Source organism: Choloepus didactylus, chromosome 8, assembly GCF_015220235.1.
Source record: "Choloepus didactylus isolate mChoDid1 chromosome 8, mChoDid1.pri, whole genome shotgun sequence".
Lineage (NCBI taxonomy): Eukaryota > Metazoa > Chordata > Mammalia > Pilosa > Megalonychidae > Choloepus > Choloepus didactylus.
In genome coordinates, this window is record NC_051314.1 from 9,944,267 (window position 1) to 10,088,445 (window position 144,179).

Here is a 144,179-nt window from a genome sequence, read left to right on the forward strand (position 1 = left end):
GGGGTGTGGGCGCGACTCCTAAGGCCGAGCGCGTGGAAGCAGTCTCCGCCTTGGTTCTGCCCCTCCACGGACCCCAACGACAAGAACACCGGCGAGGTTTGCAAGCGTAAGCTGGAGAAGGCACGCGAGCTCCCGCGCATGCGCGGCCACCAACGGGGTGGGGGCGGGGCCATAGGTACGGCCCCGCGAGACCTGGGGAAAAAGAGCGGCGCGTGCTGCAGGTTGTGGGCGGGGCTTGCCCGGGGCGGGGCCTGTTCGTCGTGTGCAGCTCCGCCCCCTCGGCCGTCGTCGATCTTCGGGAGGCGGTAACTGCTTCTCGGCCCTTCCCGGTTGGCGGGACCCGCTGCACCCCGGTTCTGTGGTGACGATGGGCGACCCCAGCAAGCAGGACATCCTGACCATCTTCAGGCGCCTCCGCTCGGTGCCCACCAACAAGGTAACGGCCGCCGAGCGGGTTGGGGCCTCCTGGGCATCCCTGCCGGACCCCGCGGGCGGCCCCTGCGGGCGCCGGCGGCCGCGGAGGAGGAGCCGGCCCGGCCTGTGACACGTCGCACTGTCGGGCCGCAGCGGCCTGGGCCTGGCCTGGGTCCGGCCGGCGTGCCGTTCCCCGGCCTCGGGAAGGGAGAGGGGGCGTGGGGCGTGGGGCGCGGGCCCCCGGCCCCGGGGCAGGGTCGGACTCCTAGGGCTCTGAGGGGGCGAGCGGCAGACACCTGTGGGTTCCTGTCACCCGGCGGGGGAGCTTAGGGAGAGGTTTGTTTTGGGAGGCGGAGGAGGGGAGCGGTGAACACAAGAGGTCCTGAGAGGGCTGGGGGGCGAGCACTTAGGAGCTCGTGAGATGGCGGGGATGCATACACGGGGCTCCTGAGAGGGGCCAGAGCCCCGGGGGACCCCAAAGAGGGCAGGGAGCCTGCACGGGGGCTCCTGGGAGGGAGCTGGATCCCCGGGGGGCCCAGAGAGGGCAGGGAGCCTGCACGGGGGCTCCTGAGAGGGCGCCAGAGCCCCGGGGGACCCCAAAGATGGTAGGGGAGCCTGCACGGAGGCTCTTGGGAGGGGGCCGGAGCCCCCGAGGGCCCTGTGACCCAACTGGGAAGGATGCATCGGCTGCCTGTGGTCCCAGCCTTCCCCCCCAGCATCAGAAATTCCAGTTGGTAGCCCTGGGTGCTTGGAAGGCTTGGCTCGCCCCCTCCCCACCCTCCAGATCACCCAGTTCCTCAGGGGCGCCTGTTGGAGCCTGGTGGGTTCCCTCGGCCTGACGTGGCAGCCTCAGTTTTCCTGTCTAAAAAAGCTGCCATGGCTTCCAGCTTTTTTCCACTTTTGCTAGGAAAGCCCACCATGAACTGTTTCCCTTTTCTCTGGGTAGGTCTCTTTGGAAATTGGAGTTTTCTTTTTTGTGTCTTCAGAGGCTCTTCCCTTCTACAAATTTTACAACTTTTGGCAACTGGCTGGTGTTGTGATGATGCATTGGCCCAGGTGACACCCTCGGCTGAGTGTCACAGGCCTGAGTGGAGCCCCGAAAGTGCAAAGGGCTGCCCTGTCAGCCTGGACTCTCCTCACCTGTCCCTGCCAGGGGTTCTGTGTGTCCCCGGGTCTCAGGGCCTTTACCTCGCCCCCACGCTCACCTCCAGAGGGAGCAGCTGTTAACCAGCTGTGTGAGCATTGTCCTCAGCCTTGAAATGATGGCATGGAAAGTTCCTGAGTTTTACAAAATGTGGTTGCTTTTGTTTGTTTTAAGTCCTGATGGTGGAGGGGTGCCCGTATTTTTACAGCCTAAAAGGAGTGAGGAAGGAAACAGTTTATTGGGGGTGATGTAGAAAGTCAGGAGGAGAACGGCTCTAGTACTACATTTCTTGGTATTTTCTAGATTTTCACATTTAGATTTCATCATTTATAAAAAGAGGTTACTTTATAACTAGACAAGATTAGAATCTGCAGTTTGCAGTGTGGAAGCTGGATTTTTTGTTTGTTTGCTGTTTCTCAGAAACAGAGCAACAGGTATTTGAATTTCTCAAAGGGAATGTGTCCTCTTTTAAATACGAAATCAGTGTCTTTGAAGGAACACTTGTGGGTTTGCTTGTAAATTGCTATCCAGATTCTGCCACTTTCTAGCTACGTCAGCCTTGGGCAGGTTACCACTCTGTATCTTATGTTCCTGATCTGAAAATGGTGGCATGAGCTGGACCTGACTCAAAGGGTATTGTGAGGATTTGATGAGGTAGGTGATCCAAGAAAAGCTCTTGGAGCAGTTCCTGCTCATACTAGTCTTCAATAAACGCCAGCCATGTTTTGTTATTAATTTTTTATTATGAAGAACATCTATGAAAAATTTTATATTCTATAATGGGATTAATAAAAGCATTGAGCAAAAAAAAATTTTCTGTAATGTTCCACAGTAATATGCTGTATATTTCTTGATTAAAGTGTTTTATTTGGTAATTGGTATGAAGCCATTTTCTGTACAAAGATGGAATCTAGTTTTAATGTTGTTAAAGAGTCAAATAACCATAAGCATTTTAAAAATTGGGTTTAAAAAACAGGAAAAGTAGTTAAAGGATAACAACTTGGTTTAATTTTTGACTAGCATCCAGTTTCCTCCTTTTGTGTATGGGGAATATTCTCTCTGGATCAAAAGTTTTAAGTGTCAGTTTCTTATTGAAATCCTTTCTTGTTACTATCCTGTTCCTTACTTTTACATAGATTTCTTGGTTATTCCCTCAATAAATATTCATTGAACTCCTACAGTGTGCCGGGAACCTTGCAAAGCATTGAGGATACATTGATGAATGAAAACATGTGTCTCCTGCCTTCAGGGAGCTTATAGTCTAGTGGATGAAGGCTAAAGGACTGCATGGCAGTGTGTTTTCTGCTAATGAAGTAGACTCTCGAAGCAAACTACCCGGGATCCAGTCCCAGTGCTGCCACTTCTTAGTTGGGTTACTTAACTTCACAATTCCTTACTTTTCTTTAAAATGGGGATTAGGACTGCGATATAATTTGTGGGGCTCAATGCAAAATGAAAATGCCAGACCCTCATTGAAAAATTATTGAGAATTTCAAGATGCGACAGCAGAGCACTAAGTGAATTCTGGACCCTTCTGAGGGCAGGGACCTGCCTGGGTTGTATGCACAGCCAGGAAGCTGGTCCTGATGAGAGTGATCATAGAACCTTCTTTTATAGGGCCGCTGTGAAGGCCAAAGTGGTTAAAGTGCAAGAAGAGTGCCTGCCCTAGGGTAAACATTCAATACTAGCTGCTATTATTGCTATGAAAATTCTTACTTTCATCATTGGTCAAAACAAATTGTCAGTCAAGAAATATTTATTTTTTATCATGATAATAGCTTATAATCAGCTTCATTTATAGAAAACTGTGGTTCACCTTTGATTTGAGACTGTATATAAAAAACAAAGTACAGTCCCTGCTCTCAAAGCACAGTCTCCCACCTCAACAGGACAATCCAGGCAGTTATTTGTGAGAGCCAGACTTACATTTCTAGCAGCCTTCTGATCTCAAATTCCACAGGTCCAAATCTGACCACATTAGCTCTCCCACCCTTACACACTGCCCTGCCCCCTGTGTGTCCATTTAGTGACCGCTCAAGTGACACACAGCTTCTGCATCATGGAGCTACATTCTAGCTATTCCTCGTAGTTGGTTGGTCAGGAGAATGCTGAGGCCACCCTGTTAGAAACCTCACTGCTCTTTTCTCGTGGCCGGCCTTGCCACCACCTCAGAAGCGATTCTCAAACTTGCCTGCTCTGGGCTGTGAACACCAAATCTCTGCTGTCACCTCTAATCACATGGCCATTTCCCACAGGCTCTTTTGCCCCTTTTGTCTTTTTAGACCCTATTCTTGAATTCCTGAATGACTCCTTGACCCCGTCTAGAAAACTTTTTGTATCCTGTTCTTGCTTACTGAGGTACCACCTTATAACTAACTTTCTTGTCCACTAGACGGTTGACTCCATGAGGGCAGGCTCTATCTGAATCATGTTGTCCAATGCCTGGCTCAGCACCAGGTAAACTCCTTGATAGATGGTAAGTGCATGAACACTGTCAGTTGACCGAGTGAGTCAGGGAATAGGAATGGCCTCTTGCAGAGGATCAGGGCCCCTAGGCAGGGCCACTGCATTTGGTGTGTCTTGGAAGAGGGTTCCTTACTCTAAGGGCTGTTCCCACAGGTGTTTCAGTTTCCAGGTCTGTCTCTCCCACTGCACAGTGGGCTCCTCAGAGTCAGAGACCAGAGCGTGGCCTGGTAGAGAAGAGGGGCTTAGCAAGGGTCTGTGGGATCAGTGATAGTATCTGGTTTATACTCCAGCACCTGTCACGCTGCCTGACATCCAGCAGGCGATCAGTAAACATTGAAGTGAGTCCACTGGCACCTTCCATGTTCTTTGCCCCCACCCCCTGCCACTGTTCTTGCATGTTAAATGTGAGCCTGTCATGGTGAAGGCCTTTGGAAAATCCACTCATGTTTTTTCTCTTGTTTTGCCTTCAAAAAGCCAGAAGCCAGATCTTTCTAGATGATAATAGTTTGGACAACCTTCACATGGGTGGCTCTGCCTATAAAGTGCATTAACAGTGCATTTTTCATGTTAAACTTCAATTACTTAAACTCTTCCCTATCCTTCTAAATTAATTTTCCAATGTTGGACTGGAGTCTTTTCCCCCTTAAGCTATGCATTACTTGAGGCTTTTCACCAACACTTTATGATGTCTAGTATACAGTATTTCTACTTCCCACATCTTTGCTGTGCACAGTCACCTTGCCCTCCCTCCCAGAACCTGAGAAAAAGATGGTCATACTAACAGGTGAACTGTACAAGATGTCTGTGTGTTTTGTGTAGCTTCAGAGTTAGATTGAAATTGCCAGGCACAGATTTAGTCTTATCATTTTGTTTACACATTGGGGAAAAATATTCAGTTTATTAAATGTAACTGCACCCAAGTTTTGCCAAACTGGAAACCTGGATCGTTTTTGTTTACTGACTTTTTTTTTTTTGATTCATTTTGTCGAGATACATTCACATGCCATGCAGTCATGCAGAGCAAAGTGTACATTCAATTGTTCTCTGTGTACTGACTTTTTAATTCTAGTTTTCATAACCTGGAGATCAGACTGTTGCTTTCACATGATGTATGTAGTGTCTCATGACCTGAGCTTGCTTTGTTTTATAGTATCTGTACTCCTTGTATTTATTAAGAGCTATTTTGTAAACAGAAGATGTATTGCTCTGTTGAAAACACAATAAAAAAAACAGCACACACACACACACACACACACACACACACACACAAATAAAGTGCATTAACATATATATATATTTTCTAATCTGGAAAAAAAAATTCTCCTGTTAGTGGAATTTTCACTATTCTATAGTAAATTTAATTAATACTAAATATAAATTTCAATGACAAGCACTGTATGTTTTAAAGTACTTTTATGCTCCTGTTGTCAGATGAGTAATGTTTGACTTTAATCAGTGTCAAAAGGGCTAGTGATAATTTTCAAGCTAGTAATACATTTTGTAAGTTAGTCATTTGATTAACTAATATATACAGAGTGTCTGCTATGAGTAAGACACTATTTTTCAGGCTCTATGGGAGATACAAAAATATATAAATCTATCCAGTAAGCAGTTATTGAGCGGTTACCAGGAAAGCAAAGTGGATGGGAAAGGTCCGCAGCCTCTCAGGAGTGCCCGTGGCCCCTCGGTGGGAGAGGGAGCACATTGTTTGGTAATGAGCTGTGTGTCTGCAAGTTATAAAAGTGGCCTGGACAGAGAGGAGAGGACTGAGGTGGGAAGGACACAGCATTTCATAAGGGAACATCTCTTTGTATTGATTATCTGTTGCCGTGTATCAGAGTACCCCCAAACTTTGCATTTTGAGCCAACAAGCATTTATTATCTCAAACAGGCTGAGGGTCGGGAATCTGGGGGAGGCCTCGCTGGACGGTTCTGGCTCAGGGTCTCTCACGAGGTTGCATTCAGGCTGTCGGCCGGGGCTGCCGCCATCTGAAGGCTGGAGGGTCTGCTCGCGTGGTGGTCCTCAGGCCTCGGTTGCTGGCTACTTGGGCCTCTCCACAGAGCTGCTGAGTGTCCTCAAGTCATGACCACCCATTTCCCCTAGAGGTAGTGATCAAGGGAGGGAGAGAGAGGAAGCCAGTGTCTTTTATAAGCTAATCTCAAAGTGACACAGGGCCCTTCTGCCTTACTCTGTTGGTGAGCGAAGGATGAACAGCAAGCGGCAGGGACCATGGGGGCCATCTCCCCTGGCTGGGGGGAGGAGGAGGCCACTCGCCCACCGTCTGGTGTGGAGCCGCTGTCCAGGGTAGCCAGGCAGGCCTGGGGCATCCCAGCAGGGGGAGAACCCTGGCTGGCAGCAGCTAGCATCATTTACTTGACTAGTAGGCTCTCTGCTGATACTACAAGGATAAGTCAGGTTGAGATGATATACTAGCCTAAGATCCCTTCACTATGCATTCTAATAAAAGAAATGGAAATTTGAGGGCTTTTTTCCTTATCTAGGTGAGATATTTTCTAATAACCAGAGTTTAAACTAAAGTTTAAGCAGCTTTTAAGCTAAGTTCTTGTATCCCATGGGGTGGCTCATTTGGCTAATATAAATTAATTAATGATTTTTTTTTTCAGGTATGTTTTGACTGTGGTGCCAAAAATCCCACCTGGGCCAGCATAACCTACGGGGTGTTCCTTTGCATTGACTGCTCGGGGTCGCACCGATCACTTGGTGTTCACTTGAGTTTCATCCGGTAAGTGACTTTTTCCTCACTGGGGGGGATGCATGTGATTACATTGTTATGTGGTCTCCTTGCTCTTTTTTATTTTGCTTTGACAGTGCGCATTATGGAGTTTTAAATTTTACGTAATTAAGAAAACTGGGAAATTGAATTATTTTCTGTTCAGTTACTAGTATATAGAGATTTGGGTCAGAGACATGAGGCTGTGATGTTCAAGAAAAAAGGTTGGCATGGACTTTTTGAGACTGTATTTCCTTTACCTTTATCTTCTAATACTTTAGAAGTGCAAAGAAATCTTCCTAGGACACATTCATGGCAGAAGGAAATTCATCTACCGTGGGTCTGTCCTATCCCTGTCCAGGGTAACAGGCAGGATGCCCTCATTATAGCAGGGTTTCACTGTCAGCATAATCCTGTAGCTCTGGCTCCTAAGGACACTAATCACAAAGCCTGAGTAATAATTTTTAAATAAATTTTAGCAGCAATTTCATGTGAGGGTCTTTCTTCTCTTTTTTTTTTTTTTTTTTTTTTATCATCATTTTATTAAGATATATTCACATACCACGCAGTCATACAAAACAAATTGTACTTTCGATTGTTTACAGTACCATTACATAGTTGTACATTCATCACCTAAATCAATCCCTGACACCTTCATTAGCACACACACAAAAATAACAAGAATAATAATTAGAGTGAAAAAGAGCAATTGAAGTAAAAAAGAACACTGGGTACCTTTGTCTGTTTGTTTGCTTCCCCTACTTTTCTACACATCCATCCATAAACTAGACAAAGTGGAGTTTGGTCCTTATGGCATTCCCAATCCCACTGTCACCCCTCATAAGCTACATTTTTATACAACTGTCTTCGAGATTCATGGGTTCTGGGTTGTAGTTTAATAGTTTCAGGTATCCACCACCAGCTACCCCAATTCTTTAGAACCTAAAAAAGGTTGTCTAAAGTGTGCGTAAGAGTGCCCACCAGAGTGATCTCTCGGCTCGTTTTGGAATCTCTCTGCCACTGAAGCTTATTTCATTTCCTTTCACATCCCCCTTTTGGTCAAGAAGATGTTCTCCATCCCACGATGCCGGGTCTACATTCCTCCCCGGGAGTCATATTCCACGTTGCCAGGGAGATTCACTTCCCTGGGTGTCTGATCCCACGTAGGGGGGAGGGCAGTGATTTCACCTTTCAAGTTGGCTTAGCCAGAGAGAGAGGGCCACATCTGAGCAACAAAGAGGCATTCAGGAGGAGACTCTTAGGCACAACTACAGGGAGGCCTAGCCTCTCCTTTGCAGCAACCGTCTTCCCAAGGGTAAAACTTATGGTAGAGGGCTCAACCCATCAAACCACCAGTCCCCTATGTCTGTGGTCATGTTAGCAACCATGGAGGTGGGGTAGGCGAATACCCCTGCATTCTCCACAGGCTCCTCAAGGGGGCACTACATCTTTTTTTTTTTTTTTTTCCTTGTTTGTCTTTTTTCTTTTTTTTTTTTTTTTTAACTTTCCCTTCTTTTTTAAATCAACTGTATGAAAAAAAAAAGTTAAAAAGAAAACAAACATACAATAAAAGAACATTTCAAAGAGACCATAACAAGGGAGTAAGAAAAAGACAACTAACCTAAGATAACTGCTTAACTTCCAACATGTTCCTACTTTACCCCAGGAAAGTTACATAATATAGCAACATTTCAGTGACCTTGTTCCTACTACATCCATCAGAAATTAACAGACCATAGTCATTTCTGGGCATCCCCAGAACGTTAAATAGCTTATCTGTTCTTCTTGGATTATTGTTCCCCCTTCCTTAATTGCTCTCTACTGCTAGTTCCCCTACATTCTACATTATAAACCATTTGTTTTACATTTTTCAAAGTTCACATTAGTGGTAGCATATAATATTTCTCTTTTTGTGCCTGGCTTATTTCGCTCAGCATTATGTCTTCAAGGTTCATCCATGTTGTCATATGTTTCACCAGATCGTTCCTTCTTAACTGCCGCGTAGTATTCCATCGTGTGTATACACCACATTTTATTTATCCACTCATCTGTTGAAGGACATTTGGGTTGTTTCCATCTCTTGGCAATTGTGAATAATGCTGCTATGAACATTGGCGTGCAGATATCTGTTCGTGTCACTGCTTTCCGATCTTCCGGGTATATACCGAGAAGTGCAATCGCTGGATCGAATGGTAGCTCTATATCTAGTTTTCTAAGGAACTGCCAGACTGACTTCCAGAGTGGCTGAACCATTATACAGTCCCACCAACAATGAATAAGAGTTCCAATTTCTCCACATCCCCTCCAGCATTTGTAGTTTCCTGTTTGTTTAATGGCAGCCATTCTAACCGGTGTTAGATGGTATCTCATTGTGGTCTTAATTTGCATCTCTCTAATAGCTAGTGAAGCTGAACATTTTTTCATGTGTTTCTTGGCCATTTGTATTTCCTCTTCAGAGAACTGTCTTTTCATATCTTTTGCCCATTTTATAATTGGGCTGTCTGTACTATTGTCATTGAGTTGTAGGATTTCTTTGTATATGCAAGATATCAGTCTTTTGTCAGATACATGGTTTCCAAAAATTTTTTCCCATTAAGTTGGTTGCCTCTTTACCTTTTTGAGAAATTCCTTTGAGGTGCAGAAACTTCTAAGCTTGAGGAGTTCCCATTTATCTATTTTCTCTTTTGTTGCTTGTGCTTTGGGTGTAAAGTCTAGGAAGTGGCCTCCTAATACAAGGTCTTGAAGATGTTTTCCTACATTATCTTCTAGGAGTTTTATGGTACTTTCTTTTATATTGAGATCTTTGGTCCATTTTGAGTTAATTTTTGTGTAGGGGGTGAGGTAGGGGTCCTCTTTCATTCTTTTGGATATGGATATCCAACTCTCCCAGCCCCATTTGTTGAAAAGACCATTATGGCTCAGTTCGGTGACTTTGGGGGCCTTATCAAAGATCAGTCGGCCATAGATCTGAGGGTCTATCTCTGAATTCTCAATTCGATTCCATTGATCTATATGTCTATCTTTGTGCCAGTACCATGCTGTTTTGGCAACTGTGGCTTTATAATAAGCTTCAAAGTCAGGGAGTGTAAGTCCTCCCACTTCGTTTTTCTTTTTTAGAGTGTCTTTAGCAATTCGAGGCATCTTCCCTTTCCAAATAAATTTGATAACTAGCTTTTCCAAGTCTGCAAAGTAGGTTGTTGGAATTTTGATTGGGATTGCATTGAATCTGTAGATGAGTTTGGGTAGAATTGACATCTTAATGACATTTAGCCTTCCTATCCATGAACATGGAATATTTTTCCATCTTTTAAGGTCCCCTTCTATTTCTTTTAGTAGAGTTATGTAGTTTTCTTTGTATAGGTCTTTTACATCTTTGGTTAAGTTTATTCCTAGGTACTTGATTTTTTTAGTTGCTATTGAAAATGGTATCTTTTTCTTGAGTGTCTCTTCAGTTTGTTCATTTCTAGCATATAGAAACGTTACTGACTTATGTGCATTAATCTTGTATCCTGCTACTTTGCTAAATTTGTTTATTAGCTCTAGTAGGTGTATCGTCGATTTCTCAGGGTTTTCTAGATATAAGATCATATCATCTGCAAACAATGACAGTTTTACTTCTTCTTTTCCAATTTGGATGCCTTTTATTTCTTTGTCTTGCCGGATTGCCCTGGCTAGCACTTCCAGCACAATGTTGAATAACAGTGGTGACAGCGGGCATCCTTGTCTTGTTCCTGATCTTAGAGGGAAGGCTTTCAGTCTCTCACCATTGAGTACTATGCTGGCTGTGGGTTTTTCATATATGCTCTTTATCATGTTGAGGAAGTTTCCTTCAATTCCTACCTTTTGAAGTGTTTTTATCAAAAAGGGATGTTGGATTTTGTCAAATGCTTTTTCAGCATCTATTGAGATGATCAATTGATTTTTCCCTTTCGAGTTTTTAATGTGTTGTAATACATTGATTGTTTTTCTTATGTTGAACCATCCTTGCATGCCTGGAATGAACCCCACTTGGTCATGGTGTATGATTTTTTTAATGTGTCTTTGGATTCGATTTGCAAGTATTTTGTTGAGGATTTTTGCATCTATATTCATTAGGGAGATTGGCCGGTAGTTTTCCTTTTTTGTAGCATCTTTGCCTGGTTTTGGTATTAGATTGATGTTAGCTTCATAAAATGAGTTAGGTAGTGTTCCATTTTTTTCAATGTTTTGAAAGAGTTTGAGTAAGATTGGTGTCAGTTCTTTCTGGAAAGTTTGGTAGAATTCCCCTGTGAAGCCATCTGGCCCTGGGCATTTATTTGTGGGAAGATTTTTGATGACTGATTGGATCTCTTTGCTTGTGATGGGTTGGTTGAGGTCTTCTATTTCTTCTCTGGTCAGTCTAGGTTGTTCATATGTTTCCAGGAAATTGTCCATTTCTTCTACATTATCCAGTTTGTTGCCATACAGTTGTTCATAATATCCTCTTATAATTTTTTTAATTTCTTCAGGATCTGCAGTTATGTTACCTTTTTCATTCATTATTTTGTTTATATGGGTCTTCTCTCTTTTTGATTTTGTCAGTCTAGCTAGGGGCTTGTCAATCTTGTTGATCTTCTCAAAGAACCAACTTTTGGTGATATTTATCCTTTCTATTGTCTTTTTGTTCTCTATGTCATTTATTTCTGCTTTAATCCTTGTTATTTCTTTTCTTGTACTTGGTTTAGGATTGGTTTGCTGTTCATTTTCTAGCTTCTTCAGTTGATCCATTAGTTCTTTGATTTTGGCTCTTTCTTCCTTTTTAATATATGCGTTTAGTGCTATAAATTTCCCCCTTAGCACTGCTTTTGCTGCATCCCATAGGTTTTGGTATGTTGTGTTCTCATTTTCATTCGTCTCTACATATTTAGCAATTTCTCTTGCTATTTCTTCTTTAACCCACTGATTGTTTAGGAGTGTGTTGTTTAACCTCCAGGTATTTGTGAATTTTCTAAGTCTCTGATGGTTATTGACTTCTAATTGTATTCCATTGTGGTCAGAGAATGTGCTTTGAATAATTTCAATCTTTTTAAATTTATTGAGGCTTGTTTTATGTCCCAGCATATGATCTATTCTGGAGAAAGTTCCGTGAGCACTAGAAAAGTATGTGTATCCTGGTGATTTGGGATGTAATGTCCTGTAGATGTCTGTTAAATCTAATTCATTTATCAGATTGTTTAGGTTTTCAATTTCCTTATTGGTCTTCTGTCTGGTTGATCTATCTATAGGAGAGAGTGATGTGTTGAAGTCTCCCACAATTATTGTGGAAACATCAATTGCTTCCTTTAGTTTTGCCAGTGTTTCTCTCATGTATTTTGTGGCACCTTGACTGGGTGCATAGACATTTACGATTGTTATTTCTTCTTGCTGAATTGCCCCTTTTATTAGTATGTAGTGGCCTTCTTTGTCTCTCAAAACATCCCTGCATTTGAAGTCTATTTTATCTGAGATTAATATTGCTACACCTGCTTTCTTTTAGCTGTAGCTTGCATGAAATATTTTTTTCCATCCTTTCACTTTCAGTTTCTTTGTGTCCCTGTGTCTAAGATGAGTCTCTTGTATGCAACATATTGATGGTTCATTTTTTTTGATCCATTCTGCGAATCTATATCTTTTAATTGGGGAGTTTAATCCATTTACATTCAACGTTAAAACCGTGAAGGCATTTCTTGAATCGGCCATCTTATCCTTTGGATTATGTTTGCCATATTTTTCCCTCTCTCTATTAATATCCTTTATTGTACCCATACCGAATCTCTTTAGTACTGAACCTTTCTCCAGGTCTCTCTGTCCTGTCTTTGTTTCTCTGTCTGTAGGGCTCCCTTGAGTATCTCCAGTAGGGCAGGTCTCTTGTTAGCAAATTCTCTCAGCATTTCTTTGTCTGTGAAAAATTTAAGCTCTCCCTCAAATTTGAAGGAGAGCTTTGCTGGATAAAGTATTCTTGGCTGGAAATTCCTCTCACTCAGAATTTTAAATATATCGTGCCACTGCCTTCTTGCCTCCATGGTGGCTGCTGAGTAGTCACTACTTAGTCTTATGCTGTTTCCTTTGTATGTGGTGAATTGCTTTTCTCTTGCTGCTTTCAGAACTTGCTCCTTCTCTTCTGTGTTTGACAGTGTGATCAGTATATGTCTCGGAGTGGGTTTTTTTGGATTTATTCTATTCGGAGTTCGCTGAGCATTTATGATTTGTGTATTTATGTTGTTTAGAAGATTTGGGAAGTTTTCCCCAACAATTTCTTTGAATACTCTTCCTAGACCTTTACCCTTTTCTTCCCCTTCTGGGACACCAATGAGTCTTATATTCGGACGTTTCATATTATCTATCATATCCCTGAGGTCCATTTCGAGTTTTTCAATTTTTTTCCCCATTCTTTCTTTTATGCTTTCATTTTCCATTCTGTCATCTTCCAGGTCACTGATTCGTTGTTCAACTTCCTCTAGTCTTGTACTATGAGTGTCCAGAATCTTTTTAATTTGGTCAACAGTTTCTTTAATTTCCATAAGATCATCCATTTTTTTGTTTAGTCTTGCAATGTCTTCTTTATGCTCTTCTAGGGTCTTCTTGATTTCCTTCATATCCCGTACTAGGGTCTCATTGTTCATCTTTAGTTCTTTGAGTAGCTGCTCTAGGTGGTGTGTCTCTTCTGGTCTTTTGATTTGGGTGCTTGGGCTTGGGTTATCCATATCGTCTGGTTTTTTCATATGCTTTATAATTTTCTGTTGTTTTTGGCCTCGTGGCATTTGCTGAACTTGATAGGGTTCTTTTAGGGTTTGTAGACCAGTTGAAGTCCTTATCTCTAATTTATCAGATCTACAGCTTCATGGAGTACACTTTCTCTAACTAACCAGCAGGTGGCGTCCACGAGCCACCTGTTCTCCACAAGCCCGATCTCCCCTGCTTAGCCTTTTTGGTGAGTGGGGGAGTGAGTCTTGTGGGGCCCAATTGGTGTACCAAGCTTGCGTGTGTAGTTGGTGTTGCCTGCCCTGTATGTGGGGCGTGTTTCTGGGCAGTCGGGGAGAGGGGGTGGCCCTAACAATCAAATCTCCCTGATGATCCTAGAGTTTTAAAGCTGCTGCAATAGTCTAATCCTTCAGTTCAGTCCTGCCACAGTTTGTCTCTGCCACTGACCCACAAGTCTTTGGTATTGGCGTATGGCTCCTGAGACTTGCAAGTGGGCCCCTCTTCCAGGCTGTGCACCCCGGGTCCTCTGTTGAGGGATGACTGTGCTATGTCACAGGTGAGTGCCGTCCCCCCAGGGCAGTTCTGGGCTGCTGGGCTGTGTTGGGAGGCTCCCAGTCTGCTCAAATGATGGCTGAATGGGGCTTTGTTAATTCACACTGCTCCCCCTTCCCAGCTCTGGGACATTCAGCTGAGGTTGCAGGGAAGGCTAATGTCCACGCCCAGTTTTGTGGTGTGTGCCTGTTATTTGAAGCACTTCCGTCACACTGGGTTGTCTGGGGCAGCTCTGGGCTATGGGGCTGGCGATGGGCAGGAGTGTTTCCTGTCCACCAGGATGGTGGCTGTGAGCGGACACCCCCCTTTTCTTGGGAAGTTGTGTTGTTTAGTGAATTTTCTCAGCCACTGGAATATTGCCTTTTGTCTCAGAGCTCTCTTAGTTCTGCTCTTGACTTGACGTGCCCAAATTTCAATTCTTTGAAGCTTTCTGTATTGAGCTTCTTAGAGTAATTGTTTTAGAAAAAGCAAAAAGGATTTAAAAAAAAAAAACAAAAAAAAAAAAACGGCCCTCCTCAGAGATCTAATGGGTTATTGAAATGCTAATAGACAAAGCAACCAGGGCCATTAAGGAAAGGTGCACAGGGCAGAGAGATCAGCTTTGCTTCGGGATTTGCATATGCGCCTCAAGTCCTGATCTCCGCCCTTCCCCTTTCTGTGTTCACCAGAACTCGAAAAATCCTCTGCTTTTATTTTGGAGTTTTTCGTGTTGTTTTTTTTCTATGTCTGTCTCCTCTCTGCTGGGCTGGCTGCTCTCAGAGTCTCTGGTGTCTGGTCTCAGTCTATCTATGGTTGGAGTTTGAATCAGTAGAATGAGTTTCCTATAAGAGCAGCCACTGCAATTCTCCCTTCTCCTTCCCGGAGCTGACAGCCCCTCCTCCCCCGGGACTGAGCCTGGCAGGGAGGGGCGCGGGTCCCCTGGCCGCAAAAACTTACAGATTTCGCTGATCTCAGCAGTTCCACGTTTTCATGAGTGTTGTATGAAGTATGCCCAAAGACGGATTGCTCTGTGGTGTCCAGTCCACGCAGTTCCTGGCTTTTTACCTACTTTCCTGGAGGAGTAACTAAAACATACAGCTCACCAGTCTGCCATCTTGCCCCGCCTCTCCTTTCTTCTCTTTTTATCTTAAGACTTGGGCTACCATGGGTTCCTTCTGGCAAATAAACCGTCTCCTCCTTCTGGCTCTGGGGCAGTAGCCTATATCCCTCTGGGCAGACACAGCACCACAGGCCAGTGGGAAGGGGGCAGTGCCTTTGTGTGAAGTCAAAGAAATTGAAATAATAAAAAGTAATGGAAGGAGCCCCTGCCAAGATGAGGGCTTGCATGCGGAGCAAGGCCTGGATTTCAGCACCCCTGGGGCCCTTGCCTGCACACTAGCCAGCAGCTGCAGCTCAGCCCTCCAGGGTTGCCACTCACCTGTTTCCCTGCCACCTCTGTCCAGGGAAGGAACCAGCCAGGCAGGCTCTGTGGAGCTGTGGCCAGCAAATGTGTTTTATGTTATGACCTAAGGAATCTTGATATAACATGGTTACTATAAAAGCACATTTGCTCCTATAGAATAAAATCTTTTATAATTTATAATGACATTTTGTATGACCACACAAAAGCTATGGAGTTATAATTACACAATTTTTTTTAATATGTTACCTTTTTAAAAGAACTTTTCTGATGCAGAGTTCTTTTTTCAGAAATGACTTTGTAAAAGCACGATGCACTAAACATTTATATTCTTTTTTTCTTTTCTTTTTTCTTAGGCTTTGGTCCCAGAATGTTTTGAAACAGTTTCCTATCCTTGTCTGCTTTCTAAATGTTAAGGAATTTAGTTGCCAGAGCAAGTTTATTTTTAATGCACTTTTTTTTCCGGATCAGTCATTACTAGTTAACAACAGGTAGGGAAAGTACTCTGCCCAGAGCCGATGAAAGCCAAATTCAAGCAATATATAACTTAGTTCTCTTCCTTTCTCTCTCTCTCATTTTCTTTCCCTCTTCCCTCCCATTAAAATCGTTTTCCTTACCACAAAAGCATACTGCCAGTTTAAGCCATTCCAGGAAATTAAGTGGTTTTCTGGCATGTCCCATGCAGAGGGCAGGACTGGCCCCGAGGCTGATGAGGCTGGGCATCAGGGTGTGCTTGGTGTTACTGCAGACTTAATCACCAGCCTTTAAAAGTCAGATAAATATAAATGTGTGAATCACAATGCTTGTAAATTGCAAAATCACTGCATAACCAGAGGCAGTACTCTAGGATCTGCTCAAGAAAAAGTCAAGGATGAGAAGGGTACTCAGTATGGAATTTTCTTGGGTGGGAAGGAGGTATGTGACTCCTTAAACATTTTTTTGTTGATTTTTTTTTTTTAAATTACAAACACTAGCTCATTGGAAACAAATCCAAGCATTTGCAAAGTGTATAAGTAAAAAAGTGAGTCCCTCCTCTGGAATCCCCTCTTTACTCACCTTCATTTCACCTACCCCCCACATGCATATGTAGCTCCATTTCCCAGGAAAAATCACAGTTAGCAGTTTGACATGGATGGTATGTTTATTTAAATGGAGTTTATTTATTTTTTAAGTAGGATTTCGTGTTGGTGATTTCACAAAGGAAAAAATAATAAGCTATGTCTTTTGGCAGCCGAAAAATGGAAGTGAGGTTAGGAGTCTATGGGAGGTTACTGCCAGAGTGGACATAATTAACTGGCCTCTGCCTCCACCATCTCACAGTGCTCGAAACATGTGACCTTCATTTCTGTGATGTCCCTGTCTCAGGGTTTCTTCTCTCTCTCGAGTTCTTCTCAAGTTCACCTTCCTGGTTGTTTCTTCTCAAGTTCCCCTTTAAGTATTTCATGAGCTTGTTGAAGGTGAGTGGGGTCTAGTCCCTGCGTTGTTATGCTGGGCTAGGGGATAGGGACAGGCTTAACTATGCACATAAGTGAGTAGATAGACTGCAAAGTGCTGCATGAGAGGTGGAAGCAAAGCACTGTGGGAGTCCCATGTCTACTTCTGGTTGGAAAGTTAAGCAAAGTTTAAAGGAAGAGGTGATATCTCCAATGAACTTCAAAGGTTTGGTGAGACTTTGATAATGGAGATGGAGCAGGGAAAATGGAAGTCAGCATTCCAGACTTTAGCAAAAGGTAGAGAGGCAGGAAAAAATGAAATGCTTAGTAGCTAGTTTTTATATGCATGGGGAAATGATGAGAAATAGGGTTCAAAGGGGAAGATTCATGTGACATTGTGGAGGGTCTCAACTGCCAGGCTGGGAGCTTGTATTTAAGTCTTCAGGCCCTTGAGGGGTGATGTCCATGGAAAGGCTGACATGAGCCTGGGCACGGAGCACCCCAAAAAGAGTCAAAAGGCAGTGCCATGCAGAGCTTAGGAGTGAGGACATGGAGCCTGGCTGCAGGGGCATCCCTTGCGAGCTCTGGGCTCGTCACTTACCTCTCTGCATCCTAGTTTCTTTCTCTTGGGAATGCGGATGCTGATACTAGTGCTCACTGGGTAGGGTCTTGGGAGGAGTGAGTGACTTAATTCATAAGAAACCTGGCCCCTGGTGAGCACCCAGCAGATGTTGACAGTGATCAGACCTGCATCATCTGGGTGCTTGCTCAGTGCACACAAGGGAAGAACTTTTTATGCTGTTAGGGATAAAGGCAATATTTTCATAACCTTATATTAAACAGTCAACAAATTTTAAAGAAACAAATGGCTGCCTGGAAACCATTCCTAGGCTTGTCTATGAGTAAAAGTCGAGGTTAAGTGTAGTATGGTTGACTACGTTTTGAAATTTTGATTACATGAAAACTTTCTGATTTCCCAAATTCCTAAGCTTTACTTAAATGTGCTAATTACAAAGAAATATGGACTGTGGCTGTTGTTGTAGCTAATCCATGCACTTTTTAAGGAAGGTATGTCTTGACTCATATAGGATTATAGAGGCTTCTCCTTTACCTAATTGGTTAACAGGAAATATTTTATTAAAGTGTTAGTGACACTTATGCTTCTAATTTTCCTTACTTTCTCTACTTAACTTTTTAAAATTCCTATTGTAGACTCTTACCTTTCACACATCTCTTAATCTAAATTGAAGATAAGAAATTTCCTAGTGAGTCATCTCCTCGTGTAGTGAGTCATCTCCTCAGGTAGGAATGGACCCTAATGAGCAATCCAAGTTTCTTCTTAAGATTGACTGTACTGTATACGGGACATGCGGTTTTCAGAGTCCATTATCCTCAGAACCTTTTATTTTGAAATCCCAATGTTAAGACAGAAAGCATTGCTGTGTCAGCCCTTCAAGAACAGTTAGCTCTTACCTTTATTTCTGAGAAATATATATAGAAATATTTGGCACTATTTTTTTAAAAGATAGTTTAGAAACAAAAGTTGTAAGGCAGATTAACAGATCTGAGTACTTACAGCTTGAATTTTAGGACATACTTTAATTCAGTCCATATTGTACCCATTATGTGTCAGGCCCCGTGCTAGAAGCTTGAGAGATAGTCCCTGTCCTCAGAGCTTACCACTTAGTGGGGGAGAGAGAGGGATCAGTAATAATACGAGACAGTGTGACAGCGTTGCTGTGGTGATGGCGGTGGTGAAGAGAATTTTAGCCAGCACTGATGTGGGCCTTACCACGAACCCGACGGCGTACCAAGCCCTTTTCGCACATGAGATTACTTAATTTCTACAAGAACAATTATCTTCCCTCTACAGATGAGCAAAGTAAGGCACAGACCGTTTAAGTACTCCCCAAGGTTGAATAGCTAGTAAGAGGCAGAGTTGAGTTTTACACTTTCTCAGTCTATCTCCAGAGACTAGGCTCTGAACTGCTACCCTGTTACAGAGAGGGAGGGGGTGGCACACAGCTCACCATGGGGGATTGATGAAAAAGCAGTGCCCAAGGAAGGATTTCACAGCAATTAATTATTTGCTCAATGGGAGATAGAGAATCATCTTTCTTGGTAATCAGAAATTCCAAGTTCTAAAGAAGGTTCTGTTTGTTTTTGTTTCTGTCTTTGTCTTTGGAAAATCTGTTTCTTATAAAGTGCAATTTTGTGTTTAATTTTTATATGTCACTGTGTAGTAGATTTGCCATTATATATTAGTGTTATTATTAATCTTAAGGTAGCTGCTGGCTTCAAAATAACTTCTTAACCTTTACTAAGGTTGAACATTATCACTAGACATAGAAATTAGTAAACGCAAAAGGAAAATTTTTTGGTGGATCTGAAGCCTCTTTTCCTCTCTTTCTACTTTGCCCATTTTGTAAAGGTATTCTGCCAATACCCATTCTGAAATGTCCACATTCCCTTACAGGTTAATCTGGGGCAAGCTGTTATTGAGGAACAGGATAGTCGTGTTTTCTGCACCTATTTACAGTCACTATAAAGACTTCTAACTCTGTTACGCTGGTCAGATCTTGCTTTACAGTGATCACTTGGTGAAGTTTTATAGTATTGCCCTTCCCTTGCCCCCGTTTGAGCTTAGACTGGAGATTAGTAGAAAAACAGGTGTGGTGGGGGCAGGTGGCACTTGGAGTTTTCGGGGGCATGAAATCCTGAGTTTTCCCCCTCCCTGTTGGTGGCAGTGTTAGGGTAGGTCCCTCCCACCTAAGGATAAGAGTATGAGCATCCTCCAGGCTCCTGTTAGGGCTCAGACTAGACTAGTGGATGGCTGACCCAAAGAAATCCACACAGTACAATTATTTGGGTAGAGACACATTGCCGAATTTGAGATCATAACCCACCAAGAATGAGAGGCAAAGAGTCAGGAATCATTCCACCAGCCCCACTAAGCTTGCCCTGCCCCTGTGCCCAAGTGGAGATGGCTGACTAGAGTTGGTGCAGCCAAAGTGTTGCTGGCCTGGACTGCCATGGCCCGCCTTGGCCATGCAGGGAGGAGAGCAGGCTCTCAGGGTCATCAGAGCCTTAGCTTTTGGGAAAGATGGGAGGAGCCAGGAGCTGCTCACACCAACCGTCACCCGCTGTAGAGTCTTAGTGTCCTGGAAGCCTGTGCACTGTTTGTATAAACTTAGAATTCTTTAGGGTCCTGAAGATCAAGGAAATCTTGTTCTCAAAAAGTTCAGTGGTTTCCTTCTGGAGAAGAAAATATTAACATTTAAGACTATTCTTTCCCTTTAGATCTACAGAATTGGATTCTAACTGGTCTTGGTTTCAGTTGCGATGCATGCAAGTTGGAGGAAATACTAATGCAGTAAGTTCATCTCAGACTTGTCATTTTCCTTCTTGTATAAATATTTGTTATGCTAGTAAAAAAAAGTTCAATATTTTTATGTAATAGTTGGTTTTTTAAATGTAAATAATTTATAGCCCAGGAATTGTACAGAGTTGGCATGGGAGGTCCTGTGGTATAACAGAAAGAACATGATGGGCTTTTGGAGTTGGACAGACTTGATTGACTTTTTTATTCAAAAATTTATTAAATACCTAGCAAACAAGAAGTTTTGGTCTAGGTGCTGGGTATATGGTGTCAATGAGACAAACAAGATCTCCTCTCTTAGAGGCAGAGGCAGTCAGAAAGTAATTAAAGAAGTAAATAGACAAGAAAATAACACATGTTGATAAGTACTTTGAAGAAAATAAAACCTGATGCAATGAAATAGAGGAACCGGGAGGCTTCTTTATTACAGTAGTTTTTTAACATCTGAGGATGACTTTGTACTTAGAATGGAATGCTTATAGCTGCTTTTATTTGAATTAATATTTATTTTATTAAACCTGTAAATCAGATCTTCAAATACAATATACAGATCTCCTAAATTAATTTATAAACTTAGTAATTTTTATACTAAAATTAGTTTTTTTAATGTTCAGTTAATTTATAAACTTAACAGAGCAGAATCTCTTAATCCTATTTACAAACCTAATTAAGGATCCTTGGACGTTTTAAACTTCAGCTGCAAATTCAATACATCTGATTTTCTCAAACCTTTCAAATGTGAGACTGGAAGACTTATAAATCAATCCAGCAAATTCTTCCTAAGCACTTACACCTTATTTATAATCCCAAAATGTTATAGATTGAGTAAGTGGGACTCCCTTAAATGTGCCATTAAACATCCAAAGTATAAGAAATCAGATTTGTATATATTTCAGATAAAAATTATAAGGCTAGCATCAATTAAATATTTAAAGTTAAAACCATGAGTCTAAAATACTAGTTTCCAAAATACCAGATTCCCTTCTTAGATGAGTATTTCTCAACCTTTTTTCATTATTGCCCCCTAAGCAGAAAAATTAAATTTTAATTTTAATTAATTAAATTATTTTCAATTTCAACTTAATTTAATTTCTCCCTGAGAAGAGAAATACTGAGAAATATGGTTTTGTTGAGTAGGGGTGAGCTTCGGAGGGCACAACCATTGTAATATTTAGATTTCTCACCTTCCAAGAAACAAGTTTTGCCCCCATTAAGAGCATGCCTTAGGACTGTACAACAGAGTGAATCCTATTGTAAATGGTAGATTATAGTTCATAGTACAATAATTTAAAATGTTCCCCCACGAGTTGTAATGAATGTACCACATTAAAGCAAGGTGTTAATAATATGGTGGTATATGGGAACTCTATTTTATACATGATTTTTCTGTAAACCTGTATCTTCTCTGTTTAAAAAAAAAAAAAAGAATGCATGCATGCTTAGATGTTTCAGGCATCTTATTAGCATCTACATCCATTATCATAACTTAGAACTGTGGGTTTAAAATTGAGCTATCATATCTAAACCTTCCCAGGTTTGCCGAGTCCCCCAACCAACAATGAGAGCAGCCAGAGAAGGTGGGGCAGTGGCGTAGGGGAGGGTCAGTGGGCCAAGGAGTGGAGAGTGCAGGCTTGGGGCCAGCCTGCATGAACTTGAATCCCAGCTCTGCCCCTCACTCTCTGTGTGACCTCGGGCAAGTTGTCGAGCCTCTTTGGGCTTTTATTTCCCCTCTATGAAGTGGAGGGAGTCATAGTGACTTTCTTTGGTGTTGCCGTGTGGATTTCATGAGATGGCGCCCCCAAAGAACTTGGTACAGGATCTGGTGCAAGTGGTTGTTCAAGACATATTAGTCCTCTATTAATCCAGTTAAGTTAATAACTTAACTGGGTTAATAAAAGGATCACTTGTACAGGTTTAGAGGATCTGCTTTAGTTACGGTGTAATTTCTGTAATGCAGGTCTGTACATGGATCCTTATGAGGTGCTTGAAAACAGTTTCTTCTAATTATTTGAAACACTTGCTTTGTCATCTTACCCATGTGAGGGCTCTGTTAATGGAGACATAGTGTTGAACAAAGAGTATAGCTCCTAACTAATTTGTCAAAAATTCTAATTTCATGGACTCCAAATTGAAATTGATTACTAATGAATTAAAAGTCTTCCTCAGTGGAAAACCTCCACAAAATAACTTTCAGAATGGCGGAGATGATCTTTTTTTTTTTTTTTTTTAATTTGCTTTTCTTGAACTCTGCTTTGCTTTATTTATTTATTTTTTTCATCTTCATTTTATTGAGAGATATTCACATACCACGCAGTCATACAAAACAAATCATACTTTCAATTGTTTACAGTACCTTTACAGTACCATTACATAGTGGTACATTCATCACCCAAATCAATCCCTGACACCTTCATTAGCACAACACAAAAATAACAAGAATAATAATTAGAGTGAAAAAGAGCAATTGAAGTAAAAAAGAACACTGGGTACCTTTGTCTGTTTGTTTCCTTCCCCTATTTTTCTACTCATCCAGCCATAAACTAGACAAAACTAGACATAAACTCATCCAGACATAAACTAGAGTGTGGTCCTTATGGCTTTCCCAATCCCATTGTCACCCCTCATAAGCTACATTTTTATACAACTGTCTTCGAGATTCATGGGTTCTGGGTTGTAGTTTGATAGTTTCAGGTATCCACCACCAGCTACCCCAATTCTTTAGAACCTAAAAAGGGTTGTCTAAAGTGTGCATAAGAGTGCCCACCAGAGTGACCTCTCGGCTCCTTTTGGAATCTCTCTGCCACTGAAGCTTATTTCATTTCCTTTCACATCCCCCTTTTGGTCAAGAAGATGTTCTCCGTCCCACGATGCCAGGTCTACATTCCTCCCCGGGAGTCGTATTCCACGTTGCCAGGGAGATTCACTCCCCTGGGTGTCTGATCCCACGTAGTGGGGAGGGCAGTGATTTCACCTTTCAAGTTGGCTTAGCTAGAGAGACAGGGCCACATCTGAGCAACAAAGAGGCATTCGGGAGGAGGCTCTTAGGCACAACCATAGGGAGGCCTAGCCTCTCCTTTGCAGCAACCGTCTTCCCAAGGGTAAAACCTGTGGTAGAGGGCTCAACCCATCAAACCACCAGTCCCCTATGTCTGTGGTCATGTTAGCAACCATGGAGGTGGGGTAGGCGAATACCCCTGCATGGAGATGATCTTTTGAAGAAATGAAGGGCCAATTATTGCATTTTGTAATTCAAGTCTCATATCCATTTTACCAAAATACTATTGTTACATCTGTGGAGAGAATTCCCTTTTTTGCCAGGAAAAAAATGTATGTTAAAACTTTTCATGGTATTTGAATCCTGTTGGTTTTCACTGGTGTTTGCTGTCACCATGGTAAGTTTAATGCAGTGCTGCTGGTAACCAATGCTCTTTCCTCCTGCAGTCTTCCTTTTTCCATCAACATGGGTGTACCACCAATGACACGAATGCCAAGTACAATAGCCGTGCAGCCCAGCTTTACAGGGAGAGAGTCAAGTCTCTTGCATCCCAGGCCACACGAAAGCACGGCACTGATGTAAGTCACTGGAGTTGGATTATCTCATTCTGATAAATGTTTCTATCCATAGGGAAAGTAGTAACAGTAAAGCCTTCTGCCTGGATTCTCTTATAAGGAAGGAGTGTACTTTGGAATTTGTACTCAGATATGAAATACTTGATCTGTGCTTTTCAGAAACAGTTTGTGGATCTGATTTCCTCAAGGTTTGGAAGCAAAAGTTACCGGATTGATACATCATTAAAATGTGCCCATTGGCCCTCTGTAGGCATATTCCTGATTTTATAATAACAGAAAGTCCTAATCTTTAACAAACAGCTCTCTGGAAGGGAAGTGAAGAATATTAAATAATGCTGAGCTTGGTATTTTAAAATTGCTTTGTATCTGTGTTCTAGCTGTGGCTTGATAGTTGTGTGGTTCCTCCTTTGTCCCCTCCACCAAAAGACGAAGATTTTTTTGCCTCTCATGTTTCTCCTGAGGTATGTATTATGCCTTACATAATTTTGGAGTGGGCTGACACTGTTGTAAAGGGTATATATTTAAAATGTGTCAGTCAGGATTCAGGATACAGGCTAAGCTGCTGTAACAAACAAACCCAAAATATAGCCATTTAAACAAGATAGAAATTACTATCTGTGATGGTTAGGTTCATGTGTCAACTTGTCCAGGTTATAGGACCCAGCTGTCTGGTCAAGCAAACACTGGCCTAACAATTGCTGTGAGGACGTTTGTGGCTGGTTAATAAACCATCAGGCTGGTTTATTAAATCATCAGTCAATTGACTGCAGCTGTGACTGATGACTCACCAAAGGCGTGTCTTCCATAATGAGAGAATGCAATTGGTTGGATTTAATCCAATTAATCAGTTGAAGCTTATAAGCGAGACAGAGGACCTTCACTTCTTCCTTTGGATTCAGGTGAATCCAAATTGAGGGACATTCTACAGAATTCTTGACTGGGACCCTTTAACAGTTTCAAGGTCATGACAAAGACTGAGAAACTGTCACCGACCAGAAGAGACTAAGGAGACATGAGGACAAGATGCAGTGTGGCTTCCTAGGTGGGATCCGGGAACACAGCAAGGATGTCAGTGGAAGAACTGGTGAAATCTGAATCAAATCTGGAGAGTAGTTAGGAGTGTTGCACCTAAAGGTGATTTCTTAGTTTGGACAGATGTGCCATGGTATGGGAACGTTAGGGAGAGCTGGGTCAAGGGACACAGCAACTGCTGTACTATCTTTGCAATTTTTCTGTCAATCTTGAGGTATTCCAAAATAAAAGTTGTATTAAAAAAGGAGAAGTAAGAAATGTGAGCCATTGAAACAGAGATTTAAGAATACGCATGCTGAAAGCAGTGACACCAGATATCTGCACACCAATGTTCATAGCAGCAATATTCACAATTGCCAAGAGATGGAAACAACCCAAATGTCCTTCAGCAGATGAGTGGGTAAACAAAATATGGTATGTACATACCACGGAATACTACACGGCAGTAAGAAAGATGTCATGAAACATATGACAACATAGATGAATCTGGAAGGCATAATGTTGAGCGAAATAAGCCAGGCACAAAAAAAGAAATATGTTACCACTAATATGAACACTGAAAAATGTAAAATAAATGGTTTATAATGTAGAATATAGAGGACCCAGCGATAGATAGCAAATAGTGAAGGGGGAATGATAACCTAATAACATAAGTTATCGTGGATAAATGTAATGTCCTGGGAATGCTCAGGAATGACTAAGGTTTGTTAATTTCTGGTGGGTATGGTAGGAAGACGTTCACAGAAATGTAGTTATCTTAGGTTATCTGTTTTTCTTATTCCTTTGTTGGGTTATAGTCTGTATGTTTTCTTGGGGTAGAATAGGAACATCTTGGAAGTAATGTAGTTATTTTGGGTTATTTGTTTTTTATTATTCCTTTGTTTTGGTTTTGTTTGAAATTTTTTTTTTAATTGGCTGTTTTTCTTTTTAATTTTTTGATAAAGTTAATTTTTAAAAAATGAAAAAAATATGCAGAGCACCCCTGAGGAACTGGGAGAAAATGAAAAAAAAGAATATGCATGTTTTAATGTCATCTTTCCTTCCCACTAATCCAGGTCCTCCGAAGGTGACTATTTTAGTTGTTAGGTTTTTTTCCTGCTCTGAATTGTTTTTTTAGCATGGTTTTCTTGCTTTGTCTGCTAATGACTCTTCTCATCTCACCTCAGGTGAGTGGCACAGCAGGGGCATCAGCACAACCAGAATCGTTTTTAACGCCAAAGGCTGTGGAAACCACACCAGAAAATACTGAAGGTGAGTCTTTAAAACTGTCAGTTGATGCTAGTCTGTGGTTCAATGGCACACTATGAAACAATTAAAAACCAAGATGTAGAACATATATTAACAAGGAAAGACATCCATGATACAGTATAAAGTGGGGTAAAAATTTACTGACCATGGAATATGACCTCATTTTTGTTAAAATAAAAACAAAACAAAACGAAAACATACACCCAGAAAACATTCAGCAAGGAACACATAAACTTGTTAACTGGAGGAGGAAATTACTAAGGATTTTCACTTTCTTCCTGATAAAATGATTGGATTTTTATAACGATTATGTTACTTTTATAATCATAAATCAAGATTTTGATTAAAACTGTGTTCTATAAATAGTTGATACCAATGATTCACCTTATAGGGTTTTTGTAGGATTATATTTATTGTAAATACACTTATATTTATTGCTTATGTTTTAAAAAATCACTTATATGAACAACATGAATCAAGAAGTGAATAAATTGAACATTTCTGTTTTGAAAAGTACTTTAAAGTCAAAACATAATAAACTGGGGAAAAATGTTAAACTGGGAGATGTGATTTGCAATCTGTGATTTTTTTCACATTTCATTTTTTATGCTTATGACCTTAGATGGGTGCAAATAAGACTTTTGCTAACCTCTAACTGGACTTTAGGTTTCTGATTTCTTAGAATTATACCACCCTGCAGCCACACTGACCTGTCTTTCCTTCCTTTTTGCTTGGAGTGGGAAGCTCTCCCCTGATCTTCCCGTGGCTGCCCCCTTATTTGAGTCTCAGCTCCAAATCATCTCTGAGAGCTTTGTGCAGCCACCTGAGCTAAAGCAGCCCTCCTGGCCATAATCTCGCTTACTTCTTTTGTCTGCTTCCTAGCACAACACACACAACTTCTGGAGGTTATTGGAGATAATCTGTTTTCTTGTTCTCTGTTTGTCCCCTCCACTGGACTGTGAGCAACTTGAGGCAGAGATTCTTTTTTTAAGAAAAGGAATCTCCATAAAGGAAGAAGAGAATTCTTAACATTCTTCTAACAAAGAGAAATAGTGGGTTATGTATCTTCTAAAAGTGCAGATGATAATTTGAATATTGTTTCCTTACAATCGGCATAAAAGGCTTTTTGAGATTGAGGGTTACATGCCACAGGTGATGCATTTAACCTTTCAAGTCCAGATGTTTCAGTTTGTTTTACTAACAGAAACCTAAGGTAACTAAATACAGAACAAGATTTTATTCTTACTGATATATTTCAATCTACATCCTTAACTGAGGAGTTCTTCCTAAAAGGTTTTATTGTTTAGAATTGCATCTCCTTTTGCACCTGCAACAGTACTTTGCTCTTTCTCCATCCAGAATTTTTCTTAAGCAGCTGCTGAACAGGGAGACCAGCTGTCTCAAGGATTTTCCCCGGATTTCATTTATTAGTATTGGGTGACAAGGTACAGTCTTGAGTAAACTTAAGGATTACAAAATGAAAAGGAGAAAGCAAAAAAAGAATTTTAACAAGTACAAATGGGGCATGAAGTTCTTTGTTCTTGTTCATTGCTGATTCTCCAGGGCCCAGGGCAGCTCCAGGCCCATAGTGGGTAATCCCTAAGCTCCTTTTCTAGAAGTTCTCCATGTCCATGCATCCTGCTTTGCCTGTTTAAATGCCTTACCTGAAGTTTATCTTTTAAAAATGAAACAAGTGAATTTTCTCTAAACCATCTGCCATTATTGGCCTGCTACTATTCTAGTAACATCATTATTGAGATGTAATTCATATACCATAAAAGTCACCCATTTAAAGTATACAGTTCAGCAGTTTTTATTATATTTACAAAGTTGTGCCACCATCACCAATATCTAATTCTGGAGCATTTTCAACATCCCCAAATGAAACCCCATACCCATTAGTAGTCAGTCCCATCCTCGTCTGTCCCCAACCCCTGGCAATTTACTAATCTGCTTTTTGTCTCTATGGGTTTGCCTGTTCTGGACATTTCATATGAATGGGATCATACAGTATGTGGTGTCTTGTGACTGGCTTCTTGTGCTGAGCTTGTTTCCAAGACTCATCTATCTTGTAGTATGTGTTAGCTACCTCATTCCTTTTGATGACTGAATAATAGTCTGTTGTATGGATATACCACATTTTGTTTATCCGTTCTTCAATTGATGGATTTGGGGTGTTTCTACTTTTTGGATATTATGAAAAATGCATCTATGAACAGGTATACAAGTTTTTGTGCAGATGTATATTTTAATTTGTGTTGGGTATATTCCTAGAAGTAGGATTACCAGGTCATTTGGTTACTCTACTTAACTTTTTGAAGAACTGCCAGACCATTTTCCACAGTGGTTACATCATTTTCTAAACTCTCCAGCAATGTATTAGGATTCCAATTACTCCACATCCTCACCAACACTGGTTGTTGTCTGTCTTTTTTATTATAGCCAGCCTAGTGAACGTGAAATAGTATCTCGTTGTTTTGATTTGCGTTTCCATAATGACTAAAGATGTTGAGTGTTTTTCATGTGCTTATAGCCATTTGTATGTGTCGTGCATGCACATGCTTGTGTGTGTTTTTGGAGAAATGTCTAGTCAAAACCTTTGCCCATTTTTTATTGGGTTGTTTTTTTATTGTTGAGTTGTAAGAGTTGTTTATGTCTTCTGGATATGAGTCCCTTGTGAGAGATATGATTTGGAAATATTTTCTCGCATTCTGTGGATTGTCTTTTCACTTACTTGTCCTTTGAAGTACAAACATTTTCAATTTTTATAAAGTTCAGTCTATTTTTTTTCTTTAATTGCTCATGTTTTTATCATCATATATATCTAAGAAACATTCCCTAATCAAAGGTCATAAAGATTTACATATAGATTTTCTTCTAAGAGTTTTATAGTTTTAGCTCTTATGTTTAAGTCTCTGACTTATTTTACTGTTTGTGTATGGTGTGAAGTAGGGTTCAACTTCACTCTTTAGAATTTGGATATCCATCTGTTCTGGCACCTTGTTTAAAAGACGCTTCTTTCCCAATTGAATTGTCTTGGCACGCTTATCCAAAATTAGTTAACCATAAATGTAAGGTTTGTTTCTGGATTCTCAAGTCTATTCCATTGATCTTTGTGTCTATCCTTATGCCATTGCCATACATCTTTATTACCATACTTTATATAACTGTTCTGGGTCACTTGCATGTCCCGTGTGAATTTTAGAACCAGGCTGTCAATTTCTACAAAGAAAGACAGGTGGGTTTTGATAGCATTGAGTTGAATATGGAGATCAATTTGGGGAGCATTGCCATCTTAACAATATTTAGTCTTCCAATTCATAAACGTGAATTATCTTTCCATATATTTAGGTCTCTTTAATTTCTCTGTACAATGTTTTGTAGTTTTCTTTGTAGAAATCTTGAACTTCTTTTGTTAAATTGATTACTAAGTATTTTATTCTTTTTAATGCTATTCTATAAATTCAATCAGTTTCTTAATTTCAATTTTGTATTATTTACTGCTAGTTTATAAAATACAATTGATTTTTAAATATCTAATATCCTGCAACCTTACTGAATTAGTTTATTAATCTAGTAGGTTTTTTTAAGTGGATTACTTATGTTGTTCTATATACAGATGATGTCATCCTGAACAGAGATAGTTTTACTTTTTCCTTTCTGGTCTATATGCCTTCTGTTTCTTCTTCTTGCCTTATTGCCCTGGAAGAACCCAACAAATGATGCACAATACCTATATGCTGAAAACTACAAAATGCTGCTGTGAGAAATTAAAGAAGAGTTAGATAAATGGTTAAAGAAGAGTTAGATAAATGGACAGATAAACCTTGTTCATGGGTCAAAGACTCAATATTGTTAACAGTCAGTTCTTCCCAAATTTATCTATAGATTCAGAGCAATACCAATCAAAATACCAGCATGATTTTTTGTAGAAATTGACAAACGATTCTGAAATTCAAATGGAAATTCAAAGACCGAGAATAAAAGTGAAAGAAAGTGAAGAACAAAGCTGGAAGAGTGACTACCTCATTTCAAGATGTAACATAAAGGTACAGAAATCAAAACTGTGGTATTCTTATCAATAGGTCAACCGAATAGTATAGGCAGTCCAGAGAGACACTCACATATATATGGACAACTGGTTTTTTTAAATACCATTTTATTGAGGTATATTCACATACCCTACACTCATTCACAGTGTACAGTTATTCACAGTACCATCATATATGGACAACTGATTTTTGACAGAAGTAAAAAGGTAGTTCAGTGGTAAAATGGTCGTCTTTTCGAGAAATGTCATTGGCACAATTGGATATCCAGACTCATAAAAAAAAAGAGCCTTGACTCATATCCTTATGTTTTATCTTGACCCATACCTTATGCTTTATCTAACGTGAACTCAAAATGGATCACAGAGCTACATGTAAAATTTGAAAATACAAAACTTCTATATGGAATCATAAGAGGAAATTTTTATAAACTGGGGTCAAGCAAAGATTTCTTGGGCAGGACACTAAAAGCCCAATCCATAAAAAATGAATTGATAAATTGGACTTCAACAAAATTAAAAACTGCTGCTCTTTGAAAGATACAGTTAAGAGAGTGAAAAGAGAAGACACAGACTGAAAAAAATATTTGCAAAGCATTTCGTTAGCAAGGACTTGTGTCTGAAATATATAAAGAACTCTTACATCTGAACAATGAGAAGACAGACAACCCAATTAAAAATGGGCAAAAGATTTGAACATGCTATTGGGGTTTGAATTGTGTCCCCAAAAAAAGTCATGTTCAGGACCCAAGCGCCGGTCCTGTGGGTGTGAACCCATTTGTAAATGGGGCCTTTGAAGGTGTTATTGGTTAAGGTGCACCCAAACTGAATGAGGGGAGTCCCAATCCAATATGGCTGGAGTCCTTTTAAGCCAAGGAAATTGGACACAGGAAGCTACAGGAAGTGGCCAGAAGCTGGAAGTCAAGGGAACCCAGAAGAGAAAAGAGGAGACGCCACCATGTGCATTGCCATGTGACAGAAAAGCCAAAGATCGCTGGCCCAAGGAAGATACTGACCCCAGAGGAAGCAAGCCTTCTAGCCTTCTAGCCTCTGAAACCGTGAGCCAGTGAATTCCTGTTGGTAAGCCAACTCATTGTATGGTATTTGTTTTAGCAGCTGAGAAACTGAAACAGATTCTTTTCAACTGAAGATATACGAATGACCAATAAGCACATGAAAATATGCTCACAGGGAGTCACAAAGTAAAACCCCTATGAGATAACTGCACTCTCATAAAAATGGCTAAAATTAAAAAGACTTATAATACCATGTGTTGGTAAAGATATGGAGCAACTGGAAGCTTCTTACTTTGCTGGGCGGGGAGAGAGTATAGCATGGTACAACCACTCTGGAAAACAGTGTGGCAGCTTCTTATAAAGTTAAATATACACTTATATTAGGATCCAGCAATTCTACACATACGTATTTACTGAGAGAAATGAAAACCTATGTCCAAAAAAGAGCTTGCTCACAAACGTTCATAGTGGCTTTACTCCTAAGAGCCCCAAACTGGAAACACTTGAAATGTTTATTAACAGCGACTGGATAAACAAACTATAGTGTATTCAAACACTGGAACTCTAATTAACAGTGAAAAGAAATGAATACTGATACATACAACATGATTGAATCTCAAAAACATTATGCTCTATAAAAGAAGCCAAACAAAAGAGCACCTACTGTATGAATTTATTTAGATTAAATTATACTATCAGTAAAATTAATCTATAGTGGCAGAGCAGACCACTGGTTGCTTAGACTCTGGGTTGGGGTGGGGAGGATTGACTGCAAAGGGGAATGAGAGGATTTATGGGGGTAATGGAAAACTCTATATCTTGATTAGTTTTACAGTTATATATGTTTTTCAAAATTCATTATACTATATGGGTGCTTTTTATTATATGTAAACTATACCTTAATAAATTCTAATTTTAAAGTAACATGCAACTTTTAAAAATGTATTTTTTAAGGAAGGCTAAATAGTCTTCCTCACCAGGATCATTTTTTTAGGTAAACTAGAAAATAGGGCATATTTCCTGGCAACTGAAAATTGAGGTTTCTGTCAGTGATATAATTGGTGTTAGAATTTCCAGATATTAACATATATTGGGTATGTGGTACACATATGTACTAGATATCTCAGAATAAGTTACTTCAAAACACTGTCTTAAAGTAGAATTCCAAATGATATTTATTAGGGAAATAACTAATATTTTTATTCTACAAAGCAACTAGATAAAAAAATACTTCTATTTTAATGGACTTTTTATTTAATTAAAAAAATTTTGATGAATAAAATAGCATATGTTACCAAAAAGAAAGATGATCACTGATGATATTGGATATTGGATAAGATATATAGTATTACATATTCAAAAGCAAGTGTGATGAGTATGTTTTCTGCGTTGATATCAATATTTTTAACTTTCAGGTAGACAAGAAAAAGGACCAAGTGTGGAAGACCTTAATGTACCAACAAAGGCTGCTTTAGGTAATATGCAAAAAACCCTGTATTTTGATTTAGAATGAGTTTTATTAAGAAAAAAATGAGACATGTCTTTGCATTTTGCCTAGGTATCTTATGATTTATAGAGTAATATGGCACCATGACTAAATCAACTGAGACTTTATTAAACAAAACAGTACTGTTCTATTTTAGACAACTGGATGAGTATAAAATGCAGCAGCCTATCACCTACCTGAGATTGCTGTTGATGCTTTTGATTTGCTGGTTTATGTTCTCAGCTTAAGAAGGGGTCAGAGCATTTGTTCCTCATTTCTCTTTACTCAAGGACTCAACATTTTCTTCTTTTTCTGATTTTATAATTAGTGAACTTTAATTTTTACTATCAGGGAATTATAATTTGAAACTGGTGTATAGTACCTTGTATTTGTTGAAGAGCACCTGCTTTGGTGAAAAATAACTGAACTCTTGGGAATGTGCCTGATATTCTTATCACATATTAGACTTGTAGGAGATGGGGAACACGTTACATGACCGCGGCAATACAAATCTAAGAGGAAGTAATGGAAAGAAAATTTTCCACGGCTATCTTTTCACACTTGAAATGTAGTGGTGTTATTCTCTCATGAGGGCTAAAGATTTTAATCTTTTGTTGTTTATGATTTTATGCTGCATTTTCCTATTAAAACACATCCTCTTCTTTGTGAGAAAAAATACATGATTTTATTTTTACTAGGTCTCTTAAACATAATTCTAAAAACAGAACATAAAATCTATTATCTAAATTTACCCAGAAAATAATTTTTAAGAAACATCTTCTAAAAACATTATATATTTTTGGTAACTACTACTAAAATAATAGAATGCTTTGTATTTCTTATTGGTTAATATAATAAAAGCTGAATATAGGTCAAGGTAGAAAGCATACCACTAACTGCTTTAGTTGTACACATAATAACTGGCTAACTTTATATTTTAAAATAATTTTTAAAGTTTTTGAAGAGTGGAGTTTAACTGGAGAGTTTATTCTATAATAGATTTTTTTAAAATGCTCCTGACAAAGGCAGTGGATGGTGCAAGCTCAGGTGTCCCACCTTGCTCTTTTGGATCATTTATTTCCCTTTAGTATGGTGTTCAAAAAATATGCACTCTCTTAGTTTGGATTCTACCTGGAATTATAGTTCAAGAGTATCTGAGTATTCCATTTCGATGAAGCTCTGTTAATCTAAAATGCGCCCATATCCTTAAGTCTTCTAGATGACAAACTAAGTGGAAAATGTTATGGTCTCTTAAATAATAATGTATCTTAGGTTATTAAAAAACACACTAAAATTGAATGATTATGATTTCTATTGATCTGACTTTTTAATTTTTATTTTTTGACAGAGGTTTCCTCTATCATAAAAAAGAAACCAAATCAAGCTAAAAAAGGAGTGAGTATTGTAAATATCTGGTATATCCGCTCTGAAATAGCTTGTACACTCAAGAAGCCAACTTTGTCATTTTAGTTTTATTTATTTTTATTTTTTATTTTGAGCCATATGATAGTAAATGTGGCTTTTGATAGAATATGTTTTGTTCGGTGAGGTAAATGTTATACTTAGTGAATATTTTCTAGACTGCGTGTTTAATATTTCTTCAGTCTATGGCAAAATACAAAAAAAATTTAGTGAGGTCTCCTGGGAGATTTTGTTATGTTTGTGTCCCTGTAAGCAGTGGCGTCCCGTGCAGCTCGGAGGGCAGCCGTCTGGTGGGCTTTCAGACACGGGTGCATTGAAGGGCACTGACTTTGGAGGCAGGGCCAGGGCTTGAATCAGGCTTTGCAGCTCACTGTCTGTGTGGTCGTGGCCAAGTCACTTAACTTGCCTGAGCGTCAGTTTCCTCATCTGTAAACTGGGGAATAATAATAAGACCGACTACACAGAGCTGCGAGGCCTAAGAAAGAGAACAAATGTAAAGCACTTGTTACAGCGCCCGGCACATCATAGACCTTGGTAAGTGGTGGCTGTGTTGAAGTCTTCGGACAATCTGGGTAGAATTTAATCTTGAATATCTTCTAGCTCGGGACCAAAAAAGGAGGTTTGGGAGCCCAGAAACTGACGAATAAATGCTTTAATGAAATTGAGAAACAAGCACAAGCTGTAGATAAAATGAAGGAGCAGGAAGACCTGGCCAGGGCGGTGCCTAAGGAAGAATCAATGTAAGTTTAATTTAGTTACAGTAATATATTCTTAGTTAATAAGTCCATTAATTAAGCAACTCTGAGATTTGCTTTTCAAATGCCAGCGATTTTTAAGTGGAGGAGGTAATGCAGAATTTAGTTTCATAAAAACTAATATCACATTGTCATGCAGAATGGATTGGAAAGGAAAGAGACTAGTGGCAAGGAAGCGCAGTGACGATTTCTGGTTGGAGTTGTGAGGGCAGGACCCATGAAAAGATGCTTGTTCTAGTTTGCTAATGCTGCTGGAATGGAAAACACTGGAAATGGATTGGGTTTTATAAAAGGGGGTTTATTTGGTTACACAGTTACAGTCTTAAGGCCATAAAGTGTCCATCAATAAAGTGTACCTTCACCAGAGGATGATCAATGGCGTCCAGAAAACCTCTGTTAGCTGGGAAGGCAGGTGGCTGGCATCTGCTCTAAGTTCTGGTTCCAGAATGACTTTCTCCCAGGACGTTCCTCTCTAGGCCACAGCTCCTCTTCAAAATGTCACTCTTGGTTACTCTTGGGGCATTGTCCTCTCTTAGCTTTTCCGGAGCAAGAGTCTGCTTTCAACAACCATCTTCAAATGGTCTCTCATCTGCAGCTACTCTCTCTCAGCTTCTTCAAAGTGTCCCTCTTGGCTGTAGCTCCTCTTCAAAATGTTGCTCTCAGCTGCACTGCGTTCCTTCTGTTTGCCAGCTCATTTATATGGCTCCAGTGATTTAATTTAGACCCACCCTGAATGAATGGGGTAACACCTCCATGGAAATTATCCCATCAGAGTTACCACCTACAGTTGGGTGGGTCACATCTCCATGGAAACACTCAAAGAATTCCAATCTAATCAGCACTAAAATGTCTGCTCCACAAGATTGCATCAAAGAATATGGCTTTTTCTCTGGGACATAATACATTCAAACTGGCACAGTGCTCACCCTCATTAGTCATTAGGGACATGCAAATCAAGACTGCCTTGAATACTGCTGCACAGCCACAGGGGTGGCTGTAATCAAAAGGCAGATAATAGCAAGTGTTAGTGAATGTAGAGAAATTGGAACCCTTGTACTTTGCTGGTGGGAATGTAAAACAATGCAACCACCGTGAAAATAGTTCAGCAATTCTTCAAAAACTCAAAGCATAGAGTTACCGTATGACCAAGCAATTCCAGCCCTAAGTATATATACGCAACAGATGTTAAAACATACATCTGCACAAAAACTTGAACATGAATGCTCAGAGCAGCATTATTCGTAATGGCCCCAAAGTAGAACCAACCCAAATATCCATCAACTGGTAAATGGGTAAGCAAAATGTGATATATCCATACAACAGACTATTATTCCATTGAAAGGAATGAGGTACTGATTCCTCATTGCAACATGGATGAACCTTGAAAAATTCATGCTCAGCAAAAGAAGCCAGTCACAAAAGACCATGTATCTTATGATCCTATATATATGAGATGTCCAGAATAGACTTGGCAGAAAGAAGAGGGAGAGAGGAGAATTCAAGAGAAAGAAGAAGAGGGAATTATGATGTCCATCCTGGGGAACATGCCTGGATTGGAGAAGTTGGAATGATAATGTGGAGCACCTTGAAGTCAGGCTGTGGTCCTCATTTTATCTGAGATGCAGAAAGAGCTCCTTAAGGAGTGACATGGTGAAGGGGGTGTTTTGGGGAAAAGTGGGTTTGGTAGTAATATCTAGGACAGAAAGAAGTAGGGAAGAAATGGAAGACAGGAGGCCAATTGAGAGACCAATTTTAAGTAGTCATTTAAAGCTCTTGAGAGGTTTTTATTTGGGTTGAAAACAGAACAGAAATATAGCAATCTGGAAACTGTGTGAGTGGGTAAAAAGGTCAAAAGGAGAGGAAAAAGGAAGGCAAATGTGACAGAAAGGAAAGGTGGCTTGGATTCCTGTTTTTCATATGTGTTTACTTTGTTTATGTGGCTTTTTTTTTTTTTTTTTTTTTTGTACTTTTAGCTTTGAGTTACTATAAACTATAAATGAAGAAAATAATATCTATTTTATGGGGTTGTTTTGAGGATTAGCTTAATTAATGCTCATTAACTTGCATCCAATAACCCCTGTAATTTCTCAGTATTCATTATAGAATAATGAATATATATAAAAATTATAAAATAAGCCCTGATAATTTGAAATTGATAGATATTTCTTATTGTCATTCAACTCTTGGAAGATAGGAGGCAGCACCAAACTGTATTTAGGTTAAATATTTTAAATTCTTTATATAAAACTTACTTTGCATTTTCACAGACTTCATTTCAATTTCTCTTATTAGATTAGATTTTGACCCTGGAAAAGGGGGAAGGTTAAATTAGAGTGTTTAGATAGCTTCTCTTGGTGTTTGGGAGTGGGCTCTATCCAGATTGATTATGCTTGGGTTGGCAGTGGTGATGGTGGGGGTAATCTGTAGGTAACCAGTTACCTTGGGGTTTTCTGAGGGAATGTGTAAGATCAGGTGCCTGATCAGAACAAAAGAGATGGAATATGGAAATCAGCAGCTCCTTCCTAAGGGTGAGGTGGATGGAGAAGCATAGAAACATGAAGATGAGCATATTAATATTAATATCAATATCAATATTAGAATTAACACCAGCCTTCACTATACCTTTCATTAGAAGCTGTTTAATACATCGTAAAGGCAAAGATGCAGATCATGAGATTTTTAGGAATTTGATTTGGGAACTCACCTTGGCACCTTTCATGCCACTGTTTGAGTCACTGTCAACTGCTTCTCAGACCATTGCAGCTCAGTGTCACCAGTGCTGTGTCGGCTATGAGAAACTGCATGTTTTTTATTCTTAAGTCGTGACAACTTAGTTCTTCTGCAAGTTAATTTTTTAAATGTTTTTAATGGCTGTAAATAAAGTTATTTCGGCTGGGTAAACTGCCAGGAGCAGCATTGTTTATTGAACTATCAGACTGTGAAACTAATCCCACCATGCAGTGCCCTGATCTTGCCTTCTGGCAGTTTCTCAGCCATCCTTGGAGGTGGTCTGTGTGCATCAGTTGGCAGGAAGAGCAGGAAGAGGCAGAGCTGCTGCCTGATTTCTGACAGATGCACCGGGATGTTCCCGTTTGATCTCAGCATCCTGCAGGCCCCACCTCGAGCCTGTACAGGGAAGAGGCTCCTACTGTTTTCAGAAATGTAATGTTCTGGCTTCTTAATTCCATTAGTGCTTGCCGAGTTGTGGTACAGGAAGGCTGAATGTTGAAATGCATGCTCTTAATGAGTGATGGACCCAGTCGCAGGTCAGGTGTCCTGAGAAGTAAAGCTTTGCCATCTCATGTCTTTCTAATAGACCTTATTCATTCCCATCCATTTGTCTGCAGAAGAATCTGTTGCTACCGTCATATCTATTTGTGGTTAGGAACAGATTTATCACTTCCTCCACAAATTATACTTGAAAGAATATTATTTATTTGCTGAGGAATAAAATGAGTATATTGCTATAACCTATTCTATAGGAATAATAGTAAAGAAAATAAACTGCCAGATTAAAACAGACCAGAGAAATCATGCTTGACTCTTTAAAGGAAAGAAACAGAAAACAAGATTGTATTTTCCCAGTAAGAAGTCATTTCCTATTACTACATAGAAATTTAATTATATTAATGTGGAATTTATGCAGTTCCTTTCTTATGAGGAATTTATGGCATTTTACATAATTTTTTAAAATGAATGATGACTTAGAAATACTTATAAATTAGGTATATCACTTTTCAGGGCCCTGAAATTTTGTAGCAATTCTGTGAATATGATGTAGTCCCACTGTTGTTGCTAATATAGGCATAGTTTTCTTTATAAAAAATAAAATGTGTATTGTATTTTTAGAAATATGAACTAAGGACGATTTTTTATATATCTCTTTACCCCTTTGGTGCATTATTCGTAGTGAATATTTGATAAATAGATGATTGGTAGCTGGCTGGTAGTGCTGAAGAAACTGTTGGCTGATGAATGACTAGCCTAGTTTAAATGCTCTCAGAAGTCTGATTACATAAAGAGACTCTACGGAAACTTCTTTTGCAATTAAGTTATCCCTCCCTAATTTATCTATTTGTGAAGTTTGTATATATTATCTCAAATCAGAGCAAACCAGGGACTAAATTCGCACTTTTGATGTGTAATGTGACAATGTAATAACATATTAATGCAAGTAAGAAATCTTGCTTTTTACTACCTTATATAGAGAGAATTTAGGTATATAATACATTATTATATAATAAAAGATAATATAAACTATTATTATATGAAAATAAGAAATATAAACTAAACTGGAACAATAATGTAAACTCAGCAGCAACCAAAAGGTGCCTGTAAAAACATTCAGATTTTCTTGAGTGTCTACTCTAAACAGACCAGTAGGGGAAAAATGCCAGCTTTTATTCATAATTGTTAATTATGGAAAGAAGCACAAAGCTAAAAATACAAACTTAATGTATTTAGTTTTGCTTAATATCTTGATTTAAGAACACAGGGTTAAAGCTAATCAAGGAACATTTGGTTTCCCTCACAGTGTTTCATCATTACGATTAGCCTATAAAGATCTAGAAATTCAAATGAAGAAAGATGATAAGATGAACATTAGTGGCAAAAAAAAAGTTGAATCTGAGAGACTTGGCATGGGATTTGGAAACTGCAGAAGGTATGTGAGACTGTGTGTTCTTGGAGTTCAGATAGACACTAGTTTGCTAATCATGAATGTATTTTCCTTGGACTGTATTAATTTCAACTTTAGAAGTATTTTCTTATTTTCCTTCCCTTCTTTACCTGTTTTGCTTTACTGTAGTATTTAAGGTAGTGTGAAAAATCCCAAACTCGGTTCTCAGAAGAAAGGAAACAGGCCTGGCCCATCATGCAGCACACACTGGAGTGAATGCCACAAACATGTCTGATATATGTTGACTGTGTTTTGCATAATCAGTTACAGCCCTCACAAAAGTTTAATATTTTTGGAGGTTTATACCAAAAACTAGGATTATTTTTATTGCTTGTGTTTTAACTCCACTAATAAATTTATTTTTGTTCGGATTATAGATTAACACATGATTCTCCGGTGAAAACAAAAGTCTATATGAGCTAAATAATGTCATTTTTTTCTGTTTTATTCTCTGTTTTCTTAAGTGGTATTTCACATTCAGTGACTTCAGACATGCAAACCATAGAACAGGAAACACCCATTGTGGCAAAACCAAGAAAAAAGTACACTGATGAAGATGATTCGTATTTCACTTCTAGCTCAAGGTAATCTATTAAAAATCATTAACAAAGTGTCATTTTGAAAAGCAGTGCCTGGTATGGACTTATTAGTTTATTTGCATTAGGAGCAAGCACAACTCAATTTACTTCATTGTTTTAAAAGCTTGGGCTAGAGCCAAGGCTGTCCTTTAGACTAAAAGTTGGTGAAATATTTATAAATAGACAATGTTTGCTGATATCAAAGTGCTTGATAATACAAGCAGCAACCAAATAGTTAAAATTTGAAGTAGTGTTTATCTGAAATGTGAAATTGGAGAATTATGCAAAATCTCGAAGGTATAAGTTGGGTAGTCTTGTTTTGATATCAGCTAGCAGTTGGAATGTTTTACAGCTGTGTCTTAGGGCTTCAGAAGATTCTTTTGGTCCAATCAGCAGGAGAGAGTATGAAACTCTATTAGTGTGTATATATTTAGTAGTGCCAAACTATTGCACTTGAGGGGATGTGGCGATGAGGTCTGGGTCCCCATCCTTCAGCATCCTCGGTCTAGCTGAGACGAGATTCATAACTCTGGTGTGAAGCAGACCATGGAGAGTGCTCTGGCTCAGGTTCAGGCAACCAGCAGGGCAAGGAAAACGAGTTGCAACTAGAATTAACCTACTTTGTGAGGTTCTTCCAAGAACCTGACCAATACTGGGAGAGACCTGCTAAAAAGGCACCAACTAAATCTGAGATTCTGGAGGTGAGCATCAGCCGAGAAGCAGAGGGGTAGGCCCAGGAGCCAGATGGCCCAGGTGTGACCTTGGACAGGTTATTTAACCTTGGCGCTGTAGCTTCCTCATATAGAACTTAGGGATGCCAACAGTACCTACCTCATGGGGTCATTGGAAGAGTTAGATGAGTTAATACTAATGGATTGTTTGGAATAGTGCTTGGCTATTATTATTGTTATGTTTAGCTGCTATTATAATATAGAAACTCAGTTCAAGGGACTATGTGGCTCAACCTAAATGTTTAATTACTATTGTTACTACTAGATGTTTCAGTAACCACATGAAGTGACCTTTAGGTTAGGAGTTCATGAAAACCGAATGTCAGTAAGAGGTAGTGCTTACCGGTGGGCTCCGTCACTTATTTCTCAGAGGGCATTGGAATTCTCTGCCAGTTATACAGTCTCAAATCATTTTCTTAAAAGATGTAAATATATGTTAACTATTAACCAGAATCTAATTTTGAAATTATATATTTTCCTGTCAACGTTCATAGATAAGGAATTGTATAAAAAGAAATATACTTTAAAAATCCTCTAAGCATTGCTCCAGATTATTTAAAGTCCATGTATTTTACACCCCCCCCCCAAAAAAAAAAATTTAGTAGTGTAATGGTGTTCCAATTCAGTACTTTCAGGAACTGGATGATTTTATATTTGCCTGTCTTGAATAACCTGTATAATACACCAAATTTTACTTTATTTTGAGGTTATACCCCAATTTTTCCTTTTAAGAATTTTTAAAGAAAATACATTTCATACAGGATAAAATTAAATTTGTTATTTGATTTGCAAGCTGCATGCACATCAGATTATTTCAAATATAGCTGTTAAATGGGGAATGAGGTGGGGTTGAAGGAAACTCCTAGGGATATGGGTTCCCATTTGCCTGCTTGGCTTTTCCACACCTTGTTGGCTACTTCACTGCTCATTAGCAACCCCTAATAAGGTAGCTAATGGTACAGGAAGGAAAAGACAATAAATTTCAAGTTAAATCATACTGTTGCTTAGTAACAGGGTTGAAAAGAGAAACAGCACAAAGGAGGAGGTCCCCCATTGAGGGCCCTGAGAAACTTCAAGACAGGCATAACCAGCTCTGGGTCATGAGACAGGCAGACACACAGACGTCTGTGGGGCTTTATCTGCCTTTTAGGGACCTCAGGAATCCTTTAGGCTTCTCTTCCTTCAAAGGATTAGTCAAAAGAATAAGTCCTAAAGGTCTCTATTGCTGTGAACCAGTTACTTATGATTTGAAACCTGGGAGCAGATGGCAATTTCCTATAGACCACACTTATTAGATTTCCTGCCAGAGAGACCTCAGTGCACTGTTTATCATGGCCTGCAGGCTGTCAGTTTTCTCTTCCTCCTCGGTGAGGTAACTGCTGTTAGTAGAACAAGGGCACTGTTAGGCAATTTGGCACTAAGGTAAAGTAAACATGGATTCTGAAAGCAAGCTGATGAGTTCCATGAAGAGCTCTTATTGCTTCCAAATTATTCATTAGCCCATTAGAACTTGAATATTATGAATTATGAAAGAGCATTTGCTGTTTCTATTAAAAATAAGATCAACCATATCCTTGATTTTTGTTTTGTCTCAAATTCCGTTATTTCCAGGATATAAACAATGTAATTATGTATTGAGTACAAAATAATGAAACTAGAAAATTTGCTCAGCCTTAAAAAATCAGTGTGGCCTGAAATGGAATAGAATTGTCTATAGCTATAATAGTCAGATGCAGAGTGATAGTAGGGTGCTCTTTGAAGGGATTTTAAGAGATGTTTTCAGGGTTGGGAGGGCAAAAATAAAAGCATTGAGAACTGGACTCTAGAATTCAAAACATTAAAAAGTCAATAAAGGTTTGGAAGTTGAGGAGGGCTGTTGTGTTTCTTCTGGGGGGGGGGGGTAGGGGCAAGTGGGCCAAGGCTGTTAGTCAGTCATCTCTACCCAGTCCTTCCAAGGGGTGGCTAGAGGCCTAGCTGGGCATCTGTCTGTCCCCCAGCCAATTTCTGGGCACCTCCTGCATTGTGTAGGAGTGCAGATAGCCCCTCGCGGTGGGCAAATCTAGGAAGAGACATTCCCCTCCCCGGGTGCATGGAATGCTGTATAGTCAGTGGGATCTAAGCAGAACAGCTTTCTCTCTCCTGATTTTTTAATGGTTCAAACATTTAAAAAGAACCCAATGCCTCTACATTCTCAAGAAGTACTTTGGCATATATCAATGCAGAAGGTTATTTCCTTGGCATGATGCTAAATCTGCAAAATCCCAAATCCCACAATCTGAGTTGTAAAGAACCTTGAAGGTCTGGCCACCACCCTGCCATGCTTGTACTCCGCTTTGTACCCTTTCAGGTGGCCATCCAGCCTCTGCTTGCACTCTTCCTGCAGTGGAACATTCTTCCTTCTTATCAGGGGAGCCCATTCAGTCCACAGGCAGTTCCATGAGGAAACACTGCCCTAAATGTATATGTCTTCCTGGGTTTCTGAGCTCAAATCAGCCTTGCTTTGGTAAACCTGTTCATAAGCCCAATGAGGGCAGGGACAAAACGTGTCTCCTTGCCCTGTATCTTTACCTGGCAGGGTGCGTGCCCCCTATGGGTGCTTATTAAATATTTTTAAAATTCCTCATTGAATTGGTCTTACTTCTTTCCCTTGGGCCCTTACAAATAAGTCCTTCAAATATTTTAAGATAACTTTCCAGGCCAACATGCCTGGAAACCTTCCCCCTCTGATGTGATTTCATGTTCCTTTGTCATCCTGGTCTCTCTACTCAGAACAGCGTTCGGGTTGGCTCTGTTCCTCCAGCAGAGCCCATGAACCAGCCATTAGGAGCACATGAGTGACCTGGTCAGTTTCTAGCTGAAATCTAGACACACCTTGTATGCTGCATTTTCCTTCCTGGAAAGGAAGGAGAGAGAAGGTGATTTAATCTCAAGGACCTTCTTGCCAAAGAAGGCAGAAACCTCATTTTCTCTATTATCCATATAAAATGACATCATCTGCCTCAAACAGCAGGCTCTCCCCCCTCCACCCCCCCTTTTTTTTCCTGCCAGGAAAAAAAGTATATTTGCTGTTAGTATTTTTCCCCCAAATCTCAGCTCATCTGGGTCCTTGAACTATTTGTTTTTCCTAGCTCATGCTGCCCTGTTAGAGTCATCTTGAGTTGCGTGCCCTTCCAGCTGCCTGGGCTTTCCATCTTTTGTACAGCTTCTCCTCACATTGGAGCTTGTTGCTCACCCTGGTTTCCCAGGTACTTCCCCATTCTCACCCTCTGCATTCTCTTCAGTCATCTTTCCTTTCCTAACACTTGCACCTGGAATCTGACCCTCTCTCCTCTGAGATTCTTGAAATCTGCCTTTATAAGGAATACATATCAGCCCATGCTCTTTTTCCATCCTAAGCTGTCATGAATTCTAAGATGGCATGATCACTCTTTATTAAGGCTCTTGGCACTTCCACCTTGCCTATCATTCTCTGTCCTCAACATTAGGCGTACTCTGCTGCTTTTAGTCAAAGATTTTCTGTAACCACCCAGGAGTGAAGGCTGCCACTTCTCTCAGAGCAACACCCTGTTCAGTGATGCTCAGCTACTGGAAATACAAGCCAAGCCAGAAGGCCAGCATCTCCTCTGAGACAGTTACAGATCAGGACAATTTTGCTTCAAGCTCCAGCCTAAAGAACATCTGCAGAATGGTCCAGTGATCTGAGTCCATGAGGAGGTCAGTTAGCATCATTTACATTAAATGGTGTTATGATCAGTGTCTTAAGCCACTCTTGATATGAAACGGAGTGTCAGCAATAAGCTCCTTGAATGGGGTCAGTTCTCCAGGCCCAGCAGCATTATTTGTGACTACCAAGCTAAGCAGAACTAGACCCAAAGAAAATTAAATGTGTAAATCTGTGTTGGATAATGCTCAAAGATGCCATGTGCTGTCTGAACAGGCTTGTTTATGCTGCGGTGATAAACATCCCCTGAATCTCAACACAGCAACAGTTTATTTCTTGCTCAAAGTCTGCTATGGGTACAGGTAATTGTCCAGAGTGTCTGTCCTCCGTGTGGCACCTTGGTTGTCCAGGCTGATGGAGGTTTCACCTGCCTGAGGCTGCACCACCTGGAAAACACTACTTCTTCCAGGGGGCAAGGGAAGGGAGTTGTGGGCCAGTTGAGCACTGGCACTTTAGAAGCCTTGGAAACGACGCCTCATCTCTAATGCTGTTTCATTGGCCAGATCCTGTCACATGACCACCCTAGCTTCAGGGGCTCAGGGAAGGGCAGCCGCCCACATACCCATCATGGGGGAATAGCAATAAGATCCTCCCGAGTCACTGTCCTTCTCTTTCTCGCGCAGGTACTTTGATGAACCAGTGGAGTTAAGGAGCAGTTCTTTTTCTAGCTGGGATGACAGTTCAGATTCCTACTGGAAAAAAGAGACCATCAAAGATACTGAAACAATTCTGAAAAGCACAGGCTATTCAGACAGGTATGAAAAGCAAAATTGTGGAACTGTAACAGTGCATCTATGCATCTCAAGGAAAAAAAATAGTGATAAATTAAGTGAAAACCTTTCTAGGATTAGTAAATGATTTTGTTCTACTAATTAAGACTATTCTTTTTTTTTTTTAATGCAACTTTATTGAAATATACTCACACACTATATAATCCATCCAAAGTATACAATCAGTGGCTCACAGTATCATCAAATAGTTGTGCATTCATCACCGCCATCAATTTTAGAACATTTTCATTACTCCAAAAAAAAAAATAAAAATTAAAAAGAACACCCAAAGCATCCCATACCTCTTATCCCCCCCTATTATTTAAGAGTATTCTTTTTATTTTAAGTAAGTAATTCTACATCAGGGGGTGCACATCAGAATCACTGACGGACCTTTTAAAAAACATTTATTGATGGGCCTCTTTCCTGAAGATTCTGATTCCATGAGTCAGGAGTGGCCAAGTCCAGGAATGTGACACTTTCCTATCATTTAGGGTATTGTTTACATACAGAAAATTTTATCTTTTTTAGGTAGCAGTTCTGGGAACTTTGACAAGTACATATAACTAGCACCAAAACCAAGATATAAAACAGTTCCGTCACCCCCAGAATTCCTCTGTACCCTTTGTGGTCATCCACCTCCAGCCTCTGGCAGCCACTGGTATGGTTTATGGCTTTACTGTTTTGCCTTTTCCAGAATGTCATAAAATGGAGTCATACTCTGAATATTTTCCCCATAAGTTCAGTAGCAAGACAAGTAGCCTTCTCTTAACATCCTAACATTTTACTGGGTGGTGTGGCCCATACAGTCAGACAAAAGAATTAACCTATTCATTTTGTAAAAGAATTGTCTTTATTCCATTTAAGATGTATGTTTATATAGAAAATTTAATAAACTCAACACAAACTTACTAGAATTATATTTGAGTATAGCAGGATTTAAGGTGAAAGACCAAAATACAACATTTCTACATAGTGGCAAAAAAATGGAAACTAAAATTTAAAATCATTCCTTTTATGATACAACTAAAAAAAGAAATGCTTACAAATATATTTTTAAATATGTTCAACCTGTGCATTGAAAACTGCAGAGAGGAAATAAAGTCAAAAAAAAAAAAAACATGGAGTCATACAATAACTGACCATTTGAGTCTAACTTTTTTAACTTTCCATGGTGCATTTGAGATTCATCCTTCTTGTTGTATTCATTCCTTTTTTATTGCTGAGTTTGTTTATCCATTCACCTGTTGAAGGATATCTGAGTTGTCTCCAGTTATTGGTGATTATGAATAAAGCCATTGTAAATAGTCACATACAGGGGGAAAATAAGTTTTCCTTTCACTGAGGTGAATACCTAGGAATGGGGTTGCTGGGTCATATGATAAGTATATGTTTAACTTTCTAAGAAACTGCCAAACTGTTTTCCAAAGTAGCTGTAGCAGTTTGGATTCCCACCAGCAATGTATGAGAATTCCATTTGCTCTACATTCCCATTAGCACTTGGTATTGTCAGTTTTTTAAAATATTCGCCATTCTGATAAGTGTGTGGTTATATCTCATTTTGGTTTAAATGACTGATGTTGTGCTTATTTCATGAGATTATTAGCCATCCATGTCTTCTTTTAAGAATGTGTTCAAATCTTTTTTTTTTTGTTTGTTTTGTTTTGTTTTGTTTTTCGTTTTTTGTTTTGTTTTGTTTTTTTTTTCCATTTTTATTGAGATTGTTCAGATACCATACAATTATCCAAAGATCCAAAGTGTACAATCACCTGCCCCTGGGTACCCTCATACAGCTGTGCATCCATCACACTTAATTTTTGTTCAATTTTTAGAAACTTTTCATTACTCCAGACAAGAAATAAAGTGAAAGATGAAAAAAGAAAAAAAAGAAAAGGAAACTCTAAACCTCCCCTATCCCTAACCAACCCCCCTCAATTGTTGACTCCTAGTATTGATATAGTACATTTGTTACTGTTTATGAAAAAATGTTGAAATACTACAAACTGTAGTATATAGTTTGTAATAGGTATATAGTTCTTCCCTATATGCCCCTCTATTATTAACTTCTAATTGTATTGTCATACATTTGTTCTGGTTCATGAAGTGATTTCTAGTATTTGTACAGCTGATCATGGACATTGCCCACCATAAGATTCAGTTTTATACATTTCTATCTTTTGACCTCCAACTTTCCTTCTGGTGACATGTATGACTCTGAGCTTCCCCTTTCCACCTCATTCACACACCATTCGGCACTGTTAGTTATTCTCACATCTTGCTACCAACACCCCTGTTCATTTCCAAACATTTAAGTTCATCCTAATTGAACATTCTGCTCATACTAAGCAAGAGCATCTACATTTCTTCCACAAGGCAGGAGGGAGAATCAAAGAAGTTAGAGATGCAAAAGAAAGAGGAAACAAAAAAAAAATGACAGCTAGGAAGCAGCAAAAGGAAAAATAACCTTAAATCAAAGTAGAGTAAAGAATCAGACAATACCACCAATGTCAAATGTCTAACATGCCTCCCCTATCCCTCCTTCTTATCTGCATTCACCTTGGTATATCACCTTTGTTACATTAAAGGAAGCATAATACAATGATTCTATTAGTTACAGTCTCTAGTTTATGCTGATTGCATCCCTCCCCCAATGCCTCCCCATTTTTAACACCTTGCAAAGTTGACATTTGCTTGTTCTCCCTCGTAAAAGAACATATTTGTACATTTTATCACAATTGTTGAATACTCTAGATTTCACCAAGTTACACAGTCCCAGTCGTTATCTTTCCTCCTTTCTTGTGGTGTCTCACATGCTCCCCATCTTTCTCTCTCAACCATATTCATAGTTACCTTTGTTCAGTGTACTTACATTGTTGTGCTACCATCTCCCAAAATTGTGTTCCAAACCACACACTCCTGTCTTCTATCACCCTGTAGTGCTCCCTTTAGTATTTCCTGTAGGGCAGGTGTCTTGTTCACAAAGTCTCTCATTGTCTGTTTGTCAGAAAATATTTTGAGCTCTCCCTCATATTCGAAGGACAGCTTTGCTGGATGCAGGATTCTTGGTTGGTGGTTTTTCTCTTTCAGTATCTTAAATATATCACACCACTTCCTTCTTGCCTCCATGGTTTCTGCTGAGAGATCCGCACATAGTCTTATTAAGCTTCCTTTGTATGTAATGGATTGCTTTTCTCTTGCTGCTTTCAGGATTCTCTCTTTGTCTTTGACATTTGATAATCTGATTATTAAGTGTCTTGGCGTAGGCCTATACATATCTCTTCTGTTTGGAGTACGCTGCGCTTCTTGGATCTGTAATTTTATGTCTTTCATAAGAGATGGGAAATTTTCATTAATTATTTCCTCTATTATTGCTTCTGCACCCTTTCCCTTCTCTTCTCCTTCTGGGACACCAATGATATGTACATTATTGTACTTTGTTTCATCCTTGTGTTCCCGGAGACGTTGCTCATATTTTTTCATTCTTTTCTCCATCTGCTCCTTTGCATGTAGGCTTTCAGGTGTTTTGTTCTCCAGTTCCTGAGTGTTTTCTTCTGCCTCTTGAGATCTGCTGTTGTATGTTTCCATTGTGTCTTTCATCTCTTGTGTTGTGCCTTTCATTTCCATAGATTCTACTAGTAGGTTTTTTGAACTTTTGATTTCTGCTGTATACATGTCCAGTTCTTCCTTTACAGCCTCTATCTCTTTTGCAATATCTTCTCTAAACTTTTTGAATTGATTTAGCATTAGTTGTTTAAATTCCTGTATCTCAGTTGAAGTGTACATTTGGTCCTTTGACTGGGCCATAACTTTGTTTTTCTTAGTGTAGGTTGTAATTTTCTGTAGTCTAGGCATGGTTTCCTTGGTTATCCAAATCAGGTTTTCTCAGACCAGAACAGGCTCAGGTCCCAGAAGGAAGAAATATTCAGTATCTGGTTTCCCTGCGGGTGTGTCTTAGAAAATTGCTCCACCCTTTGATGCCTCAGGTCACTGTGCTTTTCTGCCCAGCAGGTGACGCCTGTTAGCCTATAATTCTTGACTGGTGTGAGGCAGTATGGCCGTGTTCCCCCAGGCTCTGGGGTCTGGTTCTGAATGGAAAGGGCCCCACCCCTTTCCTCCTAGAGAAGACAGACCCCTCAGGTGGAGGTCATTAGCATTTCAATGGTCTCGCTCTCTGCTTGTGGTGTCTCCACCCTTCCCAGAGTCACAGCCCTGGAAACTGAAAATGGCTGGGGCTTTCTCCACTGAGCCAAAAAAGAAACAGATAGTCCCCTTCAGACCCAGTCCGAGGCAACCCTCCGGCTCTCCCAGGTCAGTCGTCACCCAAAGCCTCTGTCTGTTTTTTGGGGCTGCATACCTGTAGTGAGCAGTTCACACTCGCTACTTAAAACCCCAGTTGCAGCTCAGCTGAGCTGTATTCGCTTGCTGGGAGAGAGCTTCTCTGTGGCACCACGCAGGTCCGCAGCTCAGGCTATGGGGGAGGGGGTCTCCCGACTTGGATCCGCAGGTTTTACTTACAGATTTTATGCTGTGTTCTTGGGCATTCCTCCCAATTCAGGTTGGTGTATGATGAGTGGATGGTCTCGTTCGTCCCCCCACAGTTATTCTGGATTATTTACTAGTTGTTTCTGTTTTTTTGTAGTTGTTCCAGGGGGACTACTTAGCTTCCACTCCTCTCTATGCCGCCATCTTGCCCCTCTGTCTGTGTTCAAATCTTTTACCCTTCTTTTTAAATTGGGTTGTTTGCTGTCTTATTATTATTGAATTTTGACAGTTCTTTATATATTCTGGATCCAAGTCATTTATCAGGTAAATGTTTTGCAAGGATTTTCTCACAGTCTGACTTCTTTCAGATTATTATTTATAATCCCATTTTATCTTTACTATTGGCTTATTATTTCTACATCTTTGAAAAATTTTAGTGGTGGCCCTAGGATTTACAATATACATCTTTATTAAAATCTCCCTTCAAGTAATATTATACCAGTTCACATGTAGTGTAAGGATCTTATAACATTATACTCCCAATTCTTTTATCTCATCTTTATGTTATTGTCATATATTTTACTTCTATATATTCGATAACACAGAATACATTGCTGCTGTTTTTGCTTTATGTAATTATCTTTTAGAAGAATTAAAAGTAAAAAAAAAATGAACTTTATATTTATTTCCATGTATGCCATTTCCAGTACTTTTCATTTCTTTGTGTAGATCCAAGTGTCTACCTGGTTTTGTATTCGTTGTGCCTGAAGAACTTCCATTGATATTCTCTTGTAGTACAGATTCACTGGCAATGGCTTCTCTCAATTTTTGTTTTATCTGAAAAAGTCTTTATTTTTCCATCATTTTTGAAAGATTGTTTTGCTGGGTATGGAATTCTGGGTTGATAATTTTTATCTTAAATGTCACCCCTTGTCTTTTGGCTTGCATAGTTTCTTTTTTGTTTATTTGGGTCTTTGTTGCTTTATATGGCTTTAGTTTTTTTTTTTTTAATTCAATTTTATTGAGATATATTCACATACCATACAGTCATCCAAAGTGTACAATCATTTGTTCACAGTACCATTGTATAGTTGGGCATTCATCACCACAGTTAATTTTTGGATATTTCCGTTACTTCAAAAAAAAAAAAAGGAGTAAGAATAAAAATTAAAGTTAAAAAAAGACCCAAAACATTTCATCTCCCCCCATCCCTCCCTATTATTCATTTACTTTTTGTCCCCATTTTTCTACCCATCTCTCCATACACTAGATCAAGGGAGTATGTGCTACAAGGTTTTCATAATCATGGTTACACAGTGTAAGCTGTATAGTTATGCAGTCATCTTCAAGAATCAAGGCTATTGGGTTGCAGTTCAACAGTTTCAGGTATTTTCTTCTAGCTATTCCAATATACTAAAAACTAAAAAGGGATACCTATATAACACATAAGAATAACCTCCAGAGTGACCTCTCGACTCCATTTGAAATCTCTCAGCCACTGAAACTTTATTTTGTCAAGAAGTCTTGCTCAATCCTATGACGCCAGGTCAAGGCTCATCCCCAAGAGTCATGTCCTGCATTACCAGGGGGATTTACACCCCTGGGAGTCATGTCCCACATAGGGGCAGTGAGTTTACCTGCCAAGTAGGCTTAGAGAAAGAGGCCACATCCAACAACAAAAGAGGTTTTCTTGGGGTGACTCTTAGGCACAATTATAAGTAGGCTTATCCTCTGCTTTGCAGTGACAGGCTTCATAAGGGCAAGCCCCAAGATCAAGGGCTCAGCCTTCTAAATTGGTAGTCCCCAATTCCTTGTGAGAATATCAGTAATTCCCCAGGTGGGGAAGTTTAATATTACCACATTTTTCTCCAGTCCCTCAAGGGGGCTTTGCAAATGTATTTTTATTCTCTGCCCACATTACTCTGGGATGAATTGGAGCTTTATACTAACCTGTACAAACCAACCAGATCTCACTCCCTAGTCAAAGTTCCATGTAGTTATGGTGTTTGAATAAACTGACCATACAAGTTAAATTATATAGTGTTGGCATGCATAGTTTCAAACATGGTTTGCTGTTATTTTTATCTTTGTGTGGAACATGTCTTTTTTTCCCTCTGTCTGCTTTCAAAATTTTGTGTTTATCTTTCAGCAGTTCAAATATGGTATTTCTGGGGGTGGGTGTTGGGGGATTATTTATCATATTTGGTGTTCACTGAGCTCTTAGGATATATGTTTTGGTGTCTGTCATTGATTTTGGAAAACTATTGGCCATTATTTCTTTAAATATTTCTTCTGCCCTCATTCTCTCTCTTCGCCTTCTAGGATGCCAATTATACTTATGTTAGGCCATTTTATATTGTATCACAGCTCTTAGATGTTCTATTTTGTTTTGTTTGTTTTGTGTTTCAGTTGACATAATTTTTTTGATCTATCTTCAAGTTTTCTGATTCTTTTGTCAGCCAGGTCAAGTCTGATGAGTTCCTCAAAAGCATTCTTTATTTATGTTACTGTGTTTTTCATTTTCAATATTTTAATTTGATCCATTCTTACAATTTCTATCTATTTGCTGAAATTGCCCATTTGACCATGCAAGTTGTCCACTTTTCCACTGGAGACTTTACATATTAATTATAGTTTTTTTAAATTCCCTGTCTGATGGTTCTCCTATCTGTGTCATATCTTATGTTGTTTTTTTCTTGCATTTTTGTGTGTTTGCGATTTTTACTGAAAGTAGCATATTATGTAGAACATTAGAGACTCATTTCAATTGTATTATGCCCACAAATTGGCATGCCTTATCTTTTCCTAGGCCTTTAATGTGGAGAGGTTAGCAGTCTAGTCAGAAGTAGAGCTGAGTTGGGATTTTGTTCCTCCAGTGGTTACACTTAGTGCAGGATTAAAAGTCCTCTTGTGTTCCTTGTCTTTAGGAAGGGGTGGGTGCTGATTTGAATTGTCAGAGGATTTTTCTCACTGTATATGCTTCTTCAGCTTTAGGTCTTCCCCTAGCTCCTGCCCCACAGAGAGGGTGTCATTTCACACTCCCACCCTCTCCTGGCAGTAGATTGCTGTTACTTGGTGTCTGTTAACCTCATGGTGGTGGACAGGGAGTGTTCTCTGTTGTCTTATTTACCTGTAGTCTTAGGCAAACCCTGTGTCCTTTGATTTTGGGGGTAAGTCAGTGATTCTGCCTCCCCTCCCCCAGGAGACCAATGATTGGGTGTGGGACATCATCATCCACCCCGGTGAGTAGAGGGTTTTTTCCTGTTTCCTTCCCCTAGCCACAGTGGGTCTTCACCTGTGCCCTAAGGATGACAGGGCCTGCTGCTCCATCCCAGCGGCTTAAGGCTTTTGGTACCTTGGAGAGTAGGATGTGAGTGGGGCTTCCTGCCTTCCCACACAGCTGCTCACTCCCCCTACCCCCTAGGCCTCCACTCCCCCGTCTGTACTCACCCGAGCCCATACGTGCCTGTAGCAATTCCTTAAGCATTTGAGCTGCGTTCAATCCTTAAGCATTTTAGTTGCATTCTTACCAGCTTGTTTGGAGTCCAGCATCTGCCTTCAATAAACAAGTGCTGGTGTCCTATCTCTCCTTGGAGGCATCTTTCTTTCTGTAGATTTTGGGCTAGTTGTTTGGCCTGTAACCACAGCTTTCTGATAGGGATCAAGAAAAGTTGTGATTTTGCAGGTTATCTGGCTTTTTTTGTTATAGGTTTGGAGCAGTAGTCTCTCCAGCTATCTACATCCTAAGCAAAAGCTGGATGTGTCATTTTTTGAAGAACTCTACAGGTAGTATGATGTGCGGTTTACTTTACGTGGAATCAACTAGAGTGTAAGCACTGTAAAGGACCAGGGAATTTTTGAGAGTGCAAAAGGGCACTACTAATAGTTTCGGACAACAGGTGTAACCTGGGCTTGTCGTTGCCCTACTCCTCTTATAGCCAACATAATGTAGAGCCATGTCCCTGGTGCGTTACCAGCAGCATATTCAGTAGTTACTAACTGATCCATGAAGCTGATATTTGAAATAACAGACCCACTGAAATAGGAATATTCCTTCAGATGTTGTATGGCTTGATATTTATTTATTATTTTATTAAAACATTTTAAATTCCCTTAAATCCTTTTACAAAATTACTGCTGTCTGAATTGCCATATAAGCTGTCAATTCCACTCCTAGGTTTATACCCAAAAGAAATGAAAACAAAGGCTCAGATATCTGTACACCGATGTTCATACAGCATTATTCACAAATGCTAGAAGGGGGAAACAACCTAATTGCCCATGAACATATGATTAGGTAAACAAAATGTATTACATACAGTGGGATATTATTCAGCTATAAAAGGAATGAAGTTCTGATACATTGTACAACATAAATGAAGCTTGAAGATGTCATGTTAAGTGAAATAAGCCAAAATGACAAATATGGTGTGATTCTACTATATGAAATATCTAGAATTGGCAAATTCATAGAAGATAGTAGAATCGAGGTTTTCAGGACTGAGGGGACGGGGTGAATGGGGATTATTGCTTAATGGGTGCAGAGTCTCTGGAGTGATGAAAAATTCTGGTAATGAATGCCGGAGGCAGTAGCACACCACTGAGAATGTAATTAATGCCACCAATGTGCACTTAAAAATGGTTCAAATGGCAAATTTTATCCACAATATTTTTTTTGTCTTTTTTTTATTAAATTCAGTTTTATTGAAATACATTCACACACCATATAATCATCCATGATATACAATCCACTGTCCACAGTATGATAACATAGTTATGCGTTCATCACCACAGTCTATCTCTGAACATTTGCCTTACATCAGAAAGAACCAGAACAAGAATAAAAAATAAAAGTGAAAAAAGAACACCCAAATCCCACCCCATTTGTCCTTTAGTTTTTATCCCCATTCCTCCACTCATCCATACACTAGATAAAGGGGGTGTGATCCACAAGGTCTTCACAATCACACTGTCACCCCTTGTAATCTACATTATTATATAATTGTCTTCAGGAGTCCAGACTGCTGGGTTGGAGTTTGGTAGTTTCAGGTATTTACTTCTAGCTATTCCAATACATTAAAGCCTAAGAGGTGTTCTATATAGTGCATAAGAATGTCCACCAGAGTGACCTCTCGACTCCATTTGGAATCTCTCAGCCACTGAAACTATTTCATCTCATTTTGCATCCCCCTTTTGGTCAAGAAGATACTCTCAGTCCCACGATGCTGGGTCCACATTCATCCCCAGGAGTCATACTCTGCATTGCCAGGGAGATTTACACCCCTGAGAGTCGGGTCCCACGTAAGGGGGAGGACAGCGAGTTCACCTGTCGAGATGGCTCAGTTAGAGAGAGAGAGGGCCACATCTGAGCAACAAAGAGGTACTCAGGGGGAGACTCTTAGGCACCATTACATACAACTTTAGACTCTCCTTTGTGGTAATGAGCTTCATAAGGGCAAGTCCCATGCTCGAGGGCTCAGCACATCACACCGCCAGTCCCAATGTTTGTGACAACATCAACACCAGTCCAGGTGAGGATGTCCAACACATCCACACCTTCCCCCAGATCCTTGGGGCTGGGGAGGGGGAGGCTGTAAATATATTTTTTATTATCTGCCCAAATTACTCTAGGATGTGTCACTATTTCACTCCAGCCTATACTAACCTACCATGTCTCACTTCCTATTCAAAGTTCCATGCAATTGTGGTGTTTGAACAAATCGACTGTAGAGTTGTACCGTTTAGAAAATTTAGATCCTGTACCAAATAGATACCTATTCCCTTGGTCTCATATGAAAGTTGAAGTTTTAAAACACAATCAGTTTCAACCTTTACCCTTTGGCCTGACTTGCCCTGGTCTTAACCAGACCTGCTTCATTCATATCACTAATTGAAGTCTGGGCTCTTTTTCAGCTTTTTTTTTTTTTTTTTTTTTTTTAAAGTGGCTGTATGCACTAATACTGACATTCATATCTGCCGAGCTCTAGCTCTGAGTTTCAGGTGTCTCAGAGATATGCATTGTTCCAGAGACCAATCATGTTATATGTTAGGGGATCAGCATCTCAAATTTTAGAGATAGGCCTTTATTTTTTAAAAAATAAAGTGATGGTTTATATATTTTTCATATGAATGTGTGGGTTTGAATTAAAAGAAGTCTTACATGCAGATCTTTAATTTTACATGTAACTATTGATCAAAAGAGTCAAGTTTAAGAAAAGTTATTTGAGAAAAAAGAAATTTCAAGTAAAAGGTTAAAAAAAAATCCTGCTGTCAGTTTTTAAAAACAGAAAATTGTGCATATATATACTGTAAGTGAGAAAAGCATTTGCCTCACCTCAAATTAGTTTGACCTATTTTGGCTCTTTTTAATTGTAGACCTACTGCTCGCCGCAAGCCAGACTATGAGTCAGTTGAAAATACAGATGAGGCCCAGAAGAAGTTTGGCAACATCAAAGCAATTTCATCAGATATGTACTTTGGAAGACAAGACCAGGCTGATGTACGGGTCCAGGAGTTTCTGTACCCCTCACCCATGCCCCCGGAGCAGGAAGCAAGGGTGGGCGTGGGAGGCACCAGAGGGAGCAGCTGAGCAGGAAGGGACGCCAGGCTGCCCGAGGCTGGGAGCCCCTGCCCGCAGGCCCCACCCTGGCTCTGGCTGGCTGGTGCCCCTCGCTGCCTCGGCTAGAGTAGTGTGGAAGGGCAGGGGCTGTCTCTCGTGTTTCTCTTCATCCTGAGTCTCCAGGAGCCCATTCGTACGTTTTTGAATGAGCTTCACGTGACTTTCAATATAGCTTTAACTTATTGTTTAATAACTTATTGTTTAATAACTTTAATAGCTAACTGAAGTCTATAAATATGTTTTTTTGGGGGTAGATATATTTATCTTTAGGTTGTTGCCTCTTCTCAGAAATGTTAATGAGCTCATTTTAGTGGAGTCTTGTTAAGTAGTAGGACTCAAATGGAAAGGGAAAGATGGAAGTTTTCCCCCTAATTTCAAAGTGCTCCTCTGCTTACATAGAACTCTTGGACATAAGTGATATTACCAGGCTTCTCAGACTGTACAGAGAATTATTCCCTAAAGGGTATTGATTTTACTTTGCTGCAGTAGGTTCACCACCATTTCAAGGGTATTTAGAATAGCCACTTTTCTATTACCCCCCAGTCCCCACCCCCATATCCTGCAGGTGACCCTCCTGCACACCTGCATACAGCTCTGCAGCAGGGACTGCCCCACTCCCCTCCCCCTGTCAGAAAAGAGGCATCCAAGCTCCTACTGAAGGCAAGTCCTGCCTCCACTGCCCCAATCTCAACTCCTCTCTTCTCCTGCTGCACTAGTGCCTTAGGGGATTAGCCGTTCCCTCCCTTTCTTCTGGCTCCTTCCATGCAACCTAAAACTTCCCCCTTATTTAACAAAAAAAAAAACGAGACCCTCCCCTGACCCCTGCTGCTTCTCTCTCTGACCCCTTCCCAGCCGTGTTCCTCAGCAGAGCCCCTGAGAACCTTGTCTCCTTGCCTCCCACCGTCCACCCCAGCTCACCCCTGAGGCAGGGGCCCCCTTCTGGATCTCTCCAAAGCCTTGGACGTACTCATTAGTTTCTCCTTGAGGCCTTCTCGCTCCTTGACTTAATTTACCTCTGTTTCTGAACTCACAAGAATCTAAGAACAACAGCAACTCTCACGTGGACTTGCTGTTTATACTGCTCAGCGCTTTATATTTATTCACTCATTTGAATCCTCACAACAGCCCTATGCAACAAGTCTTATCTCCATTTCATGCTGGGAGGGTCAGCAGCTTGCCAGGTTTGCAGACAGGACATGATAGAGCCAGACATGAACTCCACTGTCTCTGATGGAGTCTCCCTCTTTGATGTTCTCCCGTCCCCCTGCTCCTGCTGCCTTCAGCCCATGCCCACCCCCAGCACGCAGGTCCATCCTTCCAGGCTGAACCACAGGCCTCTACACTCCCTGCCCCTGCCCACAGCCCTGCTTCCACCTGGACAGCCTCCCCCACCCCCCATGTCTGCCTGGTGAATACCTTTTCATCTCTCAAGGTTCAGCTCTGTGATGCCTTCTTGGCCTCTGGGAGGGAATGGATACCTCCATCTGTGGTGTCTCCACTGTTCTCAGCAGGTGCTTTCACGAGCTTGTCCTGGCACTTGAGCATCCTTCTGTGCGTGTGTGCCTGGTTCTCTTCCAGGTCTGTGTCTCCATCCAGCACATGCTCAGCACATGGTCTGTGCCCACTAGTGGAACGAGGGGTCAGCTTTTCTGAAAAGCGTTATCTGACAGTGTGCGTTCCTGATGAGGTCCTTGAGGGGCTCCTTGTGGCTGACAGGACAAAGTCCAGGACTCAAGCAGGGCCTGCCTCCAGGGGTCTCCCTGCCACTCTCCTGCACTTTTTCTTTTCCAACCAAATGACCCCTCACAGTTCCCCATGTCTTTCTTATTCCTCTTTGCCTTTGTACATCCTGTTCCAGAAGAGTGGCATACCTTTTTTGTTCCTGGATTTTTGTTTGGATGTCATTTGGGGAGACTTATTGTCCCCCCCAAGGGTAGGTTAGCAAGAAACAAAACCTGAGGCTGACATACTCTCGTGGTCTGTGCCACTGTGGGGTAGGTTGTGGCTTCCCCGTTTCCCCCATGGTGCTGGGAGCCTGTGGAGGGCTGGCAGCTTCCCCACTGCACCTCTTGTGCCTGCTGTGAGCCTGGTGCATAGCAGGAGCCCCAGGCACAGGGATCTGGCCTGACCACAGGGCCACGGGTGAGAAGGGAGGAGAGGGCAGAGAGCCCCCTTCTGAAATCCTGGGGTATTCTAAGGAGATGGGTATCATGGATTTCAGAGGACACCCAAAAGCAGCTTTGAATTGAAATATATCACAGAAAATCAGTCTCAAGCATCCAGTCTCTACAAACTTATTTTGAGTCTTAAGAAAGTCTAACAGAACCCAGGACTTAAATAGGAAAGAAAACAATTTAAGTGTTGGAGGTGTGAGGTAGTGCTTGAAACTGTTGGAACACAACCCACCCATCCCAGAGCACAGAGGAGCAGTCAGGGATTTGAAGGATGTAATATAGGTGTGCTCCCAGGATACGTCTCGTCTGAAAGTTGGTGACAGCCAAGTTCAATACAGAACAACAGGTACGGGGAGAGAACCTCTGGAGCCGCTGTTCCCGACAGTTGGGCCTCAGGCAGCGCTGTGGCTCGGGCGTCGTTCTCTCTCCCTCACTCTGGCTTTGCCTAGTGCTGAGCGTAGTTGGCCCCGACACTGTCTGTCACCCTTTCTGCCTGCAATCTGCCTCCCGGAGCAGAGCGTGAGCTTCAGGAAGGAGCTTGGTGAAGCAGGGCTGCTGGTGGTGCCCCCGCACCGTCCATGCCAGGGTCCAGCCCGCATTCAGGAACCATTGGAGAGAGGCTGCAGACAGGCACATTCAAGTTACAGTTCTTCAGTGATTCTTTTACAAAAATGCAAGTGATGTTTCCTCTCCTTATCTTTTCTAGTATGAAACCAGGGCTCGACTAGAGAGGCTTTCAGCAAGTTCCGCCATCAGTTCAGCAGATCTGTTCGATGAGCAGAGGAAGCAGGCATCAGGTAACATAGGAGGGACAGAGTGGGGTGCACTTGATTTGACTGAGTGTCTGAGTGTCTGAGTGTCTGATCCCTGTCATGTCTTTCCAAGGTATTTTAGCATCCGTTACTTGACGCTCTTACTTCCTCTAAGTCAGGCAGAGCAGGGTTTATTATTCCAGGCTTTGCAAATGAGGGGACCAAGTCATGAAAGTTAAACGACATCCCCAAATCACCCGGTAAGTCACCTTCTGGAACTTGTCAAAGATGGGCATTTCCTGGCCTTGTGTGAATGTGGTGGTGTGATGGCCAAGGCTCCAGTGTGGTGCGAGCCATTCTGTCTCGGGGACACCTCGAGTGACTTTCTTCGCTTTTAACCTCAGTCTCCTCCTCTGTAAAATGGGATGGGTAATAGCTCCCTCATGAGGCTGCAGTAAGACACTGTGTATAAACACCCACCGCACTGTCTGGCACGTGTTTAACCAGCATGTATTGAGTGAGCCCTCCCGGGCCCCGGGCATCTGCAGGCATAGAGAACAGCTTCAGTCCTCCAGGGCAGAAAGCGCATTGTGCCTTGGGAGCGGGCAGGATGGAGAGGAATGGCCTGTTTCCCCACCCCACTTCAGGGTCCAGACCTCAGTGAGGGGAGATGAGTGGTAGTCTCAGGGCTGGGGGCAAGGCTGGTGCCCACCACAGCAGCCACTAAGAGGCAGGATGGAGCAGGGCTGTGAGTCCCACAGGGCTGGCACATCCTGATTGTCAGTCCTTGCCACCCTCTGCTTTTCCTTCAGTTATTCCTGAGCCTTAGGAGGCCTTGCTCGGGTGTCCCAATCTGGCCTTTTCCAGGCTGCAGGCTTAGGGGAAGTGTTGTGTGTCCCTCGTGTGCTACGGCTAATGTTAAAAGGTGAGGAGCGTCTTCTTAGGCCATCTCAGGGACTCAGTCGTCAGCAGGAGAGCCCATGGGGCGGGGATCTCAGGGGACAAGAGCCAGGTGTTCAGACTAGCACCTTCTGCATCCCCCTTTTTCCCACCCTGAAGGAGCAGGCTGGCTCTTATGGAAGGTGGCGAGCCTCCATGCATGGAGGGTCAACATGGGGATGTTGCAGCGGTGAGCCCAAAGAGATGAGTGGCTGAGGCCTTCTGTATTGCAGTTTGGGGGATGCTGGGAGGTCCGCTGTGGCCCTCAGTGGGTAGTGGCCACTGCCGGGCTGTAGTGCTGCAACTGGAAGGAGCCTTCCAGCTAGGCAGCCCCTGCTGAGCCAAGGGCATGCATGGGCAGAACGGCCAGCAGAGCAGCCAGGCTTCATCCAGAAAGACATGCCCCCCTTCAAGGAGCAGGGGACCACAGCAGAACTGGCAACCCCAGCAAGTTGGCTGACAGGAGATTTGGGGGACTGATGGCCTGGATGCCTGGGGGTGGCAGGCAGAAGGTGGCAGCCAAGGCCATGGGCTGCTGAGGGGGTGCTGTCCAGGCATGTGGTGTGCCTCTCCCTCCTGCCCCTCCTTTTGGGCAAGGCCAGGTGTGGCTCACGGGCTTGTGTTTTCATCCATGAACTTTCACCGTCCTGCCTGTTGTCAGGGAGCACTTACTTTTTGTGACTGCTTTCTGGCAGAGAGGTGCTTCAGCCACCTTTGGGGGGCTCCCAGCAGGCCCATCTCCAGTGTACCCACACACCCCACATACCCCATGGATCAGGACTGCACCGTCTTGCAGAAGCTCTGGCACAGCTGGGCAGGTCAGTCCAGAGAAGCTCAGTTGTTGAAAATCACCCACTGGCCAGGGTGTTTTTGTAATTCAAGTATCTGGGCTTTCCATTCTGAAACATTATTGTTTTGTTAAGGACAAGAACTTTGGAGATCAAATGAGAGCAGCCTGTTGTTGAAGGGTAATAGAGGCCCATCTAGGTGCACCTTTCTGAGCCTTCAGAGAACAAAGGTCCATTTTATTTTCTGACTTTTGTGGGTTCCAGACACCTGGTCACTGGGACTTGCGGTCGTCGGCAGGTGCACCCTGAGGTGCCGGGCCACCCCGAGGCCTTGCCCCTCTCCCACTGTCCAGGCTGCCTCTGGGCAGTTACCCCTCCCCCTTCTCTCCGGACCCCAGTGCTCAGACCCTGCTGACCTTCAGCGCACCCCTTCCATCAAGCTCGTTATGAAAGGTGACTTTAGTGACTGCCCTACGCCTAAGTACGTGGAACAATTCCCATTAAATATTTACTTTGTGTTTAGAGTACATTTCAGCGAAGAGCCAAAGCTGGTTTTAAGAAACTGTTCTGTGTTCCTTAGCTTAGAGTGTCTTCATCTGTGAAACATCAGTGTCACTGGGTAGATCATAGTGACAGCTTTACAATTACTTTGGGAAAAAAAATAAGATGGTTCCAAATTTGAAATGACACTTGATGAAGCAGAATACTTTCTGGGGACACAGTTTAACCCAGTAGTCCTGTGGCTAGAGAGATGAGCAGGTTGCAGGTCAACCAAATAGACACGCAGGTACGAGCGTCTCCTAAGTAGTGAAAATTATGTCCTGGCTGTTAAACAAGCATCTACTTCCACAGAACTAGGGGACAGTACAGATGTCCTCCCTTCCTTCCTTGTTAATTCCCTGTCTGCCATTTATCACTTACCTTTAAGGGAACGATTGAGTGGGGAGAACTTAGTCCAAGTTTTCAAAATTTTAAAAATCTTTGGGATAGTCCCGTACTCATCTGTCCACAAATTGCTCTTTTCTTTTCTTTTTAAAGACATTTAATTTTTTATTCAAAGTACAAAAATAATACATATTGTAGACATTCTTTTAGAGTTAAGTACAAAAAAGCATGAAGACAAGAAAACAAATCATCCATATCTCCACCACCCAAAAGCACCTACCACTAATAAGTATATTTTCTTCCATTCTTTTTTCTGGGCAATTTTTACATTATCAAGATCTTATGTTTTTTATCTGCCTTTTTACTTACTGTTCTAAGGTATTTTTTCATGTCATTAAAAGTTATTTACGTTAAATTAAAAAAAATTTTACTATGGTAAAATATATATAAAATAAAACTTGCCATTGAACCATTTTTAAGTGTACCATTCCGTGGATTAATTACATTTACATGTTGTGCTACCATCACCACCATCTATTACCAAATCTTTACAAACATTTTTAATGACAACATAGAATGTTTTTAAGCATCCTGGTCCACTTCTGTAGTTCCCCCACACCATTCAGTCAAGAAACTTGTGTCCTTCCCTGGGGGGGGGCCTTGGTTCCCAGCAGATGTGGGGAGAACGTGGGGCCAAGGATAGGGTTGGAAACTTCTGCCTGTTGACGCCACTTTTCTCCACATCCTGAGAAGAATATTATTCCCACACTGGTTCCAAACTTATCTTCCTTATCACCAGGGCTGGCTGTGTGATTTGTGGGGGTCAGTGCAAAATGAAAATTCAGGATCCCTTGTTCAAAAAGCAGGAAAAAAGTGCCGTTAAAGGTAATAAGACATAAAACTTTTCCCTTTCTTTGGTGGTCTTTTTCTTGACTTGTCATGGTGGCATTTTTGTTTTTGTTTTTTGCTATTTAATGTCATTATAAGTGAAGAAAAATAAAACATTTACAATTATTAGCATGAATTTTACCACTCATCTTTATATTGTGCAATGCCAGTTTTAATGCAGGTAGCAAATCCCTGAAATTACACAATTTGTGTTTGTAGCTCATACGTGCATATGCATTTTGTTCTTACCAAAACAGTGGACACACTACACAAACAAATGCAACTCTTTATTTCGCTTCTTGATGTGATTCTACACATATTCTCTACCTTCAGCCTATGGATGGGGGTGGGGACTGAAAGAAAAAGAAACTCTCAGAAGCCCTATCGTTCCCTTTCTCTGTCACCCTTTGTAGTGTGAGTGCTTGGCTAACACAGGGAGGTAACACATGTAAGTCAGGCTGTGATGGGGTTCCTCTGTCATTTGTGCATCTTAGAACCCATGGCCTGCTTTCTGCATTCAAAGCAAGTTTGGGTTCAAAAGGGAAGCAGGCCTCTCAGGGCTGACAGCGCCCTGCGCATTCAGTCATAGCCACAGCATGCTCACCGCGGGCTCAGTTGAGTCTCATTGAAATCCTGCATTGTGGGTCTCCTGGAATTCTGTGCTGTGGTGTTGCTAGGGGAGTGGCAAGAACTCAGACACACAAATTACACCTCTCTTCTGCTCACGTGCATGCTCTGTTGTCACATTGGACTTTAGTTACAAAACCCAAGTTCAAACATAAAATTATTAAGAACTTTTAAGTACTTACTAAGTACTAGCAAACACAACAGCAGGCTCAGGGCCCCTCTAGGCGTAAGGTCCCCTGTGACTATACAGCTCACAGCCTGTGCAGCCAGATTGTTGGACAAGAACCAAACATGACAGTTGAAGCATCCTCCTCCTTGGGGACCGTGGGGTTCTCTTTCACACTCCCTTTTCTTCAGTATCAACCCCAGGACTGCCTTTTCCAGAGACTTCTCCTGACTGTCTCCAAGTGCTCATAGCAGTAATGGCTCACATGTACTGTGCCAGCTGTTGGACATGGCCGGTCTCAGACAGATCCCTGCCCTGTGTGTGGTGGGTTCTGTTGTTATCTCTGCCTTGCAGATGAGAAAGCTGCAGCTTGGGGAGGTCCACGGCTAGTGGGTGAGATGTCAGCGTGGGGAGCCCAGTCCTCTCAGCTGCCTTCCAGCCAACAGGAAGGAAGGAACAGAAGAAGAGCAGGCCCTGCCCTTTAAGGCACTTCTGCTTACATCCCTTTGGCTAGAAATTCATCACATGGACGTACCTTGCTTCGAGGGTTAAAATCCAAGAGATCTGTAGAGAAGGAGGGAGAGGAGTGACACTGGGGGCTAGTAGCCATCTCTGGGTAACTGGGCCCTGACTGTTGTCGGTGAAGGGACACGGTCCCAAAGCTACTCTCCTTGGCCCAGGGCAGGCTCTAAGGAAGGGACCAAATACCAGGTGGAGGCAACACAGAGGAGCTTCTGGCTGAACCCCGCTCTGCGTGCCTCTCCAGAGGTTTTGCAAGTTGGAAACTCCTAAGTTGAGGAGCTTCTGCCCAGGCAAATGCCCACTGCCCAGTCACGCTGCACCTCGTCACTTAGGCAGCTGGGGCTGGCCCATGTCACTCATGATCCCAAGTAGCTCCTGGTTACTGTAAATACCTGTTTGTAAGGTATTTGTACATACTTGCCCCGGGTGGCACAGCCTATAAGTGACTGTGCTGGGATTTGAACCCGGGACCTGGCACTGCACTGGGCCTCAGTATATAGTTGGTAAAGGGCTATAAAACTTTAAAAAGCCACCTGTCTGAGCGCAAACATAGAGGAGGGAGGTCCCTGGTCCGTTTCACCCTAATGGATGGTGTTGCTACTGGGCAACAGTGTTGTCTTCTTTTAAGTACCCCCTTCCCTCCTCACCTGCCCCCTAAACTGACCAGCATTCAGAGGGGCTTGGCTCAGGGGTTGTACCTGAGGATGCACCATGTCCCCTCTCCGACCAGCTGTTTCCATTAGATTTCCACAGACATGGTCGCAACTAGAAGCAGCAGAGCCCCTGTGGGAGGGTGCTGGGTGCAGCCTTCTCGTGGAGAGAGGTCAGGGAAGGGTCAGTACTGTGAGCACGTGTGCGTCTTCCCAAATTCTCTTACAGTCCCTGCTGGGACTCTCCACCGTTTTTTTGGTTGGTTCCTAGTGGCACTTCTTTTACAAAATACGTTTTGTAGAATTGATTAGATTACCTTGTTTATTTAATGTGAGTTTGTGCCTTTTTGTCTGAATCTCCACTACAGGTATATTGGGGGGGATGGGGGGTGGGGAGCAGTCTAATAAAATCCTAGATGGAGAAATAAAAAAGGTCAGCTGTCATGTCCCAGCCCTGTGAGGAGGCGAAGAGTGGAAAACCCACATCCATGGCGCCTCCCATGCGGTGGGCATGGGCGCAGGGCTCTGGGCTCATCCAGTGTCTCTTTCGGGTGTTGGCTGTGCTGAAGGATAAATTTGTCATTTCTCTTTTGTTCTGGGAAAGGAACCTGACCAAGAGCTTGTACGGCTCAGGGGCAGGCGGGTATAGAAGGTCACATTTGGGGCCTCGAGGGCAGCTGGCTCCGCAGCCGCAGAGGGGAGCGTGGGTTCAGCTTGTGATCACTGAGCCCTTCCATTGTCAAAGGCTTACCATGAAACCCCTGTCGTCACGCGGGTGTGGTCAGACGCACGTGGCTGTGATGGCAGGGATGAGCTTTACCTACACTGGGAGCCGTAGTGGCCGTGTGCACGTCAGGATAGTCAATGGTGAAGCAACGGAAATCCAGCTTAAAATGAACCTGAGCAAAAGCAGTGACAGTATTGGTTTCTGTAGTTGGGAAGCCTGGCGGTGAGTTTGGATGATTCAGAGTCAAGCAGGGTCATCAGGACAGTTTTTGGCCGGCCTTTCTGGGTGGTGGCCTCATTCCCTTGGACTGACGAGCTTCTCCGTTCCTCCGGGAGGGGTGAGTGGGAGGAAGCAGCCACTGTCCCAGACAGCCGCAGCTTTGCCTCATCCCAGTGAGGAACCCCAGGCAGGTAATGTCTCCTCTCCCTTGAGTGTACGTGAATCCCAGGGAAGGCTCTGATTGCCAGGCCTGGGTAACATGCCCCCCTCTTTGGAGGAGGTTGGGGGACGGGGCAGTGCCCAGCAGAAGGGCAGATGGTTTTTACCAAAAGAGGGGTAGAGCTTCTGAGTGGACAGCCACCACAGATGTCTGCCCATCTGCCATTCACTGGTAGTTAATGTGCCTGTGTTAGGCACCTTGAGGAAACAGAGGCCCAGAGAGGGTAAGAAACTTGTCTGATAGCACACAGCTTGGAAGTGGCAGTGCAGAGTGTGAACCCATGATGGTCTTTAGACACCCCTGTCCTGCAGTTCTCCCATGAGGTCTGGCAGCTGGTTCCTAGTGGAGCTGGAACTTAAACCCAGTGCCTGGGCCCACCATGGGTCCTTTTCCTTTAGCCACAGATGCTGCTTGTGAAGCAGGGAGGGCAGTGGGATTTGGGTTTTCTAAAGTTCTGCTGAGTCCTCTGGACATTGAGTGTGTCATTCCCATGGGATGGCTGCCCTCACAAGGCATCTGAAGCTCCCTCCGTGGGAGAGTCATGAGCCGGTGTCTCTCTGTGTGTGCAGGGAGCTACAACCTCACCAGCGTGCTGCCCAGTGCTCCTGACATGGCGCAGTTTAAGCAGGGCGTGAGATCTGTGGCCGGAAAGCTCTCGGTCTTTGCTAACGGTGTCATGACTTCTATTCAGGTGAGTGAAACTGGGGTGAAATGGGGGAGAAACTGGGGGGAAACTAGGGTCTCATAGATTTGAAAATGAGATTTGGACCACTCTTAATTGGCTGGAAAATTAAATTTGAAATTACTGGTTTATATGTTTGCTACAATGTAACCCAGAACAATATGAAAACCAGAAATTACGATTTCTGTATTTGTTTTAAGTTTCTAAATTATGACTCTAGGGAGAATTGTTACAGGAATTCTCTTGATCATCATTTTTTTCTATATTGGAAAATACAGAGAAGTATTAAGAAGAAAATAAAAATTACCCATATTCCCACCTCACAGAGATAACTTATGTTAACATTTTGGGTACATTTTATTTTAGTTTTAGATTTTTATGCATCTTTATTAATACAGTTTTACTGAGATATATTCACATACCCTACAGACATCCACAGTGTGCAATCAGTTATTCATAGTATCATCATATAGTCGTTCATTCATCACCAGAATCAATTTTTGAACCTTTTCCTTACTCCAAAAAAAATAAAAACAAAAGTAAAAAAGAACACCCAAAACATTCCATTCCTCCCATCTCACCCTATTTTTAATTTAATTTTGTCCCCATTTTTCTATTCATCTGTCCATACACTGGATCAAGGGAGTGTGAGCCACAAGGTTTTCACAATCACACAGTCACACCACGTAAGCTACATAGTTATACAATCGTCTTCAAGAATCAAGATTACTGGGTTGCAGTTCAGCAGCTTCAGTTATTTCCCTCTAGCCATTCCAGCACCCTAAAAATAAAAAGGGATGTCTATATAATGCATGAGAATACCCTCCAGAGTGACCTCTCAACTCCATTTGAAATCTCTCAGCCACTGAAACTTTATTTTGTTTCATGTCACATCCCCCTTTTGGTCAAGATTTTCTCAATCCCATGATACTGGGTCCAGGCCCATCCCTGGGAGTCATGTCCTGCATTGCCAGGGAGATTTACACCCCTGGGAGCCAGGTCCCACGTAAGGGGGAGGGCAGTGAGTTCACCTGCCACGTGGGCTTAGAGAGAGAGGCCACATCTGAGCAACAAAGAGGATCCCTGGGGGAGACTCTCAGGCACAGTTATAAGTAGGCTTAGCCTCTCCTTTGCAGCAACAGGCTTCATAAGGGCAAGCCCCAAATCAAGGGCTCATCCTACTAAACTGTTAGTCCTCAGTGTTTGTGAGGATATTAGGTGGGGAAGTCCAACATTTCCGCATTTTCCCCCAGTTCCTCAGAGGCCTTTGCAAATACATTTTTATTCTCTACCCAAATTACTCCGATGTGTCAGGGCTTCACACTAACCTGTACAAACCTGCCAGGTCTCACTTCCTATTCAGAATTCCATGCAGTTACGGTGTTTGAATAAACTGACCATACAAGATAAATTATTTAGTGTGCTGCAGAGAGTATAGGTCCTGCACCAAATAAACATTTCTTCCCTTGGTCTCACACGGAAGTGGAGGTTTTGAAACACAGTCAGTATCTTCCTTTACCCTTTGACCTGATTTGCCCTGCTCTTAAAACCAGATCTGCTTCATTCATATCTCTTAATTGAAATCTGAATTCTTTTCAGTATGCATAATTTTGTAAATTAAAAAGATTATATTTATATATGATTTTTTATCCTGCTTTTCTCCATGATGTTATGAGCATTTCCATGTAACTAAAAATTCTTCAGAAACCACATTCTTTTGAGTGAAAATATGTATCATAATTTGACTATCCCCTAGTTGGATATTTAGGTTGGATTTCCATCTTTTAAGCAAGGCATGGATGGAACATCCTTCTATATACTAATGTAAGGCTATTTCTGACGACATGGAGGACTTAACTTCTTGAGGCTTCTCGTTTGTGTCGAGTTGTCTTAGAAGGACTCTGTTGTTGAGGTAAACCTGGCCGTGGGAGGAGGACGTGGTTGACAGGGGCCTCTGTCAGGGGTGCCCCCCAGGGGTTCCTGGTCCCCACAGGTGCTCTTCTGGCCGCAGGGCAGGGAAGTGTGGGGGTGCCCCTGCCCCAAGAAGTCCCTTCACCCGATGCTCTGGGCATCTTCTGTGGGCTGCTGTGGGCCCTTCGGTTAGTGTTCACAGAGCCCTTCCCCGTTCCTGAGGTCAGCAGAGCCGCACATGAGTCCTCTGAGTGGGTGACGTCCCTATTTCATAGTTGAGGAAACAGAGGCACACAGATTAAGTTGCTTCCGCAGGATCCCTCAGAATTCCCAGGATCCCAAAATGGTGGGATCAGGGCTTCAGACCAGGTCCTCATCTGGCCATGGAGTGAAAGCTCAGAGAACCTCCACCTGCGGCCACCTGCCTGCTTCCCAGCCCCTCCCCATCGACCAGCCCCACTTGTGGCCCTGGAAGCCGAGGTCACCCGTGCCAGAGGCAGGTGTTAATCCGAGTGTGGGTGCAAAGCCGCGCAGGGCCCTCGCCCTGGGGCCTGCAACAGTGCTGGCCTCGGCTCTGCGGATCCTTGGGCTGCAGCACGTCTGGCACATTCGTTGTGTGGGTTGTGTGGACTGTGACGTCAGTTTGTTAACACTGAACGTTCCATGTGCGTGAGAATGAGGAAGTGATGCTGAGCATTCGTGAACTTTCATTTTGATTCTTGTTTCTCTTTAGGATCGCTATGGTTCTTAATATTCGTGACGTGATATCTGTTTTCTGGAGAAATTCCTTTTTAAATGAACCAGTGACCACATCCATCAAAAACTGCAATGAAAACCAGGCAATTTTGCAGATTGTTTTGCAGCTTTTCACATAGTATGTAAACGTTTCTGATTTTTAGTATTTCTTTAGAGAAATTTTTATTTTGGCAACAGGAGAAGCTTTGCTGTAATTTGTTTTGCCTGCCCTCCCCGTGGCGTGTCTGTGCATGTCCATGCTGTTTTTCCTTGGGATCTTTTGTCCCATTGGCTGGGGCCATAGACACAAGTCCCTGCCATCTATCTCCCCAGGGATTGAGCCTTCATCTCAGGGGCTTCAGTGCCATGCAGTTCACGGGCAAAGGGCTGCTGGCAGCAGCGTATGCTGGCTCGGCCTGGAAAAACAAAGTTCACAACACGTATTTCATTAAAGAGGAGCAAAGAATAAAAACAAACTACCAAAAATGACTGGTGTCTAATTTGACAGATTGCTTCGTTTGTATTTCTATATGTTAAGGTGATTTAAAAATAATGTTCAAAGTCATCTGTCCCTTTGTAAATTATTTTGTATGATCTATAAATTTAAAAATATTTTTCAGTGAGGGCTTTTAACAAACCTAAGCTTTCTCATTGCCAAGAGAATTAATTTTGTCTTTTGAGAAGGTACAGCTGGTTGAACTTATGAGAAATGTAAGATGAGAACTCCCTAAGTGCATTTATAAATTGATGTAGTATACAGAATTAAAATTGAATAAGGTAAGAAGATACACCTGCAGAAAATATTTTAACATGTGGGAAAATAGAAGTTGTAATTGGGTCATTTTGTTAATATTTTTTATCTTAATCTTGGTTTTCAAAAAATGACAGAATATGTATAAATGAATAAAGAAAAGTAATTTGGCTGTGTTTTAGACAGCATAGAATATATTGTTCCACACAGTAAAATATATTTGAAATTTGATCAACCAAAACTGTGGTTTCAATTGAATATTTTGTGAATCTTTCTTAAAAGCTCACATTTGTTGACTTCTAAATATAATAAATAGTTGCTGCAGATTGTGTTGCCTACATTTTTTACATAAAGCTTTTGTACTAAATCATAAATTAGGGCTCATGATACAACATTGATATACCCTTGAATTAAGCTATAATTACGGATGTATCTGTTCTGACGTTTGGTAGGGCCGGGATGTACAGTTGCCATTAAGTGTGGTGGTGTTCACAGTGTAGTAGCACAGTGGGGTGACCTTGTTAGAAGCGAGGGTCTGTGGGGCAACCCCCCTCCTTGGTTTAAGACCCAAGGTGTCAACAGGGAATTCCCACACGTTGAGCCTGCTCCAGGCTGGCTTGTTCCCCTCATGGAAACCCTCAGAGCAGGTTTTGTTCCCATTTTTACAGAGAGGAAGTGGGGCTCTTAAAGGGTAAGGGGACCGCCCCAGGTCTCACCCTCTAATTCAGTCTCCCCTTGTGGACTTTCCTCCCTTGAATGGGCCTTGGCAGCCATCCCATCTCCAGGCCTCGCTGGGACACCAGCTCCAACTTTTCCTAAGACTCAGAGCCCAGCAGTCAAGGATATTTCAGACACTGCTGGGTGTCTCACATGAGCAGGGCTGGTTCACTCCACACACGGTGGGTGCTAAGCTCGCTCGCGTGTGTGTGCGGGGTGTGTGTGTGTGTGTGTGTGTGAGAGAGAGAGAGAGAGAGATTTGCACCTTGGCATTTTGTTTTGTAATCAGTTTGCATGAGTGCTTCATAGCTTAAAGATGTTGGTTAATATTTGTTTTAACTAAATGCATTTTAGATCTTCTGTTCCAATTATCAAGCAAATTGTGATGTGACCATCCACTGACCCGGCAGCTGCGCGCTGCAGATGTCAGCAGTGTGTCCAGAGGCCCCGCTGGGTGCGCCCTGGGGTGGGAGGCCCTGGGGGGGACCCGGCCACCACCCTGAGCTGAGGCCCCCGCTAGCCCAGGTCCTGCTGCGCAGCCAGGCCCCAAGCAGCCCCACTACTAGTCCTGGGGAGCCGGCAAGGCCTGGGCTGTCGGTCAGTGCTGCTGCTTCAAAGGGTGTTTATTATGCATTTGTTCTTGGGAGCAAAGCTGAGCCAAGAGGAGCAGGGAAAGCAAAGGAGGGGTGCGGGGCTGGGGAAGGATTGTTTGCTTCGGTGTCACATAACCTTTACCAGAAACACATTCTCTTCAAAACGCAGCATGTTTCGATCACCTTCAAAAGATTGGGACTGCAGGTGCATGGAGGGAAATGTGGGTGCTGCCTTGGAGAGGAAAGGCTTCAGTGTACACATCCACCAGCAGGGCGCCAGCGAGCTTGCAGCAGGGAGCAGAGATGAGCCAGGCTCGGGGTGGGCCCCAGCTGATGCCATCCAGCCCCATTTTAAACCCTGGAGCCTGGGGTCCCTCAGCGGGGGTGGGCAGGGTCAGGCTGGCCTGGGGTGCCCACCCAGCCCCCCGCTTCTCCCGCCTCGCTCAGCAGCCGAGACCTTAGACCAGCCTCCCTCTCCTGTCCGGTCTGTCACGTTTCACTCAGACCAGCACAACCAAACCCGCGCCCACCACTCCCACCCGCTCCAGCCCGGCCTTACAGCCCAAGCCCAAAAGCTGGTGGTCGAGTCGGACCCCACCTCACACCCCACACCCACTGCCACTGCTGCCACCCTGTGCCCAAGCCTGCCAGCTGCCAGGGGGCCAGGCCCCACCACCCTACACCCGAGACCCTCTGGGGCTCCCGTTGCTCAGAGCACACGCCCAGTCCCTGGGGACCGGCTTGGCTTCCTGCAGCTGCCAGAACGAAGCACCACAAATGGGAGGGCTTCAAACAGCGGGATGTAATGTCTCACCATTCAGGAGGCCAGACATCCGAAATCCGTGGGGGAGACCCCCCTCGCCTCTCCCCAGCTTTGGGAGGTTTGCAGCAACCCTTGGGCCCCCGTCCCTGCATCAGGCGTCGCTTGGCCTCCTCCCCTCTGTCTGTCTGTCCACTCCCCTTCTTATAAGGACACCGGTTATGTTGGGCTGGAGCCCGTCTACTCCAGCATGACCTCGTATTGCCTGTTTTGTTTTAAATTTTTTATTGTGGTAACATATATGCAACCTAACATTTCCCATTTCATCCACTTTCAAGTTTACAATTCATCACCACCCTGACCTCGTTTTAACCGGCCCAAATCCAGCTGAAATGACCCTATTTCCAAATAAGGTCACATTCCCAGGGCCTGAGGATTTGGGTTTCAACATGTCCTCTTTTGGGGGAGACACAGTCATCCATCAAGAGACCCAGACCCCTGCCTCTGGTGCCCCTGTCTCAGGGCCCCACGCCCTTCCTGTGTCCACGGCCAAGACCCCTCCCCCAGCCAGTTCACGCTTTCCCTCGGTGTCACCTGCTCAGCGACCCCGATGGCCCTCTTTAGAGTTGCCACCCTTCCCTGCTGAGGCTCCTCCCCCCCGGTCCTGCTCTCTTTCCCCCTTGTCCACACCACCTGCCTTCTGTTTTGGGCTCCCTGTTAAAGTGTAAGCTCCGCAGGGACGGGTGGGGTGTCCATCCTGTCTACTGCTGTATCCTGAGTTCCCAGAACTGAGCCTGCACGTAGTAGGTCCTTATAGAATATTTCGAATGAAGGGATTTCATCCTCCCAACACCCCTTGAGGAGGGCATTGCTGGGGTGCACAGAGGGGAAGGAGCAGGTGGTGAGGGGCCGCGGTGGGGGTCACAGACCCAGCAGTGCACCTTAACCCCCTACTCCTGTTTCACCTCCAGACCCTCTCATTGGGTTTATGACCATCCCTTTCTCTTCCCCCACACAGCCCCTGACATCATGGGGGGCCCCGAAGGCCACAGTGTGATAAAAAGCAGGTGACCAAGGTGGGCAGACACGGTTGGGGGCAGGGGCCAGCGGAGGACCTGAACACCCCAGCGTCTGGTTCTGGCCAGCGACCGGGTGACCCTGGCCTCTGGGGTCCAGGCCCCTGCCCCGGTCAGACCCTGAGGAGCCAGCCGCACGGCCTGCTCCCCGTAGCTGGCTTAGCCAGGCTCTTTGTACTGTGCCCGGGGGCGGGGAGGCAAGCTGCAGAGGCCCCTGTGCACCCCCTCCTTCCTGTTATTTGGGGCCCATCTCCTGTTATTTGAGGGTCTTACCATCCCATTTGCCCAGGCCATTTGTCTCAACTGAAACAAGAGCAGTGACCATCAGGCGGAAAGACGTCAGGGACGGCAAGAGAACACACACTGGACCTCTCTTCCACACAGCTCCTTTGCACACAGTCCCTCTCCATGGGAGCCTGACGTATGCCCGCCATGCAAGCCTGGACTCGATGCCTGGGCAGGGAGAGCCACCTGGCCTCTGTGACGCCAGCAAGAGAGGAAGGGGACGTGCCCCTTACATGACTCCACTACCTTCCTTCCAGAAAGTCCCAAAGTCTTTTTCCCGGGCCCCACCTGTTTCCCCTCCAACCCACACACAAGCCGTGACCTCCCTGCCCTGAGCCTCCAGTTCCTGTCTCGGCACCCTGGTGACCTCCTTCCTTTTATTGCTTTTGGCTGTGTCCTCTTCCGCACCTCACACTGCAGACTGGGCTCTGGGGGACTGCGGGGGTGACTCGGGCACCGGCCGCCACCAGACGCTGACCACGCACTGCCCAGGCATCGAGTCCAGGCTTGCATGTTCCCCCCAGGACCCCTCCCTCCGGCAGGCCCTGCAGCACCCAGGCTGACTCCTCCTCACCTCCCCCAGCCTGGTCCTCACCTGCCGCCGTGGCCCTGTAAGAATCAGCACCACACAGCCCCTGTCCATCACCCCCGCAGCACCCGCCCAGCCCCTGTCCATCACCCCCGCAGCACCCGCCCAGCCCCTGTCCGTCACCCCCGCAGCACCCGCCCAGCCCCTGTCTGTCACCCCCGCAGCACCCGCCCAGCCCCTGTCCATCACCCCCACAGCACCCGCCCAGCCCGTCCATCACCCCCGCAGCACCCGCCCAGCCCCTGTCCATCACCCCCGCAGCACCCGCCCAGCACCCCAGCACCTGCCCAGCTCTTCTCCCAGCACCCCCCAACACCAGCCCACCTGAGCTCGGGTCACCCTGTGGCTGCCCCTCACTGTCCACATCCAGACACCACCGGTCCATAGATCTTCCCTCCCGAGGGTCCCTGAGGGTCCCCCACCCATGGGCTCCCGTGGCCCAGTCCCCCGTGTCTCTGTTACAGCTCACATGTGAGTCCCCACCCAAGGCACACAAAATCAGTCAGCAGACACTGGGATTTTGAGAAAAGGTTTGTTTAGCAAAGGCTAGCCTTGTGGAGACAGAGAATAAATAGTTCCCCAGGTCTGTCTCCCGAGCTGGAAAGGGGAGGGATATTTACTGAATTAAACAAAGGGAGGAGGCACTGGGGACGTCAGGGCTGTCAGCACATAAATAATGAAATTCAGGACTGCAAGTGGGTTATTAGCCTTGGCTGTGTCTGCAGTTAAATTAGGGATCGCACATTGGCTACCGTCGTTGGCTGCTGGGTGCAGTTATCCTGGGGAGTGGGCTTGGGCCATGGCCGGAATTTGTAAGGCTGGACCTCCTGCTGCTTTCAGGCCCGGTGTTCCTCTTTCCGGTTGTCTTGGCTTATTTTGATTTCTCTCGCAGGGTGTTTTACGTCCGGGGTCACTTTAAGTTCAGGTCTCATTTAAAGCTAATTAAGGCTGGTCTGGCTCGAGTTGTTAAAACAAGTTTCTACGGGGTGTGTAGGTGGGAATTTCGGAGAAAAGAGGAATGGAAACTTTTGCAACTTGGAGGAAGCTGCTTTGGCAGTGGGCGGCGGGGGCAGTTATGAAAAACGGGTCAGGGTGCGCTACATCCCTGGCCTGGAGGACTCTGCGGCCCCCCAGGGCCCCTTCCTCTAACCTGGCCTCCCGCCCACCCTGCTCCTCCTGGCCCTTTAAGAGCTGCCCGTCTCCCCAGCTGGCAGCTCCGCCCCTGCTCCCCGGCGCAGCCCCTGGCCCTTTAAGAGCTGCCCGTCGCCCCAGCTGGCAGCTCCGCCCCTGCTCCCCGGCGCAGCCCCTGGCCTGGCCCCCCACGCACATGTGCTTCCCTCCCGGACATGTGGGCGCCAGGGGGCTTGGAGCCGGAGGTGAGCAGGCACCTGGGGGAGCCCAGGGGCGCACCTGCAGTGACCCCCACCCCAGGCAGGTAAGGCTTCGTGCCCCTCGCAGTGCAATGCTGTCTCACTATCGTTCCTGTGTTCATTCATTCATTCATTCATGCCAGCTCCTCCTGTGTACTTTCATACGCCCTGTAACCATCATCCAGACCCGGAAGCAGAACCTTCCCTCTGCCTCTTGGCCCCTCCCCGTCCCCTGAAGGTGTCCCCATCTGCACCTCCGTCCTGCCCATGCCCCACATTTCTCAGGCCTTGGCGGGGAGGGCTCTGAGGGCCCGTCGCTGTGTCTCTGGCTCCAGTAGAGTAAGTCACTCTCCTGTGGCCCGAGGCTGCCTGCTGGGACCCCAGGGGCCGCTGTTGCCACCTGACCACGTGTTCCCTTTGCCTCCATGGGGGGTCTCCTTGGGGGCAGCCCTGGGGGCTGTGGTGAAAAAGAGCCCTTCAGTTGGGGTCCAGAGGCTCAGGTTCGAAGGCCGCCTTGCCACTGCCCAGTTGCTGCATCTGTGACGTGGGGGTGTACCTCCCGCCCGGGGTCCCTCCTGTGGACCCTAGAGGCTCCCGGAGGATGCAGGCTGAGGTCACCCGCAAACCCAAGTGCTCTCTCCTTGGTGGTTTGGCCTGGGTGGCAGAGCTGCCCCTGGCGTGATCTCAGGGTGGGGTGCCAGTGCCGCGTCCTCTGTCTCCTGTGTCCCCCCAGGCAGAACCTCTGGGGCTGGACCAGGTCCAGGCTGTGTCACCAGCTGCAGTGACTCGGCGGCATGAGCCAAGTCTCAGTGCCCCAGCCGCTCCATCTGGGAGGTCAGACCCATGTGGCACATCAGGCTGGGGTCTGGCCACCAGGCAGTGGGGAGCAGGGAAGGCTCCCCACGACCACTCTCTCTCCTCCAGGCCTTGGATGGTCCCCTTCCTTTAACAAGAACCTCTCTCTCTGCGTCTAACTAGTCTTAGACCCCGCGCCCGTGCAAATGCTGCTCCTTCCATCCTCCATCCGTCCATCCATCTCCAACACGGCAACGCTCCTTTTGTCTTGCAGCTTAACGTGCTCCCAGGTTCTGGGGATTGGCAGGTGGCGTCGGTGGGGCCAGCCTGCTCGCCACAAGAGCTCTGGCCTTCTCTCTTCCCTCCTCGGCTCCCTGAATGCCACCCTCTACATGGGGTGTTTAATTTCCTTTTTGGTAATCTGAGCAACCCAAGAGGAAAGAGCAAGGTAGTTGCATCGGCAGCTCTCCTGGTAGAGCCGTCCAGGTGGCCCCTCACAGTGCTCCCTGCAGGGGTACAAGGGGCTGAGCAGCTCTGCGGTGCCCTGCTCTTAAATATGGGCAGAAAGCTCAGGATCTCCAGACACTTGAGAAAAGCAAACGATACAAAAAATGAAGACCAGGCGAAAATCAGAGGAAGGGCCATTTAGAGGAAAGGCCTGATGCAGGGAGATAAAAAAAAATTAACTATAAATTAAAATCCTCATGGAGATAGGGACAGATACTGCACCTATGCAACAACAACTGGGTGCTACAAAATTAATCAATTGGAAAATAAGAAAGAGCTCTTGGAAATTAAAAATATAGCAGGATAAAATGAAAGGGAGCTCAAGAGACAGGTAGAAAAAGATGAGAAAACCTCCCAGAAAGCAGAGCAAAAGTCAGCAAGTCAATGTTTCTCCCTGAAGACTGGCCTTCAGGGCTGGCTGTCAGCAACCTTTGGTCCTTGACTTTTTTGTCAGTGGCCATGCACATAGCAGCAGCGTCTTTCTCTTCCAGCTTCTTGCTCCTCCCGTGGCTTCTCTCTCTGAGTCCAACTTCCCTTGCTTATAAAGACCTCAGTCATTTTGGATGAAGGCCACCCTCATTCGATTTGGAGTTAGATTCATGAGTCAGGGACCCAGGGGAGGGATGGGCTGGAGAGAAACATCTGGGAACCATGAGGGGAGAGACACGTTCAAGCCACGAGGCAGGATGAGGAAACCCAGGGCAGAAGGGCAGGAGGGCAGAGGGGAGGCCAGGGGAAGGAGCTGGTGTGTCTCCAGGTCAGGAGACGAGGAGGAAGCAGCAACGGAAACTGAGAAGGGACAGCCAAGGAGGTGAGAGTGTCTCGGGGCCAAGCAAAGGAAACTTTGTATGTTTCTGGACAGTAAGTGAGCTTTAAATAAAGTCTAAAACCTCCTCCCCATGAGGACAAGCAAAAACAGAAACTATTGCTGCCATCCATTAAACACTATTTGTCAGGCATGGCATTGTGTCAGTTGAGGTTTATGTGTTGCTGCTGGTAACAGACACCCTACAACAGTGTACAGAGGGGTCTGTTTGTCTCTCACATCAAAGCAGAGAAGGGGTGAGCAGCTTGGGGCTGGCTGAGGGGCAACCTAATGCCATCAGGGACCAAGCTAGCAAGCCATTCCCTGCTAACATCATGGTGTGAGCTTCATCCACATGCTCCCAAGTGGCTGCCCTGGCTCCAGCCATCAGGTTTGCATTTCAGGCTCTTCAAAGATTTCCCACTTGTCCCTTTCTCTCTCCTTCTCTCTCTCTCTCGACCTTTTTCTTAACATCTTACTAGCCAGAATGTTGCCACAAGTCCACTCTGAGCTGCAAAGGAGGCTGGGAAATACTTTTATTTAGTTGCTATGTTATCCCCAGTGGAAATAAGGTTCTGTTAGTAAAGAACAGGTGTAGGGTACATGGCTCCCAATCTAAGTGTGCTTTATACCCAATATCTTGTTTAACGTTCATAATAATTCTGAGGGGGCAATGCTGATATCTCCATTTATAGAGAGGAAACCGAGGCTCAGGGCTGTTAAGGAGCTTGCCCAAAGTCACAGAGCTGATAGGTGGACTTGGGTCTCAAATCCAGCTCTTCCAAAGGAAACCCACGGCTGACCCAGCACCGCGCCCAGACTTCGCCCCGACCACCCAAGGAAGTGGGCACCTGGGACACTCCGCAGCAGCACCCTGAGGCCCCGGCCCTGCCTGCTGGTTTCTCCCAGGCCTGGGGGAGTGGTGCTGGCTCTGGGCCCCGGGCCCCTGCTCCTGGAGCCTCCTTCCCCAGGGCCAACCCGTGCCCAGTTTCAGCATGTGCTGGGAGGGGGGCTCGGCCTGTCCTGGGCTTTCCCCCTCCCCCGACTGTTCTGGCCTTTTCTCTCACCCTTTCCGCCCAGTGCCCCTTCTACCTTGTTTTACAAACTGAAACTGAAGCCCAGAGAAGAAAGGGCATTCCCAGAGCCAAGACTCGAACGCAGGGGAAAACGTTTCATGATGGGGTGGCTGGGTGGGTGGGCCAGGGGGCCAGATTACGGGGCCATGAAATGCAAGAGAGGGACTTGGGGCAAATCCCGTAAGGGGCCATCAAAGGACCCCGGGTGGGGGGCTTTGTGCAGGGGGATTGGAGCATGGTGGGTGAGGAAGACACAGGTGAGAGAGAAGCTGAGGGGCTGCACCCCCAGATAAAGCGGGGGGAGCTTCTGGGGGATGCACATCTTCGGGGCAGCTGAAGGGAGTTGCGCTGGTGACGTGTGATGGGATCCTCTTCTGTCTTCCCACAAAACCTGCAGAGCTGTCCGTGGGCCCTTCCTGCTCAGAGCCAGGCCTCATTGAAGAGTAGAGAAGTGGATACCAGATATTCATGTTTATTCTGTAAGCTTTTACAGAGCTACTGGGGCGCCAGGGGCAGCTGGGTCACTGCATCCCCACAAGGCTCCACTGTTACCTGCTTTCATAAAGGAGGAAACTGAGGCATGCCAGGGTAACTTGCCCAAGGGTGGCCAGCTGCAAAGCGGCCGATCTGGGACCCAGGTGGTGGGCTCGGAGCCATGATCTTCCCCTCCTGTCCCAGGGGTCAGCATCCAGGAGCAAGGCTGGCCCGGGTGGGGGTCGGGGTTGGGGGAACTAACGGGGGGTGGGGGGCAAGACCGCCCATGGGGGCGGGGGACCTTGCTAAGCCTGGTTCCATTCAGGGGACACATCGGGGATTTTTTTTAATGCCTGGGCAGCACCCCGCTGGATCTTGGATTAAATCGAGTGCCCAGCAATGAGCCAAAAGTGAACCTTCCCTGGGACTGTTGGAGTGCTGGGCCCCCACAGGGACCTGGCTCAGCTCTCTGTCCTTGAAACGGGGAAAACCACCCAATTTGGGCAGCACCTCCTCCGGGAGGAAGCAGAGCCCAAGGCTCAGGAGACCACTTAGGGTGCCTCTGGGTGAGGAAAAAAAAAAGACGAATATAAAATTAGGTATAAAAGTGAATATAGTTAAGAATAAAGAAATCACAATGAATTACAAACTTTAAAAAGTCAAAAAATAGCACAAGCGTAACAAAATCCAAGCAACTAACACACTAGTTTTACTAACTGCCTGCTGCACCTCTATACTACTTTTTTCCTTCATTTTCTTTCTTTATGCTCTCTGATCTTTTCATCTCTTTGTAAGATGTCAACTTTGCAATATCTTTTCACAGGGAGAATAGACAGATAGTTCAGCCTTTCCTCTGGCAGCATTGATTGGAAATTGTTTTTTATTATAGGTCCAGGCATTAATGGAAACCAAATCACCACGTAGACTTTTGCACAGCTGGCAACTGGAAGAACGTTCTGCCTATTAGCTTCCAGCTCTGTACCACTCAACTCCCCTCTCTCCCCCACTCGCCACGCATCCTCCACGCCAGGCCCAGAGGACCCCTCTCCCTCAGCTCGCCAGGCTGGCTGCCTTAGATGACAGAGATTTGGCGTCTCGCGGTTTTGAAGGCTCCCACTCTGAAGTCAAGGTGTCAGCCAAGCTGCGCTCCACTGAAACCAGTATGTGTGGCGGTGTGTTTCGGTTTGCTAATGCTGCCAGAATGCAAAACACCAGAAATAGATTGGCTTTTATAAAAAGGGGCGTATTTGGTTATAGAGTTACAGTCTTAAGGCCATAAAGTGTCCAAGGTAATACATTAATAATCAGGTACCTTCACTGGAGGATGGCCAATGGCATCCGGAAAACCTCTGTTAGCTGGGAAGGCACGTGGCTGGTGTCTGCTCTGGAGTTCTGGTTGCAAAACGGCTTTCTCCCAGGACGTTCCTCTCTAGGCTGCAGTTCCTCAAAAATGTCACTCTTAGTCGTACTTGGGATATTTGTCCTCTCTCAGCTTCTCTGGAGCAAGAGTCTGCTTTCAACGGCCATCTGCAAAATGTCTCTGTAAACCGCAGCTCCTTTCTCAGCTCCTGTGCTTTCTTCAAAGTGTCCCTCTTGGCTGTAGCAAGCTGGCTCCTTCTGTCTGAGCTTATATAGTGCTCCAGTAAACTAATCAAGGCCCACGCTGAAGGGGTGGGGCCACACCTCCATGGAAATTATCCAATCAGAGTTATCACCTATAATTGGGTGGGTTGCATCTCCATGGAAACACTCAAAGAATTACAATCTGATCAACACTAATAGGTCTGCCCACACAAGATTACATCAAAGATTATAGTGTTTTGGGAGACATAATACATTCAAACTGGCACACGGTGCTTGCAGGCATCTGGAGCTCAGCCTCTGCCCAGTCCCTTCTCTCTGTCCACTCCTGTCTCCCATTCTGTGTCCTTATTTCCTCTGCTTTAAGGGCCCCATTATGTTGGATGGAGGCCCCCCCAACCTGGATTCAGTTTGGCCTCCCTTAGCTGATAACATCTTCAAAGTCCTGTTCACTAGTGGGCTCACTTCCACAGGCTGGGGGATTAGGACTCAAACACATCCCTGGGGGAGATACAATTCAACCCCTAACACCATCGTGTCACCGCGGGACCCCCGGCCCTGCCCCTTCGGGCCCCATATGGGCGAGCGGGCTTGTGAGTGGAGGGAGAGGGCCTGGAAGCAATTCCTGCAGCAGGACAACAAGCCACAGCCGAACCACACTTAGCCATGACTGTGAACCACACAGACGCATTCCACTCAACCCAAACTAAACATGCCCCTGCCTCAACTTTCCTGAAACTAGATCTCCAACGTGCCTGTGCCCGCGCCAAGGCCACCCCCAGGCCCTTCCCCAAGAAGCAACATCAGGGAGAAGCCAGAGTGGAAAGAGACAGTGGTCTGAACTGGCTACGGTGGAAATGTCTTAATTCACCAAAGGATGCCCCGCTGGGGCACTTCCTCAGGGCTTGGGAGGGGCCCGAGCCGGTGCGGGGCCCCAGGTCTAAGCTCCGGGGCTTCGCTGTAAATCCCACGCTGACTCAGCGCTGTGCAAACTCATCTGGCCAAGGACAGCTGAGAACCTGCCCCATGAAATCATGGCTGGTTTAACCCAGAGCAGCACGGCGCTTAAGGGATAGGAGGCGTCAGAAGCAAGGCGGCCAGCAGTGGACAAGCGGGGGCCAGGGTCTCAGGCCCACCCTGTGCTTCCCACCAGGAGCCCCCAGCCCCACGCCAGGCCACACGCACAGCACCTCGGGCTGGGAGGACGTACTGGGGGATAGTGGAGGAGACCTTTGCATCATGGTTAGAACTGAGCCACCAGAATGTCACCTTTGCACAAGTGACAACTGCAGTGAGGGTCTGGGGTCTGGCCTCAGGTGCTATTCAAGGACTCAAAGCCCAGAACGCCCGTCCCTGGGGCCCAATGCCCAGCAACCCTCGGAGGGGCACACCATGTTGGGGGCAAGTTACTGAGGTTCGTGGATTTCTCCGAGACCAGAAACACCTCAGTGCAAAGTCAGGGAGCAGCTTGGAGCCCCACACTGCAAAGTCAGGGAGCAGCTTGGAGCCCCACAGTGCAAAGTCAGGGAGCAGCTTGGAGAATTGGGCCCGTGAAGAGTTGGCCAGAAGGGAGCAGTTTAGAGAAAAAGCCTCCATTCTCAAGGAAACTATAGACCCTTCCAGAGCCCCGGGGATGCCCCCAACTCCCTCAACTTCTGGTGAAGCTAGTGTAGGAAAAGGAAGCGAGAGGAAGCCGGCTGTTCGTGAGAGCAAAGCCACACTTGGGGGTTGTGTTGAGGTGGCTCGGGGGTGGCCCGAGGCAGGCAGGCTCAGGCCGGACACCGGTCCCCACCCCGTCCGCCTTCTCTGAGACAGCAGCGCCTACGTTTGTTGTCACAGCTGCGAATCGCTTCCCACTTCCCATGGGGCAGGCTCTGCCACGGCGGGTCACCCGGACACCACCCGCCGAGCCCTCGCGGGCCCTGGCATACGGGAGACAAACAAATTCAGGGACAGAAAGGGCTGGGTGGAGGCACACTGACCTGCTCTGTTCATCACCGGGGCCAGGCATGACTATAGGAGGCCTCGCCCATCAGCAACACAAAACCAGCAGAGATGCCAACTCTGGCCTGGCAGGAGCCGGGGGAGAGCCTGGATGGCCAGGACGGAGGGTCAAAGGCACGGGCGGGCCTCACTCCACCTGCACTGGACCTGATGGCAACAAGAGGCTGGCCGTCGGATCAGGGCCCACCTGCCATGCACCTTCCCCCACCTGGTCCCGCGAAAAGCAAGGCTGGCCACGAATCGGGGAGGGCCCACGTGTCCCCAGGAACACTGTGCCTGCCCGCTGTGTGGAGCCCCCCGAATCCCCCCAGGGCTGGGGTGGCGAGGGATAGCGACTCCCAGGTGGCTGTGTGCAGAGCCTCAGGGGGTTGCTCATGTGGGGTCTGTGGAGCTGGGTTTGGGGTTTTGTGGCACCAAATTGCTCGGCACAGAAAGTGGAGACCTATGAGGGGGCCTGGAGGGGAGCTTAGGATGGAGGGCGGGGTGGGGGGAGCTTTCGAGAGAGAGAAGGGGACACTGGGGCAGCTGCGCTGGATGGTGTCTCACTCATGAATCTCCTGCAAAACCAACACTGTTCACCAAAGCCCGGGAGGAGGATGGTGGCGAATGCCTGTCGTCTGTCATGTGGCCTCCGGGGGGCGTGAGTGAGAGCAGAGGCTGCCGAGGGTCCTACTAGACCACCTGAAAGGAATGCACAGCAGAACCGCAACATGGTGCGGGGTGGGGGGGGACAAGGAGGCGGCAGAAAGAACCCGAACTCCCTCAACTGCTGGTGAAGCTAGTGTAGGAAAAGGAAGCGACAGGAAGCCGGCTGTTCGTGAGAGCAAAGCCACACTTGGGGGTTGTGTTGAGGTGGCTCGGGGGTGGCCCGAGGCAGGCAGGCTCAGGCCGGACACTGGTCCCCACCCCCTCCACCGTCTCTGAGACAGCTGCACCCACATTTGTGGTCACGACTGTGAATCACTTCCCACGGGGCAGGCTCGGCCACGGCAGGCCACCCGGATGCCACCCGCTGAGCCCACCCGGGCCCCGGCAAACTCTCTCCCTATGTCCTCACCCCCCCCCCCCACCTGGCTTCATCATTCTCTCTCTGAAGCGGTTCCCTCACCAGGTGGGCCTGGGGCTGCCGATGGTCCCGGAACTTTGCAACCTGCCTCCTCCTCCATGAGCAGTACTGATGCTTTGCTCGTGTGGGGCCCACTCCACGGCCAATCGAGAACGGCCTGGGGGTGATGTCCTGCCTGAACGGAGACTCCTGTGGGAACCACACACAGTGTGTGTGTGTAGGAGGGGGGCTACCAGGAGAAGGAGGGAGGGTTCAGAGCCGACAGAATAGCAGGTGTCCCCGGAGGGAGGGCCATCACCTGAGCATCTGCTCTGTCAGGGACCTTGCAGTCATCGTACCTGAACCCCTGTGAGATATTCTATCTCCAAACCACAGATGAGGAAACCAAGCCTCCAAGAGGTTATGACACAGCTGGGAAGTGGTGACACCACCATCTAACTGGGGTCTTTTAGGCTCGTCCCCTTGCTGTGCCTTGTCATTTCATCATATGTCTTTTATGGTTTTGCTCCTCTGCTCACCAGATTGTAAATCCTTGAGGCCAAAAACCACATTGGATATTTCCTGCCATCCCAGAGTACAGATTTTCTCCCAGTGAGGCCCAGGTGATCCCTAATTGTCGTCAAGGGGTCTTCTGGGGGTTTGCATTTATAGAGGAAAAAGCAACAAATCTGTTTGTTGCATGAATTTCACAAACATGCAATGTATGCTTAACGATGCTGTGCCAGTTTGAGTGTATTGTGTCCCCCAAATGCCATTATCTTTGTGGTCTTGTGTGGGGCAGAAGTTTTGGTGTTGGTTAGATTTGCTTGGAATGTGCCCCACCCAGCTGTGGGTGATGACTCTGATGAGCTATTCCCATGGAGGCATGGCCCCACCCATTCAGGGTGGGCCTTGATCAGTGGAGCTATATAAATGAGCTGACTCAAAGAGAGGAAATGGAGTGCAGCTGGGAGTGATGTTTTGAAGAGGAGCAACCTTGCTAGAGAGGAACGTCCTGGGAGAAAGCCGTTTTGAGGCCAGAGCTTTGGAGCAGACACCAGCTGCCTTCCCAGCTAACAGAGGTTTTCCAGACACCACTGGCTGTCCTCCGGTGAAGGTACCCGGTTGCTGAGGTGTTGCCTTGGACGCTTTGTGGCCTTAAGACTGTAACTGTGTAGCGAAAAAAAACCCCGTTTTATAAAAGCCTATCCATCTCTGGTGTTTTGCATTCTGCAGCATTGGCAAACTAGGACAGATGCCATTTCACAGAAATCTCCCCCTGTTCAAAGGTTTTGCATGAGCCGCAAGTTCTGTCCTAGCCAGCTCATCTCAGCTAACATATTTTTATATCATTTGCCTGTTGTAGTTGACATGTATGAGATTTGCATCCTCCTTGTTACTGTGGTATTGCATTATATACCCCAAACTCAGAGCTAGAGTGCACGGCTCAAAGTGATTCACTCAGGTATGAAATGTGGAGGCAAAATGAGTAACGTGAATCCTACAACGCAGAAGGATGTTGTAAACGTAAAGAGGGAACCAGGAGAGCAATGCAAATGTAGAGAGGAGATCTGCCGGGCCAAAAATCCCACTTGGCGGTGGTTTCACAAGAGCAGCTGGCAAAAGGAAGGAGCAAGTGGGAAGGATGACAATGGGGAGGTGGAAACTGATTTTATTGGATCCATTTAACCCTGGTTCCCGGTGCTGCCCATTACTGCAGCAGTGCGGGGAGCTTGTTGTCAGATGAGGCACTGCAGCTTCTCTGTCCTTGGATTGTTTCCAGAACAAGCAAAATATAATTCTTTTCAGCCAAAAAATGATTAATTTTGACACTAAAGCCAGAGAAGTTGTCCAAACTATAGAAATGCCATTCCACGCTCCCTTCCTTTTAGTAAAAAATGAAAAACAGTTCACACTGTTGCTGAGAAGTTAGGAAAGCCAACTCTAGAGAAACACAACATGCCATTGGCAAAATTCCTTTATCAAAAGGCCCGGCTGGAGTGCACATAATATCCACTGCATACCAGGAGGAACGGGAATTTAGACCCCACGAGGGGACTCGTGGACATGTTGTTTCATTGTTGGACAAAACTCTGATGTCCCAGCTCTTGGCCTCTGCAGAACACAGATGAAGAAAAGTGCTTGATGGCTCTGTTCTGTTTATCGCTGAAAATCCATGCTCAGGAGAAGAGCTGGTGTGTGTGTCCATGTGCACGCTCGGGTGTGGGAGTGTGTTTATTAATTGCTACTTCGCCTTTTCAAAATAGAGGGGAAAAGACACGTTGATATCAGTTTTGAAGGAGCATCAACTGCACGCACAGTATCGTGTGATAGAAGAGGTTGTGTGTAAATGTCTTCTCCCTCTTTTCAGTATTCACAGAAGCCAGGTGACAGTCAATAATATATTCCTGACCTTGATTTGTGGGTGAAAGAAATAGGGAAAGCTGTGAATGAAACCAAATTGCAACCACTAAGATACGGCTTTTTAGTGTGCTGAGATGGTCCACAATTACAAGAGTGAATTTCCACTTTTGAGTATGAACATCGCATGGGCATTTTTTGAAAGTAGACATGTGGTCATTTTGTTTTCTTTCTGACAATGTTTATTCTGCTTCTCTGATTTCCAATGATTTGCCTACATGACATTTCTCAACAATATCTTGTTTAGCAGGAGCTTATTTTATGGCCAAATGTCAAAAGTTTAGAAGACTAAAGTCTTCTTGCAAACAGCTGAATCACTGAGAGTTTGGCTCTTTCCCAAGTACTTTATTGTAATAAAAATAACATTATAAGTATAGCAAACATTTATCAAAGCCTTTCTATGTGCCAGGAACTGTTTTAATCTCGTTATATGGGCAAGCTCCTTTACTGCTCACGGGTGGAGACTTACACTGATTTTCCAGAGGAGGCGGCTAAGGCCACAGAGGTGGAGGAACTCAGCCACGTCACACGGCTGCCAAGCAGGGACTCAGGACCCGAGCCCAGGCCATCTGGCTCCACGAGCATAACTGCCACCTCTGGATCTTGTTTACCAGGCAGAGAAGGAAATCAGTGATGTGTTGGCCATCTTCAAATTCCATGTCTAACTGCTGTGGCAGAACTTGAAGACACCCTCTTCGAAGCCAAATGCTGCCAGAGAGAGGCTGGGGGGCTGCTCACCGTGGGTGTCCCCAGTTGGCTCAAGAGGGTGAAGCAATGTCCTGAGCCGAGACTGGGCCTAAACGTCCGGAACTATCTCAAAAGGCCCCCAGACATTGGCTGCAATGGGTGTTAGGATCTTCCAATTTGGTAGAAACGAAGAATTAAGAAACAACTCTATCCTTGGCTTAATATGCATCATAAAGCTGGATAAAGATGGCTTGAGAAAACCTGCCTACCATGTCAACCTTCCTACAGGAATAGAATTTGATGTTTCTTTTTAAATGATTATTGTTACTGTTTCCAAATTAAATATTCCATAACTATAAAAGTGCACATAGTGTATAGTGCAATGAATTTTCACAAATGACTTTCCCATATAACCCTGCACCAGAAAACCCCCTGGAGCCCTCCCAGTCACTGTCTCCCCACCCTGTCCCTCCGGGGTAAGTCATCGTGTCTTTCCAAACCCTGGATTAGCATTTCCTGATTTTGTACTTTTCTCATCAACAGAGGCAGGCAGTCTGCTCTCTTTTGGATCTGGCTCCCCTCACCCAACATTACACTCATGAGATTCTTTTACGTCACTGCTGTGTTCTTGTAGTTTGTTTATTCTCAATGTTGTAAACTCTCCCATTGTGTGAAACGCCCCAATTTAGCTGTCCATCCTCTCAGCCATAGATATTGGAGTTGATTCCAGGTTTAGGTTATTATGAATGAAGCTGCTAAGATGTGTTATTGGCTATCTCTTATGCTAAAGATATGGATTCTATATATCAAAATGCTGTATCTAAAAATCAGGTACCAGATTTTTGGTGAACGTATGTACACTTTCTGTTGTATATACCTAGGCATGGAATTGCTAGATGTGGTGATTTGGAGCTACATATAACCCAGAAAAATATGTTTTTAAATTTAATCCACTCCTGTGGGTGTGAACCCATCGTAAGTAGGACCTTTTGATGAGGCTACTTTAGTTAAGAATGTGTTGGGATCTGACACCCAGGGGTGCAAATCTTCCTGACGACATGGAATATGACTCCCGGGGAGGAATCTAGACCCGGCATCGTGGGATGGAGAATATCTTGACCAAAAGGGGGATGTGAAAGGAAATGAAATAAGCTTCAGTGGCAGAGAGATTCCAAAAGGAGCCTAGAGGTCACTCTGGTGGGCACTCTTACGCACAATATAGACAACCCTTTTTAGGTTCTAATGAATTGGAATAGCTAGCTGTAAATACCCGAAACTATCAAACTACAACCCAGAACCCATGAATCTTGAAGATGATTGTATAAAAATGTAGCTTCTGAGGGGTGACAATGTGATTGGGAAAGCCATATGGACCACACTCCCCTTTGTCCAGTGGATGGATGGATGAGTAGAAAAATGGGGGCAAAAAAAAAAAAAAGGCACCCAGTGTTCTTTTTTACTTTAATTGTTCTTATTATTTCTGTGTGTGTGGTAATGACAATGTCAAAAATTAATTTTGGTGATGAACGCATAAATGTATAATGGTACTGTGAACAATTGAATGTACGCTTTGTATGACTGCATGGTATGTGAATACATCTCAATAAAATTGAATTAAAAAAAAAAGAACCTGTGGCCCACCTCATTCAGAATGGGTCTTAATCCTATTACTGGAGTCCTTTATTAGAGAATGAAATTCACACAGAGAGAGAGAAAGCCACGGGAAGCAAGAAGCTGAAACAGAACGCGGAAGGAGAAGGAAGAAGCTAAGAGAGGCTGCCATGTGTCCGCCATGAGACAGAGGAGCAAGGATCACTGGCAGCCAGCCCCAGACACCACAGTCTTTGGGGAGAAAACATCACCTTGATGATGGCTTGATTTGGAAGTTTCCCTGGCCTCAAAAGCGTGACTGAATAAATTCCCATCGTTTAAGCCAACCCATTGCGTGGTATTTGCTTGGGCAGCCGAGGAAACTAAAACTAGGTCATGGGACATGCATGTTTAGTAGATATGGCCAGAAGATTGTCCAACGTGGTTGTAACACTTGGCTCTCCCAGTTGCTCCACATCCTCGTCGGCACTTGACGTTTGTCTCTTCCTTCTAACCCTGCTGCTGGGTGTGTCGTGCTGTGGCATTGAGTTTCATTCCCATTTCCTTGATGACTAATGAATTTGAGCATCTTGTTTATTGACCATTTCCATACCCCATTTTGTGAAGTGGTCTGGTCAAGACTCTTGATCATTTTTTTAAATTCTCTTTTTTGTAATGATTTGTGGAAGTTCTTCATATAGTCTAGACATATGTTGCAAATCTCTTTTCCTACTCTGTTGGCTTTTTCCTCTGTAAACACACAGAAATTCTTAATTTTAATGTAGTGCCATTTATCAATTATTTCCTTTATGGTTAGTGCTCACTGGGTCTTCTTGAAGACATCTTTGCATAACCCAGAGTAACAAAGGTGTTCTCTTATGTTTTCCTTCTAGACGTTTCTCATTTTTGATTCTCAACCCATTGGGAACTGGATTTTTGCATATGGTGTGGGGAGTGATGTCAAAATTCATTTGTTTCCATAAATATATCTGTAACAGTTAGTATATATTATGCCCCCCAGAAAAAGCCGTGTTCTTTGATGCAATCCTGTGGGGGCAGTTGTGTTAGTGTTGATTAAACTGGAACCTTTGGATTAGGTTGTTTCCATGGAGATGTGACCCACCCAACTGTGAGTGACACCTTTGGTTAGGGTGTGACCTCTGATTGAATGTTTCCATGGAGGTGTGGCCCCGCCCATTCAGTGTGGGCCTAGATTAGTTCACTAGAGTCTTATAAAGGGGCTCTCAAACAGAAGGACCTCAGAGCTGCAGCCAAGATAGACACTCTGGAGAATGCCATTTTGAAACACAACCTAGGAGCAAGCAGACACCAGCCACGTGCCTTCCCAGCTAACAGAGGTTTTCCAGATGCCATTGGCCATCCTCCAGTGAAGGGACCCTACTGTTGATGCCTTTGTTTGGCGGTTTTCATGGCCTTCAGACTGTAACTTTGTAACCAAAAATCTCCCCTTTATAAAAGCCAATCCATTTCTGGTAGTTTGCATAATGGCAGCATTAGCAAACCAGAACAATATCCTACTGATCCAGCACCAATGATTAAAAAGACACTAATATTGTTAATTTTTATAGTCTCTTATTTTAACAACCATCAAGCTTTTTACAAATTCACTGAAAAGCCCAAGGACACGGATGTGCTGGATGGACAAGTATCAGAAGGGCAGCCAGTAGCAGTGAAGCTGGCCCCGTCTGCTGTGCGGCCGGCACTGCCTCAGACCGTGCACAACCTCCCATTTAAAGCTTGCAGCAGCCTGTGGTCTGCTGTCACCCCATTCTGTAGGGGGGAAACTGAGGCACAGCAGGTGAAGGGGCTCAGCCACAGCCACCAGCTCCAACGCGGTGGAGCTGAGGCCTGAGTCCTGACTGGCCCACAGCCTGCACCCCTGTCCCAACCCCACTGCTGTTTTGAACAAGGACAGTGATGACAACAATGACCCTGTGCATTTTGGGTGAACTTTACAGTTCTCAGAGCCCTTCTGCTTCCAGAGAGGGACTTGTGTTCCTGTCAGTTGTCCCTCACGGCTCCGGGCTCGAGGACCTCAATGCAGGAGCCCTCTCCCCTGGGAGGGGAGAGAGAAGCGCCAGGTGGCTGGAGGGTGGGCGAGCAGGGCCCGAGGGATGGAGTCTCCGGGAGTTCACCCTGAACATCCAAGCAGCTTTGGAAATGGCCAGAGTCTGCTTCTTTGGCTCCCTCTTCCCCTCGAAGAGAAAAATCCCGCATCAGGCCAGGAAAACAGAGTCATGGATCATGGGGATGTAATTGGCATTTAATCCACTCACTTGTCCATTTGGGAGGGAGCAGGGAGCAGTGAGGGAATCTGCCAGAGCAGGAGCCAGAAGCCAGATAATTTGGTTAGTGCCGAAGCTGTGCAGACAGACAGGCTGACGGACCTCGTGACGTGGGCCCTCATGGCTGATGGGGTCTGGGAGAGCATCCTGCATGGCCCCTCCTGCACACATCACCAGGGTTTCACCCCGGGCCTGTTTGCAGATGGGGAAACTGAGGCTCTGGAGGGCCCACAGCCTTACAGCTGGTGAACAGCTGGGTGAGACTGCACAGGGCTTGCCCGAGACCAGGCCCTCTGCCTCTGTGGGGTGGGCCCCTCCCAGGTTCTGGCCAGGGACCCCCTTAGCCCCCTCACACGTACACGACTCCGGGGGTAATTCAAAGCCCTCTCCCGGTTCCCAGATGGTTGACACGCCCTGGGCAGCACTGGCCTTTCTGGGGAACCATTTTAAGTTGATTGGAGGAATATTCCTATCACCTGATAGGGTTGTTTTGTTTTTTAACTTCAAATGACGTGTCATGGCAGCCCAGCCTGGGGACTCAGAGGGAGAAAGTCAGAGAAGACCCAGGGGCAGCCTGAGCTCAGTTCCGCCTGTTGGTGAAGCAGTGAAAGCCCGCGGAGGGCCACGGGCCCAGGCCGATGTCTCCCACCAAGGCTGACCGGGTTCCAGCTGGGACAGGGCCACAGTCACCCTGGCCTTGCCCTTTTGTTTGGAGAGCCTCAGGGTGGGGGGATGGCCAGACTCCCCAGAAGAAACTAAGCCCAGGAGTTTCCTCATGTCAAATGCTGGCTGTGGAGGGCCTTGTTTGCACCGTGGGGTAAAGAGAAGGCCCTGGTCCTCCATTTTCTCCCAGAGCCCTGGGCTCCCGGAGCAGTGCCCCAAAGTCCCTCCCAGCCCCAGCTGCTCCGCACGGCAATCTGGGACCTCACTGTGCCACTCAGGCCGCCACTCCTCGCCGCAGAGCGGAGACCCGCCCGGTCAGGTGGCAGCCGGGGCAGAATGACCTGTTGTCTGTCTCTTCCCTGTGCTGGGTTCCAGGTTTCACCCCGACAGAGGCTCGTCTGTGCAATGAGCTGATCCACGGAGAGCCTTGGAGCAGAGCCAGGCCCATCATGAGAGCTGGGTGCCCGGGAGCCATAAATAACACGGCGGGAAGCAGCGACCTCACCACTGGGGCAGCAGGGACCCACACTGTGGGAATGAAGGCGGCTGGTGCGGCTCTCCAGGAGCCAAGCTGCGAGGGCCACCGGCCATGGGCCTCTCGCCCAGCAGATCCCTCAGGATGCCCAAAGGAGGTGGTCTGGTGGTCCAGGCTGGCTCTGTGCCCCCCAGCTTGGCTAGGGGCAGGGGGGCACCTGGAGATCCCACCCCAGTGAGGCAGGACCTGCTGCGGGACACACTCATCTCCCCAAAGAGAGGAGATGGGGACCCAGAGGTGATGATTGCACAGAACAGTTGGGGCATTCCCTACATGACCACCCCACTCTGAGCTTCACAAAAGGATCCCATCAAATCCCAATAACAATGCTACAAAGTATGCACCATCAACACCCCCATTTACAGATGGAGAAACTGAGGCGCCAAGGAAGGAAGTGGCTTTGCCCAGAATCACACACACAGACATGGGCAGCAGAGCTTGATCCAGCAGCCTGGCTCAGGCACCGAGTTCAGAACTCCCCCACGTGACGAGGCAGCTCTTCACCCCGTACCGAGTACCCGCCGTGAGCCAGGCCCATCCTGCACACCCCCAGAGGAGCATGCCACGCAGCAGGAACGAAGCTCACCTCCTCCCCAGAGAGGTGGCGTGTTTTGCCCATGGTTCCACAGCCACTGGTGGTGCCATCGGGATTTGAACCCTGCTTTTCTGCTTCCAGCTGTGCTGGATAGATAGGGAGTGACAGATGCTGGCAGTTGGTGGCAGGGGTGGTGGGGTGGGAGGCTCTGCATTTGCGTCCACCCTATGGACACACAGTCCCCATGTCCCCTCCTACCATGTCCTCAGGACAGGGAGGAAGATGTTTCAAGCCCCAAGGGACAGGGAGGATCAACCCCGCCCCCTCCTCCCACCAAAAAATCCAAACCCTGCCCCAGGATTGGTCCTCACTGCAGCCCTTCCAGGCAGATGGGGCAGGAAGCCTTTCTTCTAGAGGAGAAATAGAGGCCCAGAGAGGGTAAGGGGTTGATCAGGGTCACACAGCAACTCAGTGGTGGGACCTGGACCCAGGCCTCCTGAGGCTGAGGACAGAGGAGCAGTAGGAGTGGGCTGAGCCAGGCCTGAGGGCTAGGCAGGGTGCAGGGACTGCCCACCCAGGCGCAGGGCAGTAAGGGCCCATAAGGCTGGGTGGGGAGACAAGCCGGGCAGGTAGCAGCTCCCTGGAGAGGCTGGGGCTGGGGGAGGCAGCAGAATGACTTCTGCAAGTTTCTGACCCTGTATCCTGCTAGGCTGTGAGGGCCAAGGGAGCAGGGTACAACCAAGGGAACAAAGCTTTGCCTTCCTGCCCAGGGCAAGCCCCAGCTCCCAGGGAGGGCAGTTTCCTGGGAGTGACTGGTGCCTGCCTGAGATGCTAATCAAGGAAACACTGGGGGCATTTCTCTTTTCAATCCCAAAGAAGAGGCCAGGCCGTGGGCTCCCTTGCCTCTGGGAAAGCAGATTCGGGGGAGCACCTGGAACACAGGCTCATCTTCCACCACGTCACACTTTATCTTGGCAGAAACCAGGGCTTCCAGAAACCAGGGCTGTGCTAATGGGTAGGGCAATAGGGGAAGAATGAGACCAAGCCAGAGGTGAGGGGCTTAAGACCCCTTCACCCAAACCTGGGAGGGATGGGGCCTCTCCCAGCCTCCCCCAGACAGCAGGACCCTGGAAAGGATGGCTGTGGGGTGGATTGAGTTATGTACCCCAACAGACTTGTTCTGAATCCACATTCCTGGAGGTGTGCACTCACTTACATTAGGACCTTTAAAGATTTTACTTTTAGTTCAGGTGTGGCCCAACTCAATAAAGGTGGGCCTTAATCGGTATTACTAGAGTCCTTTATAAGCAGAAGAAATTCAGGCACAGACAATCAGAGAAGGCCACACAGGAGGAAGCCAGAAGTCAGCAGAAACCGGAAAAGCAGACACAAGGAGAGAGAGATGGCCCTGTGACAGGAGGCAGAGATGCAAGCCAAGGAGCCCCAAGGACTCCGGCAAGCTGGCCCCAGAACACTACAGAGTTTGGGGAAGAAGTATGGTCTGCTGAGGCCTTTGATCTTGGGCTTTTAGCCTCCAAAACTGGGTGTGCAGGTTTGAATGTATTATGTCCCCCAGAAAAAGCCATAGTCTTTGATGCAAACTTGTGGGGCAGACATAATAGTGTAGATTAAGTTGGAACGTTTGGATTAGGTTGTTTGCATGGACATGTGCCCCACCCAAATGTAGAGGATTACTGATGGGATATTTCTGTGGAGGCATGGCCCCACCCATTCAGGGTGTGCCTTGATCTGTGGAGCCATATAAATGAGCTGGCTCAAAGAGAGAAAACGGAGTGCAGCTGTGAGTGACGTTTTGAAGAAGAGAAAGCTTGCTAGAGAGGAATGTCCTGGGAGAAAGCCATTTTGAAACCAGAACTTTGGAGCAGACGCCAGCCACGTGCCTTCCCAGCTAACAGAGGTTTTCTGGATGCCATTTGCCATCCTCCAGTGAAGGTACCTGATTACTGATGTGTTACCTTGGACACTTTATGGCCTTAAGACTGTAACTGTGTAGCCAAATAAACCCCCTTTTTATAAAAGCCAGTCCATCTCTGGTGTTTTGCATTCTGCAGCGTTAGCAAACTAGAACACTGGGAGACAAAAAATTCCTGTTGCTAAGCCAACCAGTGTGCAGTCTTTGTCATAGCAGCCTGGCAAACTAAGACCCCCGGGTAGCCAGACCCTGGGCATAGGGGTCCCAGCCTTGGTCAAGAGTCATGCCCTGAGTCAGCAGGGACCAAGGACCAGTGTGGATCAAATACCCATCTCCAATTTTCTGGTTTGTTTAAGACCCCTGCAGCCCTTTCTGAACCCAGAGTGTATGTGAAGAGAGCAGATCCTCTCTCCCCCAGAGTAACTGGGATTGATTTTCCTGCCAGCTAGCTAGGAAGAGCTGTATTCTGCATTCAGACGGCCTGGGTTTGGAAATTCCCAGTATTTCTAGTTTGGTTGATAGATTTTTGGTTTTATTTTGTGTTTAAAATTATGGATTGGTGTTGAATATATTCAGATGCTTTTTCTACATAGATTAAGATGATCACATTTTATTTATTTATTTATTTAATTAGTTAATGTGGTAAACTACATTCATAGATTACTTTTTATCCAGCCAGACAATCTCTGTCTTTTAACTGGTGAGTTTAGTCCATTTATATTTATTATGAATATTGCTATATGCAGACTTGCCTCTATTAACTTTGTGTGTTCTATTTGTCCTGTTTTTAGTTCTATCCTTCTATTTGCTCTTTTCTTGCCTTTTTTTTTGTTAGGATTGATAACGTACGTGCACACACACGCATATTTTTAATTGAGATTAAACAGCTTTATTGAGATATGCCACATACCGTACATCTTGCCCATTTAAAATGTATAGTTCAATGGTTTGTATTATATTCACAATGTGCAACTGTCACTACAATGTGCAACTATGACTACAGTTAATTTCAGAACATTTTCATCACCTTAAAAAAGAAAATTTGTACCTTTTATCTAAAATCTCATTGTTGATCCTACAAAGAAGCCAGCTGAAATTCTGCTTTAAATCTGTAGACTAATTTGAGGAGAACTGCCATCTTAACAATATTAAATCTTCTGATCCATGAGGATAGGATGATTTTCCACTTAGATCTTTAATTTCTTTCAACAATGCTTTGTAATTTTCATAGTATAAAATTTACACTTCTTTTGTTAAATTTATTTTAAGATTTTATTTTTGATGCTGCTGTAAATAAAATTTTCTTAATTTCATTTCAGATTGTTCATTGAAAGTGTATAGAAATACAATTGACATTTGTATTTCAGTCTTGTATCCTCTCATCTTGCTGAACTCATTCATTAGTTCTAATAGTTTTTTTAATGGATTCCTTAGGATTTTCTACAGACAAGATCATGTCATCTGTGAATAAGAGACAGTTTTACTTCTTCCTTCCCAATATAGAATCTTTTTATTTCTTTTTATTGCCTAAATTGCCCTGTTTAGAACCTCTAGTATAATGTTTAATAGAAGTGGAGAGACGTATGATGTTAGCTGTGGGTTTTTAATTGATGTCCTTTATCAGGATGAGGAAGCTCCCTTCTATTTCTAGTTTATTATTATTATTTTTTTTAATTTTTAATTTTAATTTTTATTTTTTTATCTTCATTTTATTGAGATATATTCACATACCACGCAGTCATACAAAACAAATCGTACTTTCGATTGTTCACAGTACCATTACATAGTTGTACATTCATCACCTAAATCAATCCCTGACACCTTCATTAGCACACACACAAAAATAACAAGAATAATAATTAGAGTGAAAAAGAGCAATTGAAGTAAAAAAGAACACTGGGTACCTTTGTCTGTTTGTTTCCTTCCCCTATTTTTCTACTCATCCATCCATAAACTAGACAAAGTGGAGTGTGGTCCTTATGGCTTTCCCAATCCCATTGTCACCCCTCATAAGCTACATTTTTATACAACTGTCTTCGAGATTCATGGGTTCTGGGTTGTAGTTTGATAGTTTCTGGTATCCACCACCAGCTACCCCAATTCTTTAGAACCTAAAAAGGGTTGTCTAAAGTGTGCGTAAGAGTGCCCACCAGAGTGACCTCTCGGCTCCTTTTGGAATCTCTCTGCTACTGAAGTTTATTTCATTTCCTTTCACATCCCCCTTTTGGTCAAGAAGATGTTCTCCGTCCCACGATGCCGGGTCTGCATTCCTCCCCGGGAGTCATATTCCACGTTGCCAGGGAGATTCACTCCCCTGGGTGTCTGATCCCACGTAGAGGGGAGGGCAGTGATTTCACCTTTCAAATTGGCTTAGCCAGAGAGAGAGGGCCACTTCTGAGCAACAAAGAGGCATTCGGGAGGAGGCTCTTAGGCACAACCATAGGGAGGCCTAGCCTCTCCTTTGCAGCAACCGTTATTTCTAGTTTATTAAGTACTGGATTTTGTCAAATGTTTTTTCTAAACATTTGGAACTTGGTTATTTTATATTCTGTATCTGGAATCTAATATCTGCAGTTTTGGTTGTGGTGGTGGATTACGTCTTAATTTCTGTGTATTGTTGCAGCTGGTTATCATTCATGGTGGCTTGTTTCTTTGTGCATGCACGTGTGTGTGTGTGTGAATTCATATGTTATTGAACTTAATCTGGAAAGCCAAAGGGTCTAAAGTGGGGATGCTTTCCTCCAAAGAGGATTTGCATTTGCTTCCACCGTTACTAACCCGGGACCACTTTAGTGTTCTTTGAAAGTCCCATTTCAATGTGGGAATAACAGGTTAGTTCCTCCTTCCACATTGCATTGGTTCAAGACAGTCTCCCAGCAGGGCATTGATATTGACGTTGGCTTTATGGTAACCCCTGTCCCTTTTGTTCCCTCCTCTCAGCTCTGCCTTCATCTGGTTGTTTTTGCCCTTCCCCTTGATGATTGTGCTCCTCCAGTCTCATTCTCAGCTGCATGCCCTGGTTCTGGCCTTGGCTCTTCTCCCCATCTGATAATTCCAAGCAGCAGGTGCTTCCCACACAACCTTGCTGTTTGCCACCCTGGGCCTCTGCTCAGGCAGTTTCCCCTGCCTGGAACTCCACTGTTCCTCTTCCCTTTCCAGGACGCTTTTCTTCTTCCTCTCACCTCCACCCGGAAGCCTTCCCCAACATGCCATCCTGGTTCAGGCACCTCCTCTGGGCTCCTGCAGCCCCTGTGTGGCTGACCCTGTTAACAGGGCTGTCACTCTCATTAAATTAGGAGCCTTGGTATAGCTGAGGTCCTAGGGAGCCACACACAGCCTGCTCAGAGGATGGCTCAATGAGGCTCTTTGGATGAATTGATGGACAGACGGATGGATGGATGGATGGTTGAATGGATGGATGGATGGATGGATGGTTGGATGGATTGATGGATGGATGCATGAATGAATGAATGGATTGATGGATGGAGGAATGCATGAATGAATGAATGGATTGATGGATGGATGAATGGATGGATGGATGGATGGATGGATGGATGGATCTTCTGGTGGTAATCACCTGTGCTGGCATTGACTATGTGTCTGATTGTCTGGCCACACCGAGGAAGCCCCAGGGACAAAGTGGTCATGGTCTACATGGTGTGTGGCCTGGCTCAGTCCAAGGACATCTGTCTGCCCCACATAGGGCGGTTGCCCCCAGGAAACAGCTCCCAGATGTGTCCATCCAGGAGGCCTGAGGCCCAAGCGATGACTCCCAACTCCTTTTCCTCTGGATTTGGGGGCCACAGGAGAAGTCCAGGCTCCAACCTGCTCAGAGCTAAGACTGACCTCAGGTCCCTGGGGATCTAGTGGCTGGAAGTTGGGAATCAGCCCCCCAGGTCTCCGCTCTCTCTCTCTGCACTGGGGTCTTGTTTCTGCATCCCTGGGCTTGCGCTCTGTCCCTCCACCCCACCCTCTGCCTTCTATTTCTCCCTCCTCCTGCTTTCACCACCCCTCCCTCCAGCTGGTCCTCTCTCTCCCTCCTCAGGCCTTGCCGGGCCCTATCCAGCCCCCAGGGATGCTCCAAGGCCCCAGCCTGAGGCAGGAACACAGCTGGGAGTGTTTTACTCTTGGTTCAGCTGAGACCAGCTGGAATCTCCCCTGAAACAAATTTTCTGGGAAACTGGGGGCAAATAAAGGCCAAACAACGGAAAGAATGAAGCCCCCAAGAGGGGAAGGCCAAAAGGGCCTCCCGTCGGGGCAGTCCCCAGGGCTGAGTGCGGGCCGGCCGCCAGAAGCCATCCCTACCCCCACTCCCTAGGGTCTTCAGGCTCCTGGATCTGGGGGCTGTCTCATTCAGGGTGCCCCATAGTTCCCCTCTGCTCCCCTGGGAGCCCTGGCCAAGGAGGTGAGGGGAGGCAGGCCTTAGAGGCAGAATCGCAGCCCTTGAAGACACGGACATAATCAAAGAATAAAGTGTCTGTGTTCTGGGCCCCTGGCCAGCCCTGGCTGGGGTCTGCCCCTGCCTCAGACCCCCACAACTTTCAGTCTCCTGCCACACCCAACGGCCACTGGTGGGCTGGGGGTCTTCCCAGAGAAGAGGATGCCCTGATAGGCTGCCAAGAGGGTGCACATCATAGTGGGCCGGCACAGAGACCCAGGGCCTTCCAGGAGCCGCCCACCCCACCCCCCACCCCCAGCACCCCAGCCGATCAGCTCCGGGGTGGCCGCCTCCCTGGAGGATGAGTCAGAGCTCAGGTCTGGGATTTTGCAAACTGGAGCCAAGAACCCAGAATTTAATTTTACCCAGTGGTGGAGAATGTAATGGGTGGAATTTGGAAGGCTTTGGCAGAACCATTTCTTGCCACATGGAGGATGTTATCCAGTAAGAAAGAATGACTGCCCGCCCAAGAGAAGAAAGACAGGAATGGGATGGGGAAGGGTGTGTGTGTGCGTGTTGGAAGCCCAGGTTTGGTTTGGAATCTTCCACACCTTCCATGAGCCAATGAATCCCCTTTGTGTCTAAGCAAATGTGGATTGGGTTTCTGACACTCGCAACTAAAATAATTCTGATTAATTCAATGCTCAAGAAAACAAACAAAAAAATGACCCCTCATCACCCTCTGGCTCTTGGCCCACGCCTTTCCTCCCTTTTGCGTGCAGACTTCTCAGAAGAGTAGTCTACACTGGCCGCATTCACTTCTTCGCTTTGGTCTCTGCTCCCTGCTCACACCAAAGAGCCCCAGCGTCAAGGACTGCTCAATACTTGTGTCTTCTTACCCCTTCCCCGCAGGACTCACCTCCTGGCTCCTGAGGGTTGTGCTGCTTCTCTGCCCCCAACTCCTGCACCCCAGCCCCAGCCCCACTGGTGTCTCTGCCTGGCAACAGCCCCCACCACTGCCTCCATGCTGACCTGCTCCATCCAAACCCTCGTTCCCAGCCCAGCTCTCTCCTGACTTCTAGGCTCACAGGTGCGTCCCAGACAGCTCCACCCGGACGTCCCACAGAGGAGTTGCACCGCAGATGGGACGCGTCGAGATGGAGCGGCCATCTTCCCTGCCCAGCTCTTCCTGCCTCCGAGCCTTTGCATAGGCTGTTCCCTTCAAGACTCAGCTCCAGGATCCCTCCTCGGGGGAGCAACCATCCCACCTTTTCTGAGCAGAGACCCCCTGCCTGTAACCAATCAGATTCCAGCTACTGCGTGGCTGGGGAGCCGGGAGGGGCGTCACCACCAGAGCCAGGCAGGCCCGAGGTGGCTGCTTCGCTCCCTGAGCCCCAGTCTCTGCATCTGTAGAATGGGGCAATAACCTCCACCAGCCTGCTTCACAGGGCTGAGCTGAAGCCAAGTGAGGGCTGGGTCCCAGTTGTTTCTCACGGGGAGCTCCGTTAGGTTTCTTAGAGCAAAAGTGGGAGCCTGTCTTGACTATTTCAGAGAAGTCTCACTCGTTCGTTCATTCAGTCATTTGTCAGTCACGGCTTGAGTAGCTAATATCCTCGAGGTCCTGAACTTGAACCAGAACTCGGCCTGCCCTGCAGGTGCCCTTGGTCAGTGAGGCCAACAGAGACGAGAGCAGAACCTGCCCTGTATGTGACCGGGGTCGAGGGGGAGGGTGGGGAGAGGCGACACGGCCCAGACAGCCAGAGCTGTGCCTCCAGCAGGACGCACCTCCAGGCTGACCCACTTCCATCCCCACATCGAGATGGGCAGGGCTGGACCACAAACCCAGTCCTCCAGCCTCCCGGCTCAGAGCTGCCCCGGGTCGGCTCCCCTGGAACGGCTTCCAGCAGCCACTCATCTCCCGAGGCCAGGAGAGCCCTTGGACGGCGGCTCAGGAACCTGGCAGGGCCTCTGAGGCCAGAGCAGGGCAGGATTCAGGCCTTGGGGTGTCTCCATCCCTGTGGGGTCGGGGGAGTGCCCCCTACCAGGCAGCACCCTCCAGCCTCTTCAGAGGAGCAGCCAGACTCCCCAGAAGCAGGCCCTGCCTCTTCTCCAGCTTTCAGAGTACACAAAATTGATGTGGGCTGAGCGTGGGGTTGCTGAGGCCGGAGCCCGACACTGGGGAGCTGGCCCTGGTGCACACCGGGGAGGCCTGGCCCAGTGGTTCTCCAGGTGTAGTCCTGGGACTAGCAATAGCACCTGTGAACTGTTGGAAATGCAGATTCTCAGGCCCCTCCCCAGATTTAGGGAATCAGAAACTCTGGCGGTGAGGCCTGGCCATCTGTGTGTCCACATGCCCTCCCGGGCAGTCAGAGGCACACTCAGAGTTGGAAAGCCACTGTCCTAGAGTCCGGAGGAGCCACCAAGAAGTCCTGCCAGAGCTCCCGTCATTTGAGGTGACCCTCCCAACACAGCGGGGCCAGCATTACCCACGGAGGCTCCAGAGGGCCGGGAGCTCACCCAGTACACGGTCAGCAGGGGCTGAATCGGCCTTCAGACCTGGGGTGAGGGGACAGGACCCTGCAGTCCAGCTGTAGCCCTCAGACCCCTCTGTGCAGTGACCAACCCACGTGCAGCGCTGGCAGGCCGCCAAGCCCCTCCTCACCCCTGCTGGGAGCGTTGCCTGCATTTCTAGGAGCTCCTGCAGGACGAAGCTTCACTAGCTGTCACTGGGTCTGACGGCTGATGAGCCACAACCAGCGGCTGCTGAGCAAATTGGAAAGAGGAGAGAGGCAGGTGTGTTTGGGGTCAAGTCCCTCATCCCTGACCGTGGCCTCGGGCAGGTCGCTCACCCTCGCCGGGCAGCAGCTTCTCCGTCTGTAAAACGTGACAGTAAAGCCTCCCACCCAGGCTGGCGGTGGGCTGGAGATCAGCTATTGAAGAACTTCCTCCACATCCGCCCAAACTCTAGCAAATGGCGTTACACAGTTGCTTTTAAAGGCATAAACCCTCAAGAACAGAAAGAATAGGGAAGTAGATGATAAAATTTGGAGAGCAGGAAGGCACATGGTTGAGAGTAACTGACCTAATAGATGGAAGATGGGCCCCAAGCCAAGGAGACCAAAGCCCAGAAGCCACAGAACCCAGCAGGGCTCAGACACCTCTGGAGACGGATGCGGGGTGGGATGGGGTGATGGTGGCCGTGTGTCTGTTGGAAAAGCAGGTGGGCCAAGGACTTCTGCTTCCAGCTCTGATGGAGAAGATTACGATGGATCAGTGGCCCACCGGGAACGACTGAAAAAGTCAGATACAAGATCAAACCCAGCCAAAAAACACAGCAAACAATCTGAAGACATTAAAGCTGCCAAAGTAACCAAGTTTGGGGGACAAAATCCTGGGGAAGGGGAATCATTTTTTAGGGACAGTGTACCCTTAGAACCTCTGCCCACCCTGGGAGGAGGGCAAGAAGATGAGGATCTGGACAAAAGACCTGAGCTATTGATAAAATGCAGAGAAGCCAGAAAAGCTGTGAGGGTAGAGAGAAAAATTAGATATCCAAGGAGCCAGGATCCCAGGGAGAAAAGAAGGGCAGAGAACTGAGCCACAACATTCTGCCTAGTTCACCTCTAAAATATTTGCAGAATTCTAAGCCACGTGGTCTGAGAGACAGAAAAAAACAGACAAAAACCTCAGGCAAGCAGAGCAGAGATTTGAGTGTGTCAGGAAAAGAATCTGGGTCTTGGGAGAAGGAAGTAAGAGAGTTAAATCCCCAACTTCCATAACATAGCTATAACTTTTTAAAAATTAAGAAGTGGCAGCATATGCTGATAATTTAGAATTAATGGAGGTTGTATCAGTTAAAAAGACCTTTGCCTACAAAAACAATAGCAGAAACACCACAAATCCCAACCTCAGAGGCTTAAACATTTTAATTTTTCTCTATTTTTATGCCTCATGCAACAAGAATTCTGGATGTAGGCAGCTACTGGGGTTAGTTCAGGAGCTCAATGCTATAAGGGAGAAAATCTTGAGATTCTCTGTGTCATTTTCTCATGCTTGGTGCCTCATGTTTACAAAATGGCAACTGTAGCTCCAGCCAGCACATCCACAGTCCAGCAAGAAGAAGGGGAAGAGACAGCACCTGTATCAGGAAAGCAAACTTTTGCTCAGAAACCTCACGGGGGACCTCTGCCTGTGTCTGCTGGCCATGTGGCCACCCCAATGGGAGTACTGTGAAAGAAAAAGATTAGAAAGGGGGGGACGCCCAGTGCCTACCATAGAGATAAACATCAAAGGAAATAAGTCAAAAGTGTCTGCCTCTGAAGAACAACAAGGATCCCAACCGCAGAAGACTGGTGCTTTTAATTATGAGTTTTATAGAACTAATTGAATTTAAACTTTGTACACGTGTGACTTTGATAAAAATGAAAATTAAATTTTGCAAAAGAAAGAATACATTGTGTCCCAGGAAAAGCTGAATGCGAATGCGGGGTGATCATCTCACTAAAGTTACTGATGTTCACAGATAAAGAATTAGTTGACTATCCAGTAAAGAAGATCATGCCACCCATAAAGGCAATCTCAGAATTTTCCATAGCAACATTTGGTGCAGGACTGGGCTTACCCTGTTCTGGGGGAAAGAAAGCAGGACTCAAGCATTCTATAGCCAGCCTAACTGAAATGTGTAAAGGCAGCAAATATTTTCTACCATTGCTGGAATGCAGGGAATATAGTTCCCAAGGTCCCTTTCTCAAGAAACGACAAGAGAAACGAGTTTCAACCAACCAAGACATGAGTGGAGAAATTCAGAAAAACAATAAGCAGCGAGCCTTGTGAATCCACGTAAATGTAGGGCTCTGACTGAACAGAGGGTGGGAGCTGTAGATGAAGGGGATGTAAGTGCTACAAACTGTGACAACATCCAGCAGGAACCGGCCAGGAATCCTGTCTCTCATTCCCCTTCTCGGAATGTAGGTTTTTCACTGTGACAATCCTGTTCCTCGTAATCTCTTGTACACCAGGTGTTTGGGAGGTAGATGCCTTCTCTCTTAGCCTTCAGACTTTAATTCCCTCTCATGACAGATTGAGTAGAAAAATTAAAAATAATAACAAAAATAATGAGTAAGGATGTGGAAGACAGAAATGGCATTGTCGATTAGGCTGACTTAATTTATACTATTGATTTCGGTACTCTGAAGACACGACACCTACCTTTCACGCACTAATAGGACATTTGCCAAAATCTGTTTTATGTATCAGTGGACTAGAAAACAAGACTCAGTACATGTTGTCAAGGAGACATAAGGAAGATGACATTCTCAGAGCACAACGTAATAAGACACAACACAGAGTGTAAAACAAGCTCCCCAAAGGCCTCTCACCTGGAAATTTAAAAACTCTCACTTAAACAATACTTGGGGGTGGGGGATGAGGGGTGGGGAAGGAACTCAAAATCCAAACTGCAGAACATTTAGAAAAGACAATAATAAAAGCACAACATGTCAGAACCTAGGGCCTAAGAGATAAAGCAGTGCTGTGCATATGTTAAAGCACAGACCTTCTTTACAGCAACAAATACAAAAGAAAGAATGAAAACAAATCAAAGCGCAAAGAGGTTAAATGACTTACCCAAGATCATACAGCTGTTAAATAGCAGAATTAGGATGTGAACCCAGGGTGCCTTAATATGCACAATATTTTGTTTACAGTAATGTTTGTTTTACTACCACCACTACCACCACCCCAAAATAAAAGGAAAAAGGGAGAAAAAGGGTGTCCTGCAATAGGGAACCATTTAAATGACCATGAAACAGCCATGCCGTGGAATACTACACAGCAACACAAAAGATGGAGGCGGCCATCTCACCGAGCTCCATGGAAGAGCTAAGATCATATATGAACTTTTCCCTTATGCATCTAGAAATGCATTGACTACACCCCAATATTAGAAGAAAATAACCTTCCAAATAATTTTCTGTAGGGATAATTCTCAGCAGACCTGACTGAGAGGCTGGCTGCCTGTTCTGGTATGGAAAAACCTCCAAGGAATATTGTTAAGGCAAAAAACCAAGGTGCACAACAGCTTTTCTAAAATGCTACCATTTGTGTGTGTGTGTGTGTGTGTGTGTGTTAAGGATAGATACGCTTGTATATGAAAATATCTCTAAAAGCCCACAAAGAAGTGGCCAATAGCAGCTGCCTCTGAAAAGGGAAATTTGCTGGCTGGGGAACTGGGGTGGGAAGGAGACTAACATTTCCCTCTACACTTTAAAAGTTTTGTACTATATATAAGGATTACCCACCCCAATAAATCACTACATATTTTTTCTGTTTTTTAAAAATATTGTTTTTCTAAGTAATAGACTTTATTTATTTTTTTTTTTTTTAGGGAAGTTTGAGGTCTTCAGAAAATTGCGCAGTTAAAACCGAGTTCCCATGTATCACCCCCCACCCCATCTGTCCCCAGTTTCCTCTATTAGTAACATCTTGCATTAGTGGGAACATCTGTTACAAGTAATGAACCAATATTGATACATTATTACTAACTAAAGTCCATAGTTTACATCAGGGTTCACTCTGTGTTATACAGTTGTTTGGGTTTTGAAAAATGCATTATGTCATAATATTATACAGAATAGTTTCATTGCCCTAAAAAATCCCCTGTGCTCCACCCCTTCATCTCTCCTCCAGATCCTGGACCCCTGAAAACTACTGACCTTTTTGCTGTATAGTTTTGCCTTTTCCAGAACGTCAGAGAGGTGGAATCATACAGTATGCAGGCTTTTCAAAGTGGTCTCTTTCACTTAGCAACATTGTGTTTAAGGTTCCTCCGTGTCTCTTTGTAGATAGATAGCTCATTTCATTTTATCACTGAATAATATTCCCTTGTTGGGACATACCACTATTGATTTCTAGTTTAATTCGATTGTGGTCTATGTACATACTTTGTATGATTTCTTTTTAATTTGTTGAGGTTCTTTATACAGCTCAGAATGTGGCCTGTCTTGGTGAATGTTCCATGTGAGCTAGAGAAGAATGTATATCCTGCTTTCATTATATGAAGTAGTCTATATATGTCAATTAGGTCCAGTTGATTGGTGATGCGTTCACTTCAGTGTATCCTTAATAATTTTCTGCCTGCTGGATATGTCAATTACTGATATGGGTATATTGAAGTCTAATTACAATAGTGGATTTGTCTATTTTCAATTGCAGTTCTATCAATTTTTACCTCACATATTTTGATGCTGTTGGCATGTGCATACACATTGAAAATCTTCATGCCTTCTTGGAGAATGGTCTCCTTTATTATTATGTAATGCCTCTCTTTACCCCTAATAATTTTCCTTGTTCTGAAGTCTTAAATCTGCTTTGTCTGACATTGACATAGCTACTCCAGCTTGTGTGTGTGTGTGTGTGTGTGTGTGTGTGTGTGTGTGTGTGTGTTGGATGGTATATCTTTCTCCCTCTCTTGACTTTAAAAAAATTTTTATGGTAAAATAATAGCCATCCTAGTGGGTGTGATGTGGTATCCCATAGTAGTTTTGATTTTAATTTGCATTTCTCTAGTGGCTAATGATGTTGAACATCTTTTCAAGTTCTCATTGGCCATTTGTGTATCTTCTTTAGAGAAATGTCTATTCTAATCTGTGATGGTTACATTCCTGTGTTAAATTGACCAGACTATGGTGTTCAGTTGTTTGGTCAAGCAAGCACTGACCTGATTGTTACCATGAAGATATTTTGTGGTCTTCAATCATCAGTAAATTGATTTCATCTATGGTTGATTATATCTATAATCAACTGAGGAGACTGCCTTCAACAGTGAGAGACATCTCATCCAATCAGGTGAAGGCTTTAAAAGGAGAAGTGATTATTTCAGCAGTCAGAAGAGAGAATTTCCATCTCTCCTTCAGCCAGCCAGCTTCTCTTTGGGAATTCACCAAAAACCTTTGTTGGAGCTCCCAGCATCTGGCTTGCCCTACAGAATTTGGACTTGCCCATCCCCACAGCCGTGTGAGACAACTTTTATAAAAATCTCATGTTTACATATATCTCCTGTTGGTTCTATTTCCCTAGAGAACACTGACTAATACAAAATCTTTTGCCTTCTTTCAAATTGGGTTGTTGGGTTTTTGTTGTTGAGTTGTGGGAGTTCTTCATATATTCTGGGTATTAAATATTTATTAGATATATGATTTATAAATATTTTCTTCCATTCTGTAGGTTATCTTTACACTTCCTTGATAATGTCCTTTAATGCACAAAAGTTTTTTTATTTTGATGAAGTACAAGTTATCAATTTTTTATTTTATGTTTGTCTAAGAATCCATTGCCCAAAACAAGATCCGAAGATATTCCCCTATGTTTTCTTTTATGAGCTTCATTGTTTTAGCTCTTAGGTTTAGGGTTTGATTCATTTTGAGTCAATTGGTGTATATGGTAAGAGGTAGGGGTCAAATTCATTTTTTTAATGTGGCTTTCCAGTTGTCCCAGCACCATTTGTTGAAGAAACTATTCTTTCTTCATTGAATGGATGTGGCACCCTCATCAAAAATCAACTGGCTACATATGGAGGCTAAACAACACTCTCTTAGAAAACCAGTGGGTAAAGGAAGAAATTACAAGAGAAATTAGTCAATACCTCGAGGCAAATGACAATGTAAACACAACTTATCAAAACTTATGGGATGCAGCAAAGGCGGTGCTGAGAGGGAAATTTATTGCCCTAAATGCCTATATTAAAAGAGAAGAGAGAGCAAAAATTGAAGAGTTAACTGCTCACCTGGAGGAATTAGAGAAAGAACAGCAAACTAACCCCAAAGCAAGCAGAAGGGAAGAAATAACAAAGATTAGAGCAGAAATAAATGCAATTGAGAACAGGAAAACAATAGAGAGAATCAACAAAACCAGAAGTTGGTTCTTTGAGAAAATCAATAAAATCGATGGACCACTGGCCAGGCTAACAAAAAAAAAGAGAGAGCAGATGCAAATAAATGCAATCAGAAATGGGAAAGGAAATATAACTACCGACCCTGCAGAAATTAAGGAGATAATGAGAAGATACTATGAGCAACTATATGCTAATAAACTAGACAACTTAGATGAAATGGACAACTTCCTAGAAAAGCATAAACAACCAACATTAACTCAAGAAGAAACAGATGACCTCAACAAACCAATCACAAGTAAAGAGATTGAGTCAGTCATCAAAAAGCTCCCAAAAAGGAAAAGCCCAGGACCAGATGGTTTCACATGTGAATTCTACCAAGCATTCAAGAACGAATTAGTACCAATCCTGCTCAATCTCTTCAAAAAAATTGAAGAAGAGGGAAAGCTACCTAACTCTTTCTATGAAGCCATCATCACCCTAATACCAAAACCAGACAAAGATACTACAAAAAAAGAAAATTATAGACCAATTTCTTTAATGAATATAGATGCAAAAATCCTCAACAAAATACTCGCAAATCGAATCCCGCAGCACATTAAAAGAATTATACACCACGACCAGGTGGGATTTATTCCAGGTATGCAAGGCTGGTTCAACACAAGAAAATCAATTAATGTAATACACCACATCAATAAATCAAAGCAGAAGAACCACATGATCATCTCGATTGATGCAGAAAAGGCATTTGACAAAATTCAACATCCTTTCCTGATGAAAACACTTCAAAGGATAGGAATAGAAGGGAACTTTTTCAATATGATAAAGGCAATATATGAAAAACCCACAGCTAACATCACACTCAATGGGGAGAGACTGAAAGCTTTTCCTCTAAGATCAGGAACAAGACAGGGATGCCCACTATCACCATTGCTATTCAACATTGTGCTGGAAGTTCTAGCTAGAGCAATTAGGCAAGAAAAAGAAATAAAAGGCATCCAAATTGGAGAGGAAGAAGTAAAACTTTCACTATTTGCAGATGACATGATTCTATATGTAGGCAATCCAGAAAAATCTACAGCAAAGCTACTAGAACTAGTCAATGAATACAGCAAAGTAGCAGGCTACAAGATCAACATGCAAAAATCTGTAGTGTTCCTATACACAAGTAATGTGCAACAAGAGGAGGAAATCAAGAAAAAAATCCCATTTACAATAGCAACCAAAAGAATCAAGTATTTAGGAATAAACTTAACCAAGGACACAAAACACCTTTACATAGAAAACTATAAGAAACTGCTAAAAGAAATTGAACAAGACCTGAAAAAATGGAAGAACATACCATGTTCATGGATTGGAAGACTAAATATAGTTAAGATGGCAATTTTACCGAAACTGATTTACAGATTCAATGCAATACCAATTCAAATCCCAACAACTTACTTTACAGAAATAGAAAAACCAATAACTAAATTTATTTGGAAGGGTAAGATGCCCCGAATAGCCAAAAATGTCTTGAGAAAGAGGAGTGAAGTGGGAGGTCTCACACTACCTGACTTTGAAGCATATTACAAAGCTACAGTGCTCAAAACAGCATGGTACTGGCATAAGGACAGATATACTGATCAATGGAATCAAATTGAGTGTTCAGAAGTAGACCCTCACATCTATGGACAACTGATCTTTGATAAGGCAGTGAAGCCGAAGCAACTGGGAAAGAGCAGCCTGTTCAATAAATGATGTTTGGAGAACTGGATATCCATTTCCAAAAGAATGAAAGAGGATGTCCATCTCACACCTTATACCAAAATTAACTCAAAGTGGATCAAAGCCCTAAACATTAGCACCAAGACCATAAAACTCTTAGAAGAAAATGTAGGGCAATATCTTAAAGATCTTGTGAAAGGAGGTGGTTTCTTAGACCTCACACCCAAGGCATGAGCAACCAAAGAACAAATAGACAAATGGGATCTCCTCAAAATTAAACACTTTTGTACATCAAAGGACTTTGTCAGAAAAGTCAAAAGGCAACCTACACAATGGGAGATGATATTTGGAAACCACATATCAGATAAGGGTTTAATATCCCGAATATATAAAGGAATCCGGCATCTCAATAACAGAAAGACAAACAATCCAATTAAAAAATGGGCAAAAGACATGAACAGACATTTTTCTGAAGAGGAAATACAAATGGCTCAAAAGCATATGAAAAAATGCTCAACTTTACTGGCTATTAAGGAAATGCAAATCAAAACCACAATGAGATTTCATCTCACACCTACCAGAATGGCCATTATCCAAAAAACAGAAAATGACAAGTGCTGGAGAGGATGTGGAGGAACAGGAACACTTATTCATTGTTGGTGGGAATGTAGAATGGTGCAACCACTCTGGAAGACAGTATGGAGGTTCCTCAGGAAGCTAAATATAGATTTGCCATATGACCCAGCTATTCCATTGCTGGGTATATACTCAGAGGAACTGAAACTTAAGACACAAACAGACATTTGTAAACCAATGTTTATTGCAGCATTATTCACAATTGCCAAGAGATGGAAACAGCCCAAATATCCATCAAAGGACGAGTGGATAAACAAACTGTGGTATATACACATGATGGAATATTATGCAGCTGTAAGACAGAACAAAGACATGGATCATGTAATAATGTGGATGAACCTTGAGGACATTATGTTGAGTGAAGTTAGCCAGAAACAAAAGGACAGATTCTGTATGGTCTCACTAATATGAACAGACATTAATGAACAAACTTTGGGAGTTAGAAGCTGACAACACAGGTGACCAGGAGATAGAAAGAGGGCAGAGATCAGCCATTTGATGCTGAAGGACTACAGAATGTTTAGGATTGATTGCATAGATCCAGAAATAGATAGCATAATACTGTGTGATGGTAGCATGGTATTGTAAGTACAGTGAACAAAGATGTCTGTGAGTAAAGCTGAAAGAGGTGGGATAGGAGAATGTATGACACCAGAGGTAAAGATAGATGATAAAGACTGGGACTGTATAACGTGGCAAAAACTGGAGTGGCCAATGACTGTTACTAAATATACAAATATAAAAATGTTTTTGCATGTGGGAAAGCAAATGAATGTCAACCATGTAGAAATTTGAAAAAGGGATGGTATTCAGGAAAAAACATAATCAAAGCAAACTGGAGTCTATGGTCAACAGTAACATTGTAATATACCTCCATTAAATGTAACAAAGGCAATACGCCAATGTTAAATGTATATGAGAAGGGGATATAGGGGAGTAATATGGGATTCTTGGTAGTGGTGTTATTTGCTGTCCTTAGTAGTATATTGTATTGTATGACATGTTATTTTTCTTTTTATCATTTTTTCTTATTGCTAAAAAAAACCACAATTTTTCTTGTAGTAATCAGTATGTTCAAATGCTGATTGTGGTGATAAATGTACAACTTTATGATGATAACATGAACAACTGATTGTACACTGTGGATAAATGTATGGCATGTGAATATAACTCTATAAAATTGTAGGAAAATATATATATAGGAGTAAAAGTGTTGGAGAAAACATGGTGAGAGGGATGATGTCTCACCAATATGGACTAACTACAATGTGTAAACTCAGAATTGAATCTTAGAACATAGCCTAACGTGGACACAATAATTGTAATAGTCCCTAGATTGTAAGCTCTTACAGCAGTTAACTCTATCCCTGAAATGTAAGGCCTATCTCTAAACTTTAAGATGCTGATCCCCTAGCGTATGTTGTCACAAACATTGGGACTGGCAGTTTGATGTGCTGAGCCCTCGAGCATGGGACTTGCCCTTATGAAGCTCATTACCACAAAGGAGAGTCTAAAGTTGTATGTAATGGTGCCTAAGAGTCTCCCCCTGAGTACCTCTTTGTTGCTCAGATGTGGCCCTCTCTCTCTCCAACTGAGCCATCTCGACAGTTGAACTCGCTGCCCTCCCCCCTATGTGGGACCTGACTCCCAGGGGTGTAAATCTCCCTGGCAACGCAGAGTATGACTCCCGGGGATGAATGTGGACCCGGCATCGTGGGACCTAGAGTATCTTCTTGACCAAAAGGGGGATGCAAAATGAGACGAAATAGTTTCAGTGGCTGAGAGATTCCAAATGGAGTCGAGAGGTCACTGGTGGACATTCTTATGCACTATATAGATAACACCTCTTAGGCTTTAATGTATTGGAATAGCTAGAAGTAAATACCTGAAACTACCAAACTCCAACCCAGCAGTCTGGACTCCTGAAGACAATTACATAATATGTGGATTACAAGGGGTGACAGTGTGATTGTGAAGACCTTGTGGATCACACCCCCTTTATCTAGTGTATGGATGAGTGGAGGAATGGGGATAGAAACTAAAGGACAAATGGGGTGGGATGGGGGGATGATTTGGGTGTTTTTTTTTCACTTTTATTTTTTATTCTTGTTCTGGTTCTTTCTGATGTAAGGAAAATGTTCAGATATAGATTGTGGTGATGAACGCATAACTATGTTATCATACTGTGGACAGTGGATTGTATATCATGGATGATTGTATGGTGTGTGAATGTATTTCGATAAAACTGAATTTAATAAAAAAAAATCAACTGGCTATAGATGTGTGGGTTTATTTCTAGATTCTCAATTCTATTCCATTGGTCTATGTGTGTATCCTTATGCCAGTATTACACTGTTTTAATTACCATTACTTTATAGTAAGTTTTGAAATAAAAAAGTGTAAGTCCTCTAACTGTGTTCTTTTTCAAGATGGTTTGGGCTATTTGGGGTCCCTTGCAATTTCATAAGAATTTGAGGATTGGCTTTTCCATTTCAGCAAAAAGGTTGCTTGGATTTTGATAAGGATTGCATTTGAGTTTTGTAGATCACCTTAGGTAGTATTGCTATCTTAATAATATTAAGTCCTCCAATCTATGAACACAGAATGTCTCACCATTTATCTAGGTTTTCTTAATTTCTTTCAGCAAAGTTTTGTAGTTTTCAGTGAACAAGTCTTTCACTGCCTAAGTTAAATTTATCCATAGGTGTTTTATTTTTTAGATCCTATTGTAAATGGTCTCACTTTCTTAATTTCCTTTACTGGTGTAAAGAAATCCAAGTGATTTTTGTGTGTTAATCTTGTAAACCGCAATATTGCTGAATTCACTTATTAATTCTAGTAGCTGTCCTGTGGATTCTTTCTGATTTTCTATATACAGGATCATGCTGTCTGTAAATGGGGATAGTTTTATTTCTTCCTTTCTGACTTGGATGTCTTTTATTTCTTTTTCTTCCCTAATTTCTCTGACTATAACTTCTAGTACAATGTTGAATAACAGTGGTGACAGTGGACATCCTTGTCTTGTTCCTGATATTAAGGGGAAAGTTTTCAGTTTTTCACCTTTGAGTATGTTGTTTGCTGTGGCTTTCTCATAAATGACCTTTATCATGTTAAGAAAGTTCCCTTTATTCCTGGTTTTCTGTGTGTTTGAATCATGAAGGGGTATTGGATTTTGTCAAATGTCTTTTCTGCATCAATTGAGATGATTATGTCATTCTTTTCCTTCATTCTATTAATGTGATGTATTACCTTGGTTGATTTTCTCATGTTGAGCCAGTCTTGCATTCCTGGAATAAATCTCCCTCAGTCATTATGTGTAATCCTCTTAATATACTGTTTGATTCTATTTGACACTATTTTGTTGAGGATTTTTGTGGCTGTTATTTTCTTTTTTGTGTGCTGTGCTTATCTGGCTTTGGTATTACAGTAATTTTGGCCTCATATTTTAAGTTAGGAAGTATTCTCTCCTCTATTTTTTGGAAGAGTTAGAGAAGGACTGGTGCTAATTCTTATTTAAATTTTTGGTAGAATTCAGCAGGAAAGGAATCTAGTCCTGAACTTTTCTGATTGGGTGATTTTTTTTATTACTGGTTCAATCTCTTACTTGTTATAGGTATGTTGAAATCTTCTATTTCTTCTTGAGTCAGTTTAGGGAATTTGTATGTTTGTGGGAATTTATCAATTTCATCTATTTTCTCTAATTTATTGGTGTACAATTGTTCATACTATTCTCTTAGAGTCCTTTTTATTTCCGTTAGTATGTAGTAATGTCCATACTTTCCTGATTTTAGTTATTTGAGTCACCCTTCTTTGTTTCTTGGACAGCTTTGCCAAAGGGTTGTCAATTTTATTGATCTTTTCAAAAAACCAACTTTTGAATTCATTGATTCTATTGTTTTTCTATTCTCTATTTCGTATATTTCTGCTCTCATCTTTGCTATTTCCTTCCTTCTGCTTACTTTGGGTTTAGTTTGCTCTTCTTTTTCTAGTTCCACTAGGATGAGGTTAAGTTATTGATTTATGATCTTTTCCTTTTTTAATGTAGGCACTTACAACTATAAATTTCCCCCGAGCACTGCCTTTGCTGCATCCCATAATTTTGGTATATTGTTGTTTTAGTTTCCCAGCTGCTAAAACAAATGGAGTGGCTTTAAAAAATGGAAATCTATTGGCTCACAGTTTTGAGGCTAGGAGAAATCCAAAATTGAGGCATCAGGAAGGTGATGCTTTCTCCCCAAAGACTGTGGCATCCTGGGGCCAGTTGCTGGCAACCCTTGGTCCTAGGGTTTACGGTCACATGGTGTGACAGTATTGGATGTATTATGTCCCCCAAAACACCATTATCTTTGATGCAATCTTGTGTGGGCAGAAGTGTTAGTGTTGTTTAGATTGTAATTCTTTGAGTGTTTCCATGGAGATGCAACCCACCCAACTGTGGTTGATGACTCTGATCTGATAATTTCCATGGAGGTGTGGCCCTGCCCATTCAGCGTGAGCCTTGATTAGTTTACTAGAGCACTATATAAGCTCAGATAGAAGGGGCGAGCTTGCTACAACCAAGAGGGACACTTTGAAGAACTCACAGGAGCTGAGAGAGGAGCTGCAGTTTACAGAGACATTTTGGAGATGGCCTTTGAAAGCCAACTTTTGCTCCAGAGAACCTAAGAGAGGACAAATGCCCCAAGAGCAACTAAGAGAGACATTTTTGAGGAGCTGCAGCCTAGAGAGGAATGTCCTGGGAGAAAACAATTTTGAAACCAGAACTCTGGAGCAGATGCCAGCCAAGTGCATTCCCAGCTAACAGAGGTTTTCCGGATGCCATTGGCCATCCTCCAGTGAAGGCACCCAATTTTTGATGCATTACCTTGGACACTTTATGACCTTAAGACTGTAACTTTGTAACCAAATAAATACCCATTATAAAAGCTAATCCATTTCTGGTGTTTTGCAAAAAGGCAGCATTAGCAAACTAGAACACATGGCAATGCACATGGCAATGTCTTCTTTTTCTTCCAGGTTCTGTTGACTTACAGCTTCTGGCTGCTCCCTGGGCTTCTCTCTCCAACTGACACTTTCACTCTGCTTATAAAGGACTTTAGTAATCCGGATTAAAGCCCAACATGATTCTGTTGGGTCACATCTTAAGTGAAGTGCCTTATTAGAAGTCCTGTTTACAATGGGCTCACACCCAATGGTATGCATTAAGATTGAGACCATGTTTTTCTGGGGTACATAATTCAATCGCCAACAGTTGTGTTTTTTCATTTTTATTCATCTCTAAGAATTTTCTCATTTCCCTTGTGATTTCTACTTTGCCCCATTGTTTGTTTAAAAAATGTGTTGTTTAATTTCCACATATTTGTAAATTTTCCAGCTTTCCTTCTGTCATTAATATTTAGCTTCATTCCATTGTGGTCAGAGAAAATACTTTGTGTGATTTCAATCTTTGTAAAATTTTTTTTTTTTTAATTCATTGATTCATCCAATGTTTATTAAGTCCATTCTTTGTTCCAGGCTCTATGATAAGCACCAAACAAGACCAACAGGTTCTCTGCTTCCAAGGGTCTTAGGCTAGTGGAGGAAACACAATAAATAAGCAAACATCCAAACATCCAACTAAATAAAATAATAACAATTTATAAGAACAATGAAGAAAGCGCAAAGGGTGGTATGAGAAAGAATGACTTGGGGAAGGGGTTGGGGAGAGGCAGGACTCTCTCCCCAGTTTATTCTGTTCCAGCCATACTAGCCTCCTTGCTGCTCTGTGAAACCACCAGGCACACCTAGGGCTGCGTTTGTATGCCTGCTTCCTCCTGTGTAGAAAGGGTTTCCTCCAGTTACTTGCATGGCTAACTCCTTCACCTAAGGTTTTTTTGTTTTGTTTTGTTTTTTTATTAAATTCAGTTTTATTGAAATACATTCACACACCATACAATCATCCATGATATACAATCCACTGTCCACAGTATGATAACATAGTTATGCGTTCATCACCACAATCTATCTCTGAACATTTTCCTTACATCAGAAAGAACCAGAACAAGAATAAAAAAATAAAAGTGAAAAAAAACACCCAAATCATCCCCCCATCCCACCCCATTTGTCCTTTAGTTTTTATCCCCATTCCTCCACTCATCCATACACTAGATAAAGGGGGTGTGTTCCACAAGGTCTTCACAATCACACTGTCACCCCTTGTAATCTACATTATTATATAATTGTCTTCAGGAGTCCAGACTGCTGGGTTGGAGTTTGGTAGTTTCAGGTATTTACTTCTAGCTATTCCAATACATTAAAGCCTAAGAGGTGTTATCTATATAGTGCATAAGAATGTCCACCAGAGTGACCTCTCAACTCCATTTGGAATCTCTCAGCCACTGAAACTATTTCGTCTTATTTTGCATCCCCCTTTTGGTCAAGAAGATACTCTCAGTCCCACGATGCTGGGTCCACATTCATCCCCGGGAGTCATACTCTGCGTTGCCAGGGAGATTTACACCCCTGGAAGTCGGGTCCCACGTAGGGGGGAGGGCAGCAAGTTCACCTGTCAAGATGGCTCAGTTGGAGAGAGAGAGGGCCACATCTGAGCAACAAAGAGGTACTCAGGGGGAGACTCTTAGGCACCTCAATCTTTGTAAATTTAATAAGATTATTTGTGGCCTCACATGTGATATATCCTGAAGAAGGATCCATGTTGTGCCAGTTTGTATATTTATGTACCCCAGAAAAAGCCATATTTTTTAATGCATTCTTGTGGGGGCAGATGTATTAGTGTGGATTGGGTTGGAACCTATTGGTTCAGTGACCATGGAGATGTGACCCACCCAACTGTAGGTGATAACTCTGATTGGATAATTTCAATGGAGGCGTGGCCCCGCCCATTCAGTGTGGGCCTTGTTTAGTTTACTGGAGCACTATATAAGCTCAGACAGAAGGAGCTGGAGCTAGCTGGAGCTGAATCAGACATTTTGAAGATGGCTGTCAGAAGCTGATGTAGACATTTTAGAGAAGGCCATTTTGAAATGCAACCTGGGAGCAAGCAGATGCTAGCCATGTGCCTTCCCAGCTAACAGAGGTTTTCTGGGTGCCAATGGCCTTTCTCCAGTGAAGGTACCCTTTGTTGATGGACACTTTATGGCCTTAAGACTATAACTGTGTAACCAAATAAACCCCCCTTTTATAAAAGCCAACCCATTTCTGGTGTTTTGCATTCCAGCAGCATTAACAAACTGGAACACATGTGTACTTGAGAAGAATGCGTATTCTGCTGCTGTTGGGTGAAGGTTTCTATATATGTCCACTAGGTGTAATTGGTTCAAGTCTTCTATTTCTTGATTGAACGTCTATCTTATTTCTCTATTGATCTTCAGTTATTGAAAGTGGTGTATTGAAGTCTCCAGATATTTTTGTAGAACTATTGATTTCTCTCTTTGTCAATTTTTGCTTCAAATATTTTGGGGCTCTGTTGTTAGGTGCTGTGCCAGTTTGAATGTATTATGTCCCCCAAATGCCATTATCTTTGATATAATCTTGTGTAGGCAGACATTATCAGTGTTGATTAGATTTCTTTGAGTGTTTCTTTGGAGATGTGCCCCACCCAACTGTAGGTGATGATTCTGATTAGCTATTTCCATGGAGGCATGGCCCCACCCATTCAGGGTGGGCCTTCATCAGTGGAGCCATATAAATGAGCTGACAGGCAGAGGGAACTCAGTGCAGCTGTGAGTGACATTTTGAAGAGGAGCTACAGCCAAGAGGGACACTTTGAAGAAAGCACAGGAGCTGTAGATGAGAGACAGTTTGAAGATGGCCCTTAAAAGCGGACTCTTGCTCTGGAGAAGCTGAGAGAGGACAAATACCCCAAGTGCAACTAAGAGTGACATTTTTGAGGAACTGCAGCCTAGAGGGGGAACATCCTGGGAGAAAGCCATTTTGAAACCAGAACTTTGGAGCAGACGCCAGCCATGTGCCTTCCCAGCTAACAGAGGTTTTCTGGACATCGTTGGCCATCCTCCAGTGAAGGTACCCGATTGCTGATGTGTTACCTTGGACACTTTACGGTCATAAGACTGTAACTGTGTAACCAAATAAACCCCCTTTTATAAAAGCCAATCCATCTCTGGTGTTTTGCATTTTGGCAGCATTAGCAAACTAGAACAGGTGCCTATATGATTATAATTGTTATCCCTTCTTGCTGAAATGAAACTTTTATCAATATAAAAGGCAACTTAAAAGTGGTAGCATCTCATGGCACCCTGACTGGCTCTTCCCCCATCCCATCACTGGCTCGGCTCAGAACCGGTCCATACTTCCAGTGCAGATACTTGTTCCCAGTTCCAGAGGAAGCAGAGGGACCCTCATGCACATATTGGGAGCATGCATGTCTGGCTCAGTCTGTCTGGTGGTGGACAGAGGGACTCACCATTCCAGAACTTGTCCTACATCTCGATGGTGGCCCACCACGTCCTCCTACAGAACTCTGAGGGAGAGCAGTCAAGTTGTCCTGCTTGGGGCAAGGGAATCTGGCTGTAGGAGAGTGCAGTGTCCAGGACCTTGGGGAAACCTTTACCTATGGAAGGGGGGACACTTGTATACATGTAAACGGGGGAATCCTTAAGACCACGTGTACATGTCCTACATAAGAGGAATGCACAGAAAGGATCAGGAAGTCCTCTACACTTTACCCCAGGACTATTCTACAAACTCATTTTATGGGTAAGTTCTGAAGGACAGCACTCGCACAGGTCAATGTGCAAAGACTGGGAAAGGCATTATCTTTCTTTCTTTTCCTTTTTCTTTTTCTTTTTTCTTTTTTTCTTTTTTTTTATGGTCAGGAATATGATGTATGCAACCTGCTCTCAAATGTTCAGAAAATAGGCATATATATAGATAGATAGATAGATAATGGCTAGAATGATATGGCAAATGTTAAAATTGGTGGATTTGAGTATGAGGGGCATGGGGCTATGTTGGATTTTTCTGTATGGAGGTTGTACTATTTTTGCCACTGTCCTGTAAGTTTAAAATCATTTCAAAATAAGAAGTTAAAAAAGGGCAAAAACAAACTATAAAACAAGTGTATTTTTTATTTTTCCATTACAATATTTTTTCCATCCTTTTACGTTTGTTTACATCGTAAGTGTATATGTCTTTAAAAGTGTGAATGTCTTAATCTCTCCATCATTCTTGAAGGATAGTTTTGCTTGACATAGAATTCTCAATTGACAGGTTTTTTTTTTTTTTTTCCTTTGAAGACTTTAAATATGTCATATCACTCCCTTCTGGCCTCCATGGTTTCTGATGAGAAATCCACTGTTAACCTTATTGAGGATCACTTGTATTTGACAAGTCGCTCCTCTCGCTGTTTTCAAAATCCTCTTTGCTTTGGGACAATTTCACTGTAACATCTCTTGGTGTAGATCTCTGTGTTTATCCTGCTGGGAGTTCATTGAGCTTCTTGGGTGTGTGTATTCTTGTCATTCATCTGATTTGGAGAGTTTTGGACCATTATTCCTAAAACACTTTTTCTGCCCCTTTCTCTCTCTCTTGTCCTTCTGGTACTCCTATGGTGAATATGTAGTATGTTTAATAGTGTCTCAAAGGTCCCTCCAGCTCTGTTGATTTTTCTTCATTCTTTTCTTTTTGCTCCTCACAGTGGATAATTCCAATGGTCTTGTCTTCAAGTTTGCTGATCTTTCCTTCATCCTGCTCAAATCTGCTGTTCAATCCCTGTAATGAGTTTTTCATTTCCAATTATTGTACTTTTCAGCTCTAATATTTTTTGTTTGATTCCTTTTTATAATTTCTGTCTCTTTATTTTATTTAGACAGAGTTTTCCTGATTTCCTTTAGTTCTGTGTCCATTGTTCCCTTTAGCTTATTGAACAAGGTTAAGACAGTTGATTTAATGTCTTTGACTAATATGCCAATGTATGAGCCCCCTCAAGGATGATTTCTACCAAATTCTGTTTCTTTTTTTTCCCCTAAGAATGGGCCATACCTTCCTGTTTCTTTGTGTTTTTTGTACATGTTTTTTCTTGAGAACTGGACATTCTGAGTATTCTGTTGTTTTAATTTGGGAAATCTAATTCTCCCTCTCCTCTGGGAGTGCTAGACTTTTTTCTTGTCAAGGGCTGAAGCCACCAGTTTTTTTACTTTTCCACACTATTTTTGCTCCTTAATGGGGAAAGGTAAGATTAAAAAAGAAAAAAATAACAAGAAAAGAGGGAGCTGTCTCTTTAAGACTCTTTTGCTGCTTCTGCCTGAGGGGGGTTGAAACAGTGGCCATCCTCCATGCTGCCCCCCACCCCTACAATCAAAAGCAGCAATCAGCAATCAAACTGCACACTCCCAGTTCTTGGAAGATTGGGTCCTTACTGTCCACCCCGGCACCAGCATGGCACACCAGGAATACAGGCTACAGTTCCCACAGCTGCCTGCCAAGCAGCTGGGAGATAGAGGAGAGTATCTGCTACACAGAAGGTGAAATTCACCAATATTATTACAATTCACCAACCTCTTCACTAGGTCTTCCCTGGGTCCTGAAACCGTTCCACTAGACTCCGGAGTTCCAAAGCAGTTGATTCAGACAGTTCCTTAAGTTAAATAGTGGTTGTGGTGGAGCTTTCTGCTCCACCATCTTTCTGTAATCCTCTCCACCCCTTCACTTTCGAGCTATCTGTGCCTTTATTTTTAGGGTGGATTTCTTGTAGACAGCGTAGGGTTGGGTTTATTTTTTTTTAATCAACTTTGTCAGTCTCTGTCTTTTAATTGGTGTTTTGTTTTTTTTTTTTTTTTTTGGCATATACAAGGAAGCACCAGTCAATTTTATTTCAGTCATAAACAATTCCAAACATTTATTAAAACACATCAATTTGATAGAAAGTCTGCAACTGTAATAATGTTCCCAATTATTATCATCCTAAACATCATCTCCTCCCTCCCCCCAAAAGAAAGGCAAATCATAAGAAAAAAGTATTTAAGCCATTAAGATAAGTTAACAACCTAAAAAAATTTCTCTCCATCACCTTTCTTATCTTACACAAGACAACCCTGGGGCGGAAAGATGCAGAACAACTTTTATACATATTGAACATTTTCTCTTTTCCATTTTCTATTTATCCAAGTAGAAATGACCACTTTGTTTTGGGCATGATCTTTTAGCAGTCCAAACTGTGCAGCAATGCATCTCTCTCCCTGTTCTTTCAGACAGGACTTAGTAGTAAATGGACTTTGGCACATATCCAGCTCTTGGTAACCATTTTCTATATATACACTTGTTCCATGGTTTTCCGAGAAATAATTCTGATTGTTAAATTCATTTGAAAGTAACCACCAGTTACTCTTGGACTAAGGATTCTATTTTCACACTTCACTCTGTTAAATTTCACAAGCATATTATGTTATTTGGAGGTAATTGTAGAAGTCTACACTCAGAGTTAGACATTTAAGCTGTGTAAATAAGTACCCACACAAATTCTCACTTATACCAAGTATCTGATTTATAGGTCATTATATCTTCATCTCAAGAGGAGATGAAACATTTTAGGGATTCATAGAAGAATAAATAACATGGTTGAAAAGGTCTAAGAAAATGTTGACTTTTGAAATTTCAGTTATTTTCCCTGATGTTCTATATCCTCCCCATCCCTGATAAATCATATACAGAAAAATTTAAACAGGGGTTAAATTCCAAGATAAATCTTCAATTCAAACTCTTTTTCTAAGAGAACTAATTTTCCTGACTTCTGTTTTTTGTAAACCCAGCAAAACATTTTAAGCAATTAAATTGCAGAGCTTTAAGGCTTCACCCAAGTTATGTTTATGTACCTGTCTCAACAGGGAACCACAATTCTGCCTGTCCCACATTTCCTAGTGGAAGTACTCACCACCAAAGGGCCAGGCCACATGTCCCTTCAGTAGGAACACAGAGCTTAAAATCTGGTACTTAATTATTCAATGTGCACAGTATTTGGGTGTAATTGACATTAAAAAAAGAAGTCTGTAATGCCCATTACAAATAACTTATCTGGACAACTCAATAATAAAAATAATTGGTTAACTTTAAAATGAAAAGAACCACATGTTTTTTGATGTGCTGAGCCCTCTGTCATGGGACTTGCCCTTATGAAGCTCGTTACTGCAAAGGAGAGGCTAAACTTGCATATAATTGTGCCTAAGAGTCTCCCCCTGAGTAACTCTTTGTTGCTCAGACGTGGCCCTCCCTCTCTCTCTCTCTCTAGCTAAGCCACTTCGGCAGGTGAACTGACTGCCTTCCCCCCTACTTGGGACCCTACTCCCAGGGGTGTAAATCTCCCTGGCAACACAGGATATGACTCCTGGGGATGAACCTGGACCTGGCATCGTGGGATTGAGAGCATTTTCTTGACCAAAAGGGGGATGCAAAATGAAACGAAATAAAGTTTCAGTGGCTTAGACATTTCAAATGGAGTCTAGAGGTCACTCTGGTGAACATTCTTATGCTCTATATAGATAACATCTCTTAGGTTTTAATGCATTGGAATAGCTAGAAGTAAATACCTGAAACTATCAAACTCCAACCCAGTAGCCTGGACTCCTGTAGATGACTGTATAACAATGTAGATTACAAGGGGTGACAGTGTGATTGTGAAAACCCTGTGGATCACACTCCCTTTATCTAGTGTATGGATGCATGAGTAGAAAAATAGGGACAAAAACTAAATGAAAAATAGGGTGGGATGGGGGGATGATTTGGGTGTTCTTTTTTACTTTTATTTTTTATTCTTATACTGATTCTTTCTGATGTAAGGAAAATGTTAAAAAATAGATTGTGGTGATGAATGCATAACTGTATGATGGTACTGTGAGCAGCTGATTGTACACCATGGATGACTGTATAGTATGTGAATATATTTCAATAAAACTGAATTCAATAAAAAAAAAAGAACCGCATGTTTAATAACATATAAAGATCTTGATGAGGGTGAACCAATGTGACCAAGGAGAGTCTAAATTCTTGGATTAAAGATAACATGGTGATAGGCTTTTCAAGGTACTTTCTAAACTCAGCAAGCCACTGTGCTCCAACTGCTCCAGCCACAACTCGAAGATCACAACAGAGTGTAAGAGACATCATGCTAGCCACACCAAATCCTTCTTCATTATCTGCTGGAACCAGTCTATCCTCTGAAGCACCAATTGCCAAAATACATGCTTGAGGTGAGTTAATGATAGCAGAGAATTTCTTAATTCCAAACATTCCTAAATTAGAGATTGTAAAAGTGCCACCCTGGAATGCACGTTGTCTTAGTTTACCCTCTTGAGCTCTGGTTGCTAAAGAAACAGCATCTTTCACAATGGTTTCCAGTCCTCTTATATATGCATTAAATGCAGTAAGCATGATAAGTCCTGCAGGAGTACTGAGGGCAACTCAGTGATTCTGTCTTATGTCTGTGTCCAGCCAAGAAGAATTTGCTTCAGGAACTTTTTTTTTAAAAATCAGTTTTATTGAGATATATTCACATACCATACAATCATCCATAGTGTACAATCAGCTGTTCACAGTACCATCATATAGCTGTGCATTCATCACCCCAATCTATTTTTGAACATTTTCCTTATTCCAAAAGAAATAAAAATAAAAGCAAAAAAGAACACCTAAAACATTTCACCACTCCCCCATCCCACCCTATTTTTCATTTAGGTTTTGTCCCCATTTTTCTACTCATCCATCCATACACTGGATAAAGGGAGTGTGATCCACAGGGTTTTCACAATCACACTGTCACTCCTTGTGATCTACATTGTTATACAATTGTCTTCAAGAGTCAAGGCTACTGGGTTGGAGTTAGAAAGTTTCAGGTATTTACTTCTAGCTATTTCAATACATTAAAACCTAAAAAGTGTTATCTATATAGTGCATAAGAATGTCCACCAGAGTGACCTCTCGACTCCATTTGAAATCTCTCAGCCACTGAAACTTTATTTCATTTCGCATCCCCCTTTGGGTCAAGATGTTCTCAATCCCACGATACTGGGTCCAGATTCATCCCCGGGAGTCATATCCCGCCTTGCCAGGGAGATTTACACCCCTGGGAGTCAGGTCCCATGTAGAGGGGAGGGCAGTGAGTTCACCTTTCAAGGTGGCTTAGTTAAAGAGAGAGGCCACATCTGAGCAACAAAGAGGCACTCAGGGAGAGACTCTTAGGCACAAATATAAGTAAGTTTAGCCTCTCCTTTGCGGTAACGAGCTTCGTGGGGGCAAGCCCCAAGACAGAGATCTCAGCATACCAAGTCGTCAGTCCCGTGTTCGTGAGACCATCAGCAACAATCCAGGTGAGGAAGTCCAACACCCCTGCATCCTCCCCCAGCTCCTCAGGGGGGTCTGCTTTGGGAACTTTTAAACATGCAAAAGCTGAGGCTTTTATGATGAAGTCATTGGCAGAAATTTTGTTGCTCTCTTCTAACGTCTGATTAAGCTCTTTCCATACCCACAAAACTTCTCCCATATTTACATCAATAGAAAGGTAATAATGAGGTGTGGCTTGCTTAGGCTGCATTAACCGCTGTGCAGTAACTCGGTGGCTGCTGCTGATGGGGGTATCCATGAAGACACCTCGCCTGGACCTGGGAGAGGTGCAACAACTGCTGGGGCAGGAGCACCTTTGGGAGGCACAAAAGAAGCTTGTCCTTCTTGATGATTCTGCTTTCGTTTGTGCAAGGTCAATTCCTTTCTCTACCGCCAATGTCTTTGCAAGAGGGCTAATGACCCCTTCCCTTTGGTCCAGCAGAAGTAGCTGGAGGGTGGCTAAAGGTGTGGGAGCTACAGGTTGGGGAGTTGGAGGAGCGGCGGCCACCGGGGTGGGGTAGGTGGTGGTGCTTGGGGTTTTAAATCGGTTACTTCAGTGGGCCTGCAGACAGCAAATGCTGGCATATCTGCCTCTTTTTCTACAATGACACAGAGTGGGGCTCCTAGAGGAACATCTCTTGTTTTTTGCCAGGTAAACTTCTTCCTGAACTTCAAAAGCTATAGTGGCCTTGTCGGTCTCTATCTCTGCCAAGTTCCCTTCACTTAGCTTTTCACCCACTTTTTCCGCCCATCTCTGAACTGTGTCTGTGGTCACGGTGGGAGAAAGGACAGGGAGAACCACCTGCATGTGGGTGACCTATGTGCCACCAGGGCCTGAGCAGTTGTAGGAGGTGAAGCAGTGGCAGCAGGGGTTGATGGTGGGGGGGGAGCTGCAGAGGAATCCAATGTATAATTTGTAACGGCCTCAATATTCTCAGGCTTTTCAACTGTAATGCTGATAATTGCCCCAACTGGAATATCTCTGGCACCTTCAGCAATAAGAATCTTTGCCATGTGACACTCTTCCAGGCTCTCAAGTGCAACAGTGGCTTTATCACCCGCATTGATTTTTTTTCCCCTTGCTTTTTTCCCCAATGGGCTATGGTGCCAGCCTGCACTGTGAGGGAAATAGAGAGCAATGGAAACTTCTGATGCACGGGAAGACTACAACAGCAGTGGGTGGGTAACGCCAAAAGCTGCAGGAGGAAGGGGTTTGGCAGTGTGGCTGAAGAGCTGGGGCTCCAGCCACAAAGTGCCCGAACCCCACTGTACCCCGTGATTACACTGTTGCAACAGGCCGGGGCCAAGCCAAACCGGGGGTCATGCACAGAGCTTCAGGTCCCTCCTGCAAGGCTGGGCACCACGCCCCGAGTCTCGCCCTTGGGGCTGGAGGGCACAGAGGCTCCACCAAATGCCACCTACCCTGAGACCCCAAACCTAATGCCGTCCCCAGAATGACCTTCTAACACTCACTTTTAGAGTGATGATTGATATTTTTGATTAATACTTACCATATATGTAACTGTTTTCTATTTCTTGCCCTCTTTTTTTTATTCAGTTTTATTGAGATACATTCACATACCATGCAGTCATACAAAGCGTACATTCAATTGTTCACAGTACCATTATACAGTTGTGTGTTCATCAGCAAAATTAATTTTTCAACATTTTCATTACCACAAACATAAAAATAATAAAAATAAAAATTAAAGTGAAAAGGAACAATTAAAGTAAAAAAGAACACTGGGTGCCTTTTTTTTTTTGCCCCCATTTTTCTACTCATCCATTTATACACCAGACAAAGGGGAGTGTGGTCCATATGGCTTTCCCAGTCACATTGTCACCCCTCAGAAGCTGTATTTTTATACAATCGTCTTCAAGATTCATGGGTTCTGGGTTGTAGTTTGATAGTTTCAGGTATTTACTGCTAGGTATTCCAATTCATTAGAACCTAAAAAGGGTTGTCTATATTGTGGATAAGAGTGCCCACCAGAGTGACCGCTAGGCTCCTTTTGGAATCTCTCTGCCACTGAAGCTTATTTCATTTCCTTTCACATCCCCCTTCTGGTCAAGAAGATGTTCTCCATCCCACGATGCCAGGTCTACGTTCCTCCCCGGGAGTCATATTCCACGTTGCCAGGGACATTCACTCCCCTGGGTGTCTGATCCCACGTAGGGGGGAGGGCAGTGATTTCACCTTTCAAGTTGGCTTAGCTAGAGAGACAGGGCCACATCTGAGCAACAAAGAGGCATTCGGGAGGAGGCTCTTAGGCACAATTATAGGGAGGCCTAGCCTCTCCTTTGCAGCCACAGTCTTCCCAAGGGCAAGTCCCGTGGTAGAGGGCTCAGCCCATCAAACCACCAGTTCCTCATGTCTGTTGCACTTGTTCTGTGTTGTTTTTATTGCCCCCTCTTTTTTGGCCTTGTCTGGTTTTAATTCAGCAATTTTACGATTCCATTTTCTCTCCTCTCTTAACATATTAATTGTACTTCTTTTTGAAACTGTTTTAGTAGCTGCCCCAGGGTTGGCGGTACACATTTACAACTACTCTCAGTCCCCTTTAAATAGCACTCTACTGCTCTGCAAGTGGTGCTGGCACTGGGAGTATTTCCAATCCCTCCCTCCTAGCCAGTATATTTCTGTCATTCATTTCCCTTCTCCATAAGCTAGTATCACCCAACACATTGCTGCTATTAGGATTTTGAACAGTTACCTGTCTGTCTTAGTTTGCCAGGGCTGCTACCACACAACGTGGTAAACACGACGCTTACACACAGGAATTTATTGTCCTCCGGTTTGGGAAGCTGCAAGTCCAACACCAAGCTCTCGAGAGGCCCTGCTTCCTCCGGAGCCTGCACCTCCCTTGCTGATGTACCACAATCCTTTGGGCTCCTTGGCTTGCATCTCTGCCTGTCACACGGTGATCGGTCTCCTTGGTCTCCTCCTGTGGCTTTCTCTAACTGACGGCATCCAAATTTCCTCTGCCTTCCGAGGACTCCAGTTGTGGATTAAGGCCCACTCTGATTCAATTTGGCTTCATCTATACAGGATCTCCAAAGACCCCATTCACAAAGGAGCCCACAACTTAACTAAGAATGGCATTCTCAGAGGCCCTGTTTATAAATGGGCTCACACCCACAGGAGCACAGATCAAGACTTAAATATGAATTTTGTGGAGGGCATGATCCAATCCCCAACACCATTGGATCAATTAAGAATAAGAAAACTAAATAGTTCATTTTGCCTTAACTTACTCCTTCTTGAATATTCTGCCTTTGTTTACGCAAATCTAAATTTCTGACCTATATCATTTTCTTTCTAAGAACTTCTTTTAACACTTCTTGTAAGGCATGTCTACTGGTGACATTTCCTAAGTTTTTGTTTGTCTGAGAAAGTGTTTATTTCTTGTTCTAGTTTGCTAATGCTGCCGGAATGCAAAACACCAGAAATGGATCGGCTTTTATAAAAGGGGGTTTATTTGGTTACACAGTTACAGTCTTAAGGCCATAAAGCATCCATCAACAAAGGGTACCTTCACTGGAGAAAGGCCTTTGGCATCCGGAAAACCTCTGTTATCTGGGAAGGCACATAGCTGGCATTTGCTTGCTCCCAGGTTGCATTTCAAAATGGCATTCTCCAAAATGTCTGCATCAGCTTCCAACGGCCATCTTCAAAGTGTCTGTCTCAGCTCCAGCTAGCTATGAGCTCCTTCTGTCTGAGCTTGTATAGTGCTCCAGTAAACTAAACAAGGCCCAGGTGGAATGGGCGGGGCCACACCTCCATGGAAATTATCCAATCAGAGTTATCACCTACAGTTGGGTGGGTCACATCTCCATGGACACTGAACCAATAGGTTCCAACCCAATCCACACTAATTAGTCTGCCCCCACAAGCATTAAAGGATATGGCTTTTTCTGGGGGACATAAACATACAAACCAGCACATTTCTTTCACTTTCAAAGGATGATTTTGCTCGATACAGAATTACACATTGATGGGTTTTTTCTTTCAACACTGTCAATGCTCTCTTCCTGCTTGCATGGCTTCTGAGGAGAAGTCTGATGTAATTCTAATCCTCATTGCTTTATAGGGGAGCGTTTTTTCCCCTTTGGCTACTTTTGAGATTTTCTCTTTGCCTTTGGTTTTCTGCAGTTTGAAGATGAGGTACCAAGGTGTCGATTGTGTGTGTGTGTGTGTGTGTGAGTCCTGCTTGGTGCTCTCTGACCTTCCTCAATCTGTAGTTTGCTGTCTGTCATCAGTTTTGGAAAATTCTCAGCCATTATTACTTCCAATATTTTTTCTGTTCCTTTCTCTCTTCTCCTTCTGAGATTCCCATCACATGCATGTTGCATCTTCTATTATTGTCCCAGAGTTTTTGGAAACTCGCTTCCTTTTTTTTTTTTTTTTTTATTTGGTAGATTTTTTGCTTTGCATGTTGGGAGGTTTCTGTTGACATATCTTCCAGCTCACCGACTCTTTCTTCAGCTGTCTGAAGCCTGCTAGATGAGTTCATCTGAAGCATGCTTCATCTCTATTGCAGTGTTTTTGAGTTCTAGCATTTCCTTTTGAGTCTTTGTTAGTTTCAACTCCTCTCCTTAACTGTACCCATCTGTTCTCACATGTTGCCCATTTTTCCCATTAGAGTCCTCAGCGTATTCATCATAGTTATTATAAATTCCCAATCTGATAATTCCCAGATCTCTGACATATCCGAGTCTGGTTCTGATGCTTGCTCTACTTCTCTGATTGTGTTTTTTCTTGCCTTTTAGAATGTCTCAAAATTTTTTGTATATAGCCGGACATGATATTTGAGTTAATAGGAACTTGGGAAAATAGGCTTTTAGTGTGAGGTTTTATGTTTACCTGGCTAGGAGCTGGGCTGTTTAATATTTGCTGTAGCTGGAGGTGTCAGAAGCTAAGATTTTCTCCAGTGTCCTTGTTTTTGTTTTCCCTGGTGTCTTTGGGTTTCCCTAAAACTCTCTTTTAAATGGAGTTTGGACTTGCAGCTCTCCCAGTTGTAATTCACTGTTGTTATCCTGGAGTCTGGTTGATGTGATGGTGAGGTATTGGAGAGGGGAAACAGTCTATAATCTTATGATTGATGCCCATTGTGTGTGTGGGGGGGGGGTTGGTTTTGTTTGGTTTCGGTTTTGGTGGGCTAGAGTCCCAGTCTGTGACTGGATTTTCCTTTTGTTGGGTTGGGTTGGGTTTTGTTTGGTTTTTGCTTTGTTTGTTTGGTGGCCCAGAGTCCCTGGGCTGCAACATTCAAAAGAGTTTCTTAGCCTTCTTTTATTTCTTCTTTTATGTGGCTCAGGAAGACAGAGGGGCTGGAACTGACTAATTGCCCTTCCCCAGGTCTGGTAAGATTTGATTAAGTTGTTTCCTTTCAGGGCTAGCCTTTGTGAAAGAAAACCCAAAGAACAGAATGCTCCAGGTGTATTTTAAAAGGTTCTAGGTGTTTCCCCCTCTCCTTGCTGGAAGCAGGAAAGGACTTCCTAGTCTTCATCATGGGAACCTGGTGAGGTTTCCAGAGGTAAAACCCACAAAAGTGTGTGGGGACTGGGGGGGCAAGGCTGGGCCCCTAGTGTTTTTGACTCCCAAACTGGTCCATCTTGAGCCTCCAGCAATTTACAGTTTAAATGTTCCAGCTGGTACTTCTGGTCCTAGTTTCTGTTCGTGGTAGCTGTGGTTCAATGTTTCTGCCTCTCTCCAATTTGGGGGGCAGCAGTTTGTCTTGGACAGTGACCTCAATTATCTTACGCAGCTTCTTTCTTGTTGTGAGAATGTGAGTGACAACTTCCACGCTCTTTACATATCAGAGCAGAAATGGGAATTTCCAATGTTTTTTTTAAGAAGATGTTCTGGTTTGCTAATGCTGCTGGAATGCAAAACACCAGAGACTGATTGGCTTTTATTAAAGGAGGTTTATTTGGTTACACAGTTACAGTCTTAAGGTCATAACGTGTCCATCAGCAATCAGGTACCTTCACTGGAGGATGGCCAATGGTGTCCGGAAAACCTCTGTTAGCGGAGAAGGCACGTGGCTGGCGTCTGCTCCAAAGTTCTGGTTTCAAATGGCTTTCTCCCAGGATGTTCCTCTCTAGGCTGCAGTTCCTCAAAAAATGTCACTCTTAGTTGCACTTGGGGTATTTGTCCTCTCTTAGCTTGTCTGGAGAAAGAGTCTGCTTCCAATGGTCATCTTCAAAATGTCTCTCATCTGCACCCCCTGTGCTTTCTTCAAAGTGTCCCTCTTGGCTGTAGCAAGCTCACTCCTGTCTGAGCTTATATAGTGCTCTAGTAAACTAATCAAGGCTCATGCTGAATGGGCGGGGCCACATCTCCATGGAAATTATCCAATCAGTGTCATCACCCACAGTTGGGTGGGGCACATCTCCATGGAAACACTCAAAAGAATTACAATCTAATTAACACTGATAGGTCCACCCATACAAGATTACATCAAAGATAATGGCGTTTGGGGGACATAATACATTCAAACTGGCACAGAGGGGGAGTAAAGGGGGGAAAAACCCACCGCACTGGTGGTGAACAACTGGCCACTCTCTTCCGACCCTCCTGTGTCCCACAGGAAAAGCTGTATTCTTTGATGCAATCTTGTGTGGGCAGATGTATCAGTGTTGATTAGGCTGAAACCTATTGGTTCAGTGTCTCCATGGAGCTGTGGCCCCACCCATTCAGCGTGGGCCTTGATTAGTTCACTGGAGCCCTATAAAAGCTCAGACAGGAGCTCGCTGCTAGCTGCAGCTGAGGCATTTTGAAGATGGCTGTTGGAAGCTGACACTGACATTTTGGAGAGAAACTGAGAGTGACATTTTGAAGAGCTGTTGCAGCCTAGAGAGGAACATCCTGGGAGGAAGCTCTTTTGAAACCGGAACTCTGGAGCAGATGTGCCTTCCCAGCTAACAGAGGTTTTAGGATGCCATCGGCCATTCTCCAGTGAAGGTACCCTGTTGCTGATGCCTTACCTTGGACACTTTATGGCCTTAAGACTGTAACTTTGTAACCAAATAAACCCCCTTTATAAAAGCCAATCCATTTCTGGTGTTTTGCAAAACAGCAGCGTTAGCAAACTGGAATACCTCCCTTGAACTTGGTGCCTCTCAGGGCTTGATTGAGGTGTCTATTATCCTAAGCTGATGACGTAGCAGTGTACCTCAAGCCCAGACCTGTCATCTGAGCTCTAGATGACAATGTCCTCTGCCTTCCACCTTCTGTCTGGATGGCCCATGGGTGCCTCAAATGTATTTCACAGTGTCCAACTTGACCTCATCATCTTATCCCCAAATCAGTCCACGACCCTGTTTCCTATCTTGAGTGACTGGCCTCCACATGCCTGAGCCTGAAATCTGGGCTTCCTTGTAGACACTTGCCTCTCCCTGCCCCATGGCACCCATCAGTGGCCAGTCTGCAGCTGGACAGTTTGCCCACCATCCCCAAGCCTTCTTCCTGTCTTAGGGCACGTCCTCAGTATCGCTTCTTTAGATTTGGTGCAATGGCCTCCTCATGGGTCCCTCTAAGCCACCCTCTAATCTCCACACTGCTACCAGGGAGATCTCCCCTAATGATACACTTGCATCCCTCCCTGCATGCAAACCTCCACCAGCCCCCAGATGTGTGCAGGATAAACTCTAAACCCTTTCTCCAGGGTCACAACACAGGGCTAGACTACCCTTGTATCTGCTCTTTCCTCAAACCAGAATCCCACCTACCATTCCAGCCTGGCCCTTTACCATTTCCAGTGTGCCGGTTTGAAGCTGTTATGAACCCCAGAAGACCCATGATCTTTTATCCAATCTTGTTGAGTGGACCTTTTGATTGAGTGTTTCCATGGAGATGTGACTCACCCAACTGTGGGTGAGGCCTTTGATTAAATTATTTCCATGGAAGTGGGGACCCTGCCCACTCAGGGTGGGTCTTAATTAGTTCACTGGAGTACTTAAGAGAGCTCAAGAGTCAACACAGTCACAGATGCTTGGAGATGCTTGGAGATGTGGACAAAAGGACTTTTGGCGATGCTAAGCTAAGAGATGAAGCCTAGAGTTTGCCCCAGAGTAGCTAAGAGAGGACCCCCAGATGCTCAGAGAGAAATGACCTGGGAGAACAAGCAAGGCTGCACAGAGGCTTATAGACAGAGGATTTGAAACCAGAACCTGGGAGCAAAGGACCAGGAGACACCAGCCATGTGCCTTCCAGCTGACAGAGGTGTTCCGGATGCCATCGGTCTTTCTTCAGTGATGGTATCTTCTTGTTGATGCCTTAGTTTGTACATTTTTATGGCCTTGGAACTTTAAATTTGTAACCTAATAAATCCTCTTTATAAAAGCCAATCGATTTCTGGTATTTTGCATAATGGCAGCTTCAGCAAACCAGAACATCCAGCATCCTCCTTTCCTTAAACTCCTTGCTTCCTTTCTAGAATAGACCATACGCTCTTGCTCACTCCTGTGTGAGATGTAGGTGGGTGGAAGATTATTCCAGGTGAAGGCAATACTTGCCCACCTGTCCACCTTCTGCCCATCCTTCCAGGCTCGGCTCAGACATAAGCACCTCCAGGAGGCTTTCCCTGTTTCCCTAGACCTGGGTCATGTGCAATGGTGTGCTTGTAAACCTTTCACCACCTGGTCTCCTGGAAAGTAGCCCTGATATGTAGGGTCTTCCCATCTCCATGGTGTAAATACTCCCACCAGGGCCAATTTCACAACTACAAATACGATGTCACTGAACACAAACTGGGAAGAGATGCCTACCTTCCACTCTGTCCAGCTGGTACTTGCCATCCCCAGCAATACTGCTAGATGCCCTTCTCTCGGCTGATACCTCCCCTGGTATCCCCCCATTAAAGCACTGGTCACAGGGAAATGTTAACAGACAATCAAACCAACCAACAATGGGCTGAGGGAAGGACGGACTGAAGACTCAGCTCCAATCTCCACTCCACTCCTTCCCAGCTCTGGGGCCTGAGGTAGGCTAGGATGTAGCCTCCCTGAGCCTCAGATTTATCTTCTGTCAATGGTCAAAATAGTACCTTCTTTCTGGGCTTGCATGGAATTAAATGGATACGAAAACTGTAAAATTCTGTTAAGAACTTGGAGGTCAGTCAAATAAACAGGGAAGGACATTCTACGGCTGAGAACCCAGCAGGAGGAGAGCACACTAGCAGGAGGAAAAGGGTGTATCCTCTTGGTTGGAATGAATTCTTGAATTTGGGCTGGAAGGCAGGAACAGGGATCCTGGAAGGTGACGAGGACCACGGAAGGTGGCGAGCACCAGGACAGGAGGACAACATAAAAGGGCTGGACCTTGTCCTCAGCCCCAGGAGCCTCAGGAAGTTCAGAAAGAGAAATTGAGGTAGACAGTCCTGGGAGCAGGAAAACAACAATGTGCTGCTGGGGGTGAGGGAGAGGCCTGGCTGGTTAAAAACCTTTTGGGGGTGGGGGGTGGTGGTGGATGCAATGAAAGAGGAAGGTGGGGGAGGCAGGGGTGTCTGCTGTCTTTAGCAGACACAGGGTGACAGCCTCAGGTATCCAAGATATGAAGCCTCAGGAGCTCACTAAGCATCATGGGAAATGCCCTGATCCAGCCATGAATGGGGAAAGAGCCCAGTCCTGGACCAGGGGATTTGACGGAAAAAAGAGTTTATTGCATTTAGCCAGGAGAAAGAGCTAACCTCAACTGGATCAAAAGACCCCTTTCCTGGGTCCTCCATGGCCCTCTGCTCATCCTGTTTGGCAAGACTCAAACCCCCTGTGTAGTCTAGGGCCAAGAGTAGTCCTGGGACGGGCAGCATCGGCATCACCTGGAAGCCTCTAGGAAATGCAGAGTCTTGAGCCCCAACCCAGACCTGCAGCATCAGAATCGGCCTTTTAACCAGTTCCCTGGAGACTGATGTGCACAGTAAAGCTGGAGAAGGGCTGGCCCAAGTTCAGGGAAAGGGAAGGGGCCAAAGTCCCCGTGCCTCTCATATTTCCATGCCTTGAACTCTAAGTGTTCAAGGACTGTGTGATGCACGGATGCGTCAATGGCTGACTGAGGGCTGCCGTGTGGGGTTGGGGAGGAGAAGACACATTTGAGAGAGCAAGGAGGTAAAATCAGCAAGACTTGGTGGGAGGTTGGGTCGGGGTGTGAGGTGGAGGAGACAATGAGGACCCAAGAGGGTTGATGCCAGCATTTCGAGAGATCAAGCACATGGTGGCTTCAGGCATCTATACCTCTTCATGGCCTGGACGAGGAGGTCAGGGTGGGGTGGGGACCAGGCCACCTGTACATGAGACCACCAGGCAATGTGCAGGGCAAGGAGAGAAGGGACTGGAAAATGGCCTGGGGACTCCGGTCCAGGAGGGGTGGGTTGAGAACAAGGAGTCCACCAGAGGACAACCAGAGGGGCAGGAATCAAGAGCTCAGAGAGGTCATGGTCAACTGTCAAATGCCACCAGGATCAGAGGAGCAGCCTATAAGCAGCCCACTGTGTTTGCTGATGGAGCCACTAGGACCAAGAAATCGGTGCCTGAGGGGACAGCTACAGTTACATGGACTCTGCTTAATGTTCCATTCATTAAGCTCTTACATCTCATGAGAAAAACTGTGAAATTCAATTTTTCTTGAGCATTTCCACTTTGGTTACAAACTTAAGACAATTCTTGTTTACAATTTATACTGTGATTTACAGTTTTCGTAAGGTTGACTACTACAGTAAACGCCATCAGATACTTACACTTAGGCTTGTTCTAAAACATCTAAGCCATGGATCATGCATTTCAGAATCATTTCCGTCTTCTTTTTCCTTTTGGGGATTTTACTGTACTTGTTTTCGTTTCTCCCTAATGCTTCAGTGATGGGATTTTGATACTCCTCCATGTTTGCAATAATCTTCCGAGACAAGCGGACATCACCGCAGCTGGATGTTTGACCATTGGTCCTTGGCTGGGACACAGGCTTGGTTGGCTCCCCCAGGGTGACACTTGGCTAATTCATCATTTTGGACATTCTCTGTTGAGCTCGCTTTCTCCTTGGCTACTGGGGTGACCCTGTGCTGAGTAACTGAAGGAAGCTCGTCCACCCCGTTTTTCTGGGGGGCCACCAGTGCCCACCAGCGAGTCCTTCCCTTGGTGTAGTTCCTGCTTCTCCAGGGCTCCAGCCTAGAGCTCTTGTGTTTATTCTTTTCTGATTGCACAGGTAAAGCAAACACGTCTCTCTATTATGTGAACAATGATTTTAAAAAAAACCAAATGCACAAACCAACACATCCCAATCTCTTAAGCTCAATATATACTAAAACCAGGCATATGACACCCATCTATTTTATACTACAGTTCTTTTTTGGAATGTTTTACATTAACTTTTTTTCCTTTTGAGTATCATTATAGTCATGGCCTTTCACAAAATTAATTTATTCAAGTTAACTATCATTATTGCAATTAGTAATTTTTGATGCTCATTATTACTACTTGGCTAGAGTTGGGGGAGGGGCTCTGGGTCACTTCTGTTGACTTTCCTCTACTTCCCAACATTTCTGAGCATGGCCTTACTTTCTGGCTACAACAGGAGGTTCTGGATCATCCTGGTTTTATGCCCCAAGGAATCCTGGCTCCTTTTTGTGGACATGAGTCTTAGAGACCAAAGTCTCAGCCCCAGGGGGCCTGTGAAAGTTGGGGGTGGGCGAGAGGCTGCCCTTGCTTTTGAGCCACCCTCGCTGGAAATAATGCTGGAAATATCTCTTATTTTTAAGGTCATAAGTTTACAGTAAATGTTCCAAGTTACCACCTCTTGCTGCTGAACTGAATTCTCTTTCCATTGCTTTGGTAACAAATATCCACAAGCACATCACTGTGACGCTGGCAAGGGCTCCCATCAGCAGCAGGGGACACGAAGCAGACTAGAAGGGGTGGGAGGAGGGAGGTGAGACAATGCCCTCAAGAAATTTAGCTGAAGCGAGGAAAAATCTGGAAGTTACAGGATGGAGGGAAGGGCTTTTGTTTTGCCTTTTATTTTCTTATCCTCTTAAGATGGGAGAGGTTCAATCTGATTTAGGGTGGAGCAGGATAAGCCAGTAGTATCCAGCAGGGATTCTTCTCGTTACACCACGGGGTGGGGGGATGGGTGGATAAAAGAATCCAGCTCATCTCGTTAAGCATGTAGTTGGCTCAGATGTAACTGGAAAGAGGCTCCAAGGATGCCTGGACCCAGCTTCTGCTTCTGTCTGCTCTGAGATGGTGAAACACCCTCAAGCTCCAGCCCCCACACTCCCAACTCCCATTCCAGAAGAAAGTGGGGTCATCTTTGTCTCAGGACTTCAACCCGCCACCCAGGATTCCCTCTCATGGGACCAACTTGAATCACATGTTCATCTCTGGGCCAGTCAGCTGGCTGGGGATCCAGATGAACCCACTGCCTGAAGTCGGCTCCAGGCCTGCTCTGGAGCTGGGGTGAGGCAGGTCAACACTACCTGTTCTGGTTTGCTAATACTGCCATTATGCAAAACACCAGAAATGGATTGGCTTTTATGAAGAGGGTTTATTTGGTTACAAAGTTACAGTCTTAAGGCCATAAAGTGTCCAAGGTAAGGGGGGTACCTTCACTGAAGGATGGCCGTTGGTGTCTGGAAAACCTCTGTTAGCTCAGAAGGCTCGTGGCTGGAGTCTGCTTGCTCCCAGGTTACATTTCAAAATGGCATTCTCCAAAATGTTGCTCTTGGGGCGTTTTGTCCTCTCTTAGCTGCAGCTCCTCCAAAATGTTACTCTTAGTTGCTCTTGGGGCATTTGTCCTCTCTTTGCTTCTCCGGAGCAAAAGTCTGCTTTCAAAGGCCGTCTCCAAAATGTCTCTGTAAGCTGCAGCTCCTCTCTCAGCTCCTGTGTGTTCCTGTACCCTCTTGGCTGTACCAAGCTTGCTCCTTCCGTCTGCGCTTATATAGTGCTCAAGTAAACTAATCAAGGTCCACGCTGAATGGGCAGGGCCACACCTCCAAGGAAATTATCTAATCAGAGTTATCATCTACTGTTGGGTGGGTGGCGTCTCCATAGAAACACTCAATCAAAGAATTATAATCTAATCAACCCTAATAAATCTGCCCACACAAGATTGCATCAAAGATAATGGCGTTTTTGGGGACATAATACATTCAAACTGGCACACCACCAAACCCAGGTGGGCTGAAAGTGGGTGTGCTGGTTTGGAAATACTATGCCCCCCCAAAAGCCATGTTTTAATTCAATCTTGTGGGATATTTGGATTAGGTTGTTTCCATGGAGATGCAACTCACCCAACTGTAGATGAAACATTTTAATTAGATATTTCCATGAAGGTGTGGCCCCACCCATTCAGGGTGAGTCTTAATTAGATCACTAGAGTCCTTTAAGAGATGGTTGGCACCAACAGAGATGCTAGAAGCTGACCAAGATGCTTGCTGGTGCTTAGAGATACTTGGAGTTCCAGACAGAGGGGATTTGGAGACGCTAAGCTAAGAGAAATGCAGAGACATTTTGGGGAAAGCCATTTTGAAACACAACCTGGGAGCAGAGGACCAGCAGACACCCATCACATGCCTTCCCAGCTGCCAGAGCTGTTCCGGAAGCCATCAGCCATTCTTCAGTGAATGTATCCTCTTGCTGATGCCTTAGTTTGGACACTTTTATAGCCTTAGGACTGTAAAAGCCAACCCATTTCTGGTATTTGCATAATGGAAGCTCTAGCAAACAGGAACAGTGGGGGAGGCGATTTCCCAGGAACAATGTGGGGTGCTGCTGCCAGGAGGACAGGCTTGCAGAAAGAAAATGAAGAAGAAGCAGAATAAAAGATGGAAGGGAGAGGGGGGATGGTGGAGGAGAGGAGCTCAGAGGTGGCGAGAGGAAGGACCTAGAGCCTTTGAATGTGCAGTTCCCTCTGCCAGGAACGACTTCCCCAAATGTCCATCTGAAGGACATCCCCTCACCTGCAAGCTGTGGTAGAGATGTCGGCCATCTGCCCTCCTTCTCTGGGGCCCTTCTCCAGGGCCCTGGAAAGGCCTGTGGAAATAAACTGCGTTTAAGGGAAAGCCACTTTGGGAGGGTGCAAACTGTCAGAGGCTCTTATGCTGAACCGAAACCTGCTTTGGAACCCGGGCCCAATGGGGACACAGGGAACAGGGCTTGCGCCCGGGACAGCCCTCCAGGTTGCTTTGTGCTGTGGGGTGATGGGACATTCCCTTTGGAGAGAAACTTACTGGCTGGGAATCCTCAGGTCAGAGGTGAGGGTTGAGGATCAGGGAGCAGGAGGCACTCTGGGTGCCACGGGGGAGCCAGACTGTGTGGGCCGCGATGTGCTTCCCACGCCGAGCTTTACCGATGGGTAAACTGAGGCCAGACAGGGGCGGGCAGGCAGGCTTTCCCGTCCCCACCCTCTTCTTTCCTGCTTCCCCCTCTGGGAGCCCCCAGGCCAGGCTCAGCCAGACAGAAATAATTTGGTCTCAGAGGCTGCTGGGGATTGGGGTGAAGCAAACGCGAACTTTTACCTCTGCCCCTCTTTAACAGACTCGCTGACTTTGGGCAAGTCAGTTCCACCCTCTGCCTCAATGCCCTCATCTGCAAAAATGGAAATAACACTACTGCCAAAGAAGGTTGTTGTGAGGCTTAAGCAAGCTGCTTCCCCCACAGGGACGGCCAGGAAACACACGGGGCAGGGCACAGCCTTGAATCAAGGAGATCGCTCCCACAAGAAAGACACCCCCTTCTCAACTCTCTTTAAACCCTTCCGCCTGGGTCCACAAATGCTTTCCAGGCGCTGGCCTGTCTTTAATAGGCCGGAATCTCCTTCGTTAACAAGGAAAGAGCAGCAGTGGGCTCAGCCCTTAGGCAGCTAACAGTATCCAGCCAGAGCATTACAACATTGTTTCAACTTCATTTTTACAGTTACCTTCTAGTCTAGGTTGGTGATGGTGGCTTTCCATTTAGGGTAGTAATAGAAAGTATCCTTTTAGGATACATTGATTGGAACTGAAAAGTTGATATAAAGAAAAAGCATGAAGAATATTACAAGTGGTGAAAGGGTACACGGCCATTCCACGGGTATTTGTTGAGTGCCGGTTACTCTTCCGGGTGCTAGCCCAGGCAGGGTGCACAGAAGACAAGTCAGAGGAGACCCAGGCCCTGGGGGGCTCACATCCTAGTGCAGGCGACCAGCAATAAAATAAATGCCCTTGTGAAATACAAAGCATGTCATATGGTGATAGGTATTTGGGGAAAATTCGTGGGGTGGGTGTGTCCGGTTTGAAATAGGGAGGTCAAGGAAGCCTCGCTAAGGAGAGGACACTGAAGCCAAACCTCGAAGGAGAGAGTTAGGAGCGATCTGGGGAAGGGTCCTGGAAGGGGTGAGACCCAGGAAGCAGGCCAGCGTGGCTGGGGTGCAGTCTGGAAGCAGCTGAGGTCAGAGGGAGGCAGGAACCTGGGTTTTTCTTCTGAGCCCAATGAGGAACCCCTAGAAGTTTCTGGGCAGTGGAGGGAGGTGACCTGACCTAGGTTTTATCATCACCCCCCTGGCTGCTGTTTTGAGAATAGACCTTGGGGAGGAGGTGGGTGAGGAGGCAGCAGAAGCAGGGACAGCAGTGAAGAGGTAATCACTGCCAGCCAGGAGATGCTGGTGGCCTGGACCTGATAGTAGGGTGTGAAGGGTCACATGGGGCCATCTTTTCAGAGTCTTGCTGTGGGACTGGTTGTGGGGTATGTGTGTGCCGGACAGAGAGGGGAGTCCAAGTCTGGAGCCTGAGTGGAAAATGGGGTTTTTGTTAACTGAGTTGGGGAAGCTGCAGGAGGACAGCTTTGGGGGAAAAGGTTGAGGGTTGGTTGGAGCAATGAAAAGGGAGGGCTTCAGGGGATGGTTAGAGTTGGGGGTGGGCAGGCTGAGATTCACATTTGGGTGTCAAGGGCAGAAAGATGGACTCCAAAGCCACAGGGCTGGGTGATAGTATCAGGGTGGGTGCCATGGTAGAAAGTCCCATACAGATGGAGGCAGCTGGTGGGAATTTTCTTCTTAGTCATTCACTCAAAGGATATTTATCAGGCACCTACTTTATGTGGCAGACACTGTTCTCCAGGCTGGGCAGTGCTGAATTTTCCCAGCAGCAGGGGCAGCCCAGTGGCCCGCTGAGGAGGAGGAAGCACAAGGAAGAAGTGGGGAGCCGGCAGCGGGTGCCCGGGGGTGGGAGAAGACTGCCAGAGGGGAAAGGACTAGGGCAGCCTCGGGGATACTCAGGAGCTGTGAAGGTTCAAGCAAAGAGCTGACAATTGGAGAAAACGCTGGGATGGCGCAGAAGTGATTAGCACAGAATGGGGGACTGGGGGCGTTTAATAAATACCTCCGGACAGCGGCAACGGGCAGGCCCAGGTTCAAATGTTGGCCCTGCCCCTGCTCAGGTGTGTGGCCTTCAGTTACTTAGCCGCCCTGAGCCTCAGTTTTCGCATCTGTTAAATGGGGGGAATGAGATTATAAACCCATCCCGCTGGCCGCAGGCAACCCGGGGAGCGGTCGCTCCCTGCTGGCCCGCGGGCGGGTGACGGCCCAGGCCCGCCGGGGACCCGCAGGGACCCTGCAGGGGCGGCGCGGCGCGGCGCGGGGACTCGCAGGGCGGGGCGGGGCAGCGCTGGACCCGCCCCGGGCCGGGAAGGGGCGGTGCCTCCGCCCGCAGGGCTCGGGGGAACGGCCCTCCCCGCCGCCGCGCCCGCCCGGGGCCCGCTGTCCACCTCCCGCCGCCGCCGCCGGAGCGGGAGGTACGGGGGTCCGCGCCGAGGGGTGGCTCTGGGGGGCACCGCGGGGAGCCGGGAGGAGGGCGCGCTTGGGGAGGGGCGGGGGGAGGTGGGCTGCGCAGCGCGCGGAGGGTCCGGCCGCCGCCCCGGGCCACCTGTTCGGGGAGCGACGTTTGTGCGCTCACGGGCCCGGCGCGGCGGTCGCGGGCGGTCGTCTCCCACCCTGGCCGCGGCGGGCCCGAAGTTGAGCGCTCCGGCCGGCGAGGGATGGAGCGGCGCGCCCGGCCCCCGAGCCCTCGAGGCAGCTGCGCCCGGGCCGGGGTCCCGCGGGCGGAGAGGGGGTTCCTGGGGCGAGAATCCTGGGTCCGAGGGCGGGCCCTATCCGGCCCCGCGCCGCGACCTTGGGGGCCCGGGGCCATCTCGGAGCGTAGCCGCCCGCCTGTGCTCCACCCCGCCCTCGAGGGGGTCCGGCTGGGGAGAGGGCTGGGGGCGGCCAGCGGGGCCGGGGCCGGAGGCGGTGGCGCTGGGTCCCTAGGGATGCTGAGGGCTGGGACGCGCCGAGACTCGGGGAGGGCCTCCGGGGGGCGGAGGCGAACGGGGCAGAGCTGGGGAGGGGGGCAGCCGGGTGCGGCCCCTCTCCTGAGAGCGCCCCCCGAGGACCGCAGACCCGGGCCTCTCCTGCCCTCGGGCTTCTCTTCCCTCCGTCTTTCCCGGATGGAAGGGTGAGGTCCGGACCCAGAGCCCATCCTCCTGGACTGATCTTACTTGCCTCATTTCCTCAGCAGTCACCTGAGGGTAGAAAAACCCCCATCTCCTTCCCGGTCCCTGCTGAGCCATCCCCCCACGGCCGCCCTTACCCGCAAACACCCTCTCTGCTGCCCCCACCCCCCATATTGAGAGCCATTTACCCCTCATTCACCCAACACTGAAAGCACCAGGTGTGCACCAGGCCCCTCCCCAGCTTTCCTGCTCTTTCCTCCAGTTGCCCAAGGATTTCCTCTTTTCCATCTACCCCTCAAAGGACTCAGGAGCTGGGACCCAGAGCCGGCCACCAGGCCCAGCGTCACACAGCCGGGCCCAGGCGGGGCCAGGACCGCACCCCTCCAGGCACCCCCAGATCTTCTCCAGGCTCCCAACCCCGGCAGCATGCACTGTTCACACAGCTGAAGTTGCCTGAAGGGGACCAAAATGCAAGGGGGAAGAAAGGGAGAGCGGCGCCCTAGCCCCGTCTGTTGGTGCTTTCTCTCCCAGCCATTTTCCCTGGGGCCTCATGGCTGCCCCCGCTTGTCTGCTGGGACTGCTCAGTATCAGACATGGAGAGGCTTCGAAAATCCGGGCTTTGTTTCCTCCTGCTGTTGAAGACCTACAGCCGCCTCGGCTGGCCCCGCCCCAGGGAGCCGCAGGGTTGGCGTAGCCACAGGGGGGTGCTTGTGAAGCACCTGGAGGTTGTGGCCCACCACACTGTGCCACGGCACCCCAACTCCCCCCACTCGGCCTTAGGGTCACAGACCTGGACCCCTAGAGACTCAGTGAGCCGCCTCGGTGCTGGTGCCCAGCTCCTGTTGATTCCCCTGGATTGTCTGTCCCATCCCTGACCTTCCCCCCAGAGGGGAAGCTCCCGGAGGATAGGGACCCTGTCTGAATCCCAGTGCCAGCCCAGAGGATAGGGACCCTGTCTGAATCCCAGTGCCAGCCCAGCACTTAGTAAGCGCACATTCAACATCTCTCGAATGGATTATCTGAGTGAAGCTGGGGAATACTCAATAGTGGTATCACTCAGAGAGAACGATTGTTAACATTTGCCTTTTTCCCCAGACTTTTTTCTAAACACTTTTGAAAACTCGTTTGAATACCTTACATCTACCCATTTTCCCAATAAGCCATCGTTTGCAAGCTTTCCCCACCTCTCAAACATTGTCTTTAATAGTTCTCAATGCTTACATAGCGTGACATCATATTTGGTTAATGGAGCTGCTTTGACACTTGGATTCTCTTTGTATTTGGCTCTTTTAAATGATGTGACATGGAATTTCTGCATACATTTATGCGTTGCTGAATTTTTCTTGGAAAGGGAATGACCTGTTAGCCAATGGCTACAAACTTCTGCAGCCCAGTGGTTTTTCAGCAGGTTTATGCTCTCCTGCCTCAAGTGTGGGTGTGCGTTTCTTTTTACTTCTAGCAATGAAATTATCAGATCGAAGAGAATGAGTGTCCGGATATCTGTGTTTCTTAGTTATTTGCTTGAGCTTGTCCAAGAGGTATTTGCCCCTTGTTTGATCTCTCTTTGGCCCAGGTGTTCTCCCAGGTTGTCATTTAGGTTGCATTTTTTGCTGCTGCTGACATGTCCTCTGTGTGTGTGTGTGTTTGAGGAGCAAGTTGTTCATTCTTATTTGACATTATTTGTGTGTGCTTTTTGAGGAGGGTGTGCTGGCTGCACTTGTGAGCTGATGGGAAGGAGCCAGGAGAGGGAGGGCTGAGGCCCGTGGGGAGGGGCAGGGCAGCAGGAGCGGGAGGGATCCAGGGCGAGGCCCGGAGGGAGGGCCTGAGGGGCACTTTATTCATCGACTTTGATCTTAGTGACGGGAGTGGCACCGAGGTCCCAGCCAGGCTAGGCTGTTTACTGGCCTCGTCCCTGCCAGTCCCGCTTCCCTGGGAAGTAGCAGGTGTTATCTCCGTTCAGATGCCAGAGGGGAGTGCCTTGCTCAGGGTCACTCAGCTGACCCTGACAGGCTGCAGGGCTGGTACCATCCAGGCTCTCCCCACCACACCTGGCAGGCGGCTTTCCTCTCGGAGTCTCTCTTTCTCGTCGTATCGGGGAACAGCGCCCATCTTGCTCTGGCCGGTGTGGGAGGATCAGTGTCCCTTCTTCTCCTGCCCGCCTCTCTTTTCCCTCTGGACAGAGCCCTGCAGGTGTGGGAGCCTCCAGCCGGGCATGGTTGGCCCAGGACCGGGGGAACCTCCTTGCCTTCTGGCCGGTGCCACACACAACCCACCGGAGCAGAGCCTGGGAGGACGCCGCAGCCTTCTGGGTTTCCCACGTGTGCAGAGCTGGAGCTGGCAGTGAAGGGCTGGATGGACGAGCGTGGGAAAGTGAAACAGGACAAGTGGCCTTGGCTGGCTCTAACTCACGCTCTGAACAGGCTTGATTGGCAGGA

The 144,179-nt window shown here is 44.8% G+C and overlaps 2 protein-coding genes across 2 annotated transcripts in view; both read left to right on the plus strand.

Moving 5' to 3' along the window:
- The first annotated feature begins 208 nt into the window (after window positions 1-208).
- On the plus strand, window positions 209-69,745 carry ARFGAP3 (ADP ribosylation factor GTPase activating protein 3). Its single transcript, XM_037845677.1, has 16 exons — window positions 209-436; window positions 6,650-6,768; window positions 20,140-20,212; window positions 23,660-23,791; window positions 24,166-24,249; window positions 25,987-26,071; window positions 32,548-32,607; window positions 33,967-34,013; window positions 34,641-34,780; window positions 39,330-39,458; window positions 39,938-40,057; window positions 45,127-45,258; window positions 56,131-56,254; window positions 59,255-59,345; window positions 66,501-66,622; window positions 69,258-69,745. The coding sequence occupies exons 1-16, from the start codon at window positions 368-370 to the stop codon at window positions 69,273-69,275; spliced, it is 1,545 nt and encodes a 514-aa protein (XP_037701605.1). The 5' UTR covers window positions 209-367; the 3' UTR covers window positions 69,276-69,745.
- Window positions 69,746-140,918: 71,173 nt separating this feature from the next.
- A4GALT (alpha 1,4-galactosyltransferase (P blood group)) overlaps window positions 140,919-144,179 on the plus strand; it is a 19,155-nt gene continuing 15,894 nt past the window's right edge. Inside the window, exon 1 of the mRNA XM_037846641.1 lies at window positions 140,919-141,048. The gene's annotated coding sequence lies outside the window, so the exon portion shown is untranslated. The remainder of the gene's footprint in view (window positions 141,049-144,179) is intronic.

What these genes read in the sequence shown, in the direction of transcription:
- ARFGAP3 (XM_037845677.1), top strand. Translation starts at nt 368, where the DNA reads ATGGGCGACCCCAGCAAGCAGGACATCCTGACCATCTTCAGGCGCCTC. An exon ending in TTGGAGGAAATACTAATGCA is followed by an intron (nt 20,213 to 23,659) that starts GTAAGTTCATCT and finishes TTCCTCCTGCAG; the next exon opens with TCTTCCTTTTTCCATCAACA. An exon ending in ACCAACAAAGGCTGCTTTAG is followed by an intron (nt 32,608 to 33,966) that starts GTAATATGCAAA and finishes ATTTTTTGACAG; the next exon opens with AGGTTTCCTCTATCATAAAA.